The 144,179-nt window shown below is 42.8% G+C and overlaps 2 protein-coding genes across 3 annotated transcripts in view; both read right to left on the bottom strand.

Annotated features, from left to right (window-relative positions):
• Positions 1-25,974: 25,974 nt before the first annotated feature.
• On the bottom strand, positions 25,975-84,071 carry LOC112235449 (speckle-type POZ protein-like A). 2 transcript variants are annotated; one of them, XM_024403907.2, is made up of 8 exons: positions 83,769-84,071; positions 51,107-51,227; positions 37,672-37,793; positions 37,370-37,521; positions 36,084-36,211; positions 30,337-30,514; positions 26,459-26,514; positions 25,985-26,333 (listed from the first exon to the last, which is right to left on the bottom strand). In XM_024403907.2, the coding sequence occupies exons 2-8, from the start codon at positions 51,182-51,184 to the stop codon at positions 26,154-26,156; spliced, it is 894 nt and encodes a 297-aa protein (XP_024259675.2). In that variant the 5' UTR covers positions 51,185-51,227; positions 83,769-84,071; the 3' UTR covers positions 25,985-26,153. The 2 variants fall into 2 exon arrangements, with proteins under 2 accessions (XP_042171383.1, XP_024259675.2); XM_042315449.1 differs by lacking the exon at positions 83,769-84,071 and having other exon boundaries at positions 25,975-26,333; positions 51,103-51,229.
• Positions 84,072-124,127: 40,056 nt separating this feature from the next.
• Positions 124,128-144,179, bottom strand: part of LOC112239669 (histamine N-methyltransferase) — a 20,868-nt gene continuing 816 nt past the window's right edge. The window contains exons 4-7 of the mRNA XM_024408102.2: positions 144,043-144,150; positions 143,695-143,825; positions 132,199-132,292; positions 124,128-124,699 (exon numbers count right to left, since the gene is read on the bottom strand). Coding sequence (XP_024263870.1) covers positions 124,347-124,699; positions 132,199-132,292; positions 143,695-143,825; positions 144,043-144,150 — 686 coding nt within the window. The 3' untranslated portion in view covers positions 124,128-124,346. The remainder of the gene's footprint in view (positions 124,700-132,198; positions 132,293-143,694; positions 143,826-144,042; positions 144,151-144,179) is intronic.

The raw sequence follows: 144,179 nt of genomic DNA, 5'->3' as shown, positions 1-144,179 counted from the left end.
ATATGTGTGGCATTGAACATGTTGTGTTGTGGATATGTGGTGGCATTGAACATGTGTGGATATGTGGTGGCATTGAACATGTTGTGGATATGTGGTGGCATTGAACATGTTGTGGATATGTGGTGGCATTGAACATGTTGTGGATATGTGGTGGCATTGAACATGTTGTGATATGTGGTGGCATTGAACATGTTGTGGATATGTGGTGGCATTGAACATGTTGTGGATATGTGGTGGTATTGAAACATGTGGATATGGGTGGCATTGAACATGTTGTGGATATGTGGTGGCATTGAACATGTTGGATATGTGGTGGTATTGAACATGTTGTGGATATGTGGCATTGAACATGTTGTATGCAGGATATGTGGTGGTATTGAACATGTTGTGATATGGGTGGTATTGATGTGGTGGCATTGAAACATGTTGTGTGTGGATATGTGGTGGTATTGAACATGTTGTGGATATGTGGTGGCATTGAACATGTTGTGTGTGGATATGTGGTGGCATTGAACATGCTGTGGATATGTGGTGGCATTGAACATGCTGTGGATATGTGGTGGTATTGAACATGCATGTTGGATATGTGGTGGTATTGAACATGCGTGGCATTGAACATGGTGGATATGGGTGGTATTGAACATGTTGTGGATATGTGGCCATGTTGTGGATATGTGGGCATTGAACATGTTGTGGTGGTATATGTGGTGGCATTGAACATGTTGTGGATATGTGGTGGCATTGAACATGTTGTGGATATGTGGTGGTATTGAACATGTTGTGGATATGTGGTGGCATTGAACATGTGTGATATGCATGGATATGTGGATGGCATTGAACATGCATGTTGTGGATATGTGGTGGTACATGAACATGTGGGATGTGGTGGCATTGAACATGTTGTGGATATGTGGTGGCATTGAACATGTTGTGGATATGTGGTGGCATTGAACACATGCCAGGTATTGAACATGTGATATGTGGTGGCATTGAACATGTTGTGGATATGTGGTGGCATTGAACATGTTGTGGATATGTGGTGGTATTGAACATGCTGTGGATATGTGGTGGCATTGAACATGTTGTGGATATGTGGGTGGATATTGAACATGTTGTGGATATGTGGTGGCATTGAACATGCTTGTGTTGTGGATATGTGTGGCATTGAACATGTGGTGGCATTGAACATGTTGTGGATATGTGGTGGTATTGAACATGTTGTGGATATGTGGTGGCATTGAACATGCTGTGTGGATATGTGGTGGCATTGAACATGTGGATATGTGGTGGCATGAACATGTGATATGGGTATTGAACATGTTGTGGATGTGGATATGTGGTGGCATTGAACATGTATGTGGTGGCATTGAACATGCTTGTGGATATGTGGTGGCATTGAACATGTTGTGGGGATATGTGGTGGTATTGAACATGCTGTGGATATGTGGTGGCATATGAACATGTTGTGGATATGTGGTGGCATTGAACATGTGGATGTGGATATGTGGTGGCATTGAACATGTTGTGGATATGTGGTGGCATTGAACATGTTGTGGATATGTGGTGGCATTGAACATGTTAACATGTTGGATATGTGGTGGCATTGAACATGCTTGTGGATATGTGGTGGTACAACATGCTGTGGATATGGGATATGAACATGTGGTGGATATGTGAACATTGAACATGTTGGATATGTGGTGGCATTGAACATGTTGTGGGATATGTGGTGGCATTGAACATGTTGTGGATATGTGGTGGCATTGAACATGTTGTGTGTGGATATGTGGTGGCATTGAACATGTTGTGGATATGTGGTGGTATTGAACATGTTGTGGATATGTGGTGGCATTGAACATGTTGTGGATATGTGGGCATTGAAACATGTTGTGATATGTGGTGGCATTGAACATGCTTGTGGGATATGTGGTGGCATTGAACATGTTGTGGATATGTGGTGGCATTGAACATGTTGTGATATGTGGTGGCATTGAACATGTGGATATGTGGTGGCATTGAACATGCTGTGGATATGTGGCGGCATGAACATGTTGTGGATATGTGGTGGCATTGAAACATGTTGTGTGGATATGTGGTGGCATTGAACATGTTGTGGATATGTGGTGGCATTGAACATGTTGTGATATGTGGTGGCATTGAACATGTTGTGGATATGTGGTGGCATTGAACATGCTGTGGATATGTGGTGGCATTGAACATGTTGTGGATATGTGGTGGCATTGAACATGTGTGTTGGATATGTGGTGGCATTGAACATGTCGTGTGGTGGTGGATATGTGGTGGCATTGAACATGTTGTGGGATATGTGGTGGCATTGAACATGCTGGATATGTGGTGGTATTGAACATGTATGGATATGTGGCATTGAACATGTTGTGGATATGTGGTGGCATTGAACATGTTGTGGATATGTGGTGGCATTGAACATGTTGTGGATATGTGGTGGCATTGAACATGTTGTGGATATGTGGTGGCATTGAACATGTTGTGGATATGTGGTGGCATTGAACATGTTGTGTTGGATATGTGGTGGCATTGAACATGTGTGGATATGTGGTGGCATTGAACATGTTGTGGATATGTGGTGGCATTGAACATGTGTGGATATGTGGTGGCATTGAACATGCTGTGTGGATATGGTGGCATTGAACATGCTGTGGATATGTGGTGGCATTGAACATGTTGTGGATATGTGGTGGCATTGAACATGCTGTGGATATGTGGTGGCATTGAACATGCTGTGGATATGTGGTGGCATTGAACATGTTGTGGATATGTGGTGGCATTGAACATGTTGTGGATATGTGGTGGCATTGAAACATGTGTGGATATGTGGTGGCATTGAACATGTTGTGGATATGTGGTGGCATTGAACATGCTGTGGATATGTGGTGGCATTGAACATGTTGTGGATATGTGGTGGCATTGAAACATGTTGTGGATATGTGTGGCATTGAACATGTTGTGATATGTGGTGGCATTGAACATGTTGTGGATATGTGGTGGCATTGAACATGTGTGGATATGTGGTGGCATTGAACATGTGTGGATATGTGGTATTGAACATTGAACACATGCTGTGGATATGTGGTGGCATTGAACATGCTGGATATGTGATTGAACATGTGGTGGCATTGAACATGAAACATGTGATATGTGGTGGCATTGAACATGTTGTGGGATATGTGGTGGCATTGAACATGTGGATATGTGGTGGCATTGAACATGTTGTGGATATGTGGTGGCATTGAACATGTTGTGGATATGTGTGGTGGCATTGAACATGCTGTGGGATATGTGGTGGCATTGAACATGTTATGTGGCATTGAACATGTTGTGGATATGTGGTGGCATTGAACATGTGTCAGTGGATATGTGGTGGCATTGAACATGTTGTGGATATGTGGTGGCATTGAACATGTTGTGGATATGTGGTGGCATTGAACATGTTGTGGATATGTGGTGGCATTGAACATGTTGGATATGTGGTGGCATTGAACATGTTGTGGATATGTGGGGTATATGGATGGGTGGCATTGAACATGCATATGTATGCGTGGAACATGTTGTGGCATTGAACATGCTGTGGATATGTGGTGGCATTGAACATGTTGTGGATATGTGGTGGCATTGAACATGTTGTGCTGGATATGTGGTGGCATTGAACATGCTGTGGATATGTGGTGGCATTGAACATGTGTGGATATGTGGTGGCTTGAACATGTTGTGGATATGTGGTGGCATTGAACATGTGGGATATGTGGTGGCATTGAACATGTGTGGATATGTGGTGGCATTGAACATGTTGTGGATATGTGGTGGCATTGAACATGTTGTGGATATGTGGTGGCATTGAACATGTGGTGGATATGTGGTGGCATTGAACATGTTGTGGATATGTGGTGGCATTGAACATGCTTGTGGATATGTGGTGGCATTGAACATGTGTGGATATGTGGTGGCATTGAACATGTTGTGGATATGTGGTGGCATTGAACATGTTGTGGATATGTGGTGGCATTGAACATGTGTGGTGGCATTGAACATGTTGTGGATATGTGGTGGCATTGAACATGTTGTGGATATGTGGTGGCATTGAACATGTTGTGGATATGTGGGCATTGAAACATGCTGTGGATATGTGGTGGCATTGAACATGCTGTGGATATGTGGTGGCATTGAACATGTTGTGGATATGTGGTGGCATTGAACATGCTGTGGATATGTGGTGGCACTGAACATGTTGTGGATATGTGGTGGCATTGAACATGTTGTGGATATGTGGTGGCATTGAACATGTTGTGGATATGTGGTGGCATTGAACATGTGTGTGGATTGAACATGTGGATATGTGGCATTGAACATGTTGTGGATATGTGGTGGCATTGAACATGTTGGATGTGTGTGGATATGTGGTGGCATTGAACATGTAGTGTGGATATGTGGTGGCATTGAACATGTGGATAGGATATGTGGTGGCATTGAACATGTTGTGTGGATATGTGGTGGCATTGAACATGCTGTGTGGATATGTGGTGGCATTGAACATGTTGTGGATATGTGGTGGCATTGAACATGTTGTGGATATGTGGTGGGTATTGAACATGCATGGATATGTGGTGGCATTGAACATGTGTGGATATGTGGTGGCATTGAACATGTTGTGGATATGTGGTGGCATTGAACATGTTGTGGATATGTGGTGGCATTGAACATGTGTGGATATGTGGTGGCATTGAACATGAACATGTGGATATGTGGTGGCATTGAACATGTTGTGGATATGTGGTGGCATTGAACATGTGTGGATATGTGGTGGCATTGAACATGTTGTGGATATGTGGTGGCATTGAACATGTTGTGGATATGTGGTGGCATTGAACATGTGTGGATATGTGGTGGCATTGAACATGTTGTGGATATGTGGTGGCATTGAACATGTGTGGATATGTGGTGGCATTGAACATGCTGTGTGGATATGTGGTGGCATTGAACATGTTGTGTGGGATATGTGGTGGCATTGAACATGTTGTGGATATGTGGTGGCATTGAAACATGCTGTGGATATGTGGTGGCATTGAACATGTGTGGATATGTGGTGGCATTGAACACATGTTGTGGGATATGAACATGTTGTGGATATGTGGTGGCATTGAAACATGTTGTGGATATGTGATATGTGGTGGCATTGAACATGTGTGGCATATGTGAACATGTTGTGGATATGTGGTGGCATTGAACATGTTGTGGATATGTGGTGGCATTGAACATGTGGCATTGAACATGTTGTGGATATGTGGTGGCATTGAACACATGTGTGGATATGTGTGGCATATGTGGAAACATGTTGTGGATATGTGGTGGGCATTGAACATGTTGTGGATATGTGGTGGCATTGAACATGTTGTGGATATGTGGTGGCATTGAACATGTTGTGGATATGTGGTGGATAACATGTGGTGGATATGTGGTGGCATTGAACATGTGGATAGGATATGTGGTGGCATTGAACATGCTGTGGATATGTGGTGGCATTGAACATGTTGTGTGGATATGTGGTGGCATTGAACATGTTGTGGATATGTGGTGGTATTGAACATGTGTGGATATGTGGTGGCATTGAACATGTGTGTGTGGATATGTGGCGGTATGAACATGTGGTGGCATTGAACACATGTTGTGGATATGTGGTGGCATTGAACATGCTGTGGATATGTGGTGGCATTGAACATGTTGTGGATATGTGGTATTGAACATGGATATGTGGTGGATATGTGGGATGGGTATTGAACATGTTGTGGATATGTGGTGGCATTGAACATGTTGTGGATATGTGGTGGCATGAACATGTTGTGGATATGTGGGCATTGAAACATGTTGTGGATATGTGGTGGCATTGAACATGTGGATATGTGGATGTATTGAACATGTTGTGGATATGTGGTGGCATTGAACATGTTGTGGGATATGTGGTGGCATTGAACATGTTGTGGATATGTGGTGGCATTGAACATGTTGTGGATATGTGGTGGCATTGAACATGTGTGGATATGTGGTGGCATTGAACATGTGGTGGCATTGAACATGTTGTGGATATGTGGTGGCATTGAACATGTTGTGGATATGTGGTGGCATTGAACATGTGTGGATATGTGGTGGCATTGAACATGTTGTGGGATATGTGGGCATTGAACATGTGTGGATATGTGGTGGCATTGAACATGTTGTGGATATGTGGTGGCATTGAACATGTTGTGGATATGTGGTGGCATTGAACATGTGGGGATATGTGGTGGCATTGAACATGTTGTGGATATGTGGTGGCATTGAACATGTTGTGGATATGTGGTGGCATTGAACATGTTGTGGATATGTGGTGGCATTGAACATGCATGTTGTGGATGTGTGGCATTGAACATGTTGGATATGTGCATGTGGATATGTGGTGGCATTGAACATGTGTGGTGGATATGTGGTGGCATTGAACATGTTGTGGATATGTGGTGGTATTGAACATGTTGTGGATATGTGGTGGCATTGAACATGTTGTGGATATGTGGTGGCATTGAACATGTGGGATATGTGGTGGTATTGAACATGTTGTGGATATGTGGTGGCATTGAACATGTGTGGATGGGATAACATGTTGTGGATATGTGGTGGTATTGAACATGTTGTGGATATGTGGTATTGAACATGTGATATGTGGTGGCATGAACATGTGTGTGGATATGTGAACACATTGAACATGTTGTGGATATGTGGTGGCACTGAACATGTTGTGATATGTGGTGGTATTGAAACATGTTGTGGATATGTGGTGGCATTGAACATGTTGTGGATATGTGGTGGCATTGAACATGTTGTGGATATGTGGTGGCATTGAACATGTTGTGGATTGATGTGGTGGCATTGAACATGCATGTGGATATGTGGTGGCATTGAACATGTTGTGGATATGTGGTGGCATTGAACATGTGTGGATATGTGGTGAACATGTTGTTGAACATGGTCATGTGGATATGTGGTGGCATTGAACATGCTGTGGATATGTGGTGGCATTGAACATGTTGTGGTGGATATGTGGCATTGAACATGCTGTGGATATGTGGTGGCATTGAACATGTGTGGATATGTGGTGGCATTGAAACATGCTGTGGATATGTGGCATTGAACATGTTGTGATATGTGGTGGCATTGAACATGCTGTGGCATTGAACATGTGTGGATATGTGGTGGTATTGAACATGGCATTGAACACATGTGAACATGTTGTGGATATGTGGTGGCATTGAACATGTTGTGGATATGTGGTGGCATTGAACATGCTGTGGATATGTGGTGGCATTGAACATGTTGTGGATATATGTGGTGGCATTGAACATGTTGTGGATATGTGGTGGCATTGAACATGTTGTGTGGATATGTGGTGGCATTGAACATGTTGTGGATATGTGGTGGCATTGAACATGTTGTGGATATGTGGTGGCATTGAACATGTTGTGGATATGTGGTGGCATTGAACATGTGTGTGGGATATGTGGTGGCATTGAACATGTTGTGGATATGTGGTGGCATTGAACATGTTGTGATATGTGGTGGCATTGAACATGTTGTGGATATGTGGTGGCATTGAACATGCTGGGATATGTGGGCATTGAACATGTTGTGTGGATATGTGGCATTGAACATGAACATGTGGATATGTGGTGGCATTGAACATGTGGATATGTGGTGGCATTGAACATGTTGTGGATATGTGGTGGCATTGAACATGTTGTGGATATGTGGCATTGAACATGTTGTGGATATGTGGTGGCATTGAACATGGTGGCATTGAACATGGTGGATATGTGGTATTGAACATGTTGTGGGATATGTGGTGGCATTGAACATGTTGTGGATATGTGGTGGCATTGAACATGTTGTGGGATATGTGGTGGCATTGAACATGCTGTGGATATGTGGTGGCATTGAACATGCTTGTGGATATGTGGTGGCATTGAACATGTGTGGATATGTGGTGGCATTGAACATGTGTGTGGATATGTGGTGGCATTGAACATGTGTGGATATGTGGTGGCATTGAACATGTTGTGGATATGTGGTGGCATTGAAACACATGTGTGTGGATATGTGGATTGAAACATGTGTGGATACATGTGTGGCATTGAACATGTTGTGGATATGTGGTGGCATTGAACATGCTGTGGATATGTGGTGGCATTGAACATGTTGTGGATATGTGGTGGCATGAACATGCTGTGTGTGGATATGTGGTGGCATTGAACATGTTGTGGATATGTGGTGGTATTGAACATGTTGTGGATATGTGGTGGCATTGAACATGTGGTGGCATTGAACATGTGTGTGGATATGTGGTGGCATTGAACATGTTGTGGATATGTGGTGGCATTGAACATGCTGTGGATATGTGGCATTGAACATGCATTGAACATGCTGTGTGGATATGTGGTGGCATTGAACATGCTGTGGAACATGTGGCATTGAAACATGTGTGGATATGTGGGCATTGAACATGTTGTGGATATGTGGTGGCATTGAACATGTTGTGGATATGTGGTGGCATTGAACATGTTGTGGATATGTGGTGGCATTGAACATGTTGTGTGGGATATGTGGTGGCATTGAACATGTTATGGATATGTTGTGGCATTGAACATGTGTGGGGGCATTGAAACATGTTGTGGGATATGTGGTGGCATTGAACATGCTGTGGATATGTGGTATGGGCATTGAACATGTGTGGATATGTGGTGGCATTGAACATGTGGTGTGGATATGTGGTGGCATTGAACATGTGTTGTGGATATGTGGTGGCATTGAACATGTGGGATATGTGGTGGCATTGAACATGTGGATGTGGATATGTGGTGGCATTGAACATGTTGTGGGATATGTGGTGGCATTGAACATGTTGTGGATATGTGGTGGCATTGAACATGTGGTGGCATTGAACATGTGGTGGATATGTGGTGGCATTGAACATGTGTGTATGTGGCATTGAACATGTGGATATGTGTGGCATTGAACATGTTGTGGATATGTGGTGGCATTGAACATGCTGTGGATATGTGGTGGCATTGAACATGTGTGTGGATATGTGGTGGCATTGAACATGTTGTGGATATGTGGTGGCATTGAACATGTGTGGATATGTGGTGGCATTGAACATGCTTGTGGATATGTGGTGGCATTGAACATGTGTGGATATGTGGTGGCATTGAACATGTTGTGGATATGTGGTGGCATTGAACATGTTGTGGCCATATGTGGTGGCATTGAACATGTTGTGGATATGTGGTGGCATTGAACATATGTGTGGATAACATGTGGTGGTGGCATTGAAACATGTTGTGTGGATATGTGGTGGCATTGAACATGCTGTGTGGATATGTGGTGGCATTGAACATGTTGTGGATATGTGGTGGCATTGAACATGTTGTGGATATGTGGCATTGAACATGGTGGATATTGAACATGGTGGCATTGAACATGTGGATATGTGGTGGCATTGAACATGTGTATGTGGATATGTGGTGGCATTGAACATGTTGTGGATATGTGGTGGCATTGAACATGTTGTGGATATGTGGTGGCATTGAACATGTGGTGGATATGTGGTGGCATTGAACATGTGGATATGTGGTGGCATTGAACATGTTGTGGATATGTGGTGGCATTGAACATGTTGGATATGTGGTGGCATTGAACATGCTGTGGGATATGTGGTGGCATTGAACATGTTGTGGATATGTGGTGGCATTGAACATGTTGTGGATATATGTGGTGGCATTGAAACATGTTGTGGATGGATATGTGGTGGCATTGAACATGTTGTGTGGATATGTGGTGGTATTGAAACATGCTTGTGGATATGTGGTGGCATTGAACATGTGTGTGGATATGTGGTGGCATTGAACATGTTGTGGATATGTGGTGGCATTGAACATGTTGTGGATATGTGGTGGCATTGAACATGTTGTGGATATATGTGGTGGCATTGAACATGAACATGTTGGTGGATATGTGGTGGATATTGAACATGTTGTGGATATGTGGTGGCATTGAACATGCTTGTGGATATGTGGTGGCATTGAACATGTTGTGGATATGTGGTGGCATTGAACATGTTGTGGATATGTGGTGGCATTGAACATGTTGTGTGGATATGTGGTGGCATTGAACATGTTGTGGATATGTGGTGGCATTGAACATGTGTGGATATGTGGTGGCATTGAACATGTTGTGGATATGTGGTGGCATTGAACATGTTGTGGATATGTGGTGGCATTGAACATGTTGTGGATATGTGGTGGCATTGAACATGTTGTGGATATGTGGTGGCATTGAACATGTTGTGGATATGTGGTGGCATTGAACATGTTGTGGATATGTGGATATGTGGTGGCATTGAACATGTTGTGGGATATGTGGTGGCATTGAACATGTTGTGTTATGTGGATATGTGGTGGCATTGAACATGTTGTGGGATATGTGGTGGCATTGAACATGTTGTGGATATGTGGCATTGAACATGTTGTGGATATGTGGTGGCATTGAACATGTTGTGGATATGTGGTGGCATTGAACATGTTGTGGATATGTGGTGGCATTGAACATGTGTGTATGTGGTGGCATTGAACATGTATGTGGTGGTGGCATTGAACATGTTGTGGATATGTGGTGGCATTGAACATGTTGTGGGATATGTGGTGGCATTGAACATGTTGTGGATATGTGGTGGCATTGAACATGTTGTGGATATGTGGTGGCATTGAACATGTTGTGGATATGTGGTGGCATTGAAACATGTTGTGTGGCAGGATATGTGGTGGCATTGAACATGTTGTGGATATGTGGTGGCATTGAACATGCTGTGGATATGTGGTGGCATTGAACATGTGGATATGGGATATGTGGTGGCATTGAACATGCAGTGGGATATGTGGTGGCATTGAACATGTTGTGGATATGTGGTGGCATTGAACATGTTGTGGATATGTGGTGGCATTGAACATGCTGTGTGGATATGTGGTGGCATTGAACATGTTGTGTGGATATGTGGTGGCATTGAACATGTGTGTGGATATGTGGTGGCATTGAACATGTTGTGGATATGTGGTGGCATTGAACATGTTGTGGATATGTGGTGGCATTGAACATGTTGTGGTGGATATGTGGTGGCATTGAACATGTTGTGGATATGTGGTGGCATTGAACATGTTGTGGATATGTGGTGGCATTGAACATGCTTGTGGATATGTGGTGGCATTGAACATGTTGTGGATATGTGGTGGCATTGAACATGTTGTGGATATGTGGTGGCATTGAACATGTTGTGGATATGTGGTGGCATTGAACATGTGGTGGATATGTGGTGGCATTGAACATGTTGTGGATATGTGGTGGCATTGAACATGTTGTGTATGTGGATATGTGGTGGCATTGAACATGTTGGATATGTGGTGGCATTGAACATGTTGTGGATATGTGGCATTGAACATGTTGTGTGTGGATATGTGGTGGTATTGAACATGTGGGATATGTGGTGGCATTGAACATGTTGTGGATATGTGGTGGCATTGAACATGTTGTGTGTGGATATGTGGTGGTATTGAACATGTTGTGGATATGTGGTGGCATTGAACATGTTGTGTGTGATATGTGGTGGCATTGAACATGTGTGGATATGTGGTGGCATTGAACATGTTGTGGATATGTGGTGGCATTGAACATGTTGTGGATATGTGGTGGCATTGAACATGTTGTGGGATATGTGGTGGCATTGAACATGTTGTGGATATGTGGTGGCATTGAACATGTTGTGGATATGTGGTGGCATTGAACATGTTGTGTCAGGATATGTGGTGGCATTGAACATGTTGTGGATATGTGGTGGTATTGAACATGTTGTGGATATGTGGTGGCATTGAACATGTTGTGGATATGTGGTGGCATTGAACATGTTGTGGATATGTGGTGGCATTGAACATGTTGTGTGGATATGTGGTGGCATTGAACATGTGTGGATATGTGGTGGCATTGAACATGTTGTGGATATGTGGTGGTATTGAACATGCATGTGGATATGTGGTGGCATTGAACATGTTGTGGATATGTGGTGGCATTGAACATGTTGTGTGGATATGTGGTGGCATTGAACATGTTGTGGATATGTGGTGGCATTGAACATGTTGTGGATATGTGGTATGTGGTTGAACATGTTGTGGGATATGTGGTGGCATTGAACATGCTGTGGATATGTGGTGGCATTGAACATGTTGTGGATATGTGGTGGCATTGAACATGTTGTGGATATGTGGTGGCATTGAACATGTTGTGGATATGTGTGGCATTGAAACATGTTGTGGATATATGTGGTGGCATTGAACATATGTGTGGCATTGAACATGTTGTGGATATGTGGTGGCATTGAACATGTTGTGGATATGTGGTGGCATTGAACATGTGTGGATATGTGGTGGCATTGAACATGTTGTGTGGATATGTGGTGGCATTGAAACATGTTGAACATGTATGTGGATGGCATTGAACATGTTGTGGATATGTGGTGGCATTGAACATGTTGTGGATATGTGGTGGCATTGAACATGTTGTGGATATGTGGATATGTGGTGGCATTGAACATGTTGTGGATATGTGGTGGCATTGAACATGTTGTGGATATGTGGTGGCATTGAACATGTGTGGATATGTGGTGGCATTGAACATGTGTGTGGATATGTGGTGGCATTGAACATGTTGTGGATATGTGGTGGCATTGAACATGTTGTGGATATGTGGATGGCATTGAACATGCTGTGGATATGTGGTGGCATTGAACATGTTGTGGATATGTGGTGGCATTGAACATGTTGTGGATATGTGGTGGCATTGAACATGTTGTGGATATGTGGTGGCATTGAACATGTTGTGGATATGTGGTGGCATTGAACATGGTGGTGGTGGCATGAACATGTTGTGGGATATGTGGTGGCATTGAACATGTTGTGGATATGTGGTGGCATTGAACATGTTGTGGATATGTGGTGGTATTGAACATGTATGTGGTGGCATTGAACATGTTGTGGATATGTGGTGGCATTGAACATGTGTGTGTGGATATGTGGTGGCATTGAACATGTTGTGGATATGTGGTGGCATTGAACATGTTGTGGATATGTGGTGGCATTGAACATGTTGTGGATATGTGGATTGAACATGTGTGGATATGTGAACATGTTGTGGATATGTGGTGGTATTGAACATGCTGTGGATATGTGGTGGCATTGAACATGTTGTGGATATGTGGTGGCATTGAACATGTGTGTGGATATGTGGTGGTATTGAACATGTGGATATGTGGTGGCATTGAACATGTTGTGTCAGGATATGTGGTGGCATTGAACATGTTGTGGATATGTGGTGGCATTGAACATGTGGATATGTGGTGGCATTGAAACATGTTGTGGATATGTGGTGGCATTGAACATGTTGTGGATATGTGGCATTGAACATGTGGTGGATATGTGGTGGCATTGAACATGTTGTGTGGATATGTGGTGGCATTGAACATGTGTGGATATGTGGTGGCATTGAACATGTGTGGATATGTGGTGGCATAACATGTGGTGGCATTGAACATGTTGTGGATATGTGGTGGCATTGAACATGTTGTGGATATGTGGTGGCATTGAACATGTGTGTGTGGATATGTGGTGGCATTGAACATGTTGTGGATATGTGGTGGCATTGAACATGTTGTGGATATGTGGTGGCATTGAACATGTTGTGTGGATATGTGAACATGTTGTGGATATGTGGCATTGAACATGTTGTGGATATGTGGTGGCATTGAACATGTTGTGGATGTGGATATGTGGGATGGTGGCATTGAACATGTTGTGGATATGTGGTGGCATTGAACATGTTGTGGATATGTGGTGGCATTGAACATGTTGTGGGATATGTGGTGGCATTGAACATGTTGTGGATATGTGGTGGCATTGAACATGTTGTGTGGTGGTATTGATATGTGGTGGCATTGAACATGTTGTGGATATGTGGTGGCATTGAACATGTTGTGGATATGTGGTGGCATTGAACATGTTGTGGATATGTGGTGGCATTGAACATGTTGTGATATGGATATGTGGCATTGAACATGTTGTGGATATGTGGTGGTATTGAACATGTTGTGGGATATGTGGTGGCATTGAACATGTTGTGGATATGTGGTGGTATTGAACATGTTGTGGATATGTGGTGGCATTGAACATGTTGTGGATATGTGGTGGCATGAAAACATGTGGATATGTGGTGGCATAACATGTGGTGGCATTGAAACATGTTGTGGATATGTGGTGCATTGAACATGTTGTGGATATGTGGTGAACATGTGGTGGATATGTGGTGGCATTGAACATGTTGTGGATATGTGGTATTGATGTTGTGGATATGTGGTGGCATTGAACATGTGTGGATATGTGGTGGCATTGAACATGTTGTGTTGGATATGTGGGGTATTGAACATGTTGTGGATGTGTGTGGTATTGAACATGTTGTGGATATGTGGTGGCATTGAACATGTTGTGGATATGTGGTGGCATTGAACATGTTGTGGATATGTGGTGGTATTGAACATGTTGTGGATATGTGGTGGCATTGAACATGTTGTGCGGATATGTGGTGGTATTGAACATGTGGATATGTGGTGGCATTGAACATGTTGTGGATATGTGGTGGTATTGAACATGTTGTGGATATGTGGTGGTATTGAACATGTATGTGGATATGTGGTGGTATTGAACATGTTGTGGATATGTGGGTATTGAACATGTGGATTGAACATGTGTGTGGATATGTGGTGGTATTGAACATGTTGTGGATATGTGGTGGCATTGAACATGTTGTGGGATATGTGGTGGCATTGAACATGTTGTGGATATGTGGTGGCATTGAACATGTTGTGGATATGTGGTGGCATTGAACATGTTGTGGATATGTGGTGGTATTGAACATGTTGTGGTATGTGGATATGTGGTGGTATTGAACATGTTGTGGATATGTGGTGGTATTGAACATGTGATATGTGAACATGTTGTGGATATGTGGTGGCATTGAACATGTTGTGGATATGTGGTGGTATTGAACATGTTGTGGATATGTGGTGGTATTGAACATGTTGTGGATATGTGGTGGTATTGAACATGTTGTGGTGGATATGTGGTGGCATTGAACATGTTGTGTGGATATGTGGTGGCATTGAACATGTTGTGGATATGTGGTGGTATTGAACATGTGGATATGTGGTGGCATTGAACATGGATATGTGGTGGTATTGAACATGTTGTGGATATGTGGTGGTATTGAACATGTTGTGGATATGTGGTGGTATTGAACATGTTGTGGATATGTGGTGGTATTGAACATGTTGTGGATATGTGGAATTGAACATGTTGTGGATATGTGGTGGTATTGAACATGTTGTGGATATGTGGTGGTATTGAACATGTGTGTTGTGGATATGTGTGGTATTGAAACATGTTGTGGATATGTGGTGGTATTGAACATGTTGTGTTGTGGATATGTGTGGCATTGAACATGTTGTGGATATGTGGTGGTATTGAACATGTGGATATGTTGTGGTATATGTGGTGGTGTTTGAATATGTTGTGGATATGTGGTGGTATTGAACATGTTGTGGATATGTGGATATGTTGTGGTATTGAACATGTTTGTGGATATGTGGTGGTATTGAACATGTTGTGGATATGTGGTGGTATTGAACATGTTGTGTGTGGATATGTGGTGGTATTGAACATGTTGTGGATGTGGTATTGAACATGTTGTGGATATGTGGTGGTATTGAACATGTTGTGGATATGTGGTGGTATTGAACATGTTGTGTTGTGGATATGTGGAGGTATTGAACATGTTGTGGATATGTGGTGGTATTGAACATGTTGTGGATATGTTGTGGTATTGAAACATGTTGTGTTGTGGATATGTGGGGTATTGAACATGTTGTGGATATGTGGTGGTATTGAACATGTTGTGGATATGTGGTGGTATTGAACATGTTGTGGATATGTGGTGGTATTGAACATGTTGTGGATATGTGGTGGTATTGAACATGTTGTGTTGTGGATATGTGGTGGTATTGAACATGTTGTGGATATGTGGTGGTATTGAACATGTTGTGGATATGTGGTGGTATTGAGCATGTTGTGGATATGTGGTGGTATTGAACATGTTGTGGATATGTGTGGTATTGAACATGTTGTGTGGTGGTATTGAAACATGTGGATATGTGGTGGTATTGAACATGTTGTGGATATGTGGTGGTATTGAACATGTTGTGGATATGTGGTGGTATTGAACATGTTGTGGATATGTGGTGGTATTGAACATGTTGTGGATATGTGGTGGTATTGAACATGTTGTGGATATGTGGTGGTATTGAACATGTTGTGGATATGTGGTGGTATTGAACATGTATTGAACATGTGGATATGTTGTGGTATTAAACATGTGGATGTGTGAACATTGTGGATATGCATTTGTGGCATTGAACATGTTTATGTGGTATTGAACATGTTGTGTTGTGGATATGTGGTGGTATTGAACATGTTGTGGATATGTGGTGGTATTGAACATGTGTGATATGTTGTGGTATTAAACATGTTGTGTTGTGGATATGCGTTTGTATTGAACATTTTGTGGTATTGTACATGTTGTGGATATGTGGTGGTATTGAACATGTTGTGGATATGTGGTGGTATTGAACATGTTGTGGATATGTGGTGGTATTGAACATGTTGTGGATATGTGGAGGTATTGAACATGTTGTGGATATGTGGTGGTATTGAACATGTTGTGTGAACATGTGGTGGATATTGAACATGTTTGAACATGTATATGTGGTGGTATTGAACATGTTGTGGATATGTGGTGGTATTGAACATGTTGTGGATATGTGGTGGTATTGAACATGTTGTGGATATGTGGTGGTATTGAACATGTTGTGTTGTGGATATGTGGTGGTATTGAACATGTGTGGATATGTGGTGGTATTGAACATGTTGTGGATATGTGGTGGTATTGAACATGTTGTGGATATGTGGGTATTGAACATGTTGTGGTATTGAACATGTTGTGTGTGTATGTGGTGGTATAACATGTTGTGATGTGGGATATGTGGTGGTATTGAACATGTGGTGGATATGTGGGGGTATTGAACATGTTGTGGATATGTGGTGGTATTGAACATGTTGTGTTGTGGATATGTGGTGGTATTGAACATGTTGTGGTATTGAACATGTTGTGGATATGTGGTGGTATTGAACATGTTGTGGATATGTGGAGGTATTGAACATGTTGTGGATATGTGGAGGTATTGAACATGTTGTGGATATGTGGTGGTATTGAACATGTTGTGGATATGTGGTGGTATTGAACATGTTGTGGTGGATATGTGGTGGTATTGAACATGTGGTGGATATGTGGTGGTATTGAACATGTTGTGTTGTGGATATGTGGTGGTATTGAACATGTATTGTGGATATGTGGTGGTATTGAACATGTGGATATGTTGTGGTATTAAACATGTTGTGGATATGTGGATATGAACATGTTGTATTGAACATGTTGTGGTATTGAACATGTTGTGGATATGTGGTGGTATTGAACATGTGTTGTGGATATGTGGTGGTATTGAACATGTTGTGGATATGTGGATATGTGAACATGTTGAAACATGTGTGGATATGTGGTGGTATTGAACATGTTGTGGTATGTGAATTGTTGTGGATATGTGGTGGATATGTGGTGGTATTGAACATGTTGTGGATATGTGGTGGTATTGAACATGTTGTGATGGATATGTGGTGGTATTGAACATGTTGTGGATATGTGGATATTGAACATGTGTGGATATGTGGGTATTGAACATGTATGTGTGGTTGTATTGAACATGTTGTGTTGTGGATATGTGGTGGTATTGAACATGTTGTGGATATGTGGTGGTATTGAACATGTTGTGGATATGTGGTGGTATTGAACATGTTGTGGATATGTGGTGGTATTGAACATGTTGTGGATATGTGGTGGTATTGAACATGTTGTGGATATGTGGTGGTATTGAACATGTTGTGGATATGTGGTGGTATTGAACATGTTGTGGATATGTGGTGGTATTGAACATATGTGGATATGTGTATTGAACATGTTGTGGATATGTGGTGGTATTGAACATGTTGTGGATATGTGGTGGTATTGAACATGTTGTGTGGATATGTGGTGGTATTGAACATGTTGTGGATATGTGATATGTGGTGGTATTGAACATGTTGTGTTGTGGATATGTGGTGGTATTGAACATGTTGTGGATATGTGGTGGTATTGAACATGTTGTGGATATGTGGTGGTATTGAACATGTTGTGGATATGTGGTGGTATTGAACATGTTGTGGATATGTGGTGGTATTGAACATGTGTGGATATGTGTGGTATTGAACATGTTGTGTTGTGGATATGCATTTGTATTGAACATTTTGTGGTATTGACATGTTGTGGATATGTGGTGGTATTGAACATGTTGTGGATATGTGGTGGTATTGAACATGTGTGATATGTGGTGGTATTAACATGTTGTGTTGTGGATATGTGGTGGTATTGAACATTGAACATATTTGTGGTATTGAACATGTTGTGGATATGTGGTGGTATTGAACATGTTGTGGATATGTGGTGGTATTGAACATGTTGTGTTGTGGATATGTGGTGGTATTGAACATGTTGTGGATATGTGGTGGTATTGAACATGTTGTGGATATGTGGTGGTATTGAACATGTTGATATGTGGTGGTATTGAACATGTTGTGGATATGTGGTGGTATTGAACATGTTGAACATGTTGTGTGGATATGTGGTGGTATTGAACATGTTGTGGATATGTGGTGGTATTGAACATGTTGTGGATATGTGGTGGTATTGAACATGTTGTGTTGTGGATATATTGAACATGTTGTGTGGTGGTATTGAACATGTTGTGGATATGTGGTGGTATTGAACATGTTGTGGATATGTGGTGGTATGTGAACATGTTGTGGATGTGGTGGTATTGAACATGTTGTGGTATGGATATGTGGTGGTATTGAACATGTTGTGGATATGTGGTGGTATTGAACATGTTGTGGATATGTGAATTGAACATGTTGTGGATATGTGGTGGTATTGAACATGTTGTGGATATGTGGTGGTATTGAACATGTTGTGGATATGTGGTGGTATTGAACATGTTGTGGATATGTGGTGGTATTGATATGTGGTGGTATTGAACATGTTGTGGATGTGGAACATGTGGTGATATATTGAACATGTTGTGGTGGATATGTGGTGGTATTGAACATGTTGTATTGAATATATGTGGTGGTATTGAACATGTTGTGGATATGTGGTGGTATTGAACATGTTGTGGTGGATATGTGGTGGTATTGAACATGTTGTGGATATGTGGTGGTATTGAACATGTTGTGGATATGTGGTGGTATTGATTATGTTGTGGTATTGAACATGTTGTGGATATGTGGTGGTATTTAACATGTGGATATGTTGTGGTATTAAACATGTTGTGTTGTGGATATGCGTTTGTATTGAACATTTTGTGGTATTGAACATGTTGTGGAACATATTGTGTTGTGGATATGTGGTGGTATTGAACATGTTGTGGATATGTGGTGGTATTGAACATGTTGTGGATATGTGGTGGTATTGAACATGTTGTGGATATGTGGTGGTATTGAACATGTTGTGGATATGTGGTATTGAACATGTTGTGGATATGTGGTGGTATTGAACATGTTGTGGATATGTGGTGGTATTGAACATGTTGTGTTGTGGATATGTGGTGGTATTGAACATGTTGTGGATATGTGGTGGTATTGAACATGTTGTGGATATGTTGTGGTATTAAACATGTTGTGTTGTGGATATGTGGTGGTATTGATTATGTTATGGATATGTTGTGGTATTGAACATGTTGTGGATATGTGGTGGTATTGAACATGTTGTGTTGTGGATATGTGGTGGTATTGAACATGTTGTGGATATGTGGTGGTATTGAACATGTGGATATGTTGTGGTATTAAACATGTTGTGTTGTGGATATGCGTTTGTATTGAACATTTTGTGGTATTGAACATGTTGTGGATATGTGGATATATTGAACATGTTGTGAACATTGTGGATATGTGGTGGTATTGAACATGTTGTGGATATGTGGTGGTATTGAACATGTTGTGGATATGTGGAGGTATTGAACATGTTGTGGATATGTGGTGGTATTGAACATGTTGTGGATATGTGGTGGTATTGAACATGTTGTGTTGTGGATATGTGGTGGTATTGAACATGTTGTGTTGTGGATATGTGGTGGTATTGAACATGTTGTGGATATGTGGAGGTATTGAACATGTTGTGGATATGTGGTGGTATTGAACATGTTGTGGTATTGAACATGTTGTGGATATGTGGTGTTATTGAACATGTGGATATGTGGTGGTATTGAACATGTTGTGGGTATGTGGAGGTATTGAACATGTTGTGGATATGTGGAGGTATTGAACATGTGGTTATGTGGTGGTATTGAACATGTTGTGGATATGTGGTGGCATTGAACATGTAGTGGATATGTGGTGGTATTGAACATGTTGTGGATATGTGGTGGTATTGAACATGTTGTGGATATGTGGTGGTATTGAACATGTTGTGGATATGTTGTGGTATTAAACATGTTGTGTTGTGGATATGTGGTGGTATTGATTATGTTATGGATATGTTGTGGTATTGAACATGTTGTGTTGTGGATATGTGGTGGTATTAAACATGTTGTGCTGTGGATATGTGGTGGCATTGAACATGTTGTGGATATGTGGTGGTATTGAACATGTTGTGGATATGTGGTGGTATTGAACATGTTGTGGATATGTGGAGGTATTGAACATGTTGTGGATATGTGGTGGTATTGAACATGTGGATATGTTGTGGTATTAAACATGTTGTGTTGTGGATATGCGTTTGTATTGAACATTTTGTGGTATTGTACATGTTGTGGATATGTGGTGGTATTGAACATGTTGTGGATATGTGGTGGTATTGAACATGTTGTGTTGTGGATATGTGGTGGTATTGAACATGTTGTGGATATGTGGAGGTATTGAACATGTTGTGGATATGTGATGGTATTGAACATGTTGTGGTATTGAACATGTTGTGGATATGTGTTGTTATTGAACATGTGATATGTGGAGGGTATTGAACATGTTGTGGATATGTGGAGGTATTGAACATGTTGTGGATATGTGGTGGTATTGAACATGTTGTGGATATGTGGTGGTATTGAACATGTTGTGGATATGTGGTGGTATTGAACATGTTGTGGATATGTGGTGGTATTGAACATGTTGTGGATATGTGGTGGTATTGAACATGTTGTGGATATGTGGTGGTATTGAACATGTTGTGGATATGTGGTGGTATTGAACATGTTGTGGATATGTGGTGGTATTGAACATGTTGTGGATATGTGGTGGTATTGAACATGTTGTGGATATGTGGTGGTATTGAACATGTTGTGTTGTGGATATGTGCTGGTATTGAACATGTTGTGGATATGTGGTGGCATTGAACATGTAGTGGATATGTGGTGGTATTGAACATGTTGTGGATATGTGGTGGTATTGAACATGTTGTGGATATGTGGTGGTATTGAACATGTTGTGGATATGTTGTGGTATTAAACATGTTGTGTTGTGGATATGTGGTGGTATTGATTATGTTATGGATATGTTGTGGTATTGAACATGTTGTGGTATTAAACATGTTGTGCTGTGGATATGTGGTGGTATTGATTATGATGTGGATATGTGGTGGCATTGAACATGTAGTGGATATGTGGTGGTATTGAACATGTTATGGATATGTTGTGGTATTAAACATGTTGTGTTGTGGATATGTGTGGTGGTATTGAACATGTTGTGGATATGTGGTGGTATTGAACATGTTGTGGATATGTGGAGGTATTGAACATGTTGTGTTGTGGATATGTGGTGGTATTGATTATGTTATGGATATGTTGTGGTATTGAACATGTTGTGTTGTGGATATGTGGAGGTATTGAACATGTTGTGGATATGTGGTGGTATTGAACATGTTGTGGATATGTGGTGGTATTGAACATGTTGTGTTGTGGATATGTGGTGGTATTGATTATGTTATGGATATGTTGTGGTATTGAACATGTTGTGGATATGTTGTGGTATTGAACATGTTGTGCTGTGGATATGTGGTGGTATTGATTATGTTGTGGATATGTGGTGGCATTGAACATGTAGTGGATATGTGGTGGTATTGAACATGTTGTGGTTATGTGGTGGTATTGAACATGTTGTGGATATGTGGTGGTATTGAACATGTTGTGGATATGTGGTGGTATTGAACATGTTGTGTTGTGGATATGTGCTGGTATTGAACATGTTGTGGATATGTTGTGGTATTAAACATGTTGTGTTGTGGATATGCGTTTGTATTGAACATTTTGTGGCATTGAACATGTTGTGGATATGTGGTGTTATTGAACATGTTGTGCTGTGGATATGTGGTGGTATTGATTATGTTGTGGATATGTGGTGGTATTGAACATGTGGTGGATATGTGGTGGTATTGAACATGTTGTGGTATGTGGTGGCATTGAACATGTAGTGGATATGTGGTGGTATTGACCATGTTGTGGATATGTGGTGGTATTGAACATGTTGTGGATATGTTGTGGTATTAAACATGTTGTGTTGTGGATATGTGGTGGTATTGATTATGTTATGGATATGTTGTGGTATTGATTATGTTGTGGATATGTGGTGGCATTGAACATGTAGTGGATATGTGGTGGTATTGAACATGTTGTGGATATGTGGTGGTATTGAACATGTTGTGGATATGTGGTGGTATTGAACATGTTGTGGATATGTGGTGGTATTGAACATGTTGTGGATATGTGGTGGTATTGAACATGTTGTGGATATGTGGTGGTATTGAACATGTTGTGGATATGTGGTGGTATTGAACATGTTGTGGATATGTGGTGGTATTGAACATGTTGTGGATATGTGGTGGTATTGAACATGTTGTGGATATGTGGTGGTATTGAACATGTTGTGGATATGTGGTGGTATTGAACATGTGGATATGTTGTGGTATTAAACATGTTGTGTTGTGGATATGCATTTGTATTGAACATTTTGTGGTATTGTACATGTTGTGGATATGTGGAGGTATTGAACATGTTGTGGATATGTGGTGGTATTGAACATGTGGATATGTTGTGGTATTAAACATGTTGTGTTGTGGATATGCGTTTGTATTGAACATTTTGTGGTATTGTACATGTTGTGGATATGTGGTGGTATTGAACATGTTGTGGATATGTGGTGGTATTGAACATGTTGTGTTGTGGATATGTGGTGGTATTGAACATGTTGTGGATATGTGGTGGTATTGAACATGTTGTGGATATGTGGAGGTATTGAACATGTTGTGGATATGTGGAGGTATTGAACATGTGGTTATGTGGAGGTATTGAACATGTTGTGGATATGTGGTGGTATTGAACATGTTGTGGATATGTGGTGGTATTGAACATGTTGTGTTGTGGATATGTGGTGGCATTGAACATGTAGTGGATATGTGGTGGTATTGACCATGTTGTGGATATGTGGTGGTATTGCATTGATGTTGTGGATATGTGGTGGTATTGAACATGTGTGTTGTGGATATGTGCTGGTATTGAACATGTTGTGTTGTGGATATGTGGTGGTATTGAACATGTTGTGGATATGTGGTGGTATTGAACATGTGTTGTGGATATGTGGTGGTATTGAACATGTTGTGGATATGTGGTGGTATTGAACATGTTGTGGATATGTGGTGGTATTGAACATGTTGTGGATATGTGGTGGTATTGAACATGTTGTGGATATGATGTAGTATTAAACATGTTGTGTTGTGGATATGTGGTGGTATTGAACATGTTGTGATGTGGAAATGTGGTGACATTGAACATGTAGTGGAAATGTGGTGGTATTGAACATGTTGTGGATATGTTGTGGTATTGAACATGTTGTGTTGTGGATATGTGGAGGTATTGAACATGTTGTGGATATGTGGTGGTATTGAACATGTTGTGGATATGTGGAGGTATTGAACATGTTGTGGATATGTGGTGGTATTGAACATGTTGTGGATATGTGGAGGTATTGAACATGTTGTGGTTATGTGGAGGTATTGAACATGTTGTGGATATGTGGTGGTATTGAACATGTTGTGGATATGTGGTGGTATTGAACATGTTGTGTTCTGGATATGTGCTGGTATTGAACATGTTGTGGATATGTGGTGGTATTGAACATGTTGTGGATATGTGGTGGTATTAAACATGTTGTGCTGTGGATATGTGGTGGCATTGAACATGTAGTGGATATGTGGTGGTATTGAACATGTTGTGGATATGTGGAGGTATTGAACATGTTGTGGATATGTGGTGGTATTGAACATGTTGTGGATGTTGTGGTTATGTGGATTGTATTGAACATGTTGTGGATATGTGGTGGTATTGACATGTTGTGGATATGTGGTGGTATTGAACATGTGTTGTGGATATGTGCTGGTATTGAACATGTTGTGTTGTGGATATGTGGTGGCATTGAACATGTAGTGGATATGTGGAGGTATGAACATGTTGTGGATATGTTGTGGTATTAAACATGTTGTGTTGTGGGATATGTGGTGGTATTGAACATGTTGTGGATATGTGGTGGTATTGAACATGTTGTGTTGTGGATATGTGGTGGTATTGAACATGTTGTGGATATGTGGTGGTATTGAACATGTGGTGGATATGTGGTGGTATTGAACATGTGGATATGTGGGGGTATTGAACATGTTGTGTTGTGGATGTGTGGGTATTGAACATGTTGTGGATATGTGGTGGTATTGAACATGTTGTGGATATGTGGAGGTATTGAACATGTTGTGGATATGTGGAGGTATTGAACATGTTGTGGATATGTGGTGGTATTGAACATGTTGTGGATATGTGGAGGTATTGAACATGTTGTGGATATGTGGTGGTATTGAACATGTTGTGGAATTAAACATGTTGTGTTGTGGATATGTGGAGGTATTGAACATGTTGTGGATATGTGGTGGTATTGAACATGTTGTGGATATGTTGTGGTATTAAACATGTTGTGTTGTGGATATGTGGTGGCATTGAACATGTAGTGGATATGTGGTGGTATTGAACATGTTGTGGATATGTGGAGGTATTGAACATGTTGTGGATATGTGGTGGTATTGAACATGTTGTGGATATGTGGTGGTATTGAACATGTTGTGGATATGTGGGGGTATTGAACATGTTGTGGATATGTGGGGGTATTGAAAATGTTGTGTATATGTGGGGGTGTAGGGATGTCATATGATGTACTGTTTTATCTTTAGCTCATTCAGAAAAAACAGTTCACTGTTTTATAGCTAATGGGGATCCCTAATAAACCCCAGGAAGAATAGCTAATGGGGATCCCTAATAAACCCCAGGAAGAGAAGCTAATGGGGATCCCTAATAAACCCCAGGAAGAGTAGCTAATGGGGATCCCTAATAAACCCCAGGAAGAATAGCTAATGGGGATCCCTAATAAAACCCAGGAAAAGTAGCTAAATGGGGATCCCTAATAAACCCCAGGAAGAGAAGCTAATGGGGATCCCTAATAAATCCCAGGAAGAGTAGCTAATGGGGATCCCTAATAAACCCCAGGAAGAGAAGCTAATGGGGATCCCTAATAAACCCCAGGAAGAGAAGCAAATGGGGATCCCTAATAAACCCCAGGAAAAGTAGCTAATGGGGATCCCTAATAAATACAAATACACCATCTCCCCATAACAGTAGTAGTGAGAGAGAAGATAATTGTAGGGTTACATGATCTCCCCATAGCAGTACAGGGTAGTGGGAAAGAAGCACGGCACAGAACGTAGGGTTAGTGTCCTCACGTAATTCAAGCTCTGACACAGCATTTGAAACAGGCAGATAATTTCTTATGACTATGACTTACTTTGTCAGCAGCTGCCAGCAGGTTGTCGGCCATCTTCTCCAGGTTGGGAGCTTTCCCTGTGTAGATGAATCCCATCATCTCCTTAAACACGTCTGGCTCCACATCACTGATGTCCACACGGTTCTGAGACAGGACAATAGTGTGTTTGAAATCCCTGTGTCCACTATGTGGAGTAAAGCGGTAGTATCTTTAATCTCTGGAACGGTCATTCCGGGTCAAATAAAAGAGGTAAATAAAACTAGACCCACCTTTTTACTCTCCTCCATCTCATGTTCAAACATGGCGTTAAAGACGGGGGATCTTGCTGTCAATCAAAGACAACAACAGCAGTAAGATTCGAGGCAAAAACCCCATAACATATTAACACATTTTCATGTTGCAGCTACTGGCAATATTCAATTAGGGTCAGGGGATTAGAACCCAGGTACTGCTGGACGGAGAGTAAGGGAGATAGCCAGAGGGAGGGGAGGGCTAGGTTCAGGGGATTAAAACCCAGGTACTGCTGGACGGAGAGTAAGGGAGATAGCCAGAGGGAGCCAGAGGGAGGGGAGGGCTAGGGTCAGGGGATTAAAACCCAGGTACTGCTGGACGGAGAGTAAGGGAGATAGCCAGAGGGAGCCAGAGGGAGGGGAGGGCTAGGGACAGGGGATTAAAACCCAGGTACTGCTGGAGCAAAGGTATTACCTGCTAGCATGGATTTGTGTGCCTTAAACTCCTGCCCTCCCACATAACGGGAACTAGTAGTTTAGTTGTAATGGTGTAGTAGTGGTGGTGTAGTAGTAGTAGTGGTGGTGTCGTAATGTGGTGGTGTTGCAGTAGTAGTGGTGCTGTAGTAGTAGTGGTGGTGTCGTAATAGTGGTGGTGTCGTAGTAGTGGTGGTGTCGTAGTAGTGGTGTAGTAGTAGTAATGGTGTCGTAATAATGGTGTAGTAGTAGTGGTGGTGTAGTAGTAGTGGTGGTGGTGGTGTAGTAGTAGTGGTGGTGTAGTAGTAGTGGTGGTGTCGTAGTAGTGGTGGTGTCGTAGTAGTGGTGGTGTCGTAGTAGTGGTGGTGTTGTAGTAGTGGTGTAGTAGTAATGGTGTAGTAGTAGTAATGGTGTCGTAATAGTGGTGTAGTAGTAGTGGTGTAGTAGTAGTAGTAGTAGTAGTGGTGGTGTCGTAGTGGTGGTGGTGTCGTAGTAGTGGTGTAGTAGTAGTGGTGGTGTCGTAGTAGTGGCGGTGTAATAGTAGTGGTGGTGTAGTGGTAGTGGTGGTGTAATAGTAGTGGTGGTGTAGTAGTAGTGGTGGTGTAGTAATAGTGGTGGTGTAGTAATAGTGGTGGTGTAGTAATAGTGGTGGTGTAGTAGTAGTGGTGGTGTAGTAATAGTGGTGGTGTCGTAGTAGTGGTGGTGTTGTAGTAGTGGTATAGTAGTAGTAATGGTGTCGTAATAGTGGTGTAGTAGTGGTGTAGTAGTAGTAGTGGTGGTGTCGTAGTAGTGGTGGTGTTGTAGTAGTAGTAGTAGTGGTGTAGTAGTAATGGTGTAGTAGTAGTAGTGGTGGTGTAGTATTAGTGGTGGTGTAGTAGTAGTAGTGGTGGTGTCGTAGTAGTAGTGGTGGTGTAATAGTAGTGGTGGTGTAATAGTAGTGGTGGTGTAGTAGTAGTGGTGGTGTAGTAGTAGTGGTGGTGTAGTAATAGTGGTGGTGTAGTAATAGTGGTGGTGTTGTAGTAGTGGTGTAGTAGTAGTAATGGTGTCGTAATAGTGGTGTAGTAGTGGTGTAGTAGTGTAGTAGTAGTGGTGGTGTAGTAATAGTGGTGATGTAGTAGTAGTGGTGGTGTCGTAGTAGTGGTGGTGTTGTAGTAGTAGTAGTAGTAGTAGTGGTGTAGCAGTAGTGGTGGTGTAGTATTAGTGGTGGTGTAGTAGTAGCGGTGTAGTAGTAGTAATGGTGTCGTAATAGTGGTGGGGTAGCGATGGGGTAGTAGTAGTAATGGTGTCGTAATAGTGGTGTAGTAGTGGTGTAGTAGTAGTGGTGGTGTTGTAGTAGTGGTGTAGTAGTATTAATGGTGTCGTAATAGTGGTGTAGTAGTAGTAGTGGTGGTGTAGTAGTAGTAGTGGTGGTGTAGTAATAGTGGTGATGTAGTAGTAGTGATGGTGTCGTAGTAGTGGTGGTGTTGTAGTAGTAGTAGTGGTGTAGTAGTAGTAGTGGTAGTAGTGGTGTAGTATTAGTGGTGGTGTAGTAGTAGCGGTGGTGTAGTAGTAGTAGTAATGGTGTCGTAATAGTGGTGGGGTAATAGCAGTGGTGTAGTAGTAATGGTGGAGTAGCGATGGGGTAGTAGCAACGTTGGTGTCGTAATAGTGGTGATGTCGTAGTAGTAGTGATGTAGTAGTAGTGGTGGTGTCGTAACAGTGGCGGTGTGGTAGTAGTGGTGTAGTCCTGTAGTAGTAATTGTTTGATAGTGTAGTTTGGGGCGGCAGGTAGCCAGCCTAGTGGATATAGGTTGCAAGATCGAATCCCCGAGCTTACAAGGTAAACATCTGTCATTCTGCCCCTGAACAAGGCAGTTAACCCACTGTTCCTAGTCCTGTAGTAGTGTAGCAGTTGTAGTAGTGTAGATGTAGTGTAGTATTAGGGTAGTAGTAGGAGGTGTGTATTGGTAGTAGTGTAGTTGTAGGGTATTCATAGGAGATGTGTATTGGTAGTAGTGTAGTAGTAATGGTGTAGTAGCGTAGTAGTATTGGCGCAGTAGCATAGTATTGGTGAAGTGGTAATGGAGTAGCAGTGTAGAAGTTGTAAATTAGTGGTGTAGAAGTAATGCATTAGTGATGTAGTAGCACTAGTAGTAGTGTATTAGTGGTGTAGTAGCAGTAGTAGTAGTGATGGTATTGAAGTAGTAATAGTAGAAGTGGTGCATTAGTGATGTAGTAGTAGTAGTATTGTAGTAGTACTAGCAGTATAAGTAGTGTATTAGTGGTGTAGTGGTAGTGTAGCAAAAGTTTAGTAGCGGTGTATTAGTAGCAGTGTTTTCGTTATGTAGTTGTGTAGTAGTAGTAGTAGTAATGTTGAAGTAGTAGTATTGTCGTAGTGGTGTAGTAGTAGTATTATTTGTGTTGTAGTAGTGTATATGTGATGTAGTAGTAGTAGTAGTGGTGTAGCAGTAGTTAAGTAGTGGTGTAGTAGAAATAGTGTTGTAGTAGTAGTAGTAGTAGAAGAAAAGTATTGGTGGTGTAGTAGTTGAGTAGCAGTAGTTTACTAGTGGTGTAGTAGTAATAGTGTATTCGTGATGTAGTAGTAGAAGTGTCGCAGTAGAGTAGTAGTAGTAGCAGCAGTAGTTTAGTAGTGGTGTAGTAGTAATAGTGTATTTGTGATGTAGTAGTAGAAGTGTCGCAGTAGAGTAGTAGTAGTAGTAGTAGCAGCAGTAGTTTAGTGGTGGTGCAGTAGTAGTGGTGTTGTAGTAGTAGTGTATTAGTGATGTAGTAGTAGTAGTAGTGTAGCAGTAGTGTATTAGTGGTGTAGCAGAAGTATTGTAGTAGTAGTGTATTAGTGATGTAGTAGTACTGTAGCAGTAGCTTAGTAGTCGTGTATTAGTGGTGTAGCAAAAGTATTGTAGTAGTAGTAGTAGTGTAGCAGTAGTTTAGTAGTGGTGTAGTAGTGTATTAGTGATGTAGTAGTACTGTAGCAGTAGTTGAGTAGTAGTGTATTAGTATTGTAGCAGTAGTTTAGTAGTGGTGCAGCAGTATTGTAGTAATGTAGCAGTAGTTTAGTAGTGTTGTAGTAGTATATTAGTGATGTAGTAGTACTGTAGCAGTAGTTTAGTAGTATTGTATTAGTGTATTGGTGGTGTAGCAGTAGTTTAGTATTGGTGTAGTAGTAGTAGTAGTAGATGTATTGTAGTAGTAGTGTTGTTGTAACATAAGTAATGTCTTGGTGGTGTAGTAGTAGTAGTGTATTAGTGATGTAGTAGTAGCAGTGTAGCAGTAGTTTAGTCGTAGTGTATTAGTGGTGTAGCAGTAGTATTGTAGTAGCAGTAGTAGTATATTGGTGGTGTAGTATTAGTAGCAGTGTATTAGTGGTGTAGTAGTAGTAGTGTAGCAGTAGTTTAGTAGAGGGTATTCGTGGTGTAGTAGTAGTAGTGGTGTAGTAGTAGTGTTACCTGCCAGGATGGATTTGTGTGCCTTGAACTCTTGCCCTCCCACATAGAGGGAACAATCAGTGAAGCGGGAACACTGCCACAGGTTCCCCAGGTCATCTGACAGCTGGCACTCTGGTACCTTCAGCATGTTCATGTTGGACTGGCCAGAGATGTTCACAGAGTCCTGCACCACACTCACCTGTAATATAACATACAATACATGATCAATACTAAATCATGCTGAGCTGGCCAGAGATGTACACAGAGTCCTGAACCACATTCACCTTTTAATTTAATTTGTTTTATTTCACCTTTATTTAACCAGGTAGGCCAGTTGAGAACAAGTTCTCATTTACAACTGCGACCTGGCCAAGATAAAGCAAAGCAGTGTGACACAAACAACAACACAGAGTTACACATAAACAAACGTACAGACTATAACACAATAGAAAAAGTCAGTATACAGTGTGTGAGGATGGTAAGGCAATAAATAGGCCATAGTAGCGAAGTAATTACAGTTTAGCAGATTAACACTGGAGTGATAGAGTGTAGGTAGTGATACTTGTGTGCAAAAGAGCAGCAAAGTAAATAAAAACAATATGGGGATGAGGTAGGTAGATTGGATTGGCTATTTACAGATGTACACCTAGAATATAATATAACATACAATACATTATCCATACATTTACATGATCAATACTAAATAAATCATGTTGGACTGGCCAGAGATGTTCACAGAGTCCTGCACCACCCTCACCTAGAACACAATACATTAATCTATGCTAAAACACAAGTACTATGTGGACGGACACAATAATAGATGGTTTGGAGAGAACTTCTAAAGCCTTGTTCACACTGCAAGCCTTAATGCTCAATCAGTTTTGGAATACTGACTGTCCAAACAGCAAGTTAAAAGTGACATGGCTACGCTAGTTGTCAGAGTAATGAGGTGTGTGTGTGCGCACAGTAATGTAGGCTGATCGGTTGTGGTGCTCCTGCTTGCTGTCACTCAGAAGTTATGTTGCAGCCCAAGGTACAATGTCATGAACATTTTCCAGTTGCTTTGAATAATCAAAATCAGTGTAAGAACGCTTTTTTTTTCATATCAAAGGACATGATGGTCCTTTTTGGGCAGCCACAGCAGTCAACTCGCTTGCTAGGTATAGCGTTTTAGATTTCTAGCACATTCGCTCATTTGAAAACAAATAACAAGCTAGTTAGTGTTGATGAATAGGTATATGAGAAACGAGACCAAGTCGAGACGCTGGACATAGTTAGCTATCACAAGTTCTTGTCAAACTGTCAACAGAGTAGCTAGCAAGCAACAAGATGTGCCAAATAACAGTCTAAAAACCACAAGTTCAAATAAATAAGATTTGACCATTCTGACAAGTTGCATGGACAGCAATCAGATTTATATCGGATTTCAAACCACTGAAAGTGGCTTCTAACTGCCAATGTGAACATGGCTTGTTTTTGCATAAACAGGTCTACTACAACAGGAAACACAGCACATTGTAAACCAAATTAAACAGCACATTGTAACCCAAATTAAACAGCACATTGTAACCCAAATTAAACAGCACATTGTTAACCAAATAGAAAAGCATGTTGTAACCCAACAAATTATCTTTCCGAAATGCTTAATTAATGAGGAGAGATATTCCATCATCAATTGGAATGTCATTTGTTTATGAAATTGCCATTTTCACTGAAAATGTTAGACCTGGCTGCAAACCTCGTCAGGCAAACTGGCAATTATTCGTAGCTGTATTCAGAAAAATGCAAATTCATTGGACACTTCATTTAATTGTCCCTCAAAAGAGACGTTTCAAAAAACACTTAAGCTGTGTTCGAATACTAATATTAACCTCACTATTTGCGACGTGAATTGAGTATATAGTAGGCTTATTGGTCATAGCATGGATATAGTTAGTATGCCAAAAGCTCCTGGATGTCGTACGACATTTACATTTGCCTGGATGTCGTCCTACAGTGGACACTAGTTCCGTGCTTTTAGGACCCATAATGCAATTCTTCAGAAAGTGGCGTGGCTTCAATGTTTTCAAATTTGAAGAAAATGGTCCGACTTGAGTGGATACAAATTAATTGCTTTAACTAATTATGACAAATGTTAAGAAAATGTTGAGCAATGGAATGAAGTAATGACTTTTCAAATAAGTTACGTTAAACTTTATGTTGGCTACGCTGTCCTTAGAACCACATACAGTGGGGCAAAAAAGTCTTTAGTCAGCCACCAATTGTGCAAGTTCTCCCACTTAAAAAGATGAGAGGCCTGTAATTTTCATCATAGGTACACTTCAACTATGACAGACAAAATGAGAAAAAAATTCCAGAAAATCACATTGTAGGATTTTTAATGAATTTATTTGCAAATGATGGTGGAAAACAAGTATTTGGTCACCTACAAACAAGCAAGATTTCTGGCTCTCACAGACCTGTAACTTCTTCTTTAAGAGGCTCCTCTGTCCTCCACTCGTTACCTGTATTAATGGCACCTGTTTGAACCTGTTATCAGTATAAAAGACACCTGTCCACAACCTCAAACAGTCACACTCCAAACTCCACTATGGCCAAGACCAAAGAGCTGTCAAAGGACACCAGAAACAAAATTGTAGACCTGCACCAGGCTGGGAAGACTGAATCTGCAATAGGTAAGCAGCTTGGTTTGAAGAAATCAACTGTGGGAGCAATTATTAGGAAATGGAAGACATACAAGACCACTGATAATCTCCCTCGATCTGGGGCTCCACGCAAGATCTCACCCCGTGGGGTCTCCCGAGTGATGCAGCGGTCTAAGACACTGCATCTCAGTTCCAGAGGGTTCGATTCCAGGCTGTATCACAACTGGCCGTGATTTGGAGTCACATAGGACGGTGCACAATTGGCCCAGCGTCGTCCGGGTTAGGGTTTGGCCGGTGTGGGCCGTCATTGTAAATAAGAATTTGTTCTTAACTAACTTGCCCTGTTAAATAAAGGTTAAATAAAAAATAAAATTAGCTGCTGCCAAGTAAGCAGCTACTCTTCCTGGGGTCCAGCGAAATTAAGGCAGTTTATACAATTTTAAAAACATAACAATGCATTCACAAATTTCACCCCAACTCCACCACTACCACATAGTTACAGTACAAAACCCATGTGTACGTGTGTGCATAGTGCGTATGTTATCGTGTGTGTGCATGGATGTGTCTGTGCCTATGTTTGTACTGTGCACCTCCCAAAGTCTGTTCTGGACTTGGGGACTGTGAAGAGACCTCTTGTGGCATGTCTTTTGGGGTATGCATGTGTGTGCGAGCTGTGCGCCAGTAGTTCAAACAGACAGCTCGGTGCAATCAACATGTCAATACCTCTCACAAATAGTACTGATGAAGTCAATCTCTCCTTCACATTGAGCCAGGAGAGATTGGCATGCATATTATTAATGTTAGCTCTCTGTGAACATCCAAGGGCCGGCTGTGCTGCCCTGTTCTGAGCCAATTGCAATTTTCACAATTTTCCCTTTTGTGGCACCTGACCACACGGCTTAACAGTTGTCCAGGTGCGACAAAACTAGGGCCTGTAGGACCTGCCTTGTTGATAGTGCTGTTAAGAAGGTACAAACTAGGGTTTGTGGGATCTGCCTGGTTGATAATGCTGTTAAGAAGGTAGAAACTAGGGCCTGTAGGACCTGCCTTGTTGATAGTGCTGTCTAGAAGGTAGAAACTAGGGCCTGTAGGACCTGCCTTGTTGATAGTGCTGTCTAGAAGGTAGAAACTAGGTTATGTAGGACCTGCCTTGTTGATAGTGCTGTTAAGAAGGTAGAAACTAGGGCCTGTAGGACCTGCCTTGTTGACAGTGCGGTCTAGAAGGTAGAGCAGCGCCTTATCATGGACATACTTCTCCCCATCTTAGCTACTGTTGTATCAATATGTTTTGACCATGACAGTTTACAATCCAGGGTAACTCCAAGCAGTTTAGTCACCTCAACTTGCTCAATTTCCACATTATTCATTACAAGATTGAGGTTTAGTGAATGATTTGTCTCAAATACAATGCCTTTAGTTTTTAGAAATATTTAGGACTAACTTATTCCTTGCCACCCACTCTGAAACTGCAATTCTTTGTCAAGTTTTGCAGTAATTTAATTCGCTGTAGTAGCTGGCTTTACTCAAAGCCAGTGGCATGTCATTGGTAAAGATTTTAAAAAGTAAGGGGCCTAAACAGCTACCCTGGGGAATTCCTGATTCTACCTGCTATTATGTTGGAGACGCTTCCATTAAAGAACACCCTCTGTGTTCTGTTAGACAGGTAACTCTTTATCCATAATATAAAAGGTGGATATAATGCCAAAACACATATGTTTTTCCAGCAGCAGACTTCCAGCAACAAGCTAAACTGAAGTCTAACAAAACATATTTTTACCATCAATTTCTTGAACAGAGCTATGCTCAACCATTATGCATCAAAGCTAAAGGAACTGAATAATATTAAGAAATGCTAAAGATAAAGGGAAAGTAGTGTGGAAACCTACCAAAAAAACAATTAGGCAACAACAAATTCCATCCCTTTTAGACAACTTCTTGGACAAAAAAATGCCACTGTAATAGTGAAGGTGTAAACTTGGGAGTAGAGAACCTAAACAGTATATTTGACCTATCAGCTTCAAATCAAATCAAACTTTATGAATTACCTGTTGCACAACATTCGGCGCAGGTGTTGGTAACTGTTTCGCCATAAACTTGAGCCAAACGTTGTGCAACAGGTCATTCATAAGTTTACCTAAGTAGTTAGATGGTTTGTCATTAATTGTATTAGATAGACATGCCTCTAATATCCGTACATTATTGACCCGTGACTGACAATTTTGAAGTACGTTAGCTAAAACCGTCTATTTAAGTTGGCAATAGAAAAAAATGCCTGTCTATCATGTTCCTTGATTGGGTAAAAACGAACCGTCACTCCAAAACTAGTGGACAAATTAAGATTTATTGTCTACGCATCCCTCTAAACCCCGCCCTTCACGGAGAAATAATGCCTAAACTCACAATCAAACAGACTGGCAGTGAAAACAAAGAAACAGACATCGAAAGCAAAGATATGAGTAGCGTAACCAAAGGGTAGTGCATGCAGGCAAGAGCGTAGGCAAAATGTATTCAATAGGATTGTTTGCAAGGAAAGTTTAACCAAAAACTATTTTTGTATTCGCTTGGAAATATATATTTTTTAATCGTCTGTCATAGAGTTTTGCTCTCGCTTTAAAATTATTTGCTTACAAGTTTTGGGGTTTTGCATTTGATGTCTTATTTTTGTTAACAATTCTATACATTTTGCTTTCGAATGTTTGGTTTTTGATTTCAACATCCATTATTTCACCTGTCCTCAAAAACATGTTTACATTCTCAACTTTATTTTTCATGTTCCCGATTTAGTTTATTTTGAATTCAATACATATGCGTGAAATTGACCCCATACCATGTAGACTGTGTCAAAGAGCATCCTAAATAACTTCACCCTACACACACACACACAAAAAAAAAAACATTTTGGAACCAACTTCCCCCTAAAGCTAGGACAGAAAAGTACATGCCCATCTTCTGAAAACATCTAAAACCCTACCTCTTCAAAGAGCATCTTTCCCCCCTTACCATCTCTGACTTACTATGACTGTGATGTGTGGTTGTCCCACCTAGCTATCTGAAGATGAATGCACTAACCGTAAGTCACTCTGTATAAGTGTCTGCTAAATGACTCAAATGTAAATGTCTTACCTCACAGAACAGGGTGAGTTTGTCATCAGGTAACAGCCCATTGGCTTCATCAAGCAGGAAATCTCTTCTAATAAACTTTTTGAAGCCCCAGTCTTTCCCCTGGACAAACCGATAGGCTCTTTGGCTTTCTGCAGGGAGGAGGAAGAATCCAAAACACACTTAGTTTGTGTCTATAAGGCTCTAACTAGGAGAATACAAGTAAATAGTATGTTATTTGAATGATGTGTTGGGGATGAATCAGAATTAGTTGGGTAACATAGATAAGATGTTTTATTTTCATTATATGCTTTTTTTCTCTTTTTTTTACCTTTATTTTACTAGGCAAGTCAGTTAAGAACAAATTCTTATTTTCAATGATGGCCTAGGAACAGTGGGTTAACTGCCTGTTCAGGGGCAGAACGACAGATTTGTACCTTGTCAGCTCGGGATTTGAACTTGCAACCTTTCGGTTACTAGTCCAATGCTCTAACCACTAGGCTACCCTGTGAGTTACTTGTCATTTTGAATATATCTTCTTGTACTATAGTGGTGGCCATTTGCAGTTATCCTTTCTCTGTCCTGGGTTCAGTTACTTGGGCCGCAGACGGGAGAGGTCAAGCTTGTCGTCATGTGTAAACGTATATTTTAAACCATGTGGAGGGATGATTGAGGGGGAACCAATTATCTCTTGGCTCCACAATGTCTGTGTGCCAGTCACTCGCCACTTTTCCCATCGGGAGAGGAGGATGGCCGTGTCTGGAACCATTCTATGTTCCCTCTCTGGTTGCCCTTATCTTGACCTAGAGGCTCACTCTCCTCTCCGTGAGCTTGTCCAGAATGGATTGTATTTGGGATGGGAGTGTCTAAAATGACAATTGATATATATCATTGGGTGAGGTAATGTCTTGGTACAATTTTGTACCAAGAACGAGATAAGAGCTTTGTTTAGGAGACCAAACTGAACGATAATTTATAGCCAATGCTGTCTGGCTATGGGATACTTCTCTCTGAAGTAAAGTCTTTCTTTGTGTAAGTTCCTAAGACCTGTGGTTTGTCATGTCGACTAAGGGGGGGTGGATCTTTGCTATAAAAGATCTCAGTTGCCATTATGTTGGCCACTCTCAACTTTTCATTAGAGATACTGAAATGTTGAAAGTCAAAATGCTATTGCAAAAGCTTAATTATTATTAAAGGTGAAGATTAAGCATAACTGACTGGTGTGTGATTTGCTCTCTCATCATTTGGTAATTAAGGAAATTTCCACGACAGATGATATCCATAAAGTAACAGTTTTGTCTGTTACTTACCCATAGCTTTAGTCTCTTCTCTTTTAGTGTTCAATAAGGAAAACTTGAACTTTGCTCTGACTTCACTTTTTGGACAACTAACAAGAAGTAAATACAACGACAGATAATCTTTGCTTTCATCATCCAGTCCTTTTGGGTTGACTCTCAGACACCTGGGCAGGAAACAGAGGAGGAACCAAACAGAATGTTAGTTCAGCGGAGGCTGTATCACTCCAGTCGTTATTCACAAAGAAACAACAAGCTGTTGAGATCAAGATGATACTCCTTCTCCTGACTATAAGCAAGTTATAATGAAAGTTTACCATTTCATCTTGTCGTTGGGTCCAGAGGAGAAGGTGGAACTCTTTAAGACCTCCCCCATCTCCTCTCTACAGAAACTGAAGTTGTTGATGGTCCACATGTAGGAGAACTTGACTACTTTCACCTGAAACAAAAAGGCAACAATCACAATGCTTCCATCCACTTCAAAAGACAGCCTTTCTTTTTTATTTAGATCCTGTGATGCAGTTGGAATCAGTTGCTGGGACTGCTAGTCTCTGTCCAGTGATCCTGCCAACCAAGGCCAGGTCTGAGGAGCTATTTGGGGTAGCAGCTAGCCTAGCTGCTAGCTAGCGGGGTTTCCTTGAGGGCTTGAACACAGCCCACAATGCGGTTAGACATTGTGGCTGGGACTGGGGATTGGGTTTATGGCTGTCTAGATCCCTGCTGTTTGTTGTTTTCCATCTTCCCTGTGACCTGCCCTGTCTGGAACTGAGAGGAGTAACAGTATAACCTACGTTGCTAGCTACCATGACAAAGACCAAAGCCAGTGGGAGTATCGTTGAGGACAGTGGTGTCTATCATACGTGAAGGATTTTTTTAAACAAACAAAAATATTTCTACAAGCAGTTGTTACAACAAGAAAATATCTTCAAGTGTTTTGTCCAAATACTGGTGGATTCAACTAATAAAAGAATGGATGACCTGACCAGCGAGGTCCAAGACCTGAAGAACAGTTTGCAGTTCTCCCAGGATCAGCTCAATGAGTGGAAACAAGAGAACAGCAAGATGACAGCAATCTGTAAGTCATTGAGAGAGTTCAATGCGGAACAACATGGTTGAGGATAAAGTGAGGGGAAATGGACCACAGGAAGATTGAGGTGGAACACGAAGACAGGACTGTAAAACCCACCACTATCCAGGTGACAGGCACAGGCCGATAGTGGTCAAGTTCCTGAGGTTGAAGGACAAGGTAGCTGTTCTTTAAAGAGCCAAGAACTTGAGAGGAACATATATCTTCCTGAAAAAGGACTAGCCTGAAACTGAAGAAGAAAGAACTTATCCCAGCCATAAAAGCTGCCAGAGTGCGTGGGGACATTGCTTACATCCGTAATCACAGGCTCATTGTCCACCCTCCCGCCCAGAAGCCAGGAAGGGATGAGAGAGCCAAGTCTATGGGTTCATAGCTTCAACTCCGCAGCACACACACTTACAGACACAAACTGATTAATGGACAGCTGAATGTATATTTTTTTCTCTTGCTTTGTTTGTTCTTTTCAGTGTTAAGTCTAACTCTGATAAGCTACCCAGGAAAGGGCTTAAAATAGCCCATATTAATATATGTAGCCTTAGAAATAAGGTTAATGAAATCAATAACTTGCTAACACCACATAACATTCATATTACCTATTATATATATGTATTTTATTTATTTTAACTTTATTTAACTAGGCAAGTCAGTTAAGAACAAATTCTTATTTTCAATGACGGCCTAGGAACAGTGGATTAACTGCCTGTTCAGGGGCAGAACGACAGATTTGTACCTTGTCAGCTCGGGGGTTTGAACTTGCAACCTTCCGGTCCAACGCTCTAACCACTAGGCTACCCTGCCGCCCCACTGTTTATATACAGTGGGGAGAACAAGTATTTGATATACTGCCAATTTTGCAGGTTTTCCTACTTACAAAGCATGTAGAGGTCTGTAATTTTTATCATAGGTACACTTCAACTGAAAGACGGAATCTAAAACAAAAATCCAGAAAAATCACAGTGTGATTTTTAAGTAATAGCTTAGTGCCTGTTTTAAAAAAAAATCAAAATGTGTGTTTTTTGGGCAGAAATGCCTGGAACATGTGAACTTTCATGTGCCTTAACATCAAACTTGTATGCCATCTATAAATACGAATAAAATTGTTAAATTACGCGCCTACTTGGTTTAGCCACAGAAAAAGTTAGCAACCTTCCCGCTAGCCATGATTGGCTTAGGGGCTGGACATGCCGAGAGATGAGTTTGGATTGGTCTACCATATAGCACACATCTGTCTATTGGACCTGGTCAGTATGTTTAGGTAATCATTTCTAACGCTGCTTTAAAAAAAATATATTGTTTAGTGATACTGCATAAACCTAATGTCAATTTAAAGTACTGTTAGCTAGCTAATGTTAGCAGGCTGGCTCACTAGCTAATATTATGTGTTGGCTCTCCACTTTCTGGAGGACCGAGTTTTGAAATCAGTTGAATTCGAGTATGATAACTAAGGAGATGGAGAAAACACCAGTCTGGATTACATCGTCTAACTAAGGCAACCATGCATGGCATCAGACAGGAGACCCGTCGAACCATGATGTATACTGGTAAGATTTTCAGATATTACAATTTCTAGTTTTGACAGAAAGTGGTTTAATTTCAAGTGTACTTCAACGTTATGTGTATGATCTTATTCTTCTTATCTCAGACACATGCTTGACTAGTTATAGTCATAGAACCTGGTTGGTTAGCTACCTGCAGATTCATGCAGGGTAGTAATGTCATAAGTTGTGATTATGGTCCATTGTTTAGCTAGCTAGCTATCTAGCTACATGTCTTACAAAAACACACCACTTCCGGCGCCGACAGAGATGGCCGCCTCGCTTCGCGTTCCTAGGAAACTATGCAGTTTTTTGTTTTTTTTTTACGTGTTATTTCTTACATTAGTACCCCAGGTCATCTTAGGTTTCATTACATACAGTCGAGAAGAGCTACTGAATATAAGATCAGCGTCAACTCACCATCAGTACGATCAAGAATATGTTTTCGCGACGCGGATCCTGTGTTCTGCCTTACAAACAGGACAACGGAGTGGATTCCATGCAGCGACCCAAAAAAACGACTCCGAAAAAGAGGGAAACGAGGCGGTCTTCTGGTCAGACTCCGGAGACGGGCACACCGTGCACCACTCCCTAGCATTCTTCTTGCCAATGTCCAGTCTCTTGACAACAAGGTTGATGAAATCCGAGCAAGGGTAGCATTCCAGAGGGACATCAGAGACTGTAACGTTCTATGCTTCACGGAAACATGGCTCACTGGAGTGACGCTATCCGAGGCGGTGCAGCCAACGGGTTTCTCCACGCATCGCGCCGACAGAGACAAACATCTTTCTGGTAAGAAGAGGGGCGGGGGCGTATGCCTTATGACTAACGTGACATGGTGTGATGAAAGAAACATACAGGAACTCAAATCCTTCTGTTCACCTGATTTAGAATTCCTCACAATCAAATGTAGACCGCATTATCTACCAAGACAATTCTCTTCGATTATAATCACAGCCGTATATATCCCCCCCCAAGCAGACACATCGATGGCTCTGAACGAACTTTATTTAACTCTCTGCAAACTGGAAACGATTTATCCGGAGGCTGCATTCATTGTAGCTGGGGATTTTAACAAGGCTAATGTGAAAACAAGACTCCCTAAATTTTATCAGCATATCGATTGCACAACCAGGGGTGGAAAGACCTTGGATCATTGTTACTCTAACTTCCGCGACGCAAATAAGGCCCTGCCCCGCCCCCCTTTCGGAAAAGCTGACCACGACTCCATTTTGTTGATCCCTGCCTACAGACAGAAACTAAAACAAGAAGCTCCCACACTGAGGTCTGTTCAACGCTGGTCTGACCAAGCTGACTCCACACTCCAAGACTGCTTCCATCACGTGGACTGGGAGATGTTTTGTATTGCGTCAGACAACAACATTGACGAATACGCTGATTCGGTGTGCAAGTTCATTAGAACGTGCATTGAAGATGTCGTTCCCATAGCAACGATTAAAACATTCCCTAACCAGAAACCGTGGATTGATGGCAGCATTCGTGTGAAACTGAAAGCGCGAACCACTGCTTTTAATCAGGGCAAGGTGTCTGGTGACATGACTGAATACAAACAGTGCAACTATTCCCTCCGCAAGGCTATTAAACAAGCTAAGCGTCAGTACAGAGACAAAGTAGAATCTCAATTCAACAGCTCAGACATAAGAGGCATGTGGCAGGGTCTACAGTCAATCACGGACTACAGGAAGAAATCCAGCCCAGTCACGGACCAGGATGTCTTGCTCCCAGGCAGACTAAATAACTTTTTTGCCCGCTTTGAGGACAATACAGTGCCACTGACACGGCCTGCAATGAAAACATGCGGTCTCTCCTTCACTGCAGCCGAGGTGAGTAAGACATTTAAACGTGTTAACCCTCGCAAGGCTGCAGGCCCAGACGGCATCCCCAGCCGCGCCCTCAGAGCATGCGCAGACCAGCTGGCCGGTGTGTTTACGGACATATTCAATCAATCCCTATACCAGTCTGCTGTTCCCACATGCTTCAAGAGGGCCACCATTGTTCCTGTTCCCAAGAAAGCTAAGGTAACTGAGCTAAACGACTACCGCCCGTAGCACTCACATCCGTCATCATGAAGTGCTTTCAGAGACTAGTCAATGACCATATCACCTCCACCCTACCTGACACCCTAGACCCACTCCAATTTGCTTACCGCCCAAATAGGTCCACAGACGATGCAATCTCAACCACACTGCACACTGCCCTAACCCATCTGGACAAGAGGAATACCTATGTGAGAATGCTGTTCATCGACTACAGCTCGGCATTCAATACCATAGTACCCTCCAAGCTCGTCATCAAGCTCGAGACCCTGGGTCTCGACCCCGCCCTGTGCAACTGGGTACTGGACTTCCTGACGGGCCGCCCCCAGGTGGTGAGGGTAGGCAACAACATCTCCTCCCCGCTGATCCTCAACACTGGGGCCCCACAAGGGTGCGTTCTGAGCCCTCTCCTGTACTCCCTGTTCACCCACGACTGCGTGGCCACGCACGCCTCCAACTCAATCATCAAGTTTGCGGACGACACAACAGTGGTAGGCTTGATTACCAACAACGACGAGACGGCCTACAGGGAGGAGGTGAGGGCCCTCGGAGTGTGGTGTCAGGAAAACAACCTCACACTCAACGTCAACAAAACTAAGGAGATGATTGTGGACTTCAGGAAACAGCAGAGGGAACACCCCCTATCCACATCGATGGAACAGTAGTGGAGAGGGTAGCAAGTTTTAAGTTCCTCGGCATACACATCACAGACAAACTGAATTGGTCCACTCACACAGACAGCATCGTGAAGAAGGCGCAGCAGCGCCTCTTCAACCTCAGGAGGCTGAAGAAATTCGGCTTGTCACCAAAATCACTCACAAACTTCTACAGATGCACAATCGAGAGCATCCTGGCGGGCTGTATCACCGCCTGGTACGGCAACTGCTCCGCCCTCAACCGTAAGGCTCTCCAGTAGGTAGTGAGGTCTGCACAACGCATCACCGGGGGCAAACTACCTGCCCTCCAGGACACCTACACCACCCGATGTTACAGGAAGGCCATAAAGATCATCAAGGACATCAACCACCCGAGCCACTGCCTGTTCACCCCGCTATCATCCAGAAGGCGAGGTCAGTACAGGTGCATCAAAGCTGGGACCGAGAGACTGAAAAACAGCTTCTATCTCAAGGCCATCAGACTGTTAAACAGCTACCACTAACATTGAGTGGCTGCTGCCAACACACTGACACTGACTCAACTCCAGCCACTTTAGTAATGGGAATTGATGGGAAATGATGTAAATATATCACTAGCCACTTTAAACAATGCTACCTTATATAATGTTTACATACCCTACATTATTCATCTCATATGCATACGTATATACTGTACTCTATATCATCGACTGCATCCTTATGTAATACATGTATCACTAGCAACTTTAACTATGCCACTTTGTTTACATACTCATCTCATATGTATATACTGTACTCTATATCAGCTACTGTATCTTGCCTATGCTGCTCAAATCAAATCAAATCAAATTTTATTTATTTGTCACATACACATGGTTAGCAGATGTTAATGCGAGTGTAGCGAAATGCTTGTGCTTCTAGTTCCGACAATGCAGTAATAACGAGCAAGTAATCTAACTAACAATTCCAAAAAAAACTACTGTCATACACAGTGTAAGGGGATAAAGAATATGTACATAAGGATATATGAATGAGTGATGGTACAGAGCAGCATAGGCAAGATACAGTAGATGATATCGAGTACAGTATATACATATGAGATAAGTATGTAAACCAAGTGGCATAGTTAAAGTGGCTAGTGATACATGTATTACATAAGGATGCAGTCGATGATATAGAGTACAGTATCAACGTATGCATATGAGATGAACAATGTAGGGTAAGTAACATTATATAAGGTAGCATTGTTTAAAGTGGCTAGTGATATATTTACATCATTTCCCATCAATTCCCATGATTAAAGTGGCTGGAGTAGAGTCAGTGTCATTGACAGTGTGTTGGCAGTAGCCACTCAATGTTAGTGGTGGCTGTTTAACAGTCTGATGGCCTTGAGATAGAAGCTGTTTTTCAGTCTCTCGGTCCCAGCTTTGATGCACCTGTACTGACCTCGCCTTCTGGATGACAGCGGGGTGAACAGGCAGTGGCTCGGGTGGTTGATGTCCTTGATGATCTTTATGGCCTTCCTGTAGCATCGGGTGGTGTAGGTGTCCTGGAGGGCAGGTAGTTTGCCCCGGTGATGCGTTGTGCAGACCTCACTACCCTCTGGAGAGCCTTACGGTTGAGGGCGGTGCAGTTGCCATACCAGGCGGTGATACAGCCCGCCAGGATGCTCTCGATTGTGCATCTGTAGAAGTTTGTGAGTGCTTTTGGTGACAAGCCGAATTTCTTCAGCCTCCTGAGGTTGAAGAGGCGCTGCTGCGCCTTCCTCACGATGCTGTCTGTGTGAGTGGACCAATTCAGTTTGTCTGTGATGTGTATGCCGAGGAACTTAAAACTTGCTACCCTCTCCACTACTGTTCCATCGATGTGGATGGGGGTGTTCCCTCTGCTGTTTCCTGAAGTCCACAATCATCTCCTTAGTTTTGTTGACGTTGAGTGTGAGGTTATTTTCCTGACACCACACTCCGAGGGCCCTCACCTCCTCCCTGTAGGCCGTCTCGTCGTTGTTGGTAATCAAGCCTACCACTGTTGTGTCGTCCGCAAACTTGATGATTGAGTTGGAGGCGTGCATGGCCACGCAGTCGTGGGTGAACAGGGAGTACAGGAGAGGGCTCAGAACGCACCCTTGTGGGGCCCCAGTGTTGAGGATCAGCGGGGAGGAGATGTTGTTGCCTACCCTCACCACCTGGGGGCGGCCCGTCAGGAAGTCCAGTACCCAGTTGCACAGGGCGGGGTCGAGACCCAGGGTCTCGAGCTTGATGACGAGCTTGGAGGGTACTATGGTGTTGAATGCCGAGCTGTAGTCCATGAACAGCATTCTCACATAGGTATTCCTCTTGTCCAGATGGGTTAGGGCAGTGTGCAGTGTGGTTGAGATTGCATCGTCTGTGGACCTATTTGGGCGGTAAGCAAATTGGAGTGGGTCAAGGGTGTCAGGTAGGGTGGAGGTGATATGGTCCTTGACTAGTCTCTCAAAGCACTTCATGATGACGGATGTGAGTGCTACGGGGCGGTAGTCGTTTAGCTCAGTTACCTTAGCTTTCTTGGGAACAGGAACAATGGTGGCCCTCTTGAAGCATGTGGGAACAGCAGACTGGTATAGGGATTGATTGAATATGTCCGTAAACACACCGGCCAGCTGGTCTGTACCATCACTCATTCATATATCCTTATGTACATATTCTTTATCCCCTTACACTGTGTATAAGACAGTAGTTTTGGAATTGTTAGTTAGATTACTTATTGGTTATTACTGCATTGTCGGAACTAGAAGCACAAGCATTTCGCTACACTCGCATTAACATCTGCTAACCATGTGTATGTGACAAATAAAATTTGATTTGATTTGACAAAGGATTTTCATTTCAAGTTAAAGTGTACTGTTAGCTAGCTAGCTAAAAAAAAGCAAGTCCAAAAAGCAAGTCCTGCAGGCTCTAGTTTTATCTTGATTATTGTCCAGTTGTGTGGTCCAGTTCTGCAAGGAAAGACCTAGCTCTTCATTGTAATCAGAGGGCTAATATTAACACTATGCATGCCAGTCTCTCTTGGCTAAGAGTTGAGGAGAGACTGACTGTGTCACTTTTTGTTTTTATAAGAAACATTCATGTGTTGAAAATCCCAAATTGTTTGCATAGTCAACTTACACACAGCTCTGACACACACACTTATCCCTTGAAAATAAAAGAGACCCGCACACTCTAGGAGCTCAGATGCAATAATTTAATTTGCACACACTTATCCCACCAGACATGCCACCAGGGGTCTTTTCATAGTCCACAAATCCAGAACAAATTCCAGAAAGTGTACAGTATTATATAGAGCCCTTATTGCATGGAACTCAGTTCCATCTAATATTGCTCAAATAAACATCAAACCTGTTTTCAAAAAACAGATAAAGCAACACCTCACGGCACAACGCCTCTCCCCCTATTAGACAGTTTGTGCCTGTGTATTGATATGCAGGCTGTGTGTGCCTTAAAAAAAATCATAATAATAATTGTAGTTCTGTCCTTGAAATCTTCTTGTCTATTAATGTTCTGTATTATGTTTCATGTTTTGTGTGGACCCCAGGAAGAGTAGCTGCTGCTTTTGCTACAGCTAATGGGGATCCTAATAAAATACCAAATACTAAAATCAAAACAATATGAGGACAAACCAAAAATGTTTTGTGATCGGAGCTAGTGAACTAATCTAACAGATTTCTGCCATGTCTGAGAGCATACAGCGACTTCAGAAAGTATTCACACCTGTGTTACAGCCTCAAAACGGATTTAACATATTTTTTTCCCTACAATTATACACACAATACCCCATTTATCTCAATCTCGTCATTCAAAGCCTCAGTCATGGACACTCTTACTGACAGTTGTGGCTGTTTTGCGAGATGTATTGTTGTCTCTACCTTCCTGCCCTTTGTGCTGTTGTCTGGGCCCAATAATGTTTGTACCATGTTTTGTCCTCCTACCATGTTGTGCTGCCGCTGTGTTGTCATGTTGTGTTGCTACCATGTTGTGTCGTCATGTGTTGCTGCCTTGCTATGTTGTTGTCTTTATAGGTCTCTTTTTATGTGGTGTTGTGTTGTCTCTTGCCGTGATGTGTGTTTTGTCCTATATTTTTATTTGATTTATTTTTTATCCCAGCCCCCGTCCCCGCAGGAGGCTTTTGCCTTTTGGTAGGCCGTCATTGTAAATAACAATTTGTTCTTAACTGACTTGCCTAGTTAAATAAAGGTTAAATACAATAAAATTTAAATAATGACAAAGTGAAAACATGTTTTTAGACATTTTTGCTAATTCATTTTAAATTAAATGTCATTCCTTTACATAAGTATTTACACCCCTGAGCTGTGAGTCTTTCAGGGAAAGTCTCTAAGAGCTTTTCACACTTGGATTGTACAACATTTGCACCTTATTCTTTTTTAAATTATTCAAGCTCTGTCAAGTTGATTGTTGATCATTGCTAGGCAGCCATTTGCATGTCTTGCCATAGATTTTCAAGCCAATTTAATTAAAAACTGTAACTATGCCACTCAGGAACATTCACTGTCTTCTTGGTATTTAACTGCAGCATAGATTTGGCCTTGTGTTTTAGGTTATTATCCTGCTGAAAGGGGAGTTCATTTTCCAGTGTCTGGTGGAAAAAAAACTGAACCAGGTTTTCCTCTAGGATTTTGTCTGTGCTTAGCTCCATTCCATTTCATTTTATCCTCAAAAACTCCCCAGTACTTAACGATTACAAGCATACCCATAACAGAATGCAGCCACAACTATGCTTGAAAATATGGAGCGTGGTAGTCATGTGTTTTATTGGATTTTCCCCATACATAAAACTTTGTATTCAGGACAAAAACATCATTTGCTTTGCAACATTTTTTGAAGTATTACTTTAGTGCCTTATTGCAAACAGGATGCATGTTTTGGAATATTTGCATTCTGTACAGGTTTCCTCTTTTACACTGTCAATTGGGTTAGTATTGTGGAGTAACTACAATGTTGTTGATCCACCCTCAGCTTTCTCCTATCACAGCCATTCAACTCTGTAACTGTTTTAATCCTTAAAAACCTCTCTGGGATAGGGTCTAGTTTCTTGAATTTCCGCAGGTAAACTGCCTGTTACTCAGGCCCAGAAGCTAGGATATGCAAATAATTGGTAGCATTGATAGAAAAAACTTTGAAGTTTCTAAAACTGTTAAAATAATGTATGTGAGTATAACAGAATTGATATGGCAGGAAAAGAATCAGAAGAAAATCCAACCTAAACAAAAAAAATTGGAGCTCCCAGGCTCTGTCAATGCAAAGCTATTGCTCATATATACACTGCTCAAAAAAATAAAGGGAACACTTAAACAACACAATGTAACTCCAAGTCAATCACACTTCTGTGAAATCAAACTGTCCACTTAGGAAGCAACACTGCTTGACAATAAATTTCACATGCTGTTGTGCAAATGGAATAGACAACAGGTGGAAATTATAGGCAATTAGCAAGACCCCCCAATAAAGGAGTGGTTCTGCAGGTGATATCCACAGACCACTTCTCAGTTCCAATGCTTCCTGGCTGATGTTTTGGTCACTTTTGAATGCTGGCGGTGCTTTCACTCTAGTGGTAGCATGAGACGGAGTCTACAACCCACACAAGTGGCTCAGGTAGTGCAGCTCATCCAGGATGGCACATCATTGCGAGCTGTGGCAAGAAGGTTTTCTGTGTCTGTCAGCGTAGTGTCCAGAGCATGGAGGCGCTACCAGGAGACAGGCCAGTACATTAGGAGACGTGGAGGAGGCCGTAGGAGGGCAACAAGCAAGTAGTAGGACCGCTACCTCCGCCTTTGTGCAAGGAGGAGCAGGAGGAGCACTGCCAGAGCCCTGCAAAATAACCTCCAGCAGGCCACAAATGTGCATGTGTTTGCTCAAACGGTCAGAAACAGACTCCATGAGGGTGGTATGAGGGCCCGACGTCCATAGGTGGGGGTTGTGCTTACAGCCCAACACCGTGCTGGATGTTTGGCATTTGCTAGAGAACACCAAGATTGGCAAATTCGCCACTGGCGCCCTGTGCTCTTCACAGATGAAAGCAGGTTCACACTGAGCACATGTGACAGACGTGACAGTCTGGAGACGCCGTGGAGAACGTTCTGCTGCCTGCGACATCCTCCAGCATGACCGGTTTGGCGATGGGTTAGTCATGGTGTGGGGTGGCATTTCTTTGGGGGGCCGCACAGCCCTCCATGTGCTCGCCAGAGGTAGCCTGACTGCCATTAGGTACCGAGATGAGATCCTCAGACCCCTTGTGAGACCATATGCTGGTGCGGTTGGCCCTGGGTTCCTCCTAATGCAAGACAATGCTAGACCTCATGTGGCTGGAGTGTGTCAGCAGTTCCTGCAAGAGGAAGGCATTGATGCTATGGACTGGCCCGCCAGTTCCCCAGACCTGAATCCAATTGAGCACATCTGGGACATCATGTCTCGCTCCATCCACCAACGCCACATTGCACCACAGACTGTCCAGGAGTTAGCGGATGCTTTAGTCCAGGTCTGGGAGGAGATCCCTCAGGAGACCATCCGCCACCTCATCAGGAGCATGCCCAGGCGTTGTAGGGAGGTCATACAGGCACGTGGAGGCCACACACTCTACTGAGCCTCATTTTGACTTGTTTCAAGGACATTACATCAAATTTGGATCAGCCTGTAGTGTGGTTTTCCACTTTAATTTTGAGTGTGACTCCAAATCCAGACCTCCATGGGTTGATACATTTGATTTCCATTGATAATCTTTGTGTGATTTTGTTGTCAGCACATTCAACTATGTAAAGAAGATCTAGGATGTGTTATTTTAGTGTTCCCTTTATTTTTTTGAGCAGTGTATTTCCATCTCCCAGATTGCAGTACCTATGGCTTCCACTAAATGTCAGTCTTTATACAAGGTTTCAGGCTTGTTTCTTGAAATATGAACAAGTAATTTGAGTTTTTCTGAAGGTAACTCCCTAAGAAAAGTAGTCTTTCAGGGTGCGTGAATGAGGGTGTGCTCTTCGTTATTTTCCTTTCCTATTGAACATACTACTTTCCGTGTTAAATATTATAGTTTATTTACATTTTAGAGTACCTGAGGATAAATTAGAAATGTTGTTTGACTTGTTTGGACAAAGTTTACCGTAGCTTTTTGGATTCCTTTGTTTGCATGTTGAACAAGTGGATTACTGAAATCAATAGCACCAACTAAAAATACTTTTTTTGGGGAAAAAAGGACTTAATAGAACAAAACAACCATTCATTGTGTAGCTGGGACCCTTGGGATTGCAAACAGAGGAAGATCTTCAAAAGGTAAGTGATTTATTTAATAGCTATTTGTGATTTTGTGAAGCCTGTGGTGGTTGAAAAATATTTTGTGGGGCGCCGTCCTCAGACAATCACATGGTACGCTTTCGCCGTAAAGCCTTTTTGAAATCTGACAACACAGTTGGATTAACAAGAAGTTAAGCTTTTAAATGATATAAGACACCTGTATGTTCATGAATGTTTAATTTTACGAATATTTATTTGAATTGCGCACCCTCCAATTTCACCGGTAGCGGGACGCCTATCCCTATTAAGAGTCTAGCATTACTGCTATTAGCCCATAGAAGCGCATTGATTAACTAATTCATACATGGAAAAAGTTCAATAAATAAAGGAAGTTTATTTTAATGTCTGTCCTATATCTGAGAGATACAGTGCATTTGGAAAGTATTCAGACTTTTTCAACAAAGTACTGAGTAAAAGGTCTGAATACTTATGTAAATGTGATCAGTTTTTATTTTTTATGAATCTGTAAAAATGTTTAAAAACCTGTTTTCACTTTGTCATTATGGGGTATTCTGATGTCATTATGGGGTATTGTGATGTCATTATGGGGTATTGAGTGAAGATTGATGAGGAAAAAACAAACTTAATCCATTTTAGAATAAGGTTGTAAAGTAACAAAATGTGGAAAAAGGGAAGGGCTCTGAATACTTTCCAAATGCAATGTATAAGAAATATCAATAATTAATTATTTTATTTAACAAGAAAAAAAATATTAAAAAATTGCACTAAACCTCTTCCATATACAGCTTCCTGATATTGAGTTGCACCCCATTCTGCCCTCAGACCTTACAGATAAATTGTATGTGTGGGGTACAGAGATGAGGTAGTAATTTTAAAAAATCAAGGTAAACACTATTATTGAACATGGAATGAGTCCATGCAACTTATTATGTAATTTGTTAAGCACATTTTTACTCCTGAACATATTTAGGCTTGCCATAACAAAGGGGTTGAATACTTATTGACTCAGCTTTTCATTTTTAATTAACTTGTAAAAATGTCTAAAAACATAATTCCACTTTATAATTCTAATGGGTGTGAATACTTTCTTTGGGCACTAGATGTTAATAAACGAGAGACAGTGGACAGACACACACCTACCTGTGTGTAACACCAGCTCTCTGCCACAGGTCCAGTAGACATGTCCCCTGGTGGAGGAGGGGTAGGAACCCGTGACATGGCCAGCTTCCCCCTCAGCAGCAGCTTTAACACTTAACCTTTCCTACAGGGGAGCAGAGGAGCGGTTAAGACTAATAAACAACCTTCTAAACCTAAACATCAGACTGGGACTGGGCCATCAGCACTCCATTACCACATCAGATGACAAGTCATAACATTCTACTGAAACCAGGTTAGAGGTTAAGGAACAGGGTTTGAAGAGGTGAAGGGGAGAGAGATGGGGAAGAGGAGAGAGAGAGAAGGGGGAAGGGGAGAGAGCGGGGAGAGAACGATAGAAAGAGAGGGGAAGGGGTGAGAGAGCGAGAAGGGGGAAAGGGGAGAGAGAGGGGGAAGGGAAGAGAGAGGGGAAGGGGAGAGAGATCGAGAGAGAGGGGGAAGGGGAGAGATCGAGAGATGGGGGAGGGGAGAGAGAGAGGGGGAAGGGAAGAGAAAGGGGAGAGAGACCGAGACAGAGACAGAGACCGAGACAGAGAGACAGACAGACAGACAGAGAGACAGAGAGACAGACAGACAGACAGAGAGACAGAGAGACAGACAGAGAGAGAGAGAGAGAGAGAGAGAGAGAAGGGGAGCAAAATCCCAATCTACTTGAAAGGAGCAAAAATCAACCATGAGGCATCGAAGCCAAACAGTTAAGAAATGATATAGATGGAAGGTGTAGAAACCAAGAACAAATAGAATCCCTACGACAAAACTTCCTGGACAAAATGTTTTCCTGCAATAGTGAAGGTGTAAACTTAGCAGTAAAATACATTTGTATTTCATATACCTTTGACTGTTTGATGTTCTTATAGGCACTTTAGTATTGCCAGTGTAACAGTATAGCTTCCGTCCCTCTCCTCGCTCCTCCCTGGGCTCGAACCAGGAACACAACGACAACAGCCACCCTCGAAGCAGTGTTACCCATGCAGAGCAAGGGGAACAACCACTCCAAGTCTCAGAGCGAGTGACGTTTGAAACGCTATTAGCGCGTACCCCGCTAACTAGCTAGCCATTTCACATCGGTTAAACAAGCCTAATCTCGGGAGTTGATAGGCTTGAAGTCATAAACATAGACTTAGTTATAACATAATAACACACAGCAATACAAGCCTTAGGTCATTAATATGGTCGAATCCGGAAACTATCATCTCGAAAACAAGATGTTTATTCTTTCAGTGAAATACGGAACCGTTCTGTATTTTATCTAAGGGGTGGCATCCATTAGTCTAAATATTCCTGTTACATTGCACAACCTTCAATGTTATGTCATAATTACGTACAATTCTGGCAAATTAAGCGGCCCAAACTGTTAAATATACACTGACTCTGCGTGCAATGAATGCAAGAGAAGTGACACAATTTCACCTGGTTAATATTGCCTGCTAAACTGGATTTATTTTAGCTAAATATGCAGGTTTAAAAATATATACTTCTGTGTATTGATTTTAAGAAAGGCATTGATGTTCATGGTTAGGTACACATTGGAGCAACGATACGCACCACATCGATTATATGCAACGCAGGACATGCTAGATAAATTAGTAATATCATCAACCATGTGTAGTTAACTAGTGATTATGATTGATTGATTGATTGTTTTTTATAAGATAAGTTTAATGCTAGCTAGCAACTTACCTTGGCTTACTGCATTCGCGTAACAGGTAGTCTCCTCGTGGAGTGCAATGAGAGGCAGGTGGTTAGAGCGTTGGACTAGTTAACTGTAAGGTTGCAAGATTGATTCCCCCGAGCTGACAAGGTGAAAATCTGTCGTTCTGCCCCTGAACGAGGCAGTTAACCCACCGTTCCTAGGCCGACATTGAAAATGAGAATGTCTTCTTAACTTACTTACCTAGTTAACCTCTTAAAAGGATAGTCCTCTTAAAAGGACTTTTGGATAAATAGCGTGCACAATTTCAACTTCCTGATACTCATGCCAGGAATATATTATATGCATAAGATTAGTAGGTGTGGATAGAAAACACTGAAGTTTCTAAAACTGGTTCAATCATGTCTGTGACTATAACAGAACTTATGTAGCAGGCAAAACCCAGAGGAAAAACTGTTCAGAATTATTTTTATTTTTTTCCTCTGACCGTTCCCCCAGTTGTCTTTGCCAAGGGAAATTTGATAGCGACCATTTTACAGTTCCTACGACTTCCACAGGATGTCACCAGTCTTTGGAATTGGGTTGAAGTTAATCATTGGTGAAACGAAGAAGAGGCACATCCTGGAACAACGTTACACTGTTGATAGTTACGCAAGAGGGAAAAAGGTGCATGGTTTGTTTACTTTCTCTATCGAATACAGATTGCCCCGTCTACAATTTGATCGATTATTAACGTTTAAAAATACCTTAAGTTGTATTCCAAAAATAGTTTTAAATATTTTGGCAAAGTTTATAGGCAACTTTTGAAATGTTTTGTAGTGACGTTGTGTTTTGGAAAGCTATTTTTTTCCGGATCAAACCTGCTTTATAAATTGACATTTTGGGTATACATGGACGGAATTAATCGAAAAAAAGGACCAATTGACATATTGGAGTGCCAACAAAGAAGCTCGTCAAAGGTAATGCATGTTTTATATTTTATTTCAGCGTTTTGTGTAGCGCCGGCAACGCTAATTCTTTTGTTTACAACTCGTTCAGGTGTTTCGGGGGGTGCATGCTATCAGATAATAGCTTCTCATGCTTTCGCCGAAAAGCATTTTTTTAAATCTGACATGTTGGCTGGATTCACAACGAGTGTAGCTTTAATTGAGTACCCTGCGTGTGTGATTTAATGAAAGTTTGAGTTTTATTTGAATTTGGCGCTATGCATTTCCCGAGGCTATTGGCCATTTGAGACGCTAGCGTCTCCCCTATCCATAAAGGAGTAAAAATAAATAACAATACTTTTTTTAAATCTGCCAAATCTGTGTCCAAAAATACTGATTTCCGATTGTTATGAAAACTTGAAATCGGAATGGGTCGAAATGGGTCTGTGGTAAAACGACCACCCCTCATCACTGTCAAACGCTCCCTAAAACACTTCAGCAAGCAGGGCTTTCTAATCGACCTGGCCCGGGTATCCTGGAAGGATATTGACCTAATTCCATCAGTAGAAGATGCCTGGTTATTCTTTTAAAGTGCTTTCCTCCCCATCTTAAATAAGCATGCCCCGTTCAAAAAAGGTCTAACTAAGAACAGATATAGTCCTTGGTTCACTCCAGACTTGACTGCCCTTGACCAGCATAAAAACATTCTCTGGCCTACTGCATTAGCATCAAATAGCCCCCGCGATATGCAATTTTCAGGGAAGTTAGGAACCGGAAAGCAAAGGCTAACTTTCTCAAACAGAAATTACTTCTCAGATAGAGTTCAGTGTGTCAAATCGGAGGGCCTGTTGTCCGGAGCTCTTTAAGTCTCTATGGAGGTGCCACAGGGTTCAATTCTCAGGCCGACTCTCTTTTCTGTATACATCAATGATGTCGCTCTTGCTGCTGTTGATTCTCTGATCCACCTATACGCAGACGACACCATTCTGTATACTTCTGGCCCTTCTTTGGACACTGTGTTAACAGACCTCCAAATGAGCTTCAATGCCATACAACACTCCTTCCGTGGCCTCCAACTGCTCTTAAACGCAAGTAAAACTAAATGCATGCTCTTCAACTGATCGCTGCCAAGACCCGCACACCCGTCTAGCATCACTTCTCTGACTTAGAATATGTGGACAACTACAAATACCTAGGTGTCTGGTTAGACTGTAAACTCTCCTTCCAGACTCACAATAAGCATCTCCCATCCCAAATTCAATCTAGAATCGACATCCTATTTCGCAACAAAGCATCCTTCACTCATGCTGCCAAACATACCCTCGTAAAACTGACTATCCTACCGATCCTTGACTTCGGCGATGCCATTTACAAAATACCCTCCAACACTACTCAGCAAATTGGATGTAGTCTATCACAGAGCCATCTGTTTTGTCACCAAAGCCCCATATACTACCCACCACTGTGACCTGTATGCTCTCATTGGCTAGCTCTCGCTTCATATTCGTCGCCAAACCCACTGGCTCCAGGTCATCTACAAGTCCATGCTAGGTAAAGCTCCGCCTTATCTCAGTTCACTGGTCACGATAACAACACCCACCCGTAGCATGCGCTCCAGCAGGTATATTTCACTGGTCATCCCCAAAGCCAACTCCTCGTTTGGCCGCCTTTCCTTCCAGTTCTCTGCTGCCATTGACTGGAACGAATTATGAGACTCCAGCTTCAGTGATTTTTACATCTCCCTCACTAACTTCAAGCATCAGCTGTCAGAGCAGCTTACTGATCATTGAACCTGTACACATACCATCTGTAAATAGCCTATCCAACTACCTCATTTTTTTTTTTTTGCTCCTTCGCATTTCAGTATCTCTTCTTACACATTCATCTTCTGCACATCTATCACTCCAGTGTTAATTGCTAAATTGTAATTATTTCACCACTACGGCTTTTTATTGCTGTACCTCCCAAATCTTACTACATTTGCACACACTATATATAGATTTTTCTATTGTGTTATAGTCTGTACATTTGTTTATGTGTAACTCTGTGTTGTTTGTGTCGCACTGCTTTGCTTTATCTTGGCCAGGTCGCAGTTGTAAATGAGTACTTGTTCTCAACTGGCCTAACTGGTTGAATAAAGGTGAAATAAAATAAAATAAAAAGAGAGACCTAGACAACAACATAGCAAGGCAGCACAACATGACAACACAGCATGGTAGCAGCACAACATGGCAGCAGCACAAAACATGGTACAAACATTATTGGGCCCAGACAGCAGCACAAAGGGAAAGAAGGTAGAGACAACAATACATCACGCAAAACAGCCACAACTGTTAGTAAGAGTGTCCATGATTGAGTCTTTGACTGAAGAGATTGAGATAAAATCGTCAAGTTTGAGTGTTTGTTGCAGCTCGTTCCAGTCACTAGCTGGAGCGAACTGAAAAGAGGTGCGACCCAGAGATGTGTGTGCTTTGGGGACCTTTAACAGAATGTGACTGGCAGAACGGGTGTTGTATGTGGAGGATGAGGGCTGCAGTAGATATCTCAGATAGGGGGGAGTGAGGCTTAAGAGGGTTATATAAATAAGCATCAACCAGTGGGTCTTGCGACGGGTATACAGATATGAGGAGTACAGTGATGTGTCCTATAAGGAACATTGGTGTCAAATCTGATGGCCGAATGGTAAAGAACATCTAGCCATTCGGGGCGGCAGGGTAGCCTAGTGGTTAAAGCGTTGGACTAGTAACTGAAAGGTTGCAAGTTCTAATCCCCGAGCTGACAAGGTACAAATCTGTCGTTCTGCTCCTGAACAGGCAGTTAACCCACTGTTCCTAGGCCGTCATTGAAAATAAGAATTTGTTCTTTAACTGACTTGCCTAGTTAAATAAAAGGTAAAAAAATAAAAAAATAAATATTTTTAAAATCCTTACCTTAACACCTACATTTCTATCAACATGTTAAATGTGCAACCAGAGGGAAAAAAATGTGAGATCACCTGTACTTCACATACAGAGACGCGTACAAGGCTCTCCCTCACCCTCCATTTAGTAAATCCGACCACAACTCTATCCTCATGATTCCTGCTTACAAGAAAAAATTAAAGCAGGAAGCACCAGTGACTCAGTCTACAAAAAAGTGGTCAGATGAAGCAGATGCTAAACTACAGGACCGTTTTGCTATCACAGACTGGAACATGTTCCGGAATTCTTCCGATGGCATTGAGGAAGGAGTACACCACATCAGTCACTGGCTTTATCAATGAGTGCATCGAGGACGTCGTACCCACAGTGACTGTACGTACATACCCCAACCAGAAGACATGGATTAACAGGCAACATTTGCACTGAGCTAAAGGGAGAGCTGCAGCTTTTGAGGTGCAGGACTCTAACCCGGAAGCTTACAAGAAATCCTGCTATGCCCTGCGACGAACCATCAAACAGGCAAAGCGTCAATACAGGGCTAAGATTGAATCATACTACACTGGCTCGCTTCGACGCTCGCCTTATGTGGCAGGGCTCGCAAACTATTACAGACTACAAAGGGAAGCACAGCCGCGATCTGCCCAGTGACACGAGCCTGCCAGACGAGCTAAATCACTTCTATGCTTGCTTTGAGGCAAGCAACACTGAGGCATGCATGAGAGCATCAGCTGCTCCGGACGACTGTGTGATCACGCTCTCCGTAGCCGACGTGAGTAAGACCTTTAAACAGGTGAACATACACAAGGCTGCGGGGCCAGACGGATTACCAGGACGTGTACTCCGGGGATGTGCTGACCAACTGGCAGGTGTCTTCACTGACATTTTCAACATGTCCATGATTGAGTCTGTAATACCAAATATTTCAAGCAGACCACCATAGTCCCTGTGCCCAAGAACACAAAGGCAACCTGCCTAACTGACAACAGACCCGTAGCCCTCACATCCGTAGCCATGAAGTGCTTTGAAAAGTTGGTAATGGCTCACATCAACACCATTATCCCAGAAACCCTAGACCCACTCCAATTTGCATTCCGCCCAAACAGATCCATAGATGATGCAATCTCTATTGCACTCCACACTGCCCTTTATCCACCTGGACAAAAGGAACACTTATGTGAGAATGCTATTCATTGACTACATCTCAAGAGTTCAACACCATAGTACCCTCACAGCTCATCACTAAGCTAAGGATCCTGGGACTAAACACCTCACTCTGCAACTGGATCCTGAACTTCCTGACGGGCCTCCCCCAGGTGGTGAGCATAGGTAGCAACACGTGCCATGCTGATCCTCAACACCGGAGCTCCCCTGGGGTGCGCGCTCAGTCCCCTCCTGTACTCCCTGTTAACCCACGACTGCATGGCCAAGCACGACTCCAACACCATCATTAAGTTTGCAGACGACACAACAGTGGTAGGCCTGATCACCGACCATGATGAGACAGCCTATAGGGACGAGGTAAGAGACCTGGCCGGGTGGTGCCAGAATAACAACATATCCCTCAACGTAACCAAGACTAAGGAGATGATTGTGTACTACAGGAAAAGGAGGACTGAGCACGCCCCCATTCTCATCGACAGGGCTGTAGTGGAGCAGGTTGAGAGCTTCAAGTTCCTTGGTGTCCACAACAACACGAAACTAGAATGGTTTAAACACACCAAGACAATCTTGAAGAGGGCATGACAAGCCTATTCCCCCTCAGGAAACTAAAAAGATTTGGCATGGGTCCTGAGATCGTCAAAAGGTTCTACTGCTGCAACATTGAGAGCATGACTGACTGGTTGCATCACTGCCTGGTACGGCAATTGCTCGGCCTCTGACCACACGGTACTACAGAGGGTAGTGTGTACGGCTAGGTACATCACTGGGGCTAAGCTGCCTGCCATCCAGGAATTTTACACCAGGAGGTGTCAGAGGAAAGCCCTAAAAATTGTCGAAGACCCCAGCCATCCCAGTCATAGACTGTTCTCTCTACTACCGCATGGCAAGCGGTACCGTAGTGCCAAGTCTAGGACAAAAAGGCTTCTCAACTATTTTTACCCCCAAGCCATGAGACTCCTGATCAGGTAATCAAATGGCTACCTGGACTATTTGCATTGTGTGACCCCCCACCCCCTCTTTTTACGCTGCTGCTACTCTCTGTTTATCATATATGCATAGTCATTTTAACTATACATTCATGTACATACTACCTCAATTGGGCCGACCAACCAGTGCTCCCGCACATTGGCTAACCGGGCTATCTGCATTGTGTCCCGCCCACCACCACCCGCCAACCCCTTTTTACGCTACTGCTACTCTCTGTTCATCATATATGCACAGTCACTTTAATCATATCTACATGTACATACCTCAATCAGCCTGACTAACCGGTGTCTGTATGTAGCCTCGCTACTGTATATAGCCTCGCTACTGTATATAGCCTCGCTACTGTATATAGCCTCGCTACTGTATATAGCCTGTCTTTTTACTGTTGTTTTATTTCTTTATTTGCCTATTGTTCAAATAATACCTTTTTTGCACTATTGGTTAGAGCCTGTAAGTAAGCATATCACTGTAACGTCTACGTCTGTTGTATTCGGCGCACGTGACAAATAAACGTTGATTTGATTTAAATTACGTCTCTGTAATCTAGTATGGGTAAAATGTTTATCTGAATCAGGGTTAGTTGGCAGCTGGGATGAAAGAGGAGTGATCACGATAGAGGAAACCAAGTCTAGACTTAATTTTAGCCTGCAGCTTTGATATGTGCTGAGAGAAGGACAGTGTATTGTCTAGCCATACTCCCTAGTACTTGTATGAGGTGACTACCTCAAGCTCTAAACCCTCAGAGGTAGTAATTAGATCTGTGGAGAGGGGCATTCTTCTTACCAAACCACATGAACTTTGTTTTGGAGGTGTTCAGAACAAGGTTAAGGGCAGAGAAAGCTTGTTGGACACTAAGAAAGCTTTGTTGTAGAGCATTTAACTCAAAATCCAGGGAGGGGCCAGCTGACTATAAATCACATTTATTTATATAGCCCTTCTTACATCGGCTAATATATCAAACACTGTACAGAAACCCAGCCTAAAACCTCAAACAGCAAGCAATGCAGGTAAAACTATCATCTGCATGTAAATGGATCGCTTCCTACTGCCTGAGCTATGTCATTGATGTAAATTGAGAAGAGCATGGGGCCTAGGATTGAGCCTTGGGATACTCCTTTGGTGACTGGCAGTGGCTGAGACAGGAGATTTTCTGACTTTATACACTGCACTTTTTCAGAGAGGTAGTTAGCAAACCAGGCTAAAGACCCCTCAGAGACACCAATTCTCCTTAGCCGGCCCACAATATTGGAATGTTCTACCGTATCAAAAGCTTTGGCCAAGTCAATAAAAATAGCAGCACAATATTGCTTAGAATCAAGGGCAATGGTGACATCATTAAGGACCTTTACGGTTCCAGTGACACATCCATAACCTGAGTGGAAACCAGATTCCGTACCCAAACGAATACTATAGACATTAAGAAAGCCAGTCAGTTGATTATTGACAGGTTTTTCCAACACTTTTGATAAACAGGGTTTTTTTAGGGGTCAAGTTTTAGCACCTTGGACTCAGTGACTCTGTAACGGGGAAGGGGAAAAAGAGGGAGAATCATCGGGGATAGTCGCATTAGAAGTGGTGGGAGATTAGGAAATGTTGGACGGGCAAGGAGACATGGCTCTTCAAATAGGAATCCTGACTTAAGGAAGTGGAGATTAAAGAGCTCAGCTACGTGCTTCTTGTCAGTAACAACCACATCATCAACATTAATGGACATGGGCAGCTGTGAGGAGGAGGGTTTATTCTCCAGATCTAAAACCGTTTTCCAGAACTTCTTGGGGTTAGACCCACAGAGAGAACTGCTCCTTAAAGTAACTAACTTTGGCCTTCCGGATAGCCTGAGTGCACGTATTTCTAATTTGCCCGAACAAGAGCCAGTCAGACTGAGTATGCGTGTGTCGAGCCTTTCGCCAAATGCCATTCTTGAGGTGGAGAAACTCTGCGAGATCACGGTCGAACCAGGGGCTAAAACTGTTTTTAATTCTCATTTTCTTTATGGGGCGTGTTTGGTAACAATACCACTGAAAACATCAAAAAGGTCCAAGCGTTTTCGACAGAGGGGATCAAGCTGATTCTATACCATTTTATAGGAGGCCAGTTAAAAGGTTTTTAGCAAGCGTCTATGACAAATCAGAACAGGTTGTTTCACTGAGCAGCCATTACGAACACAGGCTGTAAAACAGTGATCACTAAGGTCATTACAGAAAACACCAGACTGATACCTGTCAGGATTATTTGTGAGGACAACATTCAGGAGAGTAGCCTTTTCTGGGTGTTTGGAGTCATACCTTGTGGGATTGGTAATAACCTGAGAAAAACTTAGGGAGTCCCATTGCTTTAGAACTTGGTCAGGTGGTTTAAGCATGTCTCAGTTTAGGTCACCTAGCAGGACAAATTCATACTCTGTGTAAGGGGCCAGGAGAGCGCTTAGGGCAGGTAGGGTACAGCCCAGTGCTGATGAAGGACGATTGTACCCAGCAACAGTCAACAAAGAGCTATTTAAAAGTTTAATGCTTGAAACCAGCAAATCAAATTGTTTGGGGACAGACTTGGTGGAGACAACTGAGCACTGGTAAAGATTGCCACTCGTGTGGTGGGGGTACTCCCCCACCTTTGGAAGATCTGTCTTGCCAAAAAAGGTAATAACCAGAAAGGTTAACATCAGTATTCAAAACACTCTTCCTTAACCACGTGTCAGTAATGACCCAAATCTGGATTGGAACTGTGAACCCACACTTTCAACTGATCCATTTTAGGTAATAAGCTTCTAGTGTTAACTTGCAAAAAACCCAGGCTTTTACGAGAGCAGAAATCAGTGAAGCAGATATCAGAGCACAAGTCAGAATTGGGGCTAGCAAAAGTAGATGGGCCAGGGTGTACATGCACATTTCCAGATATCATCAAGAGTAATATAATCAAGGCACGGCAGAGGACAGGGATAGCTCTGCGGTGTTGATTTATGACATCTGAATGTGCATCAGATGGCAAAAAGATTATGTTGTACAGCAATTTCATCAGGTAACATGAATACAAAGCCGGTGAGAGGTGGTTAGAATAGGATGGGAGGCCAAAAGTCTGTGTAACCAATAGAGAGTCAGAGTCCCGATTGTGGGAACAAACATAGTCTGTCTCACGGTTGGGTACAGAAAATTCATAGTCAACAAAGCATGCAGGAGTCATGAGGCAAATAGCAAAATAAATGTTTTTGATATATAACGACTTGGGGCTAGCCATTGTAAGTTCAGAGTCACTCACCCCAACAGGTGTGTGTGCTAGAGGTGAGCGAAAGCTCGGGAGAAAGGGGGAAGTGTGGTGGGCGTACCTGTACCAGACAGTGGGAGACAGGCCAGGGCAGACAGTGAACAAATCGCCAGGTGGAATCCAAGCAGCAGTGTAGCAGGTAATGGGAGTAGGTGTCACACCCACTTGGGGGAAGCTTATATTTCTGGAGGCAGATTTCTTGTAGAAAATGCCAGTGAATGGTCTTAAACAGGAGGGCGCGTCAAAGACTCCTGCCACTCGACACCTTTTACTTCACACCTCGGTGCTAATGAAAGTTGTATCTGGTCTGTCCTTTCAAGCCTGGCAGCTCAGTTCCAGGTTGGATGGTGTCCTTTGGTCTCTGCTATTTGTTAGCTAAAGCACCGTCGGTGTAGCTTGGAAAAAGGAAGCTATAATCTCTCCGGTTAATTTGGGTCAAATATGAGTTGTAGGTTATGAGTTTTGATCTGGAGCGAAAGGCCATGCTGTGGAGGGTAGCATCCTGCATATGTCCCTGCTGAAAAATCCAAGTTTATCCAACTCCAAATCTATCCTTTTGTCAAAAAAAACATGTTGAGAAAGGGTGAGAGCTCAAATGCAGCTGTGTCTCTCTTTCTGAGCGGAGTGGGACTGTTTAAGACAACTTAAAACTATGAGAAATGGTTTATTGAAGAATGCAAAAACCTAAGAAAGAAATTGAGAAAACTATCCAACCAAAAGCATAGAGACCCAGAAAACCTGAGCCTATACCTTCACTATGGTGAATCACTAAAACAATACAGAAATACACTACAGAAAAAAAAGCTCAAAGTAATTGAAGAATCCATAGAATCTAACCACTTCTGGGAAAATTGGAACAGTCAAAATGAAGATGTACGGATGAACCACTTATACAAACTTTTTGGCTCTTGAACAAAGAAAGACACACCCGTAAAAAGCTTAGAATCAGCTATTAAAGACTACCAGAAGCCACTAGAATCTCCAATTTAATTTACTGGAGCACAAAATACAAATCCTCCAACCCCAAAAGGCCTGTGGTGTTGATGGTATAATAAACAAAAGGGTAAAATATACAGACAACCAAATTGACCCCCACCCCCCACCCCCACAACTCTTACTTAGCTGACCTGCTACTCCCCCAATGGACATTATTTCTCCTGCCGCCCCCCTCTCCTATGGACACCCCCCAACAGACTTTACTCTGCCCCCACCCCAACAGACTTTATTCTGCCCCAACGACATTCATCAGTGTTGCTGTTAATATGTATATTATTCCTTTTTTGTTTTATTTCACTCAATGCTGCTGTCATAATTTCTCCTGCTGCTCCCCTATGGTCATTATTTCTCCTGCTGCTCCCCTATGGTCATTATTTCTCCTACTTCCGGCGCCGACAGAGATGGCCGCCTCGCTTCGCGTTCCTAGGAAACTATGCAGTTTTTTGTTTTTTATGTGTTATTTCTTACATTAGTACCCCAGGTCATCTTAGGTTTCATTACATACAGTCGAGAAGAACTACTGAATATAAGAGCAGCGTCAACTCACCATCAGTACGACCAAGAATATGACTTTCGCGAAGCGGATCCTGTGTTCTGCCTTTCACCCAGGACAACGGAATGGATCCCAGCCGGCGACCCAAAAAAACGACTTTGTAAAAGAGGGAAACGTAGTGGACTTCTGGTCAGACTCCGGAGACGGGCACATCGTGCACCACTCCCCAGTATACTTCTCGCCAATGTCCAGTCTCTTGACAACAAGGTTGATGAAATCCGAGCAAGGGTAGCATTCCAGAGGGACATCAGAGACTGCAACGTTCTTTGCTTCACGGAAACATGGCTCACTGGAGAGACGCTATCGGAGTCCGTGCAGCCAGCTGGTTTCTCCACGCATCGCGCCGACAGAAACAAACATCTTTCTGGTAAGAAGAGGGGCGGGGGCATATGCCTTATGGCTAACGAGACGTGGTGTGGTCACAAAAGCATACAGGAACTCAAGTCCTTCTGTTCACCTGATTTAGAATTCCTCACAATCAAATGTCAACCGCATTATCTACCAAGGGAATTATCTTCGATTATAATCACAGCCATATATATTCCCCCCCAAGCAGAGACATCGATGGCTCTAAACAAACTTTATTTGACTCTTTGCAAACTGGAATCCATACATCCTGAGGCTGCATTCATTGTAGCTGGGGATTTTAACAAGGCTAATCTGAAAACAAGACTCCCTAAATTGTATCAGCATATCGATTGCGCAAACAGGGCTGGCAAAACCTTGGATCACTGCTATTCTAACTTCCGCAACGCATATAAGGCCCTGCCCCGCCCTCCTTTCGGAAAAGCTGACCACAACTCCATTTTGTTGATCCCTGCCTACAGACAGAAACTAAAACAAGAAGCTCCCACGCTGAGGTCTGTTCAACGCTGGTCCGACCAATCTGATTCCACACTCCAAGATTGCTTCCATCACGTGGACTGGGATATGTTTCGTATTGCGTCAGACAACAACATTGACGAATACACTGATTCGGTGTGCGAGTTCATTAGAACGTGCGTTGAAGATGTCGTTCCCATAGCAACGATTAAAACATTCCCAAACCAGAAACCGTGGATTGATGGCAGCATTCGCGTGAAACTGAAAGCGCGAACCACTGCTTTTAATCAGGTCAAGGTGACCGGTAACATGACCGAATACAAACAGTGTAGCTATTCCCTCCGCAAGGCAATCAAACAAGCTAAGCGTCAGTATAGAGACAAAGTAGATTCTCAATTCAACGGCTCAGACATAAGAGGTATGTGGCAGGGTCTACAGTCAATCACAGATTACAAAAACAAAAACCAGCCCCGTCACAGACTAGGATGTCTTGCTCCCAGGCAGACTAAATAACTTTTTTGCCCGCTTTGAGGACAATACAGTGCCACTGACACGGCCTGCAACCAAAACATGCGGCCTCTCCTTCACTGCAGCCGAGGTGAGTAAAACATGTAAACGTGTTAACCCTCGCAACGCTGCAGGCCCAGACGGCATCCCCAGCCGCGCCCTCAGAGCATGCGCAGACCAGCTGGCTGGTGTGTTTACGGACATATTCAATCAATCCCTATCCCAGTCTGCTGTTCCCACATGCTTCAAGAGGGCCACCATTGTTACTGTTCCCAAGAAATCTAAGGTAACTGAGCTAAACGACTACCGCCCCGTAGCACTCATTTCCGTCATCATGAAGTGCTTTGAGAGACTAGTCAAGGACCATATCACCTCCACCCTACCTGACACCCTAGACCCACTCCAATTTGCTTACCGCCCAAATAGGTCCACAGACGATGCAATCTCAACCACACTGCACACTGCCCTAACCCATCTGGACAAGAGGAATACCTATGTGAGAATGCTGTTCATCGACTACAGCTCGGCATTTAACACCATAGTACCCTCCAAGCTCGTCATCAAGCTCGAGACCCTGGGTCTTGACCCCCGCCCTGTGCAACTGGGTACTGGACTTCCTGACGGGCCGCCCCCAGGTGGTGAGGGTAGGCAACAACATCTCCACCCCGCTGATTCTCAACACTGGGGCCCCACAAGGGTGCATTCTGAGCCCTCTCCTGTACTGCGTGGCCACGCACGCCTCCAACTCAATCATCAAGTTTGCGGACGACACAACAGTGGTAGGCTTGATTACCAACAACGATGAGACGGCCTACAGGGAGGAGGTGAGGGCCCTCGGAGTGTGGTGTCAGGAAAATAACCTCACACTCAACGTCAACAAAACTAAGGAGATGATTGTGGACTTCAGGAAACAGCCGAGGGAACACCCCCCTATCCACATCGATGGAACAGTAGTGGAGAGGGTAGCAAGTTTTAAGTTCCTCGGCATACACATCACAGACAAACTGAATTGGTCCACCCACACAGACAGCATCGTGAAGAAGGCGCAGCATCGCCTCTTCAACCGAAATTCGGCTTGTCACCAAAAGCACTCACAAACTTCTACAGATGCACAATCAAGAGCATCCTGGCGGGCTGTATCACCGCCTGGTACGGCAACTGCTCCGCCCACAACCGTAAGGCTCTCCAGAGGGTAGTGAGGTCTGCACAACGCATCACCAACTACCTGCCCTCCAGGACACCTACACCACCCGATGTTACAGGAAGGCCATAAAGATCATCAAGGACAACAACCACCCGAGCCACTGCCTGTTCACCCCGCTATCATCCAGAAGGCGAGGTCAGTACAGGTGCATCAAAGCTGGGACCGAGAGACTGAAAAACAGCTTCTATCTCAAGGCCATCAGACTGTTAAACAGCCACCACTAACATTGAGTGGCTGCTGCCAACACACTGACTCAACTCCACTTTAATAATGGGAATTGATGGGAAATGATGTAAAATATATCACTAGCCACTTTAAACAATGCTACCTAATATAATGTTTACATACCCTACATTATTCATCTCATATGTATACGTATATACTGTACTCTATATCATCTAATCATCTACTGCATCTTTATGTAATACATGTATCACTAGCCACTTTAACTATGCCACTTTGTTTACATACTCATCTCATATGTATATACTGTACTCGATACCATCTACTGTATCTTGCCTATGCCGCTCTGTACCATCACTCATTCATATATCTTTATGTACATATTCTTTATCCCCTTACACTTGTGTGTATAAGACAGTAGTTTTGGAATTGTTAGTTAGATTACTTGTTGGTTATTACTGCATTGTCGGAACTAGAAGCACAAGCATTTCGCTACACTCGCATTAACATCTGCTAACCATGTGTATGTGACAAATAAAATTTTATTTGCTCCCCCTATGGTCATTATTCCTCCTGCTGCTCCCCTATGGTCATTATTTCTCCTGCTGCTCCCCTATGGTCATTATTTCTCCTGCTGCTCGAGTCATTAAAACTCGTTTTTCAACTAAGCCACACATTTCTTGTTTACAAACTACAATTTTTGCAAGTCGGTTAGGACATCTACTTTGTGCATTACACAAGTCATTTTTCCAACAATTGTTTACAGACAGATTATTTCACTTAAAATTCACAATTCCAGTAGGTCAGAAGTTTACATACACTAAGTTGACTGTGCCTTTAAACAGCTTGGAAAATTCCAGAAAATGATGTCATGGCTTTAGAAGCTTCTGATAGGCTAACTGACATAATTTGAGTCAATTGGAGGTGTACCTGTGGATGCATTTCAAGGCCTACCTTCAAACTCAAACTTCCTTGACATGGGAAAATCAAAAGAAATCAGCCAAGACCTCAGAAAAAAAATCGTAGACCTCCACAAGTCTGGGTCATCCTCGGGAGAAATGTCCAAACGCCTGAAGGTACCACATTCATCTGTACAAACAATAGTACACAAGTATAAACACCATATGATCACACAGCCGTCATACCGCTCAGTAGGGAGACTTCGTTCTGTCTCCTAAAGATGAATGTACTTTGGTGCAAAAAGTGAAAATGAATCCCAGAACAACAGGAAAGGACCTTGTGAAGATGCTGGAGGAAACTGGTACAAAAGTATATATATCCACAGTAAAACGAGTCCTATATCGATATAACCTGAAAGGCCACTCAGCAAGGAAGAAGCCACTGCTCCAAAACCGCCATAAAAAAGCCAGACTACGGTTTGCAACTGCACATGGAGACAAAGATCATACTTTTTGTAGAAATGTCCACTGGTCTGATGAAACAAAAATAGAACTGTTCGGCCATAACGACCATCGTTATGTTGAGGAAAAGGTGGAGGCTTGCAAGCTGAAGAACACCATCCCAACCGTGAAGCACGGGGGTGGCAGCATCATGTTGTGGGGGTGCTTTGCTGCAGGAGGGAGTGGTGCACCTTACAAAATAGATGTTATCATGAGGAGGAAAATTACATGGATATATTGAAGCAACATCAAGACATCAGTCAGGAACTTAAAGCTTGGTCGCAAATGGGTCTTCCAAATGGACAATGACCCCAAGCATACTTCCAAAGTTGTGATAAAATGGCTTAAGGACAACAAAGTCAAAGTATTGGAGTGGCTATCACAAAGCCCTGACCTCAATCCTATAGAAAATGTGTGGGCATAACTGAAAAAGTGTGTGCGAGCAAGGAAGCCTACAAACCTGACTCAGTTACACCAGCTCTGTCAGGAGGAATGAGCCAAAATTCACCCAACTTATTGTGGGACTTGTGAAAGGCAACCTGAAATGTTTGAGTCAAGTTAAACTATTTAAAGGCAATGCTACCAAATACTAATTGAATGTATGTAAACTTCTGACCCACTGGGAATGTGATCAAATAAATAAAAGCTGACATAAATCATTCCCTCTACTATTATTCTGACATTTCTCATTCTTAAAATGAAAGTGGTGATCCTAACTGACCTAAGACAGGGAATTTTTACTAGGATTATGTCAGGAATTGTGAAAAACGGCGTTGAAATGTATTTGGCTAAGGTGTATGTAAACTTCCGACTTCAACTGTATATAGTGTTACAGTTGTTATGATTTATATAGTGTATTTATTCATCACTACTACAGGTGTTATGTATATCGTGCTCTATCTATTTCTAAAATCTCATTTTATTTCACTAGTCATGCATCTTGGAGCTCGAAACCTAAGATTTTCACTGTACACTGCAATCACGCCTGCAACCATGAACATGTAACTATTAAACACCCAATGTGAATCTGAAAACCTCCTTCAATTGTATGACCACATTAGAGACACATACAGTGCACTCAACTACAGCCTCCTTGATGTTAATGGGGGACTGTTTGGCCCTCCTTTCCTGTAGTCTACGATCAGCTCCTTTGTCTTGCTCACATTGAGGGAGAGGTTGCTGTCCTGGCACCACACTGCCAGGTCTTTGACTACCTCCCTACAGCCTGAGCTCAATTTCGAGTCTATTAGCAAAGGATCTGAATACTAATGTAAATAACGTCCTTTTTATTTTATATACACATTTGCAAACACCTGTTTTCACTTTGTCATTATGGTGTAGTGTGTGTAGATTGATGAGGCAAAAAATTATTTGATCAATTTTAGAATAAGGTAACGTAACAAAATGTGGAAAAAGGGAAGGGGTCTGAATACTTTCCGAATGCCCTGTATTTCCCACAAATAGCACAAACCCACAAAGAATTTGAAAACAAGTCAAATATTGATCAACTATCATATCTGTTAGGTGAAATAGGTGAAATAGCAGTGTGCCATCACCGCAGCAAGATGTGTCCAGTTGCTATGAGAAAAGGCAACCAGCAGAGCACATTGTAAATACAACCTCTATCTGTTTATTTTCCTTTTCATACTTCAACTATTCACACATTTTTTACAACAATGTTGGAGACATTGCTACTCAGTGTCCCTCAGGCTATAAGGAAAGTTTACTGCCATCAATCAAAAATAAAAATGTTAAACGGGGCCAGGACTCAGGTGGAATCATCATTTGGCATAAGCAGGACTGGACTAAAACTTAACAAAAAGGTACAATCTATTGTAACAATAATGTATACAAATGTGCAGCTTATGCTCCTCCTTCAGATTCATCATATTACGATGATCAGTTTGACGACAATCTCCTTACAGAAATCAATCAATTTCAGGCAGAAGGTAAAGTGCTTCTTTGTGTTGATTTGAACCTGCAAGAACAGGTTCTGAGCCTGACTACACTGATGAGGGAGGTAACCACCACATATTTGAACACCCCTCCGTGTACAGTAGCCCTATTGTAAATAAGAGAAACAATCCTGACCAAATACTGAACAAAAACAGGAAGGAGTTAGTGCATCTCTATCGAGCCTTACGCCTGTACATGCTTAATGGTAGAATCCGAGGGGACTCCTTATGTCAGTTTACTTACTGCTCAGATTATGCCACCACTGACATCGACCCCTCCTCCATTAGTGCATTTACTGTCCGACCACAGACACCATTGTCAGATCACAGTCAGATCGTGTTTCTGAAGAAATTAACCAGCAATACTCATTAAAAAACAGCCCAATAAACTCTACATAAACCAATTGTACAGATGGGCTCCAAACAGTGCAAAGAGATTCATTGAAACATTGAACTCAAATTAAATGATGAACTCTATACAGTTCTTCAATAAGTCACAATACCAAAACAATAAAGAAGGTGTCAATTCGGCTACTCAAAACATCAATTGCATATTCCAAAAAGCAGCATCAAAAGCAAATTTGAGAAAACCAGAGAAATGCATCAGTAAAAAAAAGAAAAAATAAGAAAAAAATGGTTTGATAACGAATGTAAAACAATTAGAAAACACCTAAGACAAATGTCAAATGAAAAACATAGGCAGCAAAACAACCCAGAACTACGCTATGAATACTGTGAAACTCTGAAACAGTATAAACATACACTGAAATACATTAATTTGGAAAACACATTTTGATAATCTATACAAAAACATCCCACAAAAAGACTTACAACATAACCAATTAGAAATTCAAGAAATATTGAACATCCTTGAATTAGTCATTATAAACCAAACTCCATTAGATTACCCAATAACCCAACAGGAACTAAATTAAAAGCTCAAATCTATAAAACCAAAGGCTTGTGGTCTAGATAACATCAGAAATGAAATGCTGAAAAACTGCACACCTGAGTTGCAAAATGCTGTGCTTAAATTGTTCAACATGGTACTAACTTCTGGCTGCTTTACTGATGCCTGGAACCAGACATCTCCCCTATCTACTTTTTTATCCACAAAAGTGGAGACAAATCAGACCCAACAATTACAGGGGAATTTGCGTAAACAGCCACCTGGGAAAGGTTTTCTGAAGCATTTTGAATTCAAGACTTCAAACCTTTCTTCAAGAAAGAAATGTCAATTTGGCTTTCTCCCCAACCAAGGTGTGAGACAAGGCTGCAGTTTGAGTCCAAACCTTTTTAACATTTATGTCAATGACTTAGCAGACATGTTGGACCAATTTCAGCCCCAGGACTGAACTATTTGAGGTAGAGAGGTAAAATACCTGCTATATGCTGAAGATTTGGTTCTTATATCACCAACCAAAGGTCTTCAACAGAACCTTAACATTCAGCAATATTGCCATAACTGGGCCCTGGCAGAAAATTATTTTCCAGAAAACATCAGAAACACAAATATAAATTCACCCTGAACAACACCATTACCGAACACACAAAAAAATGACTCATTCCTTAGTCTGACCATATGTGCATGGGGCAACTTTAATATGGCAGTGATTTAAAAAATAAATAAATTAACCTTTATTTAACCAGGCAAGTCAGTTAAGAACAAATTCTTATTTACAATGACGGCCTACACCGGCCAAACCCGGACGACGCTGGGCCAATTGTGCACCACCCTATGGGACTCCCAATCACGACCGGTTGTGATACAGCATGGATTGCAACCAGGGTGTCTGTAGTGACGCCTCTAGCACTGAGATGCAGTGCCTTAGACCGCTGCACCACTCTGGAGCCCAGTCAATGCACTGAAGAAAAAGCCTGCAGAGCATTGTATGAAATTATAAAAAATCAACAAACCATTTGGAATTTGGATCAAAATATTTGAGAGTGTAATCCTACCTCACTACCTCAAAGGAAGTGAGGTTTGGGGGCCATTCAATAAACTGGACTTTAAAATGTGGGACAAACATCCAATTGAAGCCCTATATGCAGAATTCTGTTGGAAAATTCTAAAGAAGTCCAAAGAAATACACCAACTAATGCATGTAGGGCAGAATTGGGACCCTTTCCAGTGGTAATGAAAATGCAGAAAAATATTGGAAAGATGACACAAAATCCCAAAGCCGACTAAATTGCTATTTGGCACTAAACAGAGAATATGAATTGGCTGATTAGCTCTACTCTGTCAGAGATACGAAGCACATACAGATCCTTACCATGTACAGGCTGAGTGACCACCAATTGGCAATAGAAACCGGCAGACATAAAAAGACATGGCTCCCCAAAGAGGAGCGTGTATGTGGTCACTGCCGAACAGGGGAGATAGAAACAGAGATACACTTTCTCCTTTACTCTGAGAAATATTCCTCACCAAGAGATTCATTATTCACAGAAATAAATACATTTATTCCACATTTTAACTTATTAAACCCAGAGGAAAAACTAAAAATACTCATGGGCGAAGGAGCAATGGCTCCTATGTAATAAGACTTAAGATTTCCTGGGGTAATAGTGTAAGAAATAATACATAAAAAAATCTAAATACTGCATAGTTTCCTAAGAACGCAAAGCGATGTGGCAATCTCTGTCGGCGCCGGAAGTCAGGTACAGCCACCTGGTTTCTTCACGCATCGCGGAGGCAGAAGCAAACATCTCTCTGGTAAGAAGAAGGGCGGGGGTGTATGCCTTATGATTAATGCGTAATGGTGTGATCATAACAACATACAGGAACTCAAATCCTTGTGTTCACCAAGAATTCATTACAATCAAATGCCGACCACATTATCTACCCCCACCACATATCCTGAGGCTGCAATTATTGTAGCTGGGGATTTTAACAAGGCTAATCTGAAAACAAGGCTCCCTAAATTTGAATCAGCATATCGAATGTGCGACCAGGAAACTTAGGAAACTATGCAGTATTTTGATTCTGGATCATTGTTACTCTAACTTCCACGATGCATACAGAGCCCTCCCCCGCCCTCCATTCGGTAAATCTAACCACGACTCCATTTTGTTGCTCCCAGCCTAAAGACAGAAACTGAAACAGGAAATGCCCATTCTCAGGTCTGTTCAACGCTGGTCCGACCAATCTGATTCCACGCTTCAAGATTGCTTCGATCACGTGGACTGGGATATGTTCCGGATAGCGTCGAACAACAACATTGTTGTATACGCTGATTCGGTGAGCGAGTTTATTAGCAAGTGTATCGGTGGTGTTGTGCCCACGGCGACTATTAAAACCCTCCCCAACCAGAAACAGTGGATTGATGGCACTGCTCAAACCACTGCTTTTAATCAGGGCAAGGCGACCAGAAACATGACCGAATACAAACAGTGTAGCTATTCCCTCCACAAGGCAATCAAACAAGCTAAGCATCAGTATAGAGACAAAGTAGTCGCAATTCAACGGCTCAGACATGAGAGGTATGTGGCAGGGTCTACAGTCAATCATGGACTGCAAAAAAGAAAACCAGCGCTGTCGCGGACCCTGATGTCTTGCTCCCAGACAGACTAAATAGCTTTAATCTGACACGACAGGTGGATTAACAAAAGGCTAAGCTGTGTTTTCCTATATTGCACTTGTGATTTCATGAATATAAATATTTGTAGTAATATTTATTGAATGTAGCGCTATGCTATTCAGCGGTTGTTGATGACACTTATCCCGATATAGGGATTGCAGCCATAACAAGTTAAACAATGGCACTTTATATAATGTTTACATACCCTACATTACTCATCTCATATGTATATACTGTACTCTATACCATCTACTGCACCATGTCTATGCCGTTCGGCCATTGCTCATCCATATTTATATGTACATATTCTTATTCATTCCTTTACACTTGTGTGTATAAGGTAGTTGTTGTGAAATTGTTCGATTACTTGTTAGATATTACTGCATGGTCGGAACTAGAAGCACAAGCATTTCGCTATACTCACATTAACATCTGCTAACCATGTGTATGTGACAAATAGTAGTGGTATGGGTAGTAGGGGTGATGGTAATGATAGCAGTTTAGTGATGGTGGTGGTAGTAGTAGTAATGATGATGGTAGTTTTAGTACTTATGTAATGGTGAGGATGACAGAGTTTCATTTTCCATGTTTAGCTTTTTATATATTATATTTCTACTATTGACTGTTACCATTTTTTATTATTATTATTATTAACTACCATTTTATTTTATTATTTGTTATACTTTATTATTTTATTACAATGTATATCGTATACATTGTTGTTATTAGAGGTTGACCGATTAATCGTAATGGCAGATTAATTTGGGCCAATTTCAAGTTTTCATAACAATCGGAAATCGGTATTTTTGGGCGCCGATATGCCGATTTAAAATATATATATATATATATTTTTTTTAATACCTTTATTTAACTAGTTAAGTCAGTTAAGAACACGTTCTTATTTTCAATGACGGCCTAGGAACGGTGGATTAACTGCCTCGTTCAGGGGCAGAACGACAGATTTTCACCAATTACTTGACACATTGGAAGGAAATGACAAAAAAAACAGAGCAGGCTATAATGCTATTTGGCCCTAAACAGAGAGTACACAGTGTCAGAAAACCTGACCACTGTGACTGACCCAAACTTAAGGAAAGCTTTCACTATGTACAGACTCAGTGACCATAGCCTTGATATTGAGAAAGTCCGCCGTAGACAGACATGGCACTCAAGAGAAGACAGGCTATGTGCTCAATGCCCACAAAATTAGGTGGAAACTGAGCTGCACTTAAACTCCTGCCCAATGTATGAACATATTATGTTTCACTCAAATTACACAGACCCACAAAGAATTTGAAAACAAACCCGATTTTGATAAACTCTCATATCTACTGGGTGAAATTCCAGTGTGCCATCACTGCAGCAAGATTTGTGACCTGTTGCCACAAGAAAAGGGCAACCAGTGAAGAACAAACACCATTGCAAATACAACACATATTTATGCTTATTTATTTTCCCTTTTGTACTATAAGCATTTGTACATCGTTACAACACTTGTAATGTCTTTATTCTTTTGAAACTTCAGTGAGTGTAATGTTTACTGTTAATTTTTATTGTTTATTTCACTTTTGTATATTATCTACCTCACTTGCTTTGGCAATGTTAACACGTTTCCCATGCCAATAAAGCCCTTTGAATTGAATTGAGAGAGACAGACAAAGAGAAGTCATGCAGAAGAACATCTCCTTCCATGTTATAAATTTCTGGTTAACAAGATTAAATTCGCAAAATATATATAGTTAATCAAACTGTACAACCGAAGATCAACCCAGGAGAAAAATATTGGTCTTTTAACTCACTCTCTGTCAATCTTCATCGTGCTAGCTAGCCAAATCAAATCTGGCAGCTAGTTTAGCGTCTAGCTCCAACTGTTTACTGCTGGTAACCATAGCAACATGGCCACAGGCAGCAGCAGCAGAAACTGAGACTTTCCCCCCTTTTAAAAACAAATTCCATCAGAAATCAAATCAGAGAAGGGAAGAATCCATTTTAAACACAGAATTCAGAGGGAGAAGCCAGAAACTTTGTTTGCCAACTGCTCACAAAACAGGACTGTTACAAACCTGTTATTTTACACAGACAACACTACTGCCTGGCATACAGCTGTAACCAGGCATTTCAGCTATACCACAAAGAAAGGCCTCTGCAAGGGAAGGCAAATCCACATGTTTGAGGACAGCGATAAGGACCAGGAAAACAGGTTTCTGACAGTAAACATGTATCAGAATGGCACTGTCATGGTCCAGGGCAGTGGGGCTGCACTCAGCTCTTTTGTGCAGGACTTCCCCACCCTGGGATAGATGGAGGAAACCAAAAAGGACAAGGACAGCACCCCGACCTCTCCCCTCACCCCAGGCACCCCAACAGCAGGACTATCCTCCCCCCTGCCTGCCTACAACCACCAGAGCCAAGAACACACTACCATCAACCTGCTGAGAGACAGGCTGGCTCTGTTAGAGGTATGAGTTACTGAGCTAAAGGAGCAGCCCCCCAGCTACACCACCTCCAGACTGCTGAGAGACAGGCTGGCTCTGTTAGAGGTATGAGTTACTGAGCTAAAGGAGCAGCCCCCCAGCTACACCACCTCCAGACTGCTGAGAGACAGGCTGGCTCTGTTAGAGGTATGGGTTACTGAGCTGAAGGAGCAGCCCCCAGCTACACCACCTCCAGACTGCTGAGAGACAGGCTGGCTCTGTTAGAGGTATGGGTTACTGAGCTAAAGGAGCAGCCCCCCAGCTACACCACCTCCAGACTGCTGAGAGACAGGCTGGCTCTGTTAAGAGGTATGGGTTACTGAGCTGAAGGAGCAGCCCCCCAGCTACACCACCTCCAGACTGTTCACCTATTGCTCACCTCTTGGCCACAGTACAGTAGATTACATACATTGACCCTTTCTCTCTCAGCTCATTCACCATGAAGCCACTAACACTGTCTGATCACAGCTAAATTACATTGTTCCTCAAAAGAACAGACATGGACACAACCACACATTCACAGCCCAGTAAGCTGTACAGCATCAGAAATTCACACAGATGGGCCCAAAACAGCACAGAAGAATAACAGAAAGCAACCTGTAACCAAAAAAAACAGAACACCATCCAACCAAAAGCAGAGACCCAAATAATGGTGAATTACACCTTCAGTACTGTGAGACTTTAAAACTCTATAAACGTACATTCAGAACCAAAAAAAGCAAGAAAGCACGCAGGGCAATCTACACCATGAAAACACAAATTCAAATACCTATTAATACCTTCTAAAACAAGACTAAAACACCCCATTGAAACCTTGCATGCAGAGCTCTATGAGATTATCCTACATGTCCAGAGGAAAACTACAAACAATTAGGCCAATATCCACTAATAATAAAGACTCAAAAAAAAAAGCAATTCAGTTTTGGAAACATCTAAAATACAGTGACCCCCTCTCATATCATTACCAAGTCCTGCAATGCCAAGAGCTGAGCAAAGTAAAGAATCCTCTCATCCAGCTGGTCCTGGGGCTGAGTTCACAAGCCTGTTCTACTAACACACAGAAGACTCAGGATCAGAACATCCAATCAATCAGAATAAACCAAATTACAACATAGTCAACAACAAAAAAATATTACTTATTGGGAAACACAAGCACAAAGCAAAATGCAGTGCTATCTGGCCCTAAATTGACAGTACACCGTGGCAAACTATTTGACCATGGTTACTGAACAAAACCTAAACAAAGTACAGGCTCAGTGAGCACAGCATTGAAAACATGGCTCCCTGTAGAGGAAAGGCTGTGCAACCACTGCAAACTCCCACTAGTCCATGCCTTCAATCCAATTCTTTCAGATGTGGAAAGTAGTGAACGAATGCACACTTTGGGTGAAAGGAGTTAATATTGGGATGCAACCCTAATCTCAACTGTCTCCTCAGCATCTAGCTAGTTGTTTCATGGCCTGTCTCCTTAGCATCGAGCTAGTTGTTTCATGGCCTGTCTCAACTTTCTCCTTGGCATCTAGCTAGTTGTTTCATGGCCTGCCTCCTTAGAATCTAGCTAGTTGTTTCATGGCCTGGCTCCTTAGCATCTAGCTAGTTGTTTCATGGCCTGTCTCCTTAGAATCTAGCTAGTTGTTTCATGGCCTGGCTCCTTAGCATCTAGCTAGTTGTTTCATGGTCTGTCTCAACTTTCTCCTTAGCATCTAGCTAGTTGTTTCATTGCCTGTCTCCTTAGCATCTAGCTAGTTGTTTCATGGCCTGTCTCAACTTGCTCCTTAGAATCTAGCTAGTTGTTTCATGGCCTGTCTCAACTTTCTCCTCAGCATCTAGCTAATTGTTTCATGGCCTGTCTCCTTAGCATCTAGCTAGTTGTTTCATGGCCTGTCTCCCTAGAATCTAGGTGGTTGTTTCATGGCCTGTCTCGACTTTCTCCTTGGCATCTAGCTAGTTGTTTCATGGCATGTCTCCTTAGCATCAAGCTAGTTGTTTCATTGCTTGTCTCCCTAGAATCTAGCTAGTTGTTTCATGGCCTGTCTCCTTAGCATCTAGCTAGTTGTTTCATGGCCTGTCTCCTTAGCATCTAACTAGTTGTTTCATTGCCTGACTCCTTAGCATCTAGCTAATTGTTTCATAGCCTGACTCCTTAGCATCTAGCTAGTTGTTTCATGGCCTGCCTCCTTAGCATCTAGCAAGTTGTTTCATTGCCTGACTCCTTAGCATCTAGCTAGTTGTTTCATGGCCTGTCTCAACTTCTCCTTAGCATCTAGCTAGTTGTTTCATGGCCTGTCTCCTTAGCATCTAGCTAATTGTTTCATAGCCTGACTCCTTCGCATCTAGCTAGTTGTTTCATTGCCTGCTTCCTTAGCATCTAGCTAGTTGTTTCATGGCCTGTCTCCTTAGAATCTAGCTAGTTGTTTCATGGCCTGGCTCCTTAGCATCTAGCTAGTTGTTTCATGGCCTGTCTCCTTAGCATCTAGCTAATTGTTTCATAGCCTGACTCCTTCGCATCTAGCTAGTTGTTTCATTGCCTGCTTCCTTAGCATCTAGCTAGTTGTTTCATGGCCTGTCTCCTTAGAATCTAGCTAGTTGTTTCATGGCCTGGCTCCTTAGCATCTAGCTAGTTGTTTCATGGCCTGTCTCCTTAGCATCTAGCTAATTGTTTCATAGCCTGACTCCTTCGCATCTAGCTAGTTGTTTCATTGCCTGCTTCCTTAGCATCTAGCTAGTTGTTTCATGGCCTGTCTCCTTAGAATCTAGCTAGTTGTTTCATTGCCTGTCTCCTTAGCATCTAGCTAGTTGTTTCATGGCCTGTCTCAACTTGCTCCTTAGAATCTAGCTAGTTGTTTCATGGCCTGTCTCAACTTCTCCTCAGCATCTAGCTAATTGTTTCATGGCCTGTCTCCTTAGCATCTAGCTAGTTGTTTCATGGCCTGTCTCCCTAGAATCTAGGTGGTTGTTTCATGGCCTGTCTCGACTTTCTCCTTGGCATCTAGCTAGTTGTTTCATGGCATGTCTCCTTAGCATCAAGCTAGTTGTTTCATTGCTTGTCTCCCTAGAATCTAGCTAGTTGTTTCATGGCCTGTCTCCTTAGCATCTAGCTAGTTGTTTCATGGCCTGTCTCCTTAGCATCTAACTAGTTGTTTCATTGCCTGACTCCTTAGCATCTAGCTAATTGTTTCATAGCCTGACTCCTTAGCATCTAGCTAGTTGTTTCATGGCCTGCCTCCTTAGCATCTAGCAAGTTGTTTCATTGCCTGACTCCTTAGCATCTAGCTAGTTGTTTCATGGCCTGTCTCAACTTCTCCTTAGCATCTAGCTAGTTGTTTCATGGCCTGTCTCCTTAGCATCTAGCTAATTGTTTCATAGCCTGACTCCTTCGCATCTAGCTAGTTGTTTCATTGCCTGCTTCCTTAGCATCTAGCTAATTGTTTCATGGCCTGCCTCCTTAGCATCTAGCTAGTTGTTTCATCGCCTGTCTCCTCAGCATCTAGCTAGTTGTTTCATGACCTGCCTCCTTAGCATCTAGCTAGTTGTTTCATGGCCTGTCTCCTTAGCATCTAGCTAATTGTTTCATAGCCTGACTCCTTCGCATCTAGCTAGTTGTTTCATTGCCTGTCTCCTCAGCATCTAGCTAGTTGTTTCATTGCCTGCCTCCTTAGCATCTAGCAAGTTGTTTCATTGCCTGACTCCTTAGCATCTAGCTAGTTGTTTCATTGCCTGTCTCCTCAGCATCTAGCTAGTTGTTTCATTGCCTGCCTCCTTAGCATCTAGCAAGTTGTTTCATTGCCTGACTCCTTAGCATCTAGCTAGTTGTTTCATGGCCTGTCTCAACTTCTCCTTAGCATCTAGCTAGTTGTTTCATGGCCTGTCTCCTTAGCATCTAGCTAGTTGTTTCATGGCCTGTCTCCTTCGCATCTAGCTAGTTGTTTCATTGCCTGCTTCCTTAGCATCTAGCTAATTGTTTCATGGCCTGCCTCCTTAGCATCTAGCTAGTTGTTTCATCGCCTGTCTCCTCAGCATCTAGCTAGTTGTTTCATGGCCTGCCTCCTTAGCATCTAGCAAGTTGTTTCATGGCCTGTCTCCTTAGCATCTAGCTAGTTGTTTCATTGCCTGTCTCCTCAGCATCTAGCTAGTTGTTTCATTGCCTGCCTCCTTAGCATCTAGCAAGTTGTTTCATTGCCTGACTCCTTAGCATCTAGCTAGTTGTTTCATGGCCTGTCACAACTTGTCCTTAACATCTAGCTAGTTGTTTCATGGCCTGTCTCCTTAGCATCTAGCTAGTTGTTTCATGGCCTGTCTCCTTAGCATCTAGCAAGTTGTTTCATGGCCTGTCTCCTCAGCATCTAGCTAGTTGTTTCATGGCCTGTCTCCTCAGCATCTAGCTAGTTGTTTCATTGCCTGTCTCCTCAGCATCTAGCAAGTTGTTTCATGGCCTGTCTCCTCAGCATCTAGCTAGTTGTTTCATGGCCTGTCTCCTCAGCATCTAGCTAGTTGTTTCATTGCCTGTCTCCTCAGCATCTAGCTAGTTGTTTCATTGCCTGTCTCCTTAGCATCTAGCAAGTTGTTTCATTGCCTGACTCCTTAGCATCTAGCTAGTTGTTTCATGGCCTGTCTCCTCAGCATCTAGCTAGTTGTTTCTTGGCCTGTCTCCTCAGCATCTAGCTAGTTGTTTCATGGTCTGTCTCAACAGACCTGCCACCACTCTAGATATGCCTGGAAGACAACACTGATTCTGCTAGACTATTGCACCTGTTACTTTCTAACTTCTGTTCCTTATTTGCCAGTACATACTATTTTAATTTAGAGTGAGACAGTAATACAAATACACATTAATGTGAATAACTGGATAAATGCATAGTGACATATTTGCTAACATTGCAAAGAAATTGTGAACTACAGATCTAAAATGAGGATAAGTTGTTAAGAAATCAGACCTGGCCCCTTACTTTTTTCAATCTTTACTAACGAGTAGCCAGTGTGTCTGTGTATGCAGATGACTCAACACTATACACGTAGCTACTAAAGCAACTGAAATGACTGCAACACTTAAAGAGCTGCAGTTAGTTTCAGAATAGGTAGCAAGGAATAAGTTAGTCCTAAATATTTCCAAAACTAAAAGCATTGTATTTGGGAAAAATCATTCACTAAACCCTAAACCTCAACTGTATCTTGTAATGAATAATGTGGAAATTGAGCAAGTTGAGGTGACATAACTGCTTGGAGTAACCCTGGATTGTAAACTGTCATGGTCAAAACATGTTGATACAACAGTAGCTAAGATGGGGAGAAGTCTGTCTATAATAAAGCGCTGCTCTGTCTTCTTAACAACATTATCAACAAGGCAGGTTCTACAGGCCCTAGTTTCTACCTTCTTAACAACATTATCAACAAGGCAGGTCCTACAGTCCCTAGTTTCTACCTTCTTAACAACATTATCAACAAGGCAGGTCCTACAGGCCCTAGTTTCTACCTTCTTAACAACATTATCAACAAGGCAGGTCCTACAGGCCCTAGTTTCTACCTTCTTAACAACATTATCAACAAGGCAGGTCCTACAGGCCCTAGTTTCTACCTTCTTAACAACATTATCAACAAGGCAGGTCCTACAGGCCCTAGTTTCTACCTTCTTAACAACACTATCAACAAGGCAGGTCCTACAGGCCCTAGTTTGGTCGCACCTGGACTACTGTTCAGTTGTGTGGTCAAGTGCCACAAAGAGGGACTTGGGAAAATTGCAATTGGCTCAGAACAGTGCAGCATGGCTGGCCCTTAAAAGTACAGGGAGAGCTAACATTAATGACATGCATGTCAATCTCTCCTGGCTCAAAGTTGAAGAGAGATTGACTTCATCATTACTTGTTTTTGCAAGCTGAATGTACCAAGCTGTCTGTTTAAAATACACCCACGCATACCCCACAAGACATGTCACCAGAGGTCTCTTCAAAGTCCCCAAGTCCAGAATAGACTATGGGAGGCGCACAGTACTACATAGAGCCATGACTACATGGAACTCTATTCCACATCAGGTAACTGATGGAAGCAGTAGAATCAGATCAAATAAAAACATAAAATACACCTTATGGAACAACGGGGAGTGTGAAGAGACACAAAAGTACATGCATATGCACACATTGTGATATTGTTGTATGGTGGTATCAAACAGTTTGTATTGTAGATATGTAGTAATGTAATAATTGTATATGATGTACTGTTTTATCCTTTGTTTTGTATGTAATGTAAGTATTTTAACATGTTTGGACCCCAGGAAGAGTAGCAGCTAATGGGAATCCATAATAAACACCAGGAAGAGTAGCTGCTGCCTTGACAGGTACTAATGGGGATCCATAATAAACCCCAGAAAGAGTAGCTGCTAATGGGGATCCATAATGAACCCCAGGAAGAGTAGCAGCTAATGGGAATCCATAATAAATCCCAGGAAGAGTAGCTGCTACCTTGGCAGGAACTAATGGGGATCCATAATAAACCCCAGGAAGAGTAGCTGCTGCCTTGACAGGAACTAATGGGGATCCATAATAAACCCCAGGAAGAGTAGCTGCTGCCTTGGCAGGGATCCCCTTGTCATGCTATTTATGGTATCCTATGTGTGCACCTCTCTGGCAGGATGATCTAATTAATAGGAATGATTCAGTCTTCCCTAGGACCTAGTTCATCACTGACTGCTTCATGGTCCAGTCTGGGGGCCCCACTCTGAGGACAGAACATTCAGACATTTGTTGGAACCAATCAACAATTAGTTTGATATAAAACTAATGGGCTCCCAAGCGGTCTAAGGAACTGGTTCGATTCCAGGCTGTATCACAACCGGAGTGATTGGGAGTCCCATAGAGCTGTGCACAATTGGCCCCAGCGTCATCCGGGTTTGGCCAGGGTAGACCGTCATTGTAAATAATAATTTGTTCTTAACTGACTTGTCTTGTTAAATAAAGGTTACAAAACCCGTCGCTGTCTGACCCTGAACTGAAGTGTCTTTCAAATAGCAGGACTGACCTGATATGGCCACAGATCAAGCAATGCCCAGATAATAGCCAACAGACATTGTCAGAATAAGTTAATTCTATTCCATGTATGTTAGCATTTTGTTTATGGTGATGTAGCTTTGACTTACTGTCAAATGGCACAGCTAGTCTGATACTCTTGAGCTAGCTAACTAGCTGAAGTTAGTTCTCAAAATGATTCATGTTTACCTTGATCATCAGGCATCCCACATGTAACTATTTTTGGGGGGCTTTATTAATGTAATTTGATGTGACTCATTTTACTATATATAATGCCACATATTTCAGGCAAAACTAGCTAATGTTAGCTAGCTAGTCGAGGAGCATTGCTAGCCAGACAGCGACTGGTCTTGTTTTGTTTTTATCAGTAGTGAAATATCAACTGTGAAGAACGAGGTATTGTCTGTCCGTCTACGATTAATTTGACACAATGAGCCAGAAGATGTCCTTGGTTTGGCCCAGATTCGGTTCTGATGTTTTTGTTGACTAACAACGTTAACTGGTTTTGAAGTTAACCAACGAGATTCAAAATAGCTAACTAGCCAGTGTCCTCAATAACAAGTTAAAAGGCTATTGATACGGGCTGTTAGCTAGCTGGTGAAGCTGTATTCTGCCTTGCTAGGTAGAAAGATAGTAAACCAGTTAATTAGTTAAATAACTAGTAACAATACCATGATGGTATAACTCATGGATAACTAAATGGAAACTCTAGCTAGCTAACAAGGTTGCTCTGCTTGACCAGGCCTGGTTAACCAAGTTAGCTTGCGATAGCTAAAATCAATGGTCAATATCAAGCACCGTTTAGAAACAAAAGGCCCCTCACCGTAATATATATATTTTTAAACCCACTGGTGTTGCCAACTATCATCGTACAAGTTGGTTCGAGATGCTAAAAAAAAGTAATGATTGAAATGAGCTACAAGGCATGTTTCCGCATATTGTTTTAGAAATACATCGGCGTCCAACGACATGTTTATTCTTTGAGGGGAAAACATAGTACTGGTAGCTAGCTAGCTACGGGAAATGGAAAAATATGTTTAACTACGAACCTTTCATTTCCATGCTTCCACTAAAAGGCAACGAATCGTATCTCAGCCGTTCATTTCCACCATCAGTTATTTAACTAGCTAAACAATGGAAAACTGCGTTGTAACCATTCTCAGGCTCAGTGCTATGTAAAAACGTATATGTTTTTCAGAGTCTAACATCATAGGCTACTTTACTAGGTAGGTGGAGGCAGATTAGTAAGCAGCTTCCCAGATAACAAAAAAATGTCCTCCCGCTTGCTATTTGCCGCTTTCCTTACGCCCAGGTCAACATCAAGTCTCGGACCACCTGTCTCAAACCCAGTCTCTACCCCAAGCCACAAGACTGCCCCAACAGCTGAACCCTGGGCTGACTCCTGCACCCTACCACACACTTATTAACATTTATTCATATTCTTTACACACTGAAGTCAGTTTTGTCTACCTGACCAACGCAATAGTTCTGTCACCTTACTGCACTACTAATGTATATACTTCAAATCAAATCAAATTTTATTTGTCACATACACATGGTAAGCAGATGTTAGTGCGAGTGTAGCGAAATGCTTGTGCTTCTAGTTCCGACAATGCAGTAATAACCAACAAGTAATCTAACTAACAATTCCAAAACTACTACCTTATAGACACAAGTGTAAGGGGATAAAGAATATGTACATAAAGATATATGAATGAGTGATGGTACAGAGCGGCATAGGCAAGATACAGTAGATGGTATTGAGTGCAGTATATACATATGAGATGAGTATGTAAACAAAGTGGCATAGTTAAAAGTGGCTAGTGATACATGTATTACATAAGGATGCAGTAGATGATATAGAGTACAGTATATACGTATACATATGAGATGAATAATGTAGGGTATGTAAACATTATATTAGGTAGCATTGTTTAAAGTGGCTAGTGATATATTTTACATCATTTCCCATCAATTCCCATTATTAAAGTGGCTGGAGTTGAGTCAGTGTGTTGGCAGCAGCCACTCAATGTTAGTGGTAGCTGTTTAACAGTCTGATGGCTGCAACTGCATTGTACTGAGGGGCACAACTTTCATTGGGAATGGGGGACATAACCATCCCAACCATATTCTGAAATTTCATTTTTGTCCCCCCCAGTTTTATCATGCAGTGATATAAAATGCGGCATCGGTGTGCTTTAGGTTGTGTTGAGGAGTCGACTCCAAAATAATCGATTCCTCAACTCCTTTGCGGTCGACTTGCATTTCTGGGCGTCAAGCTTGACTCCTAAGATTCAGTATTTTTGCAACGGAGGAAACTATTTGCCGCAGTCTACTTCAGGCTCCCGAGTGGTGCAGCGGTCTAAGGCAATGCATATCAGTGTTAGAGGGGTCACTACAGAACCAGGTTCGACTCCAGGCCGTATCACAATGGGTTTGGCTGGGGTAGGCTGTCACTGATTTGGCTAGTTAAATAAATAAACACAAACTACCTCATCTTTCACAGCAAAGAGTGAGCTAGCAAGGGAGGGGGTAGGTGCATAGGTAGGTGTGTCAACCACCAGGCTGAACTGGGTGGAAATTTTGAGCCTAAATTAGCCATAGCTCTGTGAGTAAGCGAGATTGAGCTAGCGTAATAGTGAAAACTTCTCAATCAAACATATTTTAACGTTTCAATTTTTTTTCTATATAATTTTGCCTAACAGGGTGGAAATGTATGAGTGGGATACACAAACTAACAACATGAAACATGGACAAAAAAGTATTCAGACCCCTTGACCTTTTCCACACTTATCCAAGATGGCGTAGCAGTCTTTGTCCTGTCGTGTCCCTTGTACAGTGCCTTGCGAAAGTATTCGGCCCCCTTGAACATTGCGACCTTTTGCCACATTTCAGGCTTCAAACATAAAGATATAAAACTGTATTTTTTTGTGAAGAATCAACAACAAGTGGGACACAATCATGAAGTGGAATGACATTTATTGGATATTTCAAACTTTTTTAACAAATCAAAAACTGAAAAATTGGGCGTGCAAAATTATTCAGCCCCCTTAAGTTAATACTTTGTAGCGCCACCTTTTGCTGCGATTACAGCTGTAAGTCGCTTGGGGTATGTCTCTATCAGTTTTGCACATCGAGAGACTGACATTTTTTCCCATTCCTCCTTGCAAAACAGCTCGAGCTCAGTGAGGTTGGATGGAGAGCATTTGTGAACAGCAGTTTTCAGTTCTTTCCACAGATTCTCGATTGGATTCAGGTCTGGACTTTGACTTGGCCATTCTAACACCTGGATATGTTTATTTTTGAACCATTCCATTGTAGATTTTGCTTTATGTTTTGGATCATTGTCTTGTTGGAAGACAAATCTCCGTCCCAGTCTCAGGTCTTTTGCAGACTCCATCAGGTTTTCTTCCAGAATGGTCCTGTATTTGGCTCCATCCATCTTCCCATCAATTTAAACCATCTTCCCTGTCCCTGCTGAAGAAAAGCAGGCCCAAACCATGATGCTGCCACCACCATGTTTGACAGTGGGGATGGTGTGGTCAGGGTGATGGGCTGTGTTGCTTTTACGCCAAACATAACGTTTTGCATTGTTGCCAAAACGTTCAATTTTGGTTTCATCTGACCAGAGCACCTTCTTCCACATGTTTGGTGTGTCTCCCAGGTGGCTTGTGGCAAACTTTAAACAACACTTTTTATGGATATCTTTAAGAAATGGCTTTCTTCTTGCCACTCTTCCATAAAGGCCAGATTTGTGCAATATACGACTGATTGTTGTCCTATGGACAGAGTCTCCCACCTCAGCTGTAGATCTCTGCAGTTCATCCAGAGTGATCATGGGCCTCTTGGCTGCATCTTTGATCAGTCTTCTCCTTGTATGAGCTGAAAGTTTAGAGGGACGGCCAGGTCTTGGTAGATTTGCAGTGGTCTGATACTCCTTCCATTTCAATATTATCGCTTGCACAGTGCTCCTTGGGATGTTTAAAGCTTGGGAAATCTTTTTGTATCCAAATCCGGCTTTAAACTTCTTCACAACAGTATCTCGGACCTGCCTGGTGTGTTCCTTGTTCTTCATGATGCTCTCTGCGCTTTTAACGGAACTCTGAGACTATCACAGTGCAGGTGCATTTATACGGAGACTTGATTACACACAGGTGGATTGTATTTATCATCATTAGTCATTTAGGTCAACATTGGATCATTCAGAGATCCTCACTGAACTTCTGGAGAGAGTTTGCTGCACTGAAAGTAAAGGGGCTGAATAATTTTGCACGCCCAATTTTTCAGTTTTTGATTTGTTAAAAAAGTTTGAAATATCCAATAAATGTCGTTCCACTTCATGATTGTGTCCCACTTGTTGTTGATTCCTCACAAAAAAATACAGTTTTATATCTTTATGTTTGAAGCCTGAAAAAGGTCGCAAAGTTCAAGGGGGCCGAATACTTTCGTAAGGCACTGTATATATCTTTTTCTTTGCATATCTTTTAAAAGTATTTTCCTAAACCTCAACTTCTAAATACTCTCCTGCAACCCGCCTCACCTAAACGTTGTTTTTTTCTAAAGTATTTCTATTTACTTTGGATCTGGAATCCCTCAACTGAAGCTAGTCACTAACTACCTACCAGCTATCAGTCAGCAAACTACTGCTAGCGGTCATCAGCTAACCTTTAGCTCAGAAAGCTCTCACCAGTTCGTACAATCGTGACTCAAACCAGAGCATAATGGACCTATTTTTTTTCTCCCCATATCCCCGGATTCCTACCGCAAACTGAACATTTTCATCTGGATCTTCGCAACTAGCTAACCGCAATCCCGGGTGACTATTAGCCTGAAGCTAGCCTGGCTAGGGCTCCTGGGCTACAATATCTGGACCCCTCCTACTGCCGGTACGGGGCACGGAACCCCACCGATCCTCTACGACTGGAATACCGACATAATCTGCCCGAGGATGCCTCAGGCACGACGTCCGCTGAAGGCCCATTCTGCTAACCGCGGCCTGTTAGCTACCTAGAGCTACTTGGAACCTTACTAATCCACGACTGGTCTATCGACGTCACCGAACGAAGAGGCAAAAACAGACTTACCTTACTTTAAAAAGCTAGCCTTAGCTTTCCTAACTGCCTGTGTATATTTGTTCCTAACTTTCCTGAAAAGTTGAATATCACGGGTGCTATTCGATGCTATTGCAGAACGCTACAGGATGTTTTCGTGCTGGTCAAGGTCAGTCAGGTCTGGAGAGAACCAAGGGCTATATCTGTTCCTGGTTCTAATTTTTTTGAAAGGGGCATGCTTATTTAAGATGGTGAGGAAGGCACTTTCAAAGAATGACCAGGCATCCTCTACTGATGTGATGAGGTCAATATCTTTCCAGGATACCCGGGCCAGGTCGATTAGAAAGGCCTGCTCACTGAAGTGTTTTAGGGAGCGTTTGACAGTGATGAGGGGTGGTCTTTTGACCGCAGACCCGTTACGGATGCAGGCAATGAGGCAGTGATCGCTGAGATCTTGGTTGAAAACAGCAGAGGTATATTTGGAGGGAAGTTGGTTAGGATAATATCTATGAGGGTGCCCGTGTTTACAGATTTGGCGTTGTACCTGGTGGGTTCATTGATCATTTGTGAGAGATTGAGGGCATCAAGCTTAGATTGTAGGATGGCCGGGGTGTTAAGCATGTCCTAGTTTAGGTCATCTAGCAGCACGAGCTCTGAAGATAGATGGGGGGGCAGTCTGTTCATTAATGGTGTCTTTGGCACAGCTGGGGGAGGAGGGTGGTCTACACTAAGCGGCAACAGTGAGAGACTTGTTTCTGGAAAGGTGGATTTTTAAAAGTAGAAGCTCGAATTGTTTGGGTACAGACCTGGATAGTAAGACAGAACTCTGCAGGCTATCTCTGCAGTAGATTGCAACATCGCCCCCTTTGGCAGTTCTATCTTGTCGGAAAATTTTATAGTTAGGGATGGAAATGTCAGGGTTTTTGGTGGTCTTCCTGAGCCAGGATTCAGACATGGCTAGGACATCCGGGTTGGCAGAGTGTGCTAGGGCAGTGACTTGGGTGATGAAGATGGAAATCTTGATTTCTAAGCAAGCAAGAAATATCCTCACTGAATATCTCGCTCCGTACTCAAGACCTCTATCTGCAAACCATGACAGATAAGTTTGAGACCGAAAGGAGCAAGTGCGACACTCACATGTCCAAAATCAGTACACTAAGCGCTCAAGTGGACTCTGCAATGCAGCAGAATACCACCCTTAGGTACCATCTGGAGGAAGTCCAGAATGGTCACGCTCTACAGCATGAATATCCATCCAAGCAACCGGAGCCCTGTACTCAAAGGAGTGAAGACTATAGGTTTCAGACCTTGCCTCCATTAAGTGCCCCTCAGTCTTCTCCTCTTGGCCATTCAGCACTGAGTAATATGGCGCCTCTTGGCCAACAAAGCCAAAGTTTGGCTTCTCCTCTTGGCCTTTCGGCCCCACTTTCCCCACAGGATGAAGCCAACCCTTTCCTCCCGCTTGACGCAGAATACCTTCACAAACTCGTCAAGAATTTCTCCACCTTTGACCCCGTTCCAGGTCAGCCAAACAATACTGAGACGTTCCTAGCTGACATAGACGCGTTGGATGGCTACCCGAACGCTACAGGTTCTGACGTGAAGCGCACGTCGAATAGATACGTGACAAGGTTAATTCGCATTACAACAGCAACACGTGCTAAATGACTACGCTAAACTTGCCACAGCTTTGAAATTAGAATTCAGTGGTTCTGCAACTCGCAAACACAATAGCTCACTGGCTAACACGGTCAAACAAGCTCGGAATGAACACCCACAAGCTTACTATCATAGGCTTCGTTCAGCTTACTTTGGCCTACTCACTGAAACAGGCATCTAAGACCTGTTACCATTTAAACAGATGTTCCTGTCGAACATGTATCCCACCTTCATTACCTACTTGGGCCCTGCAGCCCACGTTGGCTTGACTATCTTACAACTCAGAGAGCTTGCAAGCACAGCTTTTGAGGCATCAAAAGCTTGCAATGCCAAGAGCCCTGACCACTCGGTTTTGAAGTTTGACCAGGAGCACTCACTCCAGTTAGAGGGTGAATTATCAGGTATTTGAGCATTAAGCGATGACGCGCAACAACAGTTTCTACCATGAAACCATGATTCCAATAACCTCCGCGGTCGAAATAGCTGTAAAATACGTCGCCATCAAAATGACTACCGCTACAATCGACCTGTTCACTACGTTCCTGCACCCAACCCACACAAAGTGTCAGAGCACAAGGGTAACAAAGGGTTGAAGGATGATCAAAACGTAGACCAATGTTCTCCAGAAGATCCACTACGTGAAGAACTAAAGCGAGAAACATTTGAGAAAGGGTAAAAGATGTGAAGAACTAAAGCGAGAAACATTTGAGAAAGGGTAAAAGATAAAAACTAAAGTGAGAAACATTTGAGAAAGGGTAAAAGATAAGTCACAAGGACTAGACGGGGAATTACCGGACACCAGGTCCGCAGGAATTAACACCCATAGCAAGGACTTTAAATTCAAATCTCTCCCGCTCTCACTCGAGACCCTATCCAGGGCCCGCTTGATCAAGAAACAAGACCACAGGCTTTGTCTATAGACTCTGATACAAAGGTTGCGAAGAAAAAGCACAAACGCTTCGTTAAAGCCAAGCCCACTCAAAATCTGAAAAGTCGATCTGCTTCCACCTTGAACAGAATTGACACATCACGTCGTTGTGAACGACCACTCCACTTTGTGGGGAATATGTCCACTAAACACGAATCGAAACGACCATACCTGGAAACAGTCCTGGAGGACTGCTTAACTTGTCATTCGCTAATAGATTCGGGTGCGACAATATCACTCATCTCTCAAACATTGTCTGATGATCTCAAAAAGGCTTTGAAACCAACTAAACGTTGGTTAAAAGTGGAACGATGCGACACTACACTTCGAGGGGTCACTCAGACTACCTCGTCTCTCACATTGAGAGTCATGCTGAAACTACACTTCAAGGACGTATCCCTCGTTCACCCTGTGTATGTTACCAGCCTCGAAACTGTAACCCTGCTACTTGGAGCAGGCTTGATGGATCGGTTACTCCCATTGATGGATTGGAAAACCAACCAGGTATGGTCACAGGCCACCGTGCCTCCTCCACTGACCACACTGTCTTCCCCCAACGCTAGCTGCAATGCAGTCATTCATGAGGAGTATCTCTTAAAAGCACCCCTTGGGAAAAATACTTTTAGAAACCTCTTGGGGCAGAATCCGATCCAAGGAGATATTACGATATCTCGACACATTCCATCAGCCAATCTGATTGACCATTCCTGTCATGATTTCTGTCACGATTCCTGTCATGATTTCATCGGGTCAGTCCAGCAACTGACCCGATGACTCCCACTGGTGAAACACTTTGCGATATCACAGACCGATATCCTCGTCTCAGTTTGCAGGTACTGAAGAGGTTGCCACACGCGGACGCGGTGGTGACTGACAGACCTCGACAGCCACTGAGGGTGTTGAAGCACAAACACCAGGAGATTTGGTTGAAAGGTTACAGCCACTCTCATAATAACGCAGCCACTGACAGCTCATACATAGTGTTCGAACCTTTCGTTTGCGCCTCGGATACCAACACCACATGCTGGTGGAGGGGTCCTGAGACACAAAGGGGGGGAATAGTAGCACAGACCCATGATGAGCCTTATCAAATCAAAATCAAATCAAATCAAATTTTATTTGTCACATACACATGGTTAGCAGATGTTAATGCGAGTGTAGCGAAATGCTTGTGCTTCTAGTTCCGACAATGCAGTAATAAAAAGCAAGTAATCTAACTAACGATTCCAAAAAAAACTACTGTCTTATACACAGTGTAAGGGGATAAAGAATATGTACATAAGGATATATGAATGAGTGATGGTACAGAGCAGCATAGGCAAGATACAGTAGATGATATCGAGTACAGTATATACATATGAGATAAGTATGTAAACCAAGTGGCATAGTTAAAGTGGCTAGTGATACATGTATTACATAAGGATGCAGTCGATGATATAGAGTATCGAGGCCGGTGGGGGGGTCGAGACTACGGACAACACCATACGAGGCCGCCAGAGCAGAAATCAAATCTAGTTGTTAACTCCCCTTTGACAACAGCGAGGAGCAGACAGGCCTCTAGATGGGGATTATCTTAGAACACATCTAAGATAGTACTGAGGCGTACCACACTGGTCGTAAAGGAAGTCCAGTGGACTTGTCCACCTCCCAAACAAATGGCAACAATAATCATTCCTTGCCATGTGTAGTAGTCACTACAAGACAACTAGTAAAATGCTCTAATCGTGTATTACTGTAGGATAATATTTCAGAATAAATCGGTAATACAACTGGACCCCTTCAGTACCAGTACCAATACCACAGTCAGTCCAGCAACACTCAGTAAGAGGATTAGTAACCTCACAAGTTAAATTGCTATTGATAATAGCAACATAGGAGTCACTCAAAGTGCAACACGGGGAAGGGAATCTCCATTGCACTCTTCCAATGGTTAACACACGCCACTAGAAATAGAATCCTCCTTCAGGAGAAAAGGAGGATTCTATTAGAAGTCATGAACCACGATCACACCACGTACGACTGGTTTAATACTTAGAGTATTTCCGTCATGAGGTTAGCTCCTCCGTGGATAACATAGCTATGAAGTATACTTCTTCATACCTACCACCACTACAATAGTGGAAGACAGTGACTGGTAGTAAAACCACTACAGACTCTCTCGACACCAATTCTGACTGACCTCCAGGCATTGACCTGAAAATTACCTGACTACGTCAGACTCATTCCGAACAAGTTGTAATCTGCCAGGATACTTGGTTTCCTTCCCTTGACATGTGTGCTTGTGTAAGCATAAACGCACATGCACAACGGAACACCCCATTAGGATTTATGCTAGGATCACTTAAGGGTCCGAGCAAAATACCAGCCTTAGTAAAGTTGAACATTTATTTTGAGGCCTTTAAATCTACAGCTACAGTACTCACCAGTTTTCTTCTCAGAACTCCATAGGTCATCCCTGTAGACTGCCCAAAACTAGTGCCTTACAGCTGTAGACTTATCATATAGTTATCAACTTAGGATAGTACCCTAAGCAACACCCCGCAAATTAGGAAAGCCCTAGATATGACATTAGACAATGCCATGATCGGGTCATTTTGCCAAGACCATGGACGTAGATAAAATACAGTCCAATTAGATGATTAAGGTGGCATAACTATATTTTGTTTGTTTATGTTTTCATTCATTTTGTTTCATTTTCATCGGCACGTAGAAAGTGATAGAGCCATAAACAACTTCCCCATACAACCATCAGTTAGTGCCACAACGCCTCTCATTTGGGAGGAAATGTAATGATATATTGCATGAGTGTGTGTGCGTTGTTAACATCTGCCTAAGTTACTGCCCAGATCTTCCAGTCTGGACGACCAGACGACGGGTCCGGAACGGCGATCCCAATCCGGACATCGGCTGCCCAGCCATGGAGCACACTTCTTCATTTGCAAAAACCCTACCCGGGTCGACCACCAGATGGGAACCACAACGATGGTCCTCAACCAGGACCATGTTGGTTTGCAACATGCAGGTTAATCGCAAGATTGAACCCAACATGGGGGGACTGTCATGACGTTGGCCTGGGGGTAGGTTTATGACAGTCATAAATACCTCTTCCCCCTTTTTCCTCTCTCTACCCTACTGAGGTTACATTTGCAAAACCCTTGGTTAATACAGAGATTCTGGGAACATCAGAAGGTGGGGGGAAATGAACTATATTCTGGTAATCTGACCAATTGAACATATGCGGTGGTACTTTTATTTATTTTTTTAATTTTAATTTTACTAGGCAAGTCAGTTAAGAACAAATTCTTATTTTCAATGACGGCCTAGGAACAGTGGGTTAACTGCCTGTTCAGGAGCAGAATGACAGATGTGTACCTTGTCAGCTCGAGGCTTTGAACTTGCAACCTTCCGGTTACTAGTCCAACGCTGTAACCACTAGGCTACCCTGCCGCCCCATACTTAATGAATATGATGTCAGTTCGGTTGTCATCTGAGACATTCTCATCAATGATAAGATGACATAAACTCTACAGTGGACAGTCTACACATCAGAGTTATCAGATTCACATGGAATTGTTGTCCAATTTAAATGTTTGAATATTAAATTATTCATGATGGGATGAAATGTGATTTTAGGGCTCTGCTCAATAAGTGGCCCGCCCCTGTGATGGGACATGGGCTATAAAACTTTTCAAACACGCCCTCCTCTCCCTTCCTATATAAAGCCTTGACGACAATATAACCTCCTGTTCCGAGAATGTGAGGACGACGGTCCGATGTCAGAATGGTTCAGATAATAATTACAGAACGAAGCCAACATCAGCGTGAGCTTTGGTTGCGAATGGTATGAACTTTGAACTCTTATTCACTACAGAAGTGATACCTCCGAGCCGTTGAGTTAGCAACAACCTCTGCAAACGAGGGTTAGGAAGGAACAGACAGAGTATCCCGTCTACCACACAACGACGTTACTACAACATATTCAATTTACCAGCAGAGACATTCTTCAAAGGACGAAGGACTCGGTTGGGCAACACGGCCTTCCATCTACCACCAACCTACCGAAGCGCAGCTCAGAGTAAATATTTATTGCATTTTCCTTTTCCAAATGGGCGGTAAATTTAGAATGTATAAGATACTGTACATACTATAGCACAGTTCCTCAGTCTTCCCGCTCTTTCACTCAAACCCATCCCCTTTTCTTTTGTGTAACAAGCTGTCATATCTGTTCCGCCCGCTAGGGACGTTTTCCTTTATGACGTAATTTGTAATCAAGTTATGATTTAATTATGTGTATGTGTAATTCTGTGTGATTAGTTAGGTATTTAGTAAATAAATAATTAAACACAATTTTGTATTGCTGGTTGAACTTGTTAGCCAGGGTTCGTGCAGATAACCAAGAATTTACAACTTTCAGATGAGACTGAATTAAGATGACGATTAATATTGACTGCTATTGATTTAAAATATTACTAGGTCTTTAAGAGTTTATTCGGAAGATAACAGCTCTATAAATATTATTTAGTGGTGCCCGACTCTCTAGTTAATTACATTTACATGATTAGCTAATCAGGTAATATTAATCACGGAGAAATGATTTTATATAGCATGTCATATCACTTAATCCGGCATAGCCAAAGACACGACAGAGTGTTCAAACTGTCACTACATTTCAAAAGTTGCCACTCATGTCAGATAACCCTGAGTTTAATGGTCTGTTGAAACAAATCTACATCTCTAGCATTCTTTATGTTTGGAGTATTTAAATGTTCCCTATTATGGTGCACTGTTATTACATTCTAAAAGCATGTTTACCCCTTAGGATCACCGTACCATTCTACAGTATGTCTACCATTTGGAGATATTTAATCCTATCTCTAATCTCATTTGTTGACTTTAACAGCAGATTTGGAAAGTGTTTACCAGTATATTTGAACATCACATTACGGGGCAGACAGGTGCATCCCTCCACACGTTACAGCCAGCATCATTTATTGTTGATTCATGCAGATGCCTTCCACTTGGCTCTCACAGGCTACCTGGAGTCTATTTGGTGTGCATTACTGATGCCATTTCACTGGGTCAGAGTGGCTCTGTCCAATAAACTAGAGTCTGGGAGCGGTCTGGCTCAGAGTGGCCCTGTCCAATATGCTAGTGTCCGGGAGCGATCTGGGATCAGGCTAGGGCCCCACACCACTCATCTGATGGCAGGAACCACTAAAGCTTTTAATTGCCTTCTGTGCAAATGGTTCTTCTGCATTTGATCAAGAGTCTGGGAAGTTGGGCATGCCTACCGTCTGTGTGTGAGGGAGAGGGAGAGAGAGGGAGAGAGGGAGGCAGAGAGAGAGGGAGGGGGAGAGGAGGCAGAGAGAGAGAATGACAGAGGCAGAGAGAGGGGGAGAGAGGGAGGCAGAGAGAGATAATTAGAGATTACAGTCTGGTCTAAATCGTGTTCTACTAAATTCCTGATTGCATTACATTAAAGGGAAACTTCACCTCTAGACAAGGGTCACGTTGCATTCATCCACATATCCACATCATTGACTGTGTCATCGACTGACAGATTGCTATAACATACTGATACATAAAATACCTATCCAGGCGGTGTAAGATCTGGCAGGGCGTCAGTAACGGCTGGGCATACGAATGCACCCACTGTTAGGGGTGGTTGTCCAGTCTCCCTACATAATTATGAGTGATGAGAGGTGTTTCAGACATAATTATGAGTGATGAGAGGTGTTTCAGACATAATTATACACTATAGCTCTATTTTTGAATTTTCCCACAATTTTTGTGGCCTTTGTGTTTCGCAGATTGCATGGTCACGCTAGCAGCGAGTAGATATGGTTGTCTTTGTTCAATAGAGACATTGGACTTATCCTATCTGCCAGGACATTGCAGGTTGACTAATTTTCCCTGGCTTTGTAAAGAAGGGAGCCCTACTTCTTTGTCCAATTGTGTTTCCCACCCTCGTTTCAAAACGGGGACAGTCTATTTTCTAGTTTCATGGAAGCGATGTTACATTGTCTATCCGAGACAGGTAAATAACTACAATGGCTGCTTCTGATGTTCCAAGAAGAGCTGGACAACTAAACATTTCTTTATGTTCTTTTATGCTGAACAAAGACATAAACGCAACATGTAAAGTATTGGACCCATGTTTCATGAGCTGAAATAAAAGATCCCGTAAATTTTCCATCCGTAAAAAAAGCTTATTTCTCTTAAATTTTGTGCAGAAATTTGTTTACATCCCTGTTAGTGAGCATTTCTCTTTTGCCAAGATAATCCATCCACCTGACAGGTGTGGCATATCAAGAAGATGATTTAACAGCATCCAACCAGCCTCACAACCACAGACCACGTGAAACCACGCCCTCCCTGGACCTCCACATCTGGCTTCTTCACCTGGGGGATCATCTGAGACCAGCCACCTGGACAGCTGATAAAACGGAGGAGTATTTATGTCTGTTATAAAGCCCTATTGTGGAAAAAAAAAACATATTCTGATTGGCTTGGCCTGGCTCCCCAGTGGATGGGCCTGGCTCCAGAGTGGATGGGCCTGGCTCTCCAGTGAGTGGGCCTGGCTCCAGAGTGGATGGGCTCCAAAGTGGATGGGCCTGGCTCCCCAGTGGGTGGGCCTGGCTCCGGAGTGGATGGGCCTGGCTCCCCAGTAGATGGGCCGGGCTCTCCAGTGGATGGGCTGGGCTCCCGAGTGGATGGGCCTGGCTCCAGAGTGGATGGGCCTGGCTCCCCAATGGAAGGGCCTGGCTCCCCAGTGGGTGGGCCTGGCTCCCCAGTGGATGGGCCTGGCTCCCCAGTGGGTGGGCCTGGCTCCCCAGTGGATGGGCCTGGCTCCCCAATGGATGGGCCTGGCTCCCCAATGGATGGGCCTGGCTCCCCAGTGGATGGGCCTGGCTCCCCAGTGGATGGGCCTGGCTCCAGAGTGGATGGGCCTGGCTCCGGAGTGGACGGTTTCTCAAATGACTACCTCGCCTGGTTCACCAACTACTTCGCAGACAGAGTCCAGTATGTCAAATCTGAGGGCCTGTTGTCCGGACCTCTGACAGTCTCTATGGGGATACCACAGGGTTCAATTCTCGGGCCGACTATTTTCTCTGTATATATTAATGACGTCGCTCTTGCTGCTGGTGATTCCCTAATCCACCTCTACGCAGATGACACCATTCTATATACATCTGGCCCTTCTTTGGACACTGTGTTAACTACCCTCCAAATGAGCTTCGATGCCATACAACACTCCTTCCATGGCCTCCAACTGCTCAAAAACGCTAGTAAAACCAAATGCATGCTTTTCAACCGTTTGCTGCCCACACCCGCCCGCCTGACTAGTATCAGTACACTGGACACTTCTGACCTAGAATAAGTGGACAACTACAAATACCTAGGTGTCTGTCTAGACTGTAAACTCTCCTTCCAGACTAATATTAAACATTTCCAATCCAAAATCAAATCTAGAATCGGCTTTCTAATTCGCAACAAAGCGCCAAACTTACCCTAGTAAACTTACCCTCACTCACACCGCCAAACTTACCGATCCTAGACTTCGGCGATGTCATCTACAAAATAACTTCCAATACTCTACTCAGCTAACTGGATGCAGTCTATCACAGTGCCATCCGTTTTGTCACCAAAGCCCCTTATACCTCCCACCACTGTGACCTGTATGCTCTAGTAGTCTGGCTCCAGGTCTTCTATAAGGTTATGCTAGGTGAAGCTCTGCCTTATCTCAGCTCACTTGTCACGATAACAACACCCACCCATAGCACGCGCTCCAGCAGGTATATCTCACTGGTCATCCCCAAAGCCAACACCTTGATGGCAGCATTCGCGTGAAACTGAATGCGCGAACCACTGCTTTTAATCAGGGCAAGGTGACTGGTAACATGACAGGAATACAAACAGTGCAGCTATTCCCTCCGCAAGGCTATCAAACAAGCTAAGCGCCAGTACAGAGACAAAGTAGAATCTCAATTCAACGGCTCAGACACAAGAGGTATGTGGCAGGGTCTACAGTCAATCACGGACTACAAGAAGAAAACCAGCCCAGTCACGGACCAGGATGTCTTCCTCCCAGGCAGACTAAATAACTTTTTTGCCCGCTTTGAGGACAATACAGTGCCACTGACACGGCCTGCAACGAAAACATGCGGACTCTCCTTCACTGCAGCTGAGGTGAGTAATACATTTAAACGTGTTAACCCTCGCAAGGCTGCAGGCCCAGACGGCATCCCCAGCCGCGCCCTTAGAGCATGCGCAGACCAGCTGGCCGGTGTGTTTACGGACATATTCAATCAATCCCTATACCAGTCTGCTGTTCCCACATGCTTCAAGAGGGCCACCATTGTTCCTGTTCCCAAGAAAGCTAAGGTAACTGAGCTAAACGACTACCGCCCCGTAGCACTCACTTCCGCCATCATGAAGTGCTTTGAGAGACTAGTCAAGGACCATATCACCTCCACCCTACCTGACACCCTAGACCCACTCTAATTTGCTTACCGCCCAAATAGGTCCACAGACGATGCAATCTCAACCACACTGCACACTGCCCTGACCCATCTGGACAAGAGGAATACCTATGTGAGAATGCTGTTCATCGACTACAGCTCGGCATTCAACACCATAGTACCCTCCAAGCTCGTCATCAAGCTCGAGACCCTGGGTCTCGACCCCGCCCTGTGCAACTGGGTACTGGACTTCCTGACGGGCCGCCCCCAGGTGGTGAGGGTAGGCAACAACATCTCCACCCCGCTGATCCTCAACACTGGGGCCTGACAAGGGTGCGTTCTGAGCCCTCTCCTGTACTCCCTGTTCACCCACGACTGCGTGGCCACGCACGCCTCCAACTCAATCATCAAGTTTGCGGACGACACAACAGTGGTAGGCTTGATTACCAACAACGACGAGACGGCCTTCAGGGAGGAGGTGAGGGTCCTCGGAGTGTGGTGTCAGGAAAATAACCTCACACTCAACGTCAACAAAACTAAGGAGATGATTGTGGACTTCAGGAAACAGCAGAGGGAACACCCCCCTATCCACATCGATGGAACAGTAGTGGAGAGGGTAGCAAGTTTTAAGTTCCTCGGCATACACATCACAGACAAACTGAATTGGTCCACTCACACAGACAGCATAGTGAAGAAGGCGCAGCAGCGCCTCTTCAACCTCAGGAGGCTGAAGAAATTCGGCTTGTCACCAAAAGCACTCACAAACTTCTACATCTGCACAATCGAGAGCATCCTGGCGGGCTGCATCACCGCCTGGTACGGCAACTGCTCCGCCCACAACCGTAAGGCTCTCCAGAGGGTAGTGAGGTCTGCACAACGCATCACCGGGGGCAAACTACCTGCCCTCCAGGACACCTACACCACCCGATGTTACAGGAAGGCCATAAAGATCATCAAGGACAACAACCACCCGAGCCACTGCCTGTTCACCCCGCTATCATCCAGAAGGCGAGGTCAGTACAGGTGCATCAAAGCTGGGACCGAGAGACTGAAAAACAGCTTCTATCTCAAGGCCATCAGACTGTTAAACAGCTACCACTAACATTGAGTGGCTGCTGCCAACACACTGACACTGACACTGACTCAACTCCAGCCACTTTAATAATGGGAATTGATGGGAAATGATGTAAAATATATCACTAGCCACTTTAAACAATGCTACCTAATATAATGTTACATACCCTACATTATTCATCTCATATGCATACGTATATACTGTACTCTATATCATCTACTGCATCCTTATGTAATACATGTATCACTAGCCACTTTAACTATGCCACTTTGTTTACATACTCATCTCATTTGTATATACTGTACTCGATACCATCTACTGTATCTTGCCTATGCTGCTCTGTACCATCACTCATTCATATATCTTTATGTACATATTCTTTATCCCCTTACACTGTGTATAATACAGTAGTTTTGAAATTGTTAGTTAGATTACTTGTTGGTTATTACTGCATTGTCGGAACTAGAAGCACAAGCATTTCGCTACACTCGCATTAACATCTGCTAACCATGTGTATGTGACAAATAAAATTTGATTTCCTTTGGCCGCCTTTCCTTCCAGTTCTCTGCTGCCAGTGACTGGAACGAATTGCAAAAATCGCTGAAGCTGGAGAATTATATTTCCCTCAATAGATTTAAACATCAGCTATCTGAACAGCTAACCGATCGCTGCAGCTGTACATAGTCCATCTGTGAATAGCCCACCCAATATACCTACCTCATCCCCATATTGTTTTTATTTACTTTTCTGCTCTTTTGCACACCAGTATGTCAACTTGTACATCATCACCTGCTCATTTATCACTCCAGTGTTAATCTGCTAAATTGTAATTAATTAGCTACTATGGCCTATTTTTTTTGCCTACCTCATCACGCCATTTGCACACACTGTACATAGACTTTCTTTTTTCTATTGTGTTATTGACTGTACGCTTGTTTATTCCATGTGTAACTGTGTTGTTGTTTGTGTCGCACTGCTTTGCTTTATCTTGGCCAGGTGGCAGTTGTAAATGAGAACTTGTTCTCAACTAGCATACCTGGTTAAATAAAGGGTTAGGGTTATATATATAAATACTGTACCTTGTTAAATAAAGGTGATAAAAATAATAATAAATAAAAAAACTCCCTATTCACTCATGACCTCACGGCCAGGCATGACTCCAACACCATCATTACATTAGCAGATGACACAACAGTGTTAGACCTCATTACCGACAACGATAAGACAGCCTATAGGGAGGTGGTCAGAGATCTGGCTGTGTGGTGCCAGGACAATAACCTCTCCCTCAACGTGATCAAGACGAAGGAGATGATTGTGGACTACAGGAAAAAGAGGACCAAGCACGCCCCCATTCTCATTCTCGGAGCTGCAGTGGAGCAGGTTGAGAGCTTCAAGTTCCTTGGCGTCCACATCACCAACAAACTAACATGGTCCAAGCACACCAAGACAGTCGTGAAGAGGGAACAACAAAACCTATTCCCTCTCAGGAGACTGAAAACATTTGTCATGTGTAATCAGATCCTCAAAAGGTTCTACAGCTGCACCATCGAAAACATCCTGACTGGTTGCATCACTGCCTGGTATGGCAACTGCTCGGCCTCCGACCGCAAGTCACTACAGAGGGTAGTGCGAACGGCCCAGTACATCACCGGGGCCAAGCTTCCTGCTATCCAGGACCTCTATACCAGGCGGTGTCAGAGGAAGGCCCTAAAAATTGTCAAGGACTCCAGCCACACTAGTCATAGACTGTTCTCTCTGCTACCACATGGCAAGCGATACTGAGTGCCAGGTCCAATCAATAATGACTAAATGAGGTACACTGCACTATAACTGGCAAGAATTCTACCCTGTCTTTCTTGTAGTATTAAATAATGTTTGTCCATTAGGAAGGGGTTATATGGCATGGACCTAGGATGAAAGGAATGTATGTGGAGATAAGAGAGGACAGGGAGGGCTCCTCCAGAGTTATTGTGTCTGGGGGAGCCTGGAACGGTCAGTTGAGGGGTTATAAACTGTGGTTAGACTCATGAGAAAATCCATGTTGGTGTGTATGTGTGTGCGTAGTTTAGGATGATATAAGAAGGAATGGATTTGTGAAAACTTTGGAGCTCTCGCAAATAAATTGGAACCTGATCAATTGTGAGCTGGGAATTCTGTCTGTTTTATTTAAGACCAGAACTTTACAAACTCTGGGTATCAGACAGATAAATATAATTGGAATTTATGAACACTGATTAAATAATTACTTGACAACCCCCAAGCCATAAGACTCCTGAACATCTAATCCAATGGCTGCCTAGACTATCCCCCTCTTTTTTACACGGCTGCTGCTCTTTGTTGTTATCATCTATGCATAGTCACTTTAATAACTCTACCTGCATGTACATATTACCTCATCTAACCGGTGCCCCCGCACATTGACTCTGTACCGGTAGGTAATAACATTTTATTTTATTTGCCGACATTCTTACACGTATTAATTGTTCATGATGGAAATTAAGATACGCAAGATTTTTGAATATATGTATACATATTTCTTACTAGCTATATATAAAGCAAACTGACGTAAGAGCATTGGAAATACTTTTAGCGGTTGATCTGCTTCTGTTCAGCGGGTGGCTCTTTTCGAAGGATGGTCCTGGCCTCTCTGGGGGCCTAGGGATCCGTGGGGACAGGGGTGATCTGCCGGTCACTGGGATGACAACCCAACTAGGGATGGGAGGGGCTTTAGTGGGTGCAATAGTGGAGAACAATTGGAGGGTTACTTAGTAGCAATGCAAATATCATGGTACAGCTATTATGGACACTCAATCACTGTTATTTTTAATGCAACGTTTACAAACATATATTATGATAAATAGATTTGAAACTTGTATATCATTATTGTAAATGGTGAAATAAGTATAGCCAGTTTTAATTGTAATGGTTTAGCAGATAATAAGAAAATAACAATATTAACCTGGCTCAAAGAGAAGGAATATAATATCTATTGTTTACAGGAAACTCATTCAACAATTTTAGATGAAGTTGTGTGGAAAAAGGCCTTGGGTGGTGAAGTATATTTCTCCCATGGGCAAAGAAATTCAAAAGAGGTGATGATATTAATTAACAGTAATATTGATCCGAATGCGCAAATTGTCCAAACAGATCCTCAAGGTAGATGGATGATTTTAAATATGTTATTGGACCATAAACACATATGTCTCATTTACCTTTACGGACCAAATAATGATGATCCACTCTTCTTTGAAAATATATATATAATACATTATCAACCTGCAAGCAATACAAGACTATTATTATGGTGGGAGATTATAATGCTGTTTTAAAAACCTCAATGGACCGTAAAGGAAATCACACTATAAACTATCACCCTCAGGCACAGGATGTCATGGATATATTGGAACTAGTGGATATACAGTGGGAAGTAAAAGTATTTGACCATCCCTCTTTACAAAACTGTTTCAGTTCCACAATATTCTTGGGATTTCTGGTGTGAACGGCTCTTGAGGTCATGCCACAGCATCTCAATCGGGTTGAGGTCAGGACTGACTATGTTCTTCGGCTTGCAAGCCTCCCCCTTTTTCCTCCAAACATAACGATGGTCATTATGGCCAAACAGTTCTATTTTTGTTTCATCAGACCAGAGGGCATTTCTCCAAAAAGTACGATCTTGGTCCCCATGTGCAGTTGCAAACCATAGTCTGGATTTTTCATGGTGGTTTTGGAGCAGTGGCTTCTTCCTTGCTGAGCAGCCTTTCAGGTTCTGTCGATAACGGACTAATTTTACTGTGGATATAGATACTTTTGTAACCATTTCCTCCAGCATCTTCACAAGGTCCTTTGCTGTTGTTCTGGGATTGATTTGCACTTTTCGCTCCAAAGTATGTTCATCTCTAGGAGACAGAACATGTTTCCTTCCTGAGCGGTATGACGGCTGTGTGGTCCCATGGTGTTTATACTTGCGTACTATTGTTTGTACAGATGGACGTGGAACCTTCAGGCGTTTGGAAATTGCTCCCAAGGATGAACCAGACTTGTGAAGGTCTACAATTTATTTTCTGAGGTCTTGGCTGATTTATTTTTATTTTCCCATGAGGTCAAGCAAAGAGGAACTGAGTTTGAAGGTATTCCTTGAAATACATCCACAGGTCCACCTCCAATTGACTCAGATGATGTCAATTAGCCTTTCAGAAGCTTCTAAAGCTATGACATCATTTTCTGGAATTTCCCAAGCTGTTTAAAGGCACAGTCAAGTTAGTGTATGTAAACTTCTGACCCACTGAAATTGTGATACAGTGAAATAATCTTTCTGTAAACAATTATTGGAAACATTACTTGTGTCATGCACAAAGTAGATGTCCTAACCGACTTGCCAAAACTATAGTTTGTAAACAAGAAATTTGTGGAGTGGTTGAAAAATGAGTTTTAATGACTCCAACCTAAGTGTATGTAAACTTCCGACTTCAACCGTACATTACTCTTACTGAATTTCCACGTGGGTGAGGATATTGGAAATTTAATCAAAGCCTATTGGATGATTACTAGGACAGACTATATTATAATAATAATAATTTTTCAGAAATAACATCGGTACAGCAAATCCCCTTACTATATGGGACACTTTTAAATGTGCCTTTAGAGGCCATGCAATTCAATTCAGTTAAATCAAAAGTCATTTCAGTCAAAAGAGTCCATACTAACAAATTAAATAGAATGTCTGACAGAACAGATCGACAGCAATAAAAACTATACCATAGAGGCTCAAAATAAGTTAGAGGGGGGAAAAAATTGAGGAACTTATTCAAGCAAGATCAGGTGTAATATACTATGGGGGAAAAATGCACCAAATTATTTTTTCATCTTCAACATTGAAGTGCTACCAAAAATACATTTACTGAAACTTGTTACAAATGACAGTCACCCATGATTCACCAAATTATATTTTGAAAGAGGAAGCAAAGTACTTTAAGCATACGTCTCAGCCTCCTCCATCTCCTCTAACCGAAGCTAATTGTATGTATTTTTTTCCTATTAATAATGTAAAATTAACAGCCGAACAGAAAGACTAATGTTGAGGCGAAATTACAGAGGAGGAACTTCTTGATGCAATTAAAGACTTTAAGGCTGAGAAAACTCCAGGGCTGGATGGCATACCAGTGGAAGTATACAAAACATTTTTTGATATAATCAGAGGACCTTTATTAGCATGTTTTAACCACTCCTATATAAACGGTAGATTATCAGACACTCACAAGAAGGTTTGAATTCATTACACAGGATGGGAAAGATCCAATCCATTTAAAAAAATGGATGCTACACATGCTTTTTATATGGATGATACATTGGAGATAATATTAGGCAAGTACTGGAAACAATAGAACACAAATCTGGGAAACCAGGCCTGTAAATGCCTCGAATATTTACATTTTGGAGAATCTCTTTTAAATGGGTTAAAATCATGTATAGTAACCTTAGGTGTTAAAAAGTAAGTAATGGCTTCTTCTCAGAAAGTTTTAAATTAAAACAAGGTTGTCCACTATTGGCATATCTATTTATTATGGCCAACGAAATGTTAGCTATTAAAATCAGATCCAACAATAATATCAAGGGATTAGAAATCCACTGCTTAATTAAAAACAAAGGTGTCAAGGTGTCACTGTAAGCTGATGATTCATGCTTTCTTTTAAATCCACAACTTGGATCCCTCCACAGCCTCATAGATGTAAAGTGTGGTATACCACACATGTAAAGTGTGGTGTACTGTAGGGCAGCTCTCTGGGAATATGTACATAAAGATATATGACAGACCAGCTAGATCTACTGTCTCTATTATATTACTCATTCATATATCTTTATGTACATATTCTTTATCCCCTTACACTTGTGTGTATAAGACAGTAGTTTTGGAATTGTTAGTTAGATTACTTGTTGGTTATTACTGCATTGTCGGAACTAGAAGCACAAGCATTTCGCTACACTCGCATTAACATCTGCTAACCATGTGTATGTGACAAATACAATTTGATTTGATTTGATATATGAATGAGTGATGGTACAGAGCGGCATAGGCAAGATACAGTAGATTGTATTGAGTACAGTATATACATATGAGATGAGTATGTAAACAAAGTGGCATAGTTAAAGTGGCTAGTGATACATGTATTACATAAAGATGCAGTAGATGATATAGAGTACAGTATATACGTATACATATGAGATGAATAATGTAGGGTATGTAAACATTATATTAGGTAGCATTGTTTAAAGTGGCTAGTGATATATTTTACATCATTTCCCATCAATTCCCATTATTTAAGTGGCTGGAGTTGAGTCAGTGTGTTGGCAGCAGCCACTCAATGTTAGTGGTGGCTGTTTAACAGTCTGATGGCCTTGAGATAGAAGCTGTTTTTCAGTCTCTCGGCCCCAGCTTTGATGCACCTGTACTGACCTCGCCTTCTGGATGACAGCGGGGTGAACAGGCAGTGGCTCGGGTGGTTGTTGTCCTTGATGATCTTTATGGCCTTCCTGTGACATCGGTTGGTGTAGGTGTCCTGGAGGGCAGGAAAATCTCATTTAAAAAAACTGATAAAAAATACACCTTTACGGAACAGCGGGGACTGTGAAGCAACACAAACAAAGACACACGCATAGAAACACACAATAACACAAGCACTACACATGTACACATGGATTTTGTGTTATAGATATGTGGTCATTTTGCTGGACCCCTTGGCAGCAGCTAATGGGGATCCATAATAAATAAAAAATGACATATGTGTATGGTGTGACACTGTGTTGTAATAGTAGGTGTATCTGGTGTGACACTGTGTTGTAATAGTAGGTGTATCTGGTGTGACACTGTGTTGTAGTAGTATGTGTTTTTGGTGTGACACTGTGTTGTAATAGTAGGTGTATCTGGTGTGACACTGTGTTGTAATAGTAGGTATATCTGGTGTGACACTGTGTTGTAGTAGTAGGTGTATCTGGTGTGACACTGTGTTGTAATAGTAGGTGTATCTGGTGTGACACTGTGTTGTAGTAGTAGGTGTATCTGGTGTGACACTGTGTTGTAATAGTAGGTGTATCTGGTGTGACACTGTGTTGTAATAGTAGGTGTATCTGGTGTGACACTGTGTTGTAATAGTAGGTGTATCTGGTGTGACACTGTGTTGTAGTATAGTAGGTGTATCTGGTGGGACACAGTGTTGAAATTGTAGGTGTATCTGGTGTGACACTGTGTTGTAATAGTAGATGCATCTGGTGTGACACTGTGTTGTAGTAGTAGGTGTATCTGGTGTGACACTGTGTTGTAATAGTAGGTGTATCTGGTGTGACACTGTGTTGTAGTAGTAGGTGTATCTGGTGTGACACCGTGTTGTAATAGTAGGTGTTTTTGGTGTGACACTGTGTTGTAATAGGAGGTGTATCTGGTGTGACACCGTGTTGTAGTAGTAGATGTATCTGGTGTGACACTGTGTTGTAGTAGTAGGTGTTTTTGGTGTGACACTGTGTTGTAATAGGAGGTGTATCTGGTGTGACACCGTGTTGTAGTAGTAGGTGTTTTTGGTGTGACACTGTGTTGTAGTAGTAGGTGTATCTGGTGGGACACTGTGTTGTAATAGTAGGTGTATCTGGTGTGACACTGTGTTGTAGTAGTAGGTGTATCTGGTGTGACACTGTGTTGTAGTAGTATGTGTTTTTGGTGTGACACTGTGTTGTAATAGTAGGTGTATCTGGTGTGACACTGTGTTGTAGTAGTAGGTGTTTTTGGTGTGACACTGTGTTGTAGTAGTAGGCGTATCTTGTGTGACACTGTGTTGTAATTGTAGATGTATCTGGGGTGACACCGTGTTGTAATTTTACGTGTATCTGGTGACACTGTGTTGTAATAGTACGTGTATCTGGTGTGACACTGTGTTGTAATAGTAGGTGTATCTGGTGGGTCACCTTGTTGTAATAGTAGGTGTATCTGGTGTGACATTGTGTTGTAATAGTAGGTGTATCTGGTGTGACATTGTGTTGTAATAGTAGGTGTATCTGGTGTGACACTGTGTTGTAGTAGTAGGTGTATCTGGTGTGACACTGTGTTGTAATAATAGGTGTATCTGGTGTGACACTGTGTTGTAGTAGTAGGTGTATCTGGTGTGACACCATGTTGTAATCGTAGGTGTCTCTGGTGTGACACTGTGTTGTAGTAGTAGGTGTATCTGGTGTGACACTGTGTTGTAGTAGTAGGTGTTTTTGGTGTGACACTGTGTTGTAATAGTAGGGATATCTGGTGTGACACTGTGTTGTAGTAGTAGGTGTTTTTGGTGTGACACTGTGTTGTAATAGTAGGTGTATCTGGTGTGACACTGTGTTGTAGTAGTAGGTGTATCTGGTGTGACACCGTGTTGTAATAGTAGGTGTATCTGGTGTGACACTGTGTTGTAATAGTAGGTGTATCTGGTGTGACACTGTGTTGTAGTAGTATGTGTTTTTGGTGTGACACTGTGTTGTAATAGTAGGTGTATCTGGTGTGACACTGTGTTGTAGTAGTAGGTGTTTTTGGTGTGCCACTGTGTTGTAGTAGTAGGTGTTTTTGGTGTGACACTGTATTGTAGTATTAGGTATATCTGGGGTGACACTGTGTTGTAATAGTAGTTGTGGTAATAGGAGACTGACTGATTTGTGTAGGTCCACATTAGGAGAGATTATTCCTGTTAAGATTCCTATCACTCTGTTCTTCCAAAGTCACTTTTCCCAGGCTTTTGTCCTGGGAATTTTGCTGCCATCAATTAAGGGGCTGTCGGTTCCAATCTGGCTAGTGTTTCTCTGGTCTCCTCCTAATACGTTCCCCTCTCCTCTCTCCCTCATCTCTTCCTCCTCTCATCCTCTCCCCTCTCTCTGCCCCCCCCACTCCTCTCATCCTCTCTTCCTCCTTCACTCCTCTCATCCTCTCCCCTCTCCTTTCCTCTCCCTCTCTCTGCCCCCCCCTCCCCTCCTCCCCTGGCCCCCAGCCCCATGCAGTGATACTGATCTACCATCTACCACGCTATAGAGGAGACATAGAGGGGACGATCATTAGAGGTGGCATTTACTCCCAGTCACACACGTAGGCACACTTAGGACTCACACACACTTCCAGTCAGCCTCTCTCTCAGAGATCTGAATCTGCAATTACCTCCCAGTGAATAGTGTTGTCCGAGCAGGCCAGTGTTAATAATGGCTCATCCCAGAGTGGATACAGAACCAATCATTTCCACTGATGCCGTTCTTTGATTGTTTATCGCTCCCCACTACCCAGGGTTATCAGGCACTACTGTAACAAATACAGGAAGAAATGTATTTGAGACATATCCTGATATCACACACTTTAAAGGGACATTTCCTCACTGCTCTATATGTCCATTAATGTGTTACTAACATATCATGTGTTATAAAAATCTAGAATTTCCTCACTATTCGCAAATAGGAGCATTTCTGCATCACACCAGTAGAAACGGGTCATCTACATTTCCTGGTTGTAAGCAAACCACAATATCCAGGTGGATCCCGTTTATGTGAATACTCCCATGGAGAAATATCAAAACATCTGTGTTTGTAGCCAGCATTTTCAGCAGGAGAATTTCTAAATGGACCTGAAGTCGCAAATGATGGGGGTGACAGGACGTCGAACTTTGAAAAGTTATGTTATTCCAGCGATTTTCCCCTTCACTTCAAAGAGGACGGCATCCGATCAGACAACATCAGGTCAGCAGAAAATAAGTTGAGCTGGGGTAACGTAGCTAACTACATCCAACATCTAGCAGCTAGCTTTCATAATACGCTGGCTAGACATTCCAAATTAGTGTAATTAGCCAGCTTCCATCTGCGATGTGATTTGTAACTTTTCAAGCTAAAGTTAGCTACGTCAGGTTACGTTAGGTACAGCCAACCGAACTATATCCAACCGCTCACTAGCTAGCAACTACAACTATCTACCAAACAAAGGAGGCTAACATGACTATGTGTTCTATTTACAAGGTCCGATCCCATCAACATCTGCAGCTGTATCATCATCAAGCTCGGCACAAGGAACGAGTCTAAGTCACTTTTGCTAAATCTTTCCATGATGAGCAAATAAAAACTGTATCTAGGCATAAACATGATCCGTGTCTTGTAATAGTTGATGTGTTTACAAGTAGGCTACCGCTTCTACTGTAGTTTTCTCTGTATTATGGAGGCTTAGATGATTGTTAATACAAGGCTTGAAGTCTAATTTGGAGAAAGGTATTAGTAAGGAGGGGATGGTGAGGGTCAGTGTTTCCCAAACTTGGTCCCGGGTCCCCCCGGGTGCACGTTTTGGTTTTTGCCCTAGCACTACACAGCTGATTCAAATCATCAAAGCTTGATGATGAGTCGGTTATTTGAATTAGCTGTGAAGCTATGTAGTCAATCAATCAAATGTATTTATAAAGCCCTTTTTACATCAGCCGATGTCACAAGGTGCTATACAGAAACCCAGCCTAAAACCCCAAACAGCAAGCAATTGATGTAGAGGCACGGTGGCTAGGAAAAACTCTTTATAAAGGCAGGAACGTAGGAAGAAACCTAGAGAGGAACCAGGCTCTGAGGGGTGGCCAGTCCTCTTCTGGCTGTGCCAGGTGGAGATTATAACTGTACATGGCCAAGATGTTCAAATGTTCATAGATGACCAGCGTGGTCAAATAATAATAATCACAGTGGTTGTAGAGGGTGCAACAGGTCAGCACCTCAGGAGTAAATGTCAGTTAGCTTTTCATAGAGGAGTTCGAGACAGCAGGTGCAGTAGAGAGAGTTGAAAACTGCAGGTCTGAGACAGGTAGCACATCCAGTGAAGAGGTCAGGGTTCCATAGCCTCAGGTAGAACAGTTGAAACTGGAGCAGCAGCACGACCAGGTGTACTGGGGACAGCAAGGAGTCATCAGGCCAGGTAGTCCTGAGGCATAGTCCTAGAGCTCAGGTCATCCGAGTAAAGAGAGAAATAGAGAAAAAGAGAGAGAGAAAATTAGAGGGAGCATATTTAAATTCACACAGGACACCGGATAAGACAGGATAAATACTCCAGATATAACAGACTGACCCTAGCCTCCCGACACAAACTATTGCAGCATAATTACTGGAGGCTGAGACAGGAGGGGTCTGGAGACACTGTAGCCCTGTTCGACAAAACCCCCAGACAGGGCCAACCAGGCAGGATATTACCCCACCCACTATGACAAAGCACAGCCCCCGCACCACTAGAGGGATATCTTCAACCACCAACTTAATACCCTGAGACAAGGCCGAACTATACACCACGAAGATCTCCCCCACGGCATGAACCCGAGGTGGGCGCCAACCCAGACAGGAAGATCACGTCAGTGACTCAACCCACTCAAGTGACGCACCGCTACAAAGGACGGCAAGATAGAGCACCAGTAAGCCAGTTACTCAGCCCCTGTAATAGGGTTAGAGGCAGAGAAACCCAGTGGAGAGAGGGGAACCAGCCAGGCAGAGACAGCAAGGGCGGTTCATCGCTCCAGTGCCTTTCCGTTCACCTTCACACCCCTGGGCTAGAATACATTTTTTATTAAATGTAACCTTTATTTAACTAGGCAAGTCAGTTCAGAACAAATTCTTATTTACAATGACGGCCTACTGGGGAACAGTGGGTTAACTGCCTTGTTCAGTGGCAGAACCACAGATTTTGACTTTGTCAGCTCGTGGATTCGATCTAGCAATCTTTTGGTTACGGTCCCAACACTAACCACTAGGCTACCTGCCGCCACAAATAAAGACTTAAAGGTTGAGACCGAGCCTGTGTCTCTCACATGGATAGGCAAATCATTCCATAAAAATTGAGCTCTATAGGAGAAAGCCCTGCCTCCAGCTGTTTGCTTAGAAATTCTAGGGACAGTTAGAAGGCCTGCTTCTTGTGACCGTAGCGTACGTGTAGGTATGTACGGCAGGACCAAATCGGAAAGATAGGTAGGAGCAAGCCCGTGTTTTGTAGGTTAGCAGTAAAACCTTGACATTTTTGTAGTCCTAGGGGAAAACCAAACGTGCCCCAGGAACAAGTTTGGGAAACCCTGGTGTGGGTGACTGACTGGTGTCTGTTAGGGGTGTGTGAAGGTTAGTATGCATGATCTATTGACATGGGGGGGGTGGGTGGATATATTACCTTGTTTGAGTGTGTATTGACTGGAACAAAGTAGTAAAATGTTGGCTAATCCCTGACTACTGTGTTTCCTACAGACTAATCCTGCTGCTGCTGACCTGAACACCAGTTTTAGTAGTACAGAGCCTGTAGACCCATTGGATGAAAACGTTCAGCTTGGAATAAGCTGAAGCTCAACATCATCTGACTTGAATACAAGTTATTTATAAAAGCACAATCGCCAATCAACTACCAGGAACCAAAAAGGGTCCTTCAAAAGGTTATCTTATGGGGACAGCAGAAGAACTCTTCTAGGTTCTAGATAGATAAGAGGTGCTAAGAGTTGTTATGTTCCAGAGCAACAAAATGTTGCTCAAACAGAAGGGGAAACTAACAAAGAGTCACTGACAACAACCAAAATGAAACAGGTGTGGTTTTAGGAGGGTTTCTGAAAGACACTCATTGGGGTGTCTACTGAAAGTTGACTAGCAACACCAAATGGGACCTAAAAGACACCCACCATGAGCGCCCACTAAATTTGCTCACTAAGAGGCAAACAAAAGAAAAACCCACACCAAACTTAAAGACAGGAAGCAAACCAAAATGTGAAGCAATCTTCACCCAGTTTCCCAGGAAGGAAGGCAGATGGTGGACAGAAGATGGCAGTGCTGAATACCTCATGAGAAATCGCAATATTCAATATCTCTAAAATTGACTAAATAGTAATACTACACTGATCTATTTACTCGTGGAAAATAACATTCAAGCTGGATAATAACCCCCAAAAATGTATTAGGCTAGTGTAGTGTCTTTATTATCATTAACTGAAGACTGATAGTTTTTTATCAAAGATCCTCTGTAATTAGTTACTACGTAACTGATTAATCACGTATATACATATGAGATGAGTATGTAAACAAAGTGGCATAGTTAAAGTGGCAGGTGATACATGTATTACATAAGGATGCAGTAGATGATATAGAGTACAGTATATACGTATACATATGAGATGAATAATGTAGGGTATGTAAACATATTAGGTAGCATTGTTTAAAGTGGCTAGTGATATATTTTACATCATTTCCCATCAATTCCCATTATTAAAGTGGCTGGAGTTGAGTCAGTGTGTTGGCAGCAGCCACTAAATGTTAGTGGTGGCTGTTTAACAGTCTGATGGCCTTGAGATAGAAGCTGTTTTTCAGTCTCTCGGTCCCAGCTTTGATGCACCTGTCCTGACCTCGCCTTCTGGATGGCAGCGGGGTGAACAGGCAGTGGCTCGGGTGGTTGATGTCCTTGATGATCTTTATGGCCTTCCTGTAGCATCGGGTGGTGTAGGTGTCCTGGAGGGCAGGTAGTTTGCCCCCGGTGATGCGTTGTGCAGACCTCACTACCCTCTGGAGAGCCTTACGGTTGAGGGCGGTGCAGTTGCCATACCAGGCGGTGATACAGCCCGCCAGGATGCTCTCGATTGTGCATCTGTAGAAGTTTGTGAGTGCTTTTGGTGACAAGCCGAATTTCTTCAGCCTCCTGAGGTTGAAGAGGCGCTGCTGCGCCTTCCTCACGATGCTGTCTGTGTGAGTGGACCAATTCAGTTTGTCTGTGATGTGTATGCCGAGGAACTTAAAACTTGCTACCCTCTCCACTACTGTTCCATCGATGTGGATGGGGGTGTTCCCTCTGCTGTTTCCTGAAGTCCACAATCATCTCCTTAGTTTTGTTGACGTTGAGTGTGAGGTTATTTTCCTGACACCACACTCCGAGGGCCCTCACCTCCTCCCTGTAGGCCGTCTCGTCGTTGTTGGTGATCAAGCCTACCACTGTTGTGTCGTCCGCAAACTTGATGATTGAGTTGGAGGCGTGCGTGGCCACGCAGTCGTGGGTGAACAGGGAGTACAGGAGAGGGCTCAGAACGCACCCTTGTGGGGCCCCAGTGTTGAGGATCAGCGGGGAGGAGATGTTGTTGCCTACCCTCACCACCTGGGGGCGGCCCGTCAGGAAGTCCAGTACCCAGTTGCACAGGGCGGGGTCGAGACCCAGGGTCTCGAGCTTGATGACGAGCTTGGAGGGCACTATGGTGTTAAATGCCGAGCTGTAGTCGATGAACAGCATTCTCACATAGGTATTCCTCTTGTCCAGATGGGTTAGGGCAGTGTGCAGTGTGGTTGAGATTGCATCGTCTGTGGACCTATTTGGGCGGTAAGCAAATTGGAGTGGGTCAAGGGTGTCAGGTAGGGTGGAGGTGATATGGTCCTTGACTAGTCTCTCAAAGCACTTCATGATGACGGATGTGAGTGCTACGGGGCGGTAGTCGTTTAGCTCAGTTACCTTAGCTTTCTTGGGAACAGGAACAATGGTGGCCCTCTTGAAGCATGTGGGAACAGCAGACTGGTATAGGGATTGATTGAATATGTCCGTAAACACACCGGCCAGCTGGTCTGCGCATGCTCTGAGGGCGCGGCTGGGGATGCCGTCTGGGCCTGCAGCCTTGCGAGGGTTAACACGTTTAAATGTCTTACTCACTTCGGCTGCAGTGAAGGAGAGACCGCATGTTTCCGTTGCAGGCCGTGTCAGTGGCACTGTATTGTCCTCAAAGCGGGCAAAAAGTTATTTAGTCTGCCTGGGAGCAAGACATCCTGGTCCGTGACTGGGCTGGGTTTCTTCCTGTAGTCCGTGATTGACTGTAGACCCTGCCACATACCTCTTGTGTCTGAGCCGTTGAATTGAGATTCTACTTTGTCTCTGTACTGGCGCTTAGCTTGTTTGATAGCCTTGCGGAGGAATAGCTGCACTGTTTGTATTCAGTCATGTTACCAGACACCTTGCCCTGATTAAAAGCAGTGGTTCGTGCCTTCAGTTTCACACGAATGCTGCCATCAATCCACGGTTTCTGGTTAGGGAATGTTTTAATCGTTGCTATGGGAACGACATCTTCAACGCACGTTCTAATGAACTCGCACACCGTATCAGCGTATTCGTCAATGTTGTTGTCTGACGCAATACGAAACATCTCCCAGTCCACGTGATGGAAGCAGTCTTGGAGTGTGGAGTCAGCTTGGTCGGACCAGCGTTGGACAGACCTCAGCGTGGGAGCTTCTTGTTTTAGTTTCTGTCTGTAGGCAGGGATCAACAAAATGGAGTCGTGGTCAGCTTTTCCGAAAGGGGGCGGGGCAGGGCCTTATATGCGTCGCGGAAGTTAGAGTAACAATGATCCAGGGTCTTTCCACCCCTGGTTGCGCAATCGATATGCTGATAAAATTTAGGGAGTCTTGTTTTCAGATTAGCCTTGTTAAAATCCCCAGCTACAATGAATGCAGCCTCCGGATAAATCGTTTCCAGTTTGCAGAGAGTTAAATAAAGTTCGTTCAGAGCCATCGATGTGTCTGCTTGGGGGGATATATACGGCTGTGATTATAATCGAAGAGAATTCTCTTGGTAGATAATGCGGTCTACATTTGATTGTGAGGAATTCTAAATCAGGTGAACAGAAGGATTTGAGTTCCTGTATGTTTCTTTCATCACACCATGTCACGTTGGCCATAAGACATACGCCCCCGCCCGTCTTCTTACCAGAAAGATGTTTGTTTCTGTCGGCGCGATGCGTGGAGAAACCCGCTGGCTGCACTAGGCAAATTAAGAACAAATTCTTATTTTCAATGACGGCCTAGGAACAGTGGGTTAACTGCTTGTTCAGGTGCAGAACGACAGATTTGTACCTTGTCAGTGTGGAAAGGAGAAGAAAAGCAGAACAGTATTTTTTGCGAACAGTGAGTCAGTTATATTATTAGTCTAATTTATGACTATGCAATCTACTCATCACATTAGGAATGGTAGCCTCTCTTACGTTAGTCTGTGAATGTGATAGATGCATTCAACTGGGCACACACTGGTTGAATCAATGTTGTTTCCACATCATTTCAATCAAATTAACCCATGTGGAATAGAAAATGAATTAATGTCTGTGCCCAGTGGGATGAAATTCTTTATAAAGGTGTTTTTTCCCCCTTGGATTTATTTTAGTTTCCACCAAAAAATGATAGTGTATGATTTGTGTCTAAAGTACATTATATTCTGTATGATATGTGCATAATTAAGAAATTAGGCCCAAGGGGGTGTGGTAGCAGCAGTGGCAGCCCTTGGCCGTGGTATATTGGACATATACCACAAACTCCCGAGGTGCCTTATGTGGCGGATGAATCAGAATTAGTTGGGTAACATAGGTATAGAAAGATGTTTTATCATAGTGATCCAAGATGGCGTAGCAGTCAGACATCTTGTCCTTTCGTGTCCCTTGTATATATCATTTTTACATATTTTTCTTCGCATATCTTTTAAAATATTTTGCTAAACCTCAACATCTAAATACTCTCCTGCAACCCGCCTCACCCAATGTAGCGTGGATCTGCTTTTTTTTCTTCTAAAGTATTTATATTTACTTCGGATCTGGAATCCTTCTAATGAAGCTAGCCAGCTAACTACCAGCTATCAGTCAGCAAACCATTGCTAGCGGTCATCAGCTAACCTTTAGCTCGGAAAGCTCTCGCCAGTCGAACAACGCGACTCTAACCAGAGCATAATGGACCTATTATTTTTATCCCCGGATTCCCACCGCAAATGGAACATTTTCATCTGGATCTTCACAAGTAGCTAACCGCAACCCCTAACCGCTAATTCGGCCTGCTAACTGCTAGCCTGCCCCGGTCTACTAACCGCTAGCTTGTTTAGCCCCGTTCTGCTAACTGCTAGCTTGTTTAGCCCCGGCCTACTAACTGTTAGCTTGTTGGCACAGGCCTGCTAACTGTCTGAATTGCCGTGTCCCCAGCTAGCCCAACCACTCACCGAACCCATATTTATTTTCAATCTCGCAGGGTAAACTGCCTCACCCAATGTGATACGGAATCACAATTATTTTTTATTTTTAGAACACATTCAAGAACCCCCAGAAGCTAACCAGCTAACTAGCTGGTCATTGTTAGCCACTGCTAGCGGCTTTACCTTCTGCACAGACAGACAGTTTTTTTTAGCCTGGATAACTGTCTCTCCACAACACCGCCGGATTCCTGCCGTAATCCCTGGACCACTACTTCTGATCTTCACAGCTAGCTTGCACGCAGTACCAAAGCTATCCCCGAGGCCCACTTCCCGGCCTAATCAGCTGTTCACCCGAACTACACTCATACACGGCTAGAGCCCAATACTCCACCGGATCCTTGCTGTAAACTTGGCTACATAGCTGATGCCTGCTGGACACTGTGATCACTTGGCTACATAGCTGATGGCCAATAATCACGGTACTCCATTCTGTTTGTTTATGTTTTTATCTGTCGGCCCCAGCCCCACTCAGGCTCTGTGTGTAGTTAATCCGACCCTCTCTGCCTAGTCAATGCCATTTTACCTGCTGTTGTTGTGCTACCTGATTAGCTGTTGTTGTCTCACCTGCTGTTTTAGCTAGCTCTCCCAATCAACACCTGCGATTACTGTATGCCTCGCTGTATGTCTCTCTCAAATGTCAATATGCCTTGTATACTGTTGTTCAGGTTAGTTATCATTGTTTTAGTTTACAATGGAGCCCCTAGTTCCACTCTTCATACCTCTGATACCTCCTTTGTCCCACCTCCCACACATGCAGTGCCTGGGTTTACCTCCGCTGTACCCGCACCCCACCATACCCCTGTCTGCGCATTATGCCCTGAATATATTCTACCATGCCCAGAAATCTGCTCCTTTTATTCTTTGTCCCCAACGCTCTAGGCGACCAGTTTTGATAGCCTTAAGCCGCACCCTCATACTACTCCTCCTCTGTTCCGCGGGTGATGTGGAGGTAAACCCAGACCCTGCATGTCCCCAAGCACCCTCATTCTTTGACTTCTGTGATCGAAAAAGCCTTGGTTTCATGCATGTCAACATCAGAAGCCTCCTCCCTAAGTTTGTTTTAATCACTGCTTTAGCACACTCTGCTAACCCTGATGTCCTTGCCGTGTCTGAATCCTGGCTTAGGAAGGCCACAAAAATTCGGAGATTTCCATACCCAACTATAACATTTTCCGTCAAGATAGTAATGTCATACTTTCCAGGTCCATACGCAAACAGTTCGAAATCATTTTAAAAATTACTCTCTCCAGAAATAAGTCTCTCACTGTTGCCGCCTGCTACCGACCCCCCTCAGCTCCCAGCTGTGCCCTGGACACCATTTGTGAATTGATCGCCCCCCATCTAGCTTCAGAGTTTGTTCTGTTAGGTGACCTAAACTGGGATATGCTTAACACCCCGGCAGTCCTACAATCTAAGCTAGATGACCTCAATCTCACACAAATCATCAAGGAACCGACCAGGTACAACCCTAAATCTGTCAACAAGGGCACCCTCATAGACATCATCCTGACCAACTGGCCCTCCAAATACACCTCCGCTGTCTTCAACCAGGATCTCAGCGATCGCTGCCTCATTGCATGTATCCGCTATGATCCGCAGTCAAACGACCACCCCTCATCACTGTCAAACGCTTCCTAAAACACTTCTGCGAGCAGGCCTTTCTAATAGACCTGGCCCGGGTATCCTGGAAGGATATTGACCTCATCCCGTCAGTTGAGGATGCCTGGTCATTCTTTAATAGTAACTTCCTCACCATTTTAGATAAGCATTGGTTCCGGACTTCCCTGAACAGTTGCATATCACGGGGACTATTCGATGCTATTGCAGTCCGCCACAGGATGTTTTTGTGTTGGTCGAGGGCAGTCAGGTCTGGGGTGAACCAAGGACTGTATCTGTTCTTAGTTCTGCATTTTTTGAACGGAGCATGCTTATCTAAAATGGTGAGGAAGTTACTTTTAAAGAATGACCAGGCATCCTCAACATCCTTTTCATCCGCTCGCTGCCTGCACCCACACGCCCGACTAGCATCACCACCCTGGATGGTTCCGACCTAGAATATGTGGACATCTATAAGTACCTAGGTGTCTGGCTAGACTGTAAACTCTCCTTCCAGGCTCATATCAAACATCTCCAATCTAAAATCAAATCTAGAGACGGCTTTCCATTCCGCAACAAAGCCTCCTTCACTCACGCCGCCAAACATGCGAAACATGCGCCAAGCATGCGCTCCAGCAGGTGTATCTCACTGATCATCCCTAAAGCCAACACCTCATTTGGCCGCCTTTCGTTCCAGTTCTCTGCTGCCTGTGACTGGAACGAATTGCAAAAATCGCTGAAGTTGGAGACTTTTATCTCCCTCACCAACTTCAAACATCTGCTATCTGAACAGCTAACCGATTGCTGCAGCTGTACATAGTCTATCGGTAAATAGCCCACCCAATTTACCTACCTCATCCCCATACTGTTTATATTTATTGTCACGTTCTGACCTTTATTTCCTTTGTTTTGTATTGATTTAGTATGGTCAGGGCGTGAGTTGGGTGGGCAGTCTATGTTTGTTTTTCTAGGTTTTGGGTATTTCTATGTTTCGGCCTAGTATGGTCCTCAATCAGAGGCAGGTGTCATTAGTTGTCTCTGATTGAGAATCATACTTAGGTAGCCTGGGTTGCACTGTTTGTTTGTGGGTGATTGTCTATGTTGATGGCTTGTTTCAGCGCAGCTCGCATTAGCTTCACGGTTGTTATTTTGTTTACTGTTTTTGTATAGTGTTTCAGTGTTCAGTTCTTTCTTTTATTAAACATTCAACATGAACACATATCACGCCGCATTTTGGTCCTCCGATCCTTCTCGCCTCTCCTCTTCAGATGAAGAGGAGGACAACCGTGACATTTATTTACTTTTCTGCTCTTTTGCACACCAGTATCTCTACCTGTACATGACCATCTGATCATTTATCACTCCAGTGTTAATCTGCAAAATTGTAATTATTCGCCTACCTCCTCATGCCTTTTGCACACAATGTATATAGACTATCTTTTTTTTCCGTTTTTTTTTTTCTACTGTGTTATGGACTTGTTAATTGTTTACTCCATGTGTAACTCTGTGTTGTCTGTTCACACTGCTATGCTTTATCTTGGCCAGGTCGCAGTTGTAAATGAGAACTTGTTCTCAACTAACCTACCTGGTTAAATAAAGGTGAAATGCATAATATGCTTATGTTAGATACTTGTCATTAGAATGTATCCCTTTGGACTATAGTGTTGGCAGTTGAACATTTCCCTTGGCTGGGGCTCAGTCACCTGGGGCACAGAGAGGGGAGAGGTCAGGCTTGTCTTTCACAAAGCGTATTATTATTATTAAAGATGTAGTTTAAGTATAACTCTGACTGGTGTGTAGTTTGTAACTCTCCTCATTTGGGTAAAGCAGAAATATGCCACCACACTTATTGATATTATAAACTGGTTACCAAAGTAATTAGAAGAGTAAAAATAAATGTTGAGACCCTGGGTCTCGACCCCGCACTGTGCAACTGGGTACTGGACTTCCTGACGGGCCGCCCCCAGGTGGTGAGGGTAGGCAACAACATCTCCTCCCCGCTGATCCTCAACACTGGGGCCCCACAAGGGTGCGTTCTGAGCCCTCTCCTGTACTCCCTGTTCACCCACGACTGCGTGGCCACGCACGCCTCCAACTCAATCATCAAGTTTGCGGACGACACAACAGTGGTAGGCTTGATTACCAACAACGATGAGACGGCCTACAGGGAGGAGGTGAGGGCCCTCGGAGTGTGGTGTCAGGAAAATAACCTCACACTCAACGTCAACAAAACTAAGGAGATGATTGTGGACTTCAGGAAACAGCAGAGGGAACACCCCCCCATCCACATCAATGGAACAGTAGTGGAGAGGGTAGCAAGTTTTAAGTTCCTCGGCATACACATCACAGACAAACTGAATTGGTCCACTCACACAGACAGCATCGTGAGGAAGGCGCAGCAGCGCCTCTTCAACCTCAGGAGGCTGAAGAAATTCGGCTTGTCACCAAAAGCACTCACAAACTTCTACAGATGCACAATCGAGAGCATCCTGGCGGGCTGTTTCACCGCCTGGTATGGCAACTGCACCGCCCTCAACCGTAAGGCTCTCCAGAGGGTAGTGAGGTCTGCACAACGCATCACCGGGGGCAAACTACCTGCCCTCCAGGACACCTACACCACCCGATGCTACAGGAAGGCCATAAAGATCATCAAGGACATCAACCACCCGAGCCACTGCCTGTTCACCCCGCTGTCATCCAGAAGGCGAGGTCAGTACAGGTGCATCAAAGCTGGGACCGAGAGACTGAAAAACAGCTTCTATCTCAAGGCCATCAGACTGTTAAACAGCCACCACTAACATTGAGTGGCTACTGCCAACACACTGTCAATGACACTGACTCTACTCCAGCCACTTTAATCATGGGAATTGATGGGAAATGATGTAAATATATCACTAGCCACTTTAAACAATGCTACCTTATATAATGTTACTTACCCTACATTATTCATCTCATATGCATACGTAGATACTGTACTCTATATCATCGACTGCATCCTTATGTAATACATGTATCACTAGCCACTTTAACTATGCCACTTGGTTTACATACTCATCTCATATGTATATACTGTACTCGATATCATCTACTGTATCTTGCCTATGCTGCTCTGTACCATCACTCATTCATATGTCCTTATGTACATATTCTTTATCCCCTTACACTGTGTATAAGACAGTAGTTTTTTTTTGGAATTGTTAGTTAGATTACTTGTTCGTTATTACTGCATTGTCGGAACTAGAAGCACAAGCATTTCGCTACACTCGCATTAACATCTGCTAACCATGTGTATGTGACAAATAAAATTTGATTTGATTTGATTTTGATTTGATGGATTTCCCCCAACAAGGACCCTGGGTAATGGAATCCTAGCGAGGAATCTGGGTAATGGACATGAGCAGGTGCTGCTAGCCCGATGACATCACAGGGGAAGATGCCAAGACAATAATTATAATGCATTTCAATTAATGGAATATTAAAGCTAATGAGGAAAACGATCATCCAGAAGACATGTACTCGACAGAGAGACAAGGGCCTTACTGCAGGGTGGACTTGGGATGCAGACAATACGTGTGGGTACAAAAGTTGCTGTAGTACTCAACAGCTGTAGGACACGTAACAGATGTAGTACACATAACATCTGTGGTATATATAACAATTGGAGTCATCCTGTAGTACATATAACAGTTGGAGTTATGGTGTGGTACATGTCACAGCAGTAGTACATATAACAGTTGGAGTTATGGTGTGGTACATGTAACAGCAGTAGTACATATAACAGTTGGAGTTATGGTGTGGTACATGTAACAGTTGAGGTTATGGTGTGGTACATGTAACAGCAGTAGTGCATATAACGGTTGGAGTTATGGTGTGGTACATGTAACAGCAGTAGTGCATATAACAGTTGGAGTTATGGTGTGGTACATGTAACAGCAGTAGTACATATAACAGTTGGAGTTATGGTGTGGTACATGTAACAGCAGTAGTACATATAACAGTTGGAGTTATGGTGTGGTACATGTAACAGCAGTAGTACATATAACAGTTGGAGTTATGGTGTGGTACATGTAACAGCAGTAGTACATATAACAGTTGGAGTTATGGTGTGGTACATGTAACAGCAGTAGTACATATAACAGTTGGAGTTATGGTGTGGTACATGTAACAGCAGTAGTACATATAACAGTTGGAGTTATGGTGTGGTACATGTAACAGCAGTAGTACATATAACAGTTGGAGTTATGGTGTGGTACATGTAACAGCAGTAGTACATATAACAGTTGGAGTTATGGTGTGGTACATGTAACAGCAGTAGTGCATATAACAGTTGGAGTTATGGTGTGGTACATGTAACAGCAGTAGTGCATATAACAGTTGGAGTTATGGTGTGGTACATGTAACAGCAGTAGTACATATAACAGTTGGAGTTATGGTGTGGTACATGTAACAGCAGTAGTACATATAACAGTTGGAGTTATGGTGTGGTACATGTAACAGCAGTAGTACATATAACAGCTGTAGAAATGGCTTTGTAACCCTTTCCAGACTGATAGATGTCAACTACTTTGTTTCTCATCTGTTCCCAAATTTCTTTGGATTGCGGCATGATTCAATCCTTAATTACTACTAATCCTCTATTAACCAAGATAAAAAGCGATTCCAGATGTTAGACCTTTTCCATACATAACAACAGTGACATGACCTCTGCTAGTCTAATGATCAGCTCAGGATAAAGAACCGAATAACTGATCAACATAATATTATTCTATGATTGTTTGAATGTTTGCTATAACCACTTTTTAAAAAATGTTTCTGCGAGTATAGCCTTTGAGGATTCGCCAGAAAGCACTAACATCCGTTTTTTCTGGGATGCAGTATTTTCAACATAACTTAATTTCCCCTTGAAAAAAGGAAATGGGAATTCTGCTCAGGTGTCTTTCTATGCCTGCTACATTAGGTTACTGAGAGTATTAGACAAATTAAGTGCCATAAGAGATAGTAGAAACTGCAGTATCATCAGCGGGAGGTCATGATATGAGCATGCAGAAGAGCCAATACTGCTGTCTGGACTAATGGCTCCATCTACTGGCCTGTTATCTGGACTAATGCCTCCATCTACTGGCCAGCTGTTCCCCGGCCGCCGAAGACAAGGATGCTGCCGAAGACAAGGATGTCGATTAAGGCAGCCCCTCGCACCTCTCTGATTCAGATTGGTTAGGTTTAATGTGGAAGACACATTTCAGTTGAAGTAATTTCCCTTGCTATCTGGACTAATGGCTCCATCTTCTGATGTGCTATCTACTGACCTGCTGTCTGGACTAATGGCTCCATCTACTGATGTGCTATCTACTGACCTGCTGTCTGGACTTATGGCTCCATCTACTGATGTGCTATCTACTGACCTGCTATCTGGACTAATGGCTCCATCTACTGATGTGCTATCTACTGACCTGCTATCTGGACTAATGGCTCCATCTTCTGATGTGCTATCTACTGACCTGCTGTCTGGACTAATGGCTCCATCTTCTGATGTGCTATCTACTGACCTGCTGTCTGGACTTATGGCTCCATCTACTGGCCTTGGCGTGTATCTGATATTTGTAACAAAATAGAGCATGATATTTGAAAGAATGACAGGGCACTTTTATTGAAAACACTGAAAACAATTTGGTTTGAAGATAGAAAGCTAACATGTTGTATTGTAGAAGATATATAGGTATAGCCTTTGCTACATAGTGCACTCTAGCCACTTAGCCAGGTGATAATGAATGAACATAGACAAACTCAGAGCCATATACTGTGTACAGTATGACTCTGGGCACTCTCATTAAACACCACACATGGTTCAGGAGTAAACCAGGAGACAACTCAAGCTGCAGTCGAACAGTATCCTGCCCTCTTTCTCTGTGCTGCATCGATTCCGGAGAAGGTCCAGGATGCTTGCTCTAAGATCAGGGGTCAGAGACTGGTGGAAGTGGTCCTGTTCTGTCATGAAGTCCAGCAGCAGCTCTCCCATCTCATCCCCATCAGTGAAGCAGTCTGTGATGTCCAGGGTGTTAGGGATGAGGTGCTCATCATACTTAAGCTCCAGCCGCTCCAGGTGAACCTTGATGTCTCCAGCAGACAGGTAGTCAGAGATGGACTTGGTGCAGAGCTCTTTCCTGTAGGTCTTCCACAGGGTGTCCCAGCCGCTGCCAGCTGGAATCAGTATGATAGAGAACAGGGAAATAATGGAGGATATATTTTCATATTTATAACCATCTGAACAAACCCCAGAACATTTGTAGAAATCTGCAACCAATACTATAGGTTACTACCCTGCTAAAAAGTCTGTAGCCCATGTTACTGTATTGTATATTATACATTACAAGTTACTGTACTGCATGTTATACATTAGATGTTACTCTATATTATGAATTATATGTTACAGTACTGTATATTGTACATTTTGTTACTGTACATTATACATTATCTTACTGTACTGTATATTATATCTTACACATGATAATGCACTGTACATTATATATCACATGTTACTGTATATTATGAATTGTGTTGTATATTATACATTGCCATTGTACTGTATATTATGTATTATATGTTACTGTATATTAAACATATGTTACTGTACATTATACATTGTTACATTATGTATTATATTTTACTGTACATTATACATTATATGTTCATTTATATTATACAGTATGTTACTTTACTGTGTATTATACATTATATGTTACTGAATATTATACAATATACAGTGTGTACGCAAAGTATACACCCCTTGACTTTTTCCACATTTTGTTAAGTTACAGCCTTATTAGATAATGGATATAATTGTTTTTTTCTCCCTTCAATAAATCTACACACAATAGCCCATAATGACAAAGCAAAAACTGTTTTTTAGAAATGTTTGCAAATCTATATAAAAAAACTGAAATATCACATTTCCTTAAGTATTCAGACCCTTTAGTCAGTACGTTGTTGAAGTACCTTTGGCAGCAATTACAGCCTTGAGTCGTATTCATTATTTTACCTTTAACTAGGCAAGTCCGTTAAGAACAAATTCTTATATTCAATGACGGCCTAGGAACAGTGGGTTAACTGCCTGTTCAGGGGCAGAACGACAAAAAAAAAAAAATAGGTAAAAAAAATAGGTAAAATACAAAAAAAAGTAACCAAGCAGTACCTTGTCAGCTAGGGGATTTGATCTCACAACCTTTAGGTTACTAGTCCAATGCTCTAACCACTAGGCTATCTGACACCCCAAATATATGTTATAATAATATAATATTACTCTGTTATACATTATATGTTGCTGAACTGTGTAGGATGTTACTGTACTGTATATTTGGAATTATATGTTACATGATATGTTACCGTACTGTATATTATATGTTAATGTACAGTACCAGTCAATAGTTTGGACACACCTACTCATTCAAGGGTTTCTTTATTTTTACTATTTTCTACATTGTAGAATAATAGTTAAGACATCAAAACTATTAAATAACACATATGGAACCAAGTAGTAACCAAAAGAGGGGTTAAACAAATAAACACCTTTTAGATTCGTCAAAGTAACCACCCTTTACCTTGACAGCTTTGCACACTCTTGGCATTCTCTCAACCAGCTTCATGAGGAATGCTTTTCCAATTGTTGGCTGCTTATCAAATCAAAGTTTATTTGTCACATGCGCCAAATTCAACAGGTGTAGAACTTAGTGAAATGCTTACTTACAGGCTCTAACCAATAGTGAAAAAAAGGTATTATGTGAACAATAGCTAAGTAAAGAAATAAAAGTAGACAGTAAAATGACAGTGAAAACAGTAGCGAGGCTATATACAGACATCGGTTAGTCAGGCTGATTGAGGTGGTATGTACATGTAGATATGGTTAAAGTGACAATGCATATATGATGAACAGAGAGTAGCAGTAGCATAAAGAGGGGTTGGGGGGTGGGGGGTGGCGGGACTCAATGCAGATAGCCCGGTTAGCCAATGTGCGGGAGCACTGGTTGGTAGTATGTACAGTCGTGGCCAAAAGTTTTGAGAATGACACAAATATTAATTTTCACAAAGTCTGCTGCCTCCGTTTGTATGATGGCAATTTGCATATACTCCAGAATGTTATGAAGAGTGGTCAGATGAATTGCAAAGTCCCTCTTTGCCATGCAAATTAACTGAATCCCCCCCAAATATTTCCACTGCATTTCAGCCCTGCCACAAAAGGACCAGCTGTCAGTGATTCTCTCGTTAACACAGGTGTGAGTGTTGACGAGGACAAGGCTGGAGATCAGTCTGTCATGCTGATTGAGTTCGAATAACAGACTGGAAGCTTCAAAAGGAGGGTGGTGCTTGGAATCATTGTTCTTCCTCTGTCAATCATTGTTTCCTGCAAGGTTCAATTGTTGTGAAGAAGGCTTCAGGGCACCTAAGAAAGTCCAGCAAGCACTAGGACCGTCTCCTAAAGTTGATTCAGCTGCGGAATCGGGGCACCACCAGTACAGGGCTTGCTCAGGAATGGCAGCAGGCAGATGTGAGTGCATCTGCACGCACAGTGAGGTGAAGACTTTTGGAGGATGGCATGGTGTCAAGAAGGGCAGCAACGAAGCCACTTCTCTCCAGGAAAAACATCAGGGACAGACTGATATTCTGAAAGGTACAGGAATTGGACTGTTGAGGACTGGGGTAAAGTCATTTTCTCTGATGAATCCCCTTTCTGATTGTTTGGGGCATCCGGAAAAAAGCTTGTCCGGAGAAGACAAGGTGAGCGCTACCATCAGTCCTGTGTCATGCCAACAGTAAAGCATCCTGAGACCATTCATGTTTGGGGTTGCTTCTCAGCCAAGGGAGTGGGCTCACTCACAATGTTGCCTAAGAACACAGCCATGAATAAAGAATGGTACCAACACATCCTCCGAGAGCAACTTCTCCCAACCATCCAGGAACAGTTTGGTGACGAACAATGCATTTTCTAGCATGATGGAGCACCTTGCCATAAGGCAAAAGTGTTAACAAAGTGGCTTGGGGAACAAAACATCGATATTTTGGGTCCATGGCCAGGAAACACCCCAAACCTTAATCCCATTGAGAACTTGTGGTCAATCCTCAAGAGGCGGGTAGACAAACAATACCCCACAAATTCTGACAGACTCCAAGCATTGATTATGCAAGAATGGGCTGCCATCAGTCAGCATGTGGCCCAGAAGTTAATTGACAGCATGCAGAGGTCTTGAAAAAGAAGGGTCAACTCTGCAAATATTGACTCTGCATCAACTTCATGTAATTGCCAAGAAAAGCCTTTGACACTTATGAAATGCTTGTAATTATACTTCAGTATTCCATAGTAACATCTGACAAAAATATCTAAAGACACTGAAGCAGCAAACTTTGAAAATGTATATTTGTGTCATTCTCAAAACTTTTGGACACGACTATACATATGTACATGAATGTATAGTTAAAGTAACAATGAATATATAAGAGGGGTTGGGGGGGGTCACACAATACAAATAGTCCGGGTAGCCATATGATTAACCTGCTCAGGAATCTTATGGCTTGGGGGTAAAAACTGTTGAGAAGCCTTTTTGTCCTAGACTTGGCACTCTGGTACCGCTTGCCATGCGGTAGTAGAGAGAACAGTCTATGACTGGGGTGACTGGGTTCTTTGACAGTTGTTAGGGCCTTCCTCTGACACCACCTGGTGTAGAGGTCCTGGATGGCAGGCAGCTTAGCCCCAGTGATGTACTGGGCCGTACACACTACCATCTGTAGTGCCTTGCAGTCGGAGGCCGAGTAATTGCCGTACCAGGCAGTGATGCAACCAGTCAGGATGCTCTCGATGTTGCAGCTGTAAAACCTTTTGAGGATCTCAGGACCCATGCCAAATCTTTTTAGTTTCCTGAGGGGGAATAGGCTTTGTCATGCCCTCTTCACAACTGTCTTGGTGTGTTTGGACCATTCTAGTTTGTTGGTGATGTGGACACCAAGGAACAGCCCCATCAATGAGGACGTACTCGGTCCTACTTTTCCTGTAGTCCACAATCATCTCCTTAGTCTTGGTTACGTTGAGGGATAGGTTGTTATTCTGGCACCACCCGGCCAGGTCTCTGACCTCCCTATAGGCTGTCTCGTTGTTGTCGGTGATCAGGCCTAACACTTGTGTCATCTGCAAACTTAATGGTGTTGGAGTTGTGCCTGGCCATGCAGTCGTGGGTGAACAGGGAGTACAGGAGGGGACTGAGCACGCACCCCTGGTGGGCTCCAGTGTTACGGAGCAGCGTGGCAGATGTGTTGCTACCTACCCTCACCACCTGGAGGCAGCCCGTCATGAACTCCAGGATCCAGTTATAGAGGGAGGTCTTTAGTCCCAGGGTCCTTAGCTTAGTGATGAGCTTTGAGGGTACTATGGTTTTGAACGCTGAGCTGTAGTCAATGAATAACATTCTCACATAACTGTTCCTTTTGTCCAGGTGGGAAAGGGCCGTGTGGAGTGCAATAGAGATTGCATCATCTGTGGATCTGTTTGGGCGGTATGCATATTGGAGTCGGTCTCGGGTTTCTGGAATAATGGTGTTGATGTGAGCCATTAGATGCCTTTCAAAGCACTTCATGGCCACAGACGTGAGTGCTACGGGTCAGTAGTCATTTAGGCAGGTTGCCTTTGTGTTATTGGGCACACGGACTATGGTGGTCTGCTTGAAACATGTTGGTATTACAGACTCAATCAGGGACATGTTGAAAATGTCAGTGAAGACATGCCAGTTGGTCAGCACATGCCCGGAACACAAGACCTGGTAATCCGTCTGGACCCGCAGCCTTGTGTATGTTGACCTGTTTAAAGGTCTTACTCACGTCGGCTACGGAGAGTGTGATCACACAGTCGTCCGGAACAGCTGGCGCTCTCATGCATGCCTCAGTGTTGCTTGCCTCGAAGCGAGCATAGAAGTGATTTAGCTTATCTGGTAGGCTCGTGTCACTGGGCAGCTCGCGGCTGTGCTTCCCTTTGTAGTCTGTAATAGCTTGCAACATAAGACGAGCATCGGAGCAGGTGTCGTATGATTCAACCTTAGCCCTGTATTGACGCTTTGCCTGTTTGATGGTTCGTCGCAGGGCATAGCAGGATTTCTTGTAAGCTTCCGAGTTAGAGTCCCGCACCTCAGAAGCGGCAGCTCTGTCCTTTAGCTCAGTGTGAATGAAATGTTGCCTGTAATCGATGGCTTCTGGTTGGGGTATGTACGTACAGTCACTGTGGGGACGACATCCTCAATGCACTTATTGATAAAGCCAGTGACTGATAGGGTGTACTCCTCAATACCATTGGAAGAATTTTCTTCACTCTGCAGTCCATCTCATCCCAAACCATCTCATTTGGGTTGAGGTCAGGTGATTGTGGAGGCCAGGTCATCTGATGCAGCACTCCATCATTCTCCCTCTTGGTCAAATAGCCCTTAAACAGCCTGGAGGTGTGTTGGGTCATTGTCCTGTTGAAAAACCAATGATAGTCCCACTAAGCCCAAACCAGATGAGATGGTGTTTCGATGCAGAATGCTGTGGTTGCCATGCTGGTTAAGTGTGCCTTGAATTCTAAATAAATCACTGATACTGTCACCAGCAAAGCTCCCCCACACCATCACACCTCCTCCTCCGTGCTTCACGGTGGGAAACACAACTGCAGAGATCATCCGTTCACCTACTCTGCGTCTCACAAAGACACGGTGGTTGGAACCAAAAATCTCAAATTTTGGCTCATCAGATCAAAGGACATATTTCTAATAGTCTAATGTCCATTGCTTGTGTTTCTTTGCCCAAGCAAGTCTCTTCTTCTTGTTGGTGTCCTTTAGTAGTGGTTTCTTTGCAGCAATTTGACCATGAAGGCCTGATTCACGCAGTATCCTCTTAAAACCTCTTGAGGATAGTCAAGTGGCCAATTGCCTGGGGAAATGCAGAGCGCCAGATTCAAATAAAACGCTATAAAACTCAAACTTTCATTAAATCACACATTCAAGATACTCAATTAAAGCTACACTCGTTGTGAATCCAGCCAACATGTCAGATTTTAAAAATGCTTTTCGGCGAAAGCATGAGAAGCTATTATCTGATAGCATGCACCCTTCTGAACCAGTAGTAAACAAAAGAACTAGCGTAGCAGGCGCTACACAAAACGCTGAAATAAAATATAAAACATGCATTACCTTTGACGAGCTTCTTTGTTGGCACTCCAATATGTCCCATAAACATCACAATTGGTCATTTTTTTCGATTAATTCCGTCCATGTATACAAAAAAAATGTCCATTTATAAAGCACGTTTGATCTGGAAAAAAACAGCTTGCCAAAACACAAAGTCACTACAAAACATTTCAAAAGTTGCCTATAAACTTTGCCAAAAAATGTCAAACTACTTTTGTAATACAACTTTAGGTATTTTTAAACGTTAATAATCGATCAAATTGTAGATGGGGCAATCTGTATTCAATAGAGCAAGTAAACAAACCATGCACCTTTTTTCATCTTGTGTCACTCTCAACAGTGTAACGTTGTTCCAGGATGTGCTTCTTCTTCGTTGCACCAATGATTAACTTCAACCCAATTCCAAAGACTGGTGACATCTTGTGGAAGCCGTAGGAACTGTAAAATGGTCGCTATCAAATTTCCCTTGGCAAAGACAACTGAGGGAACGGTCAGAGGCAAAAAAAAAAATCTGAACAGTTTTTCCTCTGGGTTTTGCCTGCTACATAAGTTCTGTTATAGTCACAGACATGACATAAAACAGTTTTATAAACTTCAGCGTGTTTTCTATCCACACCTACTAATCATATGCATATAATATATTCCTGGCATGAGTATCAGGAAGTTGAAATTGTGCACGCTATTTATACAAAAGTGAAAATGCTGCCCCCTATCCCTAAGAAGTTTTAACAGTTGATTTTGAGATGTGTCTGTTACTTGAACTCCGTGAAGCATTTATTTTGTCTGTTATCTGAAGTGTCATTAACTCTAATGAACTTATCTCATGCAGAAGAGGTGACTCTGGGTTTTCCTTTCCTGTGGTGGTCCTTATGAGAGCCAGTTTCATCATAGTGCTGGATGGTTTTTGTGACTGCACTTGAAGAACCTTTCAAAGTATTGACTGACCTTCATGTCTTTAAGTAATGATGGACTGTCATTTATCTTTGCTTATTTGAGCTGTTCATGCCATAATGCTATGTCTTTCACCAAATAGGGCTATCTTCTGTATACCACCCATACCTGTCACAACACAACTGACTGTCTCAAACGCATTAAGAAGGAAAGAAATTTCACAAATTAACTTTTAACAAGGCACACCTGATAATTGAAATGCATTCAAGGTGATTACCTCATGAAGCTGGTTGAGTGAATGCCAAGAGTGTACAAAGCTGTCATCAAGGCAAAGGGTGGCTACTTTGAAGAATCAAATATAAAATATATTTTAATTTGTTTAACACTTTTCTGGTTACTACATGATTCCATATGTGTTTTTTCATAGTTTTGATGGCTTCTCTATTATTCTACAATGTAGGAAAAATAAAGAAAAACCCTGGTGTGTCCAAACTTTTGACTGGTACTGTACATTATACATGTTAATGTCTACTATACATTATATGTTACTGTACTGTATATTATAAGTTACTGTATATTATACAGTTTATGTTACTGAACTGGTATACTAACCTGCTTCATGAACTATGAGCAGCTTGCTGTTTTCCTTCAGAAGATTGTGGAAGAACTTGATGGTTCCTGGATAGTCATCTACGTAGTATAACATCTATGGGGTTAAATAAGGATGTATGTGAGGTTGAGGATGGAAGAGGAATACTGTTATCACTTAGACTAGTGGCCAATTCTCTCACTTTCAGATATTTTAAAAGGAAATCATCTACTAAATATCTCTATTTTGAAAACAAGCCATAGAAAGTAGGTTGCAATTTCAAATTAATCAGAAAAGACAGAACAAATAATACAACAAATATGTGGTTAAACTCAAATTTACTAATTGATTTAAAAAAAAAGTTATTGGTTGTACTAGATTTTAATCCAACACAGTGTTAGGGAGGTTAAACTCAAATATACCTATTGATTAAAGAAAAGGTATACTCTTTGTAAATTCTATCATAAATAGGAAAGTGGAAGGGGGAAAAATAATAATAATTAACATCTGGTGATGTTGAGGTTAATCCAGGCCCTGCAGTGCCTAGCTCCACTCCTATTCCCCAGCCGACTAGAGTATACAGGTCGCAGTGGTGGGTGGTATAAGGTGATTTGGTAACAAAATGGATGACACTGTGAAAGACTGCATCCAGTTTGCTGAGTAGAGTGTTGGAAGCTATTTTGTAGATGACATCGCCAAAGTTGAGGATCGGTAGGATAGTCAGTTTTACTAGGGGAAGTTTGGCGGCGTGAGTAAAGGAGGCTTTGTCGTGAAATAGAAAGCCAATTCTAGATTTGATTTTAGATTGGAGATGTTTAATATGAGTCTGGAAGGAGAGTTTACAGTCTAGCCAGACACCTAGGTATTTATAGTTGTCCACATATTCTAGGTCGGAACCGTCCAGAGTAGTGATGCTAGTCGGGCGGGCGGGTGAGGGCACCGAAAAAATGAAAAGCATGAAAAGCATGCATTTGGTTTTACTAGCGTTTAAGAGCAGTTGGAGGCCACGGAAGGAGTGTTGTATGGTATTGAAGCTCGTTTGGAGGTTAGATAGCACAGTGTCCAAGGACGGGCCGGAAGTATACAGAATGGTGTCGTCTACATAGAGGTGGATCAGGGAATCGCCCGTAGCAAGAGCGACATCATTGACATATACAGAGAAAAGAGTCGGCCTGAGAATTGATCCCTGTCGTACCCCCATAGAGACTGCCAGAGGTCCGGACAACATGCCCTCCAATTTGACACACTGAACTCTATCTGCAAAGTAGTTGGTGAACCAGGCGAGGCAGTCGTCAGAAAAACCAAGGCTATTGAGTCTGCCGATATGAATACGGTGATTGACAGAGTCGAAAGCTTTGGCCAGGTCGATGAAGACGGCTGCACAGTACTGTCTTTTATTGATGGCGGTTATGATATCGTTTAGTACCTTGAGTGTGGCTGAGGTCCATCCGTGATCGGCTCAGAAGCCAGATTGCACAGCGGAGAAGGTACGGTGGGATTCGAAATGGTCAGTGATCTGTTTATGGACATAGGTCTGTAACAGTTTGGGTCTAGGGTGTGTTATATAAGTAATAATATCAAGCATCACTAGCATACCAACACTCTGGTTAAACCGGATGCCCTCAGATAACTCTGGGCCCAGTGTCCTCAGTCAAGTTTAGAGCCTACGTGCAATAACATGATTATCCGAAGGACACACAGCTGCCATCACGCAAATATACTCCCTGTAAAACTACAAAGAGCAGCCTGCAACAATAACGAGCTTAGAAGTGCCAAGCTATCTCACTGACATTGACCCTTTCATGCACTCCTGCATAAACAGGAAACACCTGCGCCTAAAGCAGACACTGCTAGTTTCCCCTATCTTTCGTTCCTAGACACACAAACATCTCATAAAGCACTGTACACTCACACTCTACCCCCTACTGGTCGGGTGCCAAGAGCAAAGGACTTTGCTGTGCACCAATGGGGCCCGCTCTGGCTAGAGCAAGGCCCGCCTCCAACTCTTCAGGACCAGTCAGAAGATCAACACGAGAGACTCCACCTACATTATTCTGTGTATACATTCTGCTGTAAACTCTGGCTGAGCAGCCTAATTATTCTGACTCCTCACAGAGTCACATTCCTTAGGTCCGTGCACGATAACGGCAGGACAAAATATCTTTGACTCAATAAATTGCCTTTTGATACACCTGATTCCACTCTGTCCAGCGTCGTTGTTTTGCATTCCCTCTCCAGTATGTAAACACCAACAGGTGTCACCCCCTTTGAAGAAGGGGATGACCGCGGCAGCTTTCCAATATTTAGGGATCTCGAAAGATACGAAAGAGAGGTTGAACAGGCTGGTAAAAGGGGTTGCAACAATGGCGGCGGATAATTTTAGGAAGAGAGGGTCCAGATTGTCTAGCTCAGCTGATTTGTACGGGTCCAGGTTTTGCAGCTCTTTCAGAACATCCGCTGTCTGGTTATGGTTGATTATCATGGATTTATCAGTGGTGACCGTGTTCCCTAGCCTCAGTGCAGTGGGCAGCTGGGAGGAGGTGCTCTTGTTCTCCATGGACTTTATAGTGTCCCAAAACTTTTTGGAGTTAGAGCTACAGGATGCGAATTTCTGAAAAAGCTAGCCTTTCCTGACTGACTGCGTGTTTTGGTTCCTGACTTCCCTGAACAGTTGCATATCGTGGGGACTATTCGATGCTATGGCAGTCCGCCACAGGATTTTTTGAACGGGGCATGCTTATCTAAGATGGTGAGGAAATTACTTTTAAAGAATGACCAGGCATCCTCGACTGACGGGATGAGGTCAATATCCTTCCAGGATACCCGGGTCAGGTCCAATAGAAAGGCCTGCTCGCAGAAGTGTTTTAGGAAGCGTTTGACAGTGATGAAGGGTGGTCGTTTGACTGCGGACCCGTAGCGAATACAGGCAATGAGGCAGTGATCGCTGAGATCCTGATTGAAAACAGCAGAGGTGTATTTCGAGGGCAAGTTGGTCAGGATAATGTCTATGAGGGTGCCCATGTTTATGGATTTAGGGTTGTACCTGGTGGGTTCCTTGATGATTTTTGTGAGATTGAGGGCATCTAGCTTAGATTGTAGGACTGCCGGGGTGTGAAGCATATCCCAGTTTAGGTCACCTTACAGAACGAACTCTGAAGCTAGATGGGGGGGCGATCAATTCACAAATGGTGTCCAGGGCACAGCTGGGAGCGGAGGGGGGGGGTCGATAGCAGGCGGCAACAGTGAGAGACTTATTTCTGGAGAGGTACATTTTTTAAATTAGAAGAATTCAATTGTAATTACTTCGCTACTATTCAATCAATACTATTATGTCTGAGACTAGGGGCCAAATTCAATCAATACTGTTATCACTGCGATTAGGGGCCATATTCAATCAAATCTGTTAACACTGAGACTAAGTGTTATATTCAATTAATACTGTTATCACTGAGAATACTGTCCAAGTTCAATCAATGCTGTTATGTCTGAGACTAGAAGCCATATTCAATCAATACTATTATTTCTGAGACTAGGAGCCTTATTCAATCAAAGCAGAGACTAGTGGACATACTGAATCAATTATTTTGAGACTAGGGACCATATTCCATCAATACTGCTATTAATGAGACTAGGGGCCATATTCCATCAATACTGCTATTAATGAGACTACGGGCCATATTCAATCAATACTGTTATCACTGAGACTATGGGACATATTCAATCAATGATTGTATCACTGAGAATAGGGTTAATATTCAATCCATACTGTTATCACTGAGACTAGGGGCCCCAGGACACCCATGTTACACCCATGCATACCCCACAAGACATGCCACCAGAGGTCTCTTCACAGTCCCCAAGTCCAGAACAGACTATGGGAGGTGCACAGTACTGCATAGAGCCATGACTACATGGAACTATTCCACATCAGGTAAATGATGCAAGCAGTAGAATCAGAATTTAAAAACAGTTAAAAAAAATACACCTTATGGAACAACGGGGACTGTAAAGAGATGCATACACAAAGGTACAGACAAATGTATACGCATGCATTGTGATATTGTGGTATTGAACATTTTGTATATATGTAATAGTGGAATAATGTTAAATGATGTACTGTTTTATATTTATATTTATATGTAATGTAAGTGCTTTAAATATGTTTGGCAGCAGCTAATGTGGTTCCCTAATAATTACAAATACTGTAATCACTTAGACTACAGGCCATATTCAATCAATACTGTAATCACTAACAGTACGGGCCATATTCAATCAATACTGTAATCACTGACAGTACGGGCCATATTCAATCAATACTGTAATCACTGAGACTACGGGCCATATTCAATCAATACTGTAATCACTGAGACTACGGGCCATATTTAATCAATACTGTAATCACAGACTACGGGCCATATTTAATCAATACTGTAATCACAGAGACTACGGGCCATATTTAATCAATACTGTAATCACAGAGACTACGGGCCATATTTAATCAATACTGTAATCACAGACTACGGGCCATATTTAATCAAAACTGTAATCACTGAGACTACGGGCCATATTTAATCAATACTGTAATCACTGAGACTATGGGCCATATTTAATCAATACTGTAATCACTGAGACTACGGGCCATATTTAATCAATACTGTAATCACTGAGACTACGGGCCATATTTAATCAATACTGTAATCACTGAGACTACGGGCCATATTTAATCAAAGCTGCAGCAGTGTTTATGTAGTATTTGTTTACAAACTACAAATACGTTCTAATCTTTGCTATACACAATAAATCAAATCAAATGTTATTGGTCACATATAAGGTTAGCAGATGTTATTGGGAGTGTAGCGAAATGCTTGTGTTTCTAGTTCCGACTGTGCAGAAATATCTAACATGTAATCTAACAATTACACAACAACAACCTAATACACACAAATCTAAGTAAGGAATGGAATAAGAATATTTACATATAAATATATGGATGAGCAATGACAGTGGCAAGATGCAATAGATGGTATAAAATACAGTATATACATATGAGATGAGTAATGCAAAAAAGTGGCATTATTAAAGTGACTAGTGATCCATTTATTAAAGTGGCCAATGATTTCAAGTCGGCAGCAGCCTCTCAGTTAGTGATGGCTGTCTAACAGTCTGATGGCCTTGAGATAGAAGCTGTTTTTCAGACTCTCAGACCCAGCTTTAATGCACCTGTACTGACCTCGCATTCTGGATGGTGAACATGCAGTGGCTCGGGTGCAGGGTGAACATGCAGTGGCTCGGGTGGTTGTTGTCCTTGATGATCTTTTTGGCCTTCCTGTGACATCAGGTGCTGTAGGTGTCCTGGAGGGAAGGTAGTTTGCCCCCGGCGATGCGTTGTGCAGGCCGCAACACCCTCTGGAGAGCCCTGCGGTTGCAGGCGGTTATACAGCCGGACAAGATGCTCTCAATTGTGCATCTGTAAAAGTTTGTGGTCATTTTAGGTGACAAGCCAAATTTCTTCAGCCTCCTGAGGTTCTTCACCACACTATCTGTGTGGGTGGACCATTTCAGTTTGTCTGTGATGTGCATGCCGAGGAACTTAAAACTTTCCACCTTTTCCACTGCTGTCCTGTCGATGTTGATAGGGGGGTGCTCCCTCTGCTGTTTCCTGAAGTCCACGATAATCTCCTTTGTTGAGTGAGAGGTTGTTTTGCTGACACCACACTTCGAGTACCCTCACCTTCTCCCAACAACGTCTTGTCGTTGTTGGTAATCAAGCCTACTACTGTTGTGTCATCTACAAATTTGATGATTTAGTTGGAGGCGTTCATGGCCATGCAGTCAAGACCCTGCCACATACGTCTCATGTCTGAGCCGATGAGTTGCAACTCCACTTGGTCTCTTCTCTGACGTGTTGCTTGTTTGATTGCCTTGCGGAGTGAATAACTAAACTGTGTGTATTTGGCCATATTCCCAGTCACAATTTTCATGGTTAATTACTGTGGTTTGCGCTTGCTTTCAGATTTGCACGAATGCCGCCATCAATCCACCGTTTCTGGTACGAGTAGGTTTTAATAGTCACAGAGGGTACAACATCTACACACACCGAATCAGTGTACAAGTCAATATTAAGAAGAGGGGCGGGGGCGTATGCTTCATGGTTAACGTGATGTGGTGTGATCATAACAACATACAGGTACTCAAGTCCTTCTGTTCACCTGATTTAGAATTCCTCACCATCAAATGTCGACCGCATTATCTACCAAGGGAATTCTCTTCGATTATAATCACAGCCGTATATATTCCCCCCAAGCAGACACATCGATGGCTCTGAACAAACTTTATTTGACTCTTTGCAAACTGGAATCCATTTATCCGGAGGCTGCATTCATTGTAGCTGGGGATTTTAACAAGGCTAATCTGAAAACAAGACTCCCTAAATTTTATCAGCATATCGAATGCGCAACCAGGGCTGGAAAAACCTTGGATCACCGCTGTTCTAACTTCCGCGACGCATATAAGGCCCTGCCCCGCCCGCCTTTCGGAAAAGCTGACCACGACTCCATTTTGTTGATCCCTGCCTACAGACAGAAACTAAAACAAGAAGCTCCCGCGCTGAGGTCTGTTCAACGCTGGTCCGACCAATCTGATTCCACACTCCAAGACTGCTTCCATCACGTTGACTGGGATATGTTTCGTATTGCGTCAGACAACAACATTGACGAATACGCTGATTCGGTGAGCGAGTTCATTAGAACGTGCGTTGAAGATGTCGTTCCCATAGCAACGATTAAAACATTCCCAATGATGGCAGCATTCGCGTGAAACTGAAAGCCCGAACCACTTCTTTTAATCAGGGCAAGGTGACCGGAAACATGACCGAATACAAACAGTGTAACTATTCCCCCCGCAAGGCAATCAAACAAGCTAAGCGTCAGTATAGAGACAAAGTAGAATCTCAATTCAACGGCTCAGACACAAGAGGTATGTGGCAGGGTCTACAGTCAATCACGGATTACAAAAAGAAAACCAGCCCTGTCACGGACCAGGATGTCTTGCTCCCAGGCAGACTAAATCACTTTTTTGCCCGCTTTGAGGACAATACAGTGCCACTGACACGGCCCGCAACTAAAACATGCGGACTCTCCTTCACTGCAGCCGACCCGAGGAAAACATTTAAACGTGTCAACCCTCGCAAGGCTGCAGGCCCAGACGGCATCCCCAGCCGCGCCCTCATAGCATGCGCAGACCAGCTGGCTGGAGTGTTTACGGACATATTCAATCAATCCCTATCCCAGTCTGTTGTTCCCACATGCTTCAAGAGGGCCACCATTGTTCCTGTTTCCAAGAAAGCTAAGGTAACTGAGCTAAACGACTACCGCCCTGTAGCACTCACTTCTGTCATCATGAAGTGCTTTGAGAGACTAGTCAAGGACCATATCACCTCCACCCTACCTGACACCCTAGACCCACTTCAAATTGCTTACCGCCCAAATAGGTCCACAGACAATGCAATCTCAACCACACTGCACACTGCCCTAACCCATCTGGACAAGAGTAATACCTATGTGAGAATGCTGTTCATCGACTACAGCTCGGCATTTAACACCATAGTGCCCTCCAAGCTCGTCATCAAGCTCGAGACCCTGGGTCTCGACCCCGCCCTGTGCAACTGGGTACTGGACTTCCTGACGGGCCGCCCCCAGGTGGTGAGGGTAGGCAACAACATTTCCACCCCACTGATCCTCCACACTGGGGCCCCACAAGGGTGCGTTCTGAGCCCTCTCCTGTACTCCCTGTTCACCCACGACTGCGTGGCCACGCACGCCTCCAACTCAATCATCAAGTTTGCGGATGACACAACAGTGGTAGGCTTGATTACCAACAACGACGAGACGGCCTACAGGGAGGAGGTGAGGGCCCTCGGAGTGTGGTGTCAGGAAAATAACCTCACACTCAATGTCAACAAAACTAAGGAGATGATTGTGGACTTCAGGAAACAGCAGAGGGAACACCCCCCTATCCACATCGATGGAACAGTAGTGGAGAGGGTAGTAAGTTTTAAGTTCCTCGGCGTACACATCACAGACAAACTGAATTGGTCCACCCACACAGACAGCATCGTGAAGAAGGCGCAGCAGCGCCTCTTCAACCTCAGAGGCTGAAGAAATTCGGCTTGTCACCAAAAGCACTCACAAACTTCTACAGATGCACAATCAGAGCAGCCTGTCGGGCTGTATCACCGCCTGGTACGGCAACTGCTCTGCCCACAACCGTAAGGCTCTCCAGAGGGTAGTGAGGTCTGCACAACGCATCACCGGGGGCAAGCTACCTGCCCTCCAGGACACCTACACCACCCGATGTCACAGGAAGGCCATAAAGATCATCAAGGACAACAACGACCCGAGCCACTGCCTGTTCACCCCGCTATCATCCAGAAGGCGAGGTCAGTACAGGTGCATCAAAGCTGGGACCGAGAGACTGAAAAACAGCTTCTATCTCAAGGCCATCAGACTGTTAAACAGACACCACTAACATTGAGTGGCTGCTGCCAACACACTGACTCAACTCCAGCCACTTTAATAATGCGAATTGATGGGAAATGATGTAAAATATATCACTAGCCACTTTAAACAATGCTACCTAATATAATGTTTACATACCCTACATTTTTCATCTCATATGTATATGTATATACTGTACTCTATATCATCTACTGCATCTTTATGTAATACATGTATCACTAGCCACTTTAACTATGCCACTTTGTTTGCATACTCATCTCATATGTATATACTGCACTCAATACCATCGACTGTATCTTGCCTATGCCGCTCTGTACCATCACTCATTCATATATCCTTATGTACATATTCTTTATCCCCTTACACTTGTGTCTATAAGGTAGTAGTTTTGGAATTGTTAGCTAGATTACTTGTTGTTTATTACTGCATTGTCGGAACTAGAAGCACAAGCATTTCGCTACACTCGCATTAACATCTGCTAACCATGTGTATGTGACAAATAACATTTGATTTGATTTGATTAATTATTCTCAGAGGCTACCCGGAACAGATCGAGTACTATAATATGTTGATAGAATTTCGGTAGCCTTGTTCTCAAATTTGCTTTGTTAAAATCCCCAGCTACAATAAATGCAGCTTCAGGAAATATGGTTTCCAGTTGTATTTTTTCCCTCTCTAGGGCCTTCCTCTGACACCGCCTGGAATAGAGGCTTGGGATGGCATGAAACTTGGCCCCGGTGATGTACTGGGCCGTGAGCACCCCCCTCTGTAGTGCCTTGCGGTCAGAGGCCGAGCAGTTGCCATATAAGGCAGTGATGCAACCCGTCAGGATACTCTCAATGGTGCAGCTGTAAAACCTTTTGAGGATCTGAGGACCCATGCCAAATCTTTTCAGTCTCCTGAGGGGGAATAGGTTTTGTCGTGCCGTCTTCACGACTGTCTTGTTGTGCTTGGACCATGTTAGTTTGTTGGTGATGTGGACACCAAGGAACTTGAAACTCTCAACCTGCTCTACTACAGCCCCGTCGATGAGAACGGGGGCATGCACGGTCCTCCTTTTCCTGTAGTCCACAATCTCCTTTATCTTGATCATGTTGAGGGAGAGGTTGTTGTCTTTGCACCACACAGTCAGATCTCTGACCTCCTCCCTATAGGCTGTCTCATCGTTGTCAGTGATCAGGCCTACCACTGTTGTGTCATCGGCAAACTTAATGATGGTGTTGGAGTCATGCCTAGCTGTGCAGTCATGAGTGAACAGGGAGTACAGGAGAGGACTGATTGCGCACCCCTGAGGGGGATCAGTGCGGCGGATCTGCTGTTGCCTATTCTTACCACCTGGGGGCAGCCCGTCAGGAAGTCCAGGATCCAGTTGCAGAGTGAGGTGTTTAGTCCCAGGGTCCTTAGCTTAGTGATGTGCTTTGAGGGCATTATTGTGTTAAAACGCTGAGCTGTAGTCAATGAATAGCAATCTCACATAGATGTTCCTTTTGTCCAGGTGTGAAAGGGCTGTGTGGAGTGCAATAGGGATTGCATCATCTGTGGATCTGTTTGGGCGGAATGCAAATTGGAGTGGGTCCAGGGTCTCTGGGATAATGGTTTTGATGTGAGCAATGACCAGCCTTTCAAAGCACTTCATGGCTACAGACATGAGTGCTACGGGTTGGTAGTCATTTAGGCAGTGTACCTTAGTGTTCTTGGGCACAGGAACTATGGTGGTCTGCTTGAAACATGTTGGTATTACAGACTCGGTCAGGGAGAGGTTGAAAATGTCAGTGAAGACACTTGCCAGTTGGTGAGCACATGCTCGGAGTACACGTCCTGGTAATCCGTCTGGCCCAGCGGCTTTGTGAATGTTGATTTCTTATAAGCTTCCGGATTAGAGTCCCGCTCCTTGAAAGCGGAAGCTCTACCCTTTAGCTCAGTGCGAGTGTTGCCTGTAATCTATGGCTTCTGGTTGGGGTATGTACATACAGTCACTGTGGGGACGACGTCATCGATGCACTTATTGATAAAGCCAGTGACTGATGTGCTGTACTCTTCAATGCCATCTGAAGAATCCCAGAACATGTTCCAGTCTGTGATAGCAAAACAGCCCTGTACTTTAGCATCTGCTTCATCTTACCACTTTTTTAATGACCGAGTCACTGGTGCTTCCTGCTTTAATTTTTGCTTGTAAGCAGGAATCAGGAGGATAGAAATCTGGTCAGATTTGCCAAATGGAGGGCGAGGCAGAGCCGTAAAAGCGTCTGTGTGTGTGGAGTAAAGGTTGTCTAGAGTTTTTATCCCCTCTCGTTGCACTTTTAACATGCTGATAGAAGTAATTTCAAACTGTACCGACTCCAACGGCATATCCTGAGAAAGCCATGTTTCCGTTAAATAGAGTTTGTTACAATCCCTGATGTTTCTCTGGAAAGCAACTCTTGCCCTAATTTCTTCGACCTTGTTATCTAGGGACTGGACATTAGCGAGTAATATACTCGGAAGCGGTGGGTGGTGTGTGCGCCTCGGAAGTCAGACTAGAAGACCGCGCCGTCTACCTCTTCTCTGGCGGCATTGTTTTGGGTCAGCCCCTGCAATCAGTTCAAATGCCCTGGGTAGTTTGGTCAAAGGATCCTCTTTGGGAAAGTCGTATTCCTGGTTGTAGTGCTGGTAAGTTGATGCCGCTCTGATATCTAATAGTTCTTCCCGGCTGTATGCAATAACACTTAAGATTTTCTGGGCTAGCAATGTAAGAAATAAGACACAAAAATACTAAGGACTAGAAGAGAGGCAGCACTCTGTCGGCACCATTGTTGACTGGTTAAAGATCACTGGGGTATTTCCAAAGCAACTTCAAGCCTTTCACCTGAATCATGTGTATTAAATCAAGCCGTTTACATTAATCATTTGTATATAGTCAAGCCTTTTACCTGAATTGTGTATATCGTCAAGCTTTTCACTTGAATCATTTGTATTAAGTCAAGCCGTTTAACTGAATCATGTTTATATAGTCAAGCCTTTTACCTGAATCATGTGAATGAAGTCAAATCTTTTGATCTCTCTTTTGTCTTTGACCTGTTTCTCATATTCTCCACATGTCACGGTGTGCCAAGAGAACGGGATCTTCTGAAGGCTGGGAGTCTTTGTCACTAACGCTACAAAACAGTTACAAGACAAACAGGCAAAACATCTAGTGAGAGTATTTGATCAAAGTCATGATATATCACAATAACTCCTGGAACAGATGACATTGCAGACGTGAATCTGCAGCTCTTTGACCTGTAGCTCTTTGAGAATCAGGTCTCCCTAGCAAAAGAGACACCAATCTCAATGTGACGTCCCTGCATAAATACATGTGAAATAAATCAGTACCTTTGAAATTGTCAGTGAGTTGGATGCTGGGTTCCACTATGTCTGCAGTAAGAGGGGTGGCTGGCAGTTTAGACTGTAGAATAGACAGGATGTGGGCATCCATCTCCCCTGAAATACCATAATACTTTAACTAGAAG

The sequence above is a fragment of the Oncorhynchus tshawytscha genome, unplaced genomic scaffold (genome assembly GCF_018296145.1).
Source record: "Oncorhynchus tshawytscha isolate Ot180627B unplaced genomic scaffold, Otsh_v2.0 Un_contig_6452_pilon_pilon, whole genome shotgun sequence".
Classification (NCBI taxonomy): Eukaryota; Metazoa; Chordata; class Actinopteri; order Salmoniformes; family Salmonidae; genus Oncorhynchus; species Oncorhynchus tshawytscha.
Note: the sequence above shows the minus strand (reverse complement) of the source record. Positions and strands in the feature narration are given on the sequence as shown.

Coding starts and splice junctions, on each gene's coding strand:
- LOC112235449 (XM_024403907.2), bottom strand. CDS start 51,184: ATGTCACGGGTTCCTACCCCTCCTCCACCAGGGGACATGTCTACTGGA. Junction 36,212..37,369: donor AGAAGAGACTAAAGCTATGG/GTAAGTAACAGA, acceptor TCCTCCCTGCAG/AAAGCCAAAGAGCCTATCGG. Junction 30,515..36,083: donor AACTCACCCTGTTCTGTGAG/GTAAGACATTTA, acceptor GTTATATTACAG/GTGAGTGTGGTGCAGGACTC.